The following is a 144,179-nucleotide window of genomic DNA, read 5'->3' on the forward strand; positions in this document are numbered from 1 at the left end:
TAATAATCCGGCCCGCCGAGGACTTCATTTTCCTACATCTGGCCCGCCGAATAGAGAGGTTGCCCACCCCTGCCATATACAATACATTACCTAGTCTACGGTACGGTCAAAAACCTCAAATCCGAGACAGACAAGTAGAACGAATTTGTGGCGGGTGGGGCCGAAATTATAGAAGAAGGATATTGGCCAAAATATAATAATAATGTGTTTTCAACGCGTATTTACCTGAAAGAAGAATAGCTTTGGTTTTCCATCTAGAGAAGGAACTTTGGCAGGCGTGAAGGAATCGATAACATATTGCAGCATATCGAGGTCGCCGTTCACTTTTTCTGAATATTTGCACCAACAATGTTTAGACATTTTATAGAATGCCGTTCGTATGAATTAGGCAGCAGTATGAATTAGGCAGCAAATTCTGGGTAAATTACTGTTTCCAAAGCATTCAGAAATATTTTGAAAAATGAAAGTGCCTTCTAGTGGGTTCAATCATCTTTAAGTACTCAAAATGTAAATCGGTTGGTCTATTAATTTTGGAGAGCAGCCACTCCTTTACAACAACAGTAAATTTAGCAGACCAGACTCATAGACAACAGTTGTTTTGTGATGAAAAATAAGCAATTGACTGACTATGAAACGAACCTGTATCGAAAATGAAACACACGAAGCAGACGTGCGACGTAAAGGTTTGCTTTGATATCTTCTCAATATCCTCACCTTGAAGGTTTATATTATATCTCACATCTACGTCGTAGTTTGCGCCGTTAAAGTAATTTCGGAGAACATCTGCATAACGTGCATAAATTTAGGCATCTAATATATTCAAGAAACTTAGCACAATACAAATGGACAATAGAACAATGCTCAAATATATGGACACCAAGATCACGCTTTTGCTGGTAGCTGAACACCGAGTATGCTAATAAGATCAGGGGGTGAGCGTAAAATGTTCCAATGTGTACTAAGAAGTGTCCCCGTGAACTAAAACAAAACGTTAATATCTGGGTTAATTAAGTATCGCGTCTCACTGGAAGTTTGAACAGAAAATGAAAGGAATAAACTTGAAAGAGTTCAGGTATTGAACTTCGATTAGTCCAGGGGTGGCCAACCTATGGCGCATGCGCCAAACGTGGCGCATTGTATGATTAGAAGTGGCGCATTGCATCTTTAACCCTTTTCATGCCAAAATTGTTAATTGCACTTGGCTTCTCCACGCCAAGCCGTTTTTTTGCGATTTACATGGTGACTTTTGATTGTACCTAAAATCTATTCTCCTTACTCCACGTCGCCCACTTACGGCTTGTTGGAATTAGAAACAACAGGCGATTATCGACGTTAGCTTTTGGACGGACTTTTTCTAGACTTTTAGCAAAAATTAGTAAAATTTACTATTTTTTCCCTACTGAAGTAAAGAGTTCAGAACTTTTGGAAAAATAGAAAATCGTCATTTATCAGCTTGAAACATGGATTTCCATTGCCCAGACTTCCCTAATATCTCTCAATAACCATTGAACAACCAGTTAAGTTGACCAAGCCTAAAAAATTTGTTATAAATCAACCCACAACATGCTGAAAATGACCCCTAAATACCACCTTTTTCATCCAAACTTCAAATGACCGTTGTCAACAAAAGCGAAGCGTAAAATCGTTGCTGTGACGCAAGTACTAATCTCGAAGAAGCCTGGAGTAAAATCACGCGACGCTAGGCCAAACAGCTGATTAGCAAAGGCCAATTAGAATCGAGGGTAGAGTAGAGTAGAGTAGATATTGATACAGAAGAACTGAGAAAATTTGCCCAGGGTTTTATATGTCGTTTTGGAACGACATAAAGATGTGAACAAACATTTTCTGCCATAAAACTAATTAAAAGCAAAGCGAGGTCAAGACTTACAGATTTAAATTTGAAGAATGCACTGCTCCTCTCAGTAACAAACTTAACTCCAAGAATAAAAAAACTGGCGAAAGTAAAACAGCAGCAAAAGTCTCATAAAGGCGGTACTTAAATAAAATTGATCAGTTTCATTTATTATACTTCCTTGCTTAATTTCTATTCATGTGAAGTTGTAAATTGTAAAACTACATATACGTGTGTATATATGTGTGTGTATTATAAATTTATATAATTTCAACAAGAAGCGGACATTAGGCGTGGGAATACCCGTACAAGAGATTTACGGCGCATCTGAAACATCATGTTTAAAACGTGGCGCATGGTATGTGAAAGGTTGGCCACCCCTGGATTAGTCCAATGATTGCAAATAAAAGTTAGAAAAAAAAACAGTTACAAAACGACCCATAGGTCTGCTTCGTAACCAATAAAAATGGCAAAGACGTAAAAGACCATTTAATAGATGAAACTCACCGACGAATCGAGAATAAACGCCATTGTTGAGAACGATTAGACAAAAGCCACGATGGTCAGTATCTGGTAGACTGAAAATATAAAATTGGAAACTTAACAATTGTATTGGTTTTGTCTACATATTAAATTTTGAAATAAACGGACAAATCATATGTTTTCAGCAATTTGGAGTAAAAATATTCATTGACTCTTAGCTTTTAAAAATAGTTCGGTACCGGATCTCGAACATGGGTTGAAGAAAGATTTCAATTTCAGATCACGTGACAAACTTGCAAGTTTCGTTTGAATATGTCGTGTTAAATAGGGTTTCGATTTTGTTCATGTGAACATTTTTGTTCCGTTTTTTTTACAGCATTCATCACCGACTCCTGGAATATTCGAAATATTACACCAACTTCATAATGAAATGTTTAATTCTGACTTCATGTTCAAAGCCACACATGTCCCCAAGCATCTTTTAGTTCCGGATATACTTTTGAATCAATTCACCTTTTACTACGGGTGATATTTGCCACGTCAGTGGGTACATAAAATTATGAACAAAATTAATATTAGCACAGCAAGCCATAAACACGCACAATTCCACGCTCTTATTCATTATAGTGTCCGTGTGCCTTCCTTGTCCATCTCTTATTTTGCTCAGAGATCAATCTGCTTTATTTCTGCGTGAGTACCCTTGGTTTGTGATTTTCATCAAAAATATATGATTACAATGTTTAAGCTCTTACTTGTACATTTCCTTGTTTATTTCCGTGGTTACGATCGGTGGAGGTTTCACACTGAAATAAAGTAAAACAAAATAATGGTACACACTCAAATAAATGAGTGTTGTACATGTGGATTCATACCAAGATCAATTCCATGAATTAAATTTATTTTCCCCGGAAAGCCCAATATTATGATATGGAGCAAGATAAAGATTATATGGAATTATCATAATGAATATAAAAAACAGAATGAGATTTTCATGATTTGGGATATACGTCAAGACAAATTAACCAAATGGCGGCCTCTCCAGTTTCAGGTTTTTTCTTTTACCGATTTTGGCCCCACATTTTAAATTTCTTAAAACTGATATTTTACCAAAATATATGTTATAAGTTTATATTTTCATGAAAATACTCACAGCCGCTCCTTAAATACCGCATTTCTCTTTTTTTCGCGTTGTTGCAAAATCATAAGTCTTTCCTGTGTATACTCATTCACTTCTCGAGTAATCGGGTCTGTGATTTCGGGAAATTCCAACGCAAACCCTTTCACGTCAGTTTGATCCGTGTCAATGTTGCCGTCGACAACTATCTCTGGGTTTTCTGAAATAAATAAGCAATGCTCAAATATATGGACACAAAAGCGGAAACAAAATATTTTTCTCAGGGTTTCCCCACAAATCATTCTGAACGAATCCGAAATTGTGTACCATCATAACTTACTAGTACCGATACCCGGACTGCCCTCGCCTAAACAGGTCCTATGACAATGATGATTCATTTGTCTTGTCCAACGTGAATAAAAATGATTTAACTCATAACTGTGGTATCAAATCATTTACAGTACAGTAGTACCTAGTCTACAGTGCGTCACCATTATCGGAAAACTTCCGATTTTTGTGAAGCAAGATTCCGCAAAATCTAAATGGAAGACTTTTGTCACGCTTGGCGGATTTAAAACCGTCTTCTCGCGAATAAAAAATAATACAGTGGGATGAAACATTTGATCTTATAGGATTCATAGAAAATTTAGAAATAGATAAAATATTAGTTTCCTACAGAAAAGTTAATTCTTCAAACATTGAAAAATTCAAAGAAGTTTGTCCAGTAGTTAAAAAATAGAAACGAATATTCAAATTATTAAGACTAACAACAAGAATTCTAACAACAGCATAATTTTATATCGTTTTGTAGGTTCATTTCGTATTCAATAAGAGTCAGAGTTATTATTTGTCATGCAAGAAAAGACACTTAACATGCAGGTCTCTATAATGAACATAGGAAGGTCGCTTTCCCTCCAACAGACATAAAACCCGCAATAGGCAACGCTGGCCAGTTTTCAGCAAGTTTTTTCATTTACCAGAAAAACAAATCGGATATTTCAGAAAGTGTGTAACGCTATCCGCAAGATGAAGCACAAGTTGCTAAAGCTAACTAAGCATGATATTTCAATCCTCAACCGGTGCACGCTGCTGTTTTATTCAAAGTAGAGTGTATTGCATAAAAAATATTTACCGTTCGACTCAAATTCAGGAGATCGTTTAGGGCTTGATTCTAGTTGCTCCCGTACAGGTTCCTGCTGTACATTATTAATTTGTTGAGAATCATCTAAATAAATACTTTGCATTATTTTAAATAGCAAGTGTTATTTATTTAAAAATAGGAAGTGTTACCTCTAACACATAAAATTTTGTCTGTCGACCACTGAATCACTAATTAGCTACATGTGGTCCAATTAGATTTGAGACAATGTAGCTGTCCAACGTTCTGTTGGATTACTGAAATAAGTAAGCAAATGTCTTTTGCTGCTTTCCTCTTAACGGAAGGAAATATTTATTCAAATAACCGGAGCTCATCGAAATTTCTAATATTCAGAGTTCTTAGCAATTTTGTTCGTTTGCCGAACGCCAAGGACAAATCGAAAAGAAATGCATTTCAGAATAGTGTATGAACGTTATCCGATAGATGGAGAACAAGTTCCATATATTCTATAACATTATACACAGTTCTAAAAACGCGTTATATCGCTCAAAATATTCACCTTTTGACCCTGTTTCAGAAGATCTGGGGTGCGCTACAGGTTGTCTCAGTACAGGTTCCTTTTCCCCCGTCGTAGATATGTCATCTGAATAGATAGAATAACGAATGAACTACCAAACAATTGATTGAAAGGAAAGAGCCCGTAGTTGATCTTTTTAAATACAAGAAAGCGATGCTCAAATATATGGACACGTAGTAGTACCGCTATACAGTCTTTCGCAGTACCGTAGTCGCAGTTTTCACGATTTCGCTCTGCAACAAAATCGCTGTGCGAACTCACTGCGAAGACGGAATCGCCACAAGGAGCGCTTATTTTGTAATTTTAAAGACATCATCGCACACAACAAACATATGTTTCATAGTTCACAGGAATTTCTGAAATAAATAAAAGTAGTAGCTTCTAGCAAAAAATAAAATCTTCCACCACTGAAAATTTCGAATCATTTGGTCCAGTGATCAAAGAGAAAGCGATTCTTAAAGAATGATAAGAGGAAGAATTCTAACAAGAACAACAACACAACAAACCATTCGATTCATATATGATTTTTGTTTTGTTTGGGGGGGGGGGGGGGGGGGGGTACATGATAACTAGTAGATTGGTCTGACGATAGAGTAATGATTAGGATTAGATTTGGATTGTTTGGTCGAATGGTTTAAATAAATGAATGTCATAAACCAAAGATGTCCGATCAACAGTCAAGTCAGTTCATCAACAATCAATTCTTAGGAAAAATAGAACAAAAACTTAACCAATATGAAAGAATTCCCGTTAAATTGAAGTTGCCCACAACTTGCAGGTTGTTGTAATAACCTATTAGTTCGCAAAGATATTTACCGAATGACACTGATGGTTGTTGCGTTACAGGGGATTCCGTCCTAGCTATATTATCAACCCCCATGTGTCTGTCATCTGTATAAAATAAATATTAATTATTTAACAAATATCTTGTTATCTTGTTGTTATTTATCAAATATCTACATGATAACTAGTAGATTGGTCTGACGATAGAGTAATGATTAGGATTAGATTTGGATTGTTTGGTCGAATGGTTTAAATAAATGAATGTCATAAACCAAAGATGTCCGATCAACAGTCAAGTCAGTTCATCAACAATCAATTCTTAGGAAAAATAGAACAAAAACTTAACCAATATGAAAGAATTCCCGTTAAATTGAAGTTGCCCACAACTTGCAGGTTGTTGTAATAACCTATTAGTTCGCAAAGATATTTACCGAATGACGCTGATGGTTGTTGCGTTACAGGGGATTCCGTCCTAGCTATATTATCAACCCCCATGTGTCTGTCATCTGTATAAAATAAATATTAATTATTTAACAAATATCTTGTCCTAATTTTTTGTTATCGCAGTTTGTTAGAGTTTTTACTTGCCATTATCAGGTTATTCATAATTCTGACATTAGTCTTTTGAATACTGACGCTTGTAGTTTGGCCTATAATAGAGAAGTTACTAGTCACAACTGATGCGCTAAGTGTTACATTTATTGGGCTCATGGTGTTGCCGGTTAGCAGAGACCGTGAACTATTACACTGACAATCCAAAAAGCAGAAAAAAAGAGAGACTACTGAATTCCTCTCGGCAGGGTAGTTTTTTCAAAAAGGTGGCATCTTCCACCATTGAGGTACACATATCTGAATATTGGCAATTACAATAATTTTTATAGGTTACCTGTCATTAAATCATACTGTTGCGATGGACAACATCGTGGTTTTATTGAAACGAAACATGCAAAGCCAACAACATCCTTAATAAAATACCAATAAAATATTAAAATTATATTGTGCTAGGTAATTTCCATCACACGCTCTAGTAGTCAATCAGAGTTAGTAGTTCAAGTTACTCATGCATTTGTGTCGCTCATATAAATATGCCGGTTGCCTCATGAGTTCATCGTCATTGGGAGACATCGTTGATTTGAAACGGTGCGATACCTGAGCGGTTAAATCTTTGTTGACATGGCGATTGCAGTTTAAAAACAAATCACACACCCACGCGGGGGCGTGTCAAACTTTTCTGCTGCCCAGGATGAGTTTCTGCTAATGATGCCCCTTATACCAAATTTCAAAAATATTTTAAACAAATTTTAGATAGTTGTTATAAGTGAGAATAAATTAATTGAAGCTAGGGATGCCACTTTTGGATTTACGAATCGCATCTATCCGAATCGATTCGAATCAGATTTACGCGATTCGGAAAAAGAGAGCAATTTACCAAAAAAAAAACATTAAACGTTAGTTAAATCGTTGTTTTGGCGGCTTTAAATCTGCCGAATGCGTTTATGCGCACTCCCAAATAACACCAAATTACCGGACTGAAAAAAAAAACATTGAACGTTTGTTAATCGTTGTTTTCGGCGGCGTTAAAACTGCCGAATGCGTTTATGCGGCACTCCAAATGACAGCAAATTACGGGACGGAAATGAATGAAAATAAATTTTTCGTGATTGACTTTTTTACTTATCTGCCGTCATTTGTTTCAAGTTCGACACAACACTCTTTTACGCATCACTCGAGATAATGTGTGGCGTAATTTCCACCAAACTGCGAGTTCAGTTTTCCATTGAATAGCTTAAGTTTCTAATAAGCGAATTTAAATGGATTGTATACCTGAAAATTCGTGATTGCGCTGCGACCAAGTGCTACCGACGTCTAGACTCTCTAGATCAGTGGTTCCCAACCTTTCTACCCTGGCGGACCAGTAAAATTAAAATAAAAGTACTCGCGGACCGGCAAAGAAATTGAAATGACCGGAACAGAAAAGAATAACATTTATTTGCGTAAAATAATGCAATGCCGGGCACTCAATATGCTTCTAGACAAAAAAGGTACACTTAAAAACATTTCACACGAAGAAAAACTTTTAAATAATGTGCCGGCCAAAAATTGAAATGGGTGAAACATAAAATAATATCATATATTTGCGTAATGAAATGCAGTGCTGGGCACCCATCATGCGTAAAAAAAGGCCACGCGTAAAACATCTCACATAAAAAACATGTAAATGCCAAATAATGTACAAACTCTGGTGAGAATTTTGCTGCTGTTTCGTTTCCGATGCACGATTGCAAACGAGGCCCCAAAGAAGTTTCTGCAAAACGTAGCTCTGCAGCGGTGTGCAGCCGATTTCTTTGCTTCGTTTTAATTAAAGCTAGTGATGAAAATGTTTTTTCGCATAATGTAGTAACTGGTTGATAATACGAACAAGAGTTTGATTGCTCGATTACTTAGCGATGAGTATTCGTTATCAAGAGATATCCAAAATTATGACAGTGATTCTTTTTTAAATCTGGACTGTAAGGTAGAGTCACAATTTTAATCAAGAGGTTTCTTTTTCATTGGGTTTATCATATTAATCCCTCTGCAGTTGATCGATGCCTCAAACGGAATGAGTTTACAATACAATGACAAAGTCGTCGCTACCAAGCTCAAAATACTGAAAAAGATCTCTGCGCCCATGCTGTTTTGCGCGTCTCGTGATCACCTGCAGGATCGCAACAAGTTCATATCATATTGGAATATTATACTGTCCTTGACTGTTTTCTGGTTTGAACAAAGAAATATGCATAACGTTTTATATGGATGATCATATTAATCACGATAAGCACGCAGAACAGAAAAAGCACGCGTGCCGATTTTCAGGTTTCTGAACCTTGCGAGATTTGATGGAGCGCATTCGCGATGAATCGGAGAAGAAAAAGCGAAAAGTGTGATTACTCGGCGCCACGATGTCGCGAATGACGTCGCAATATGACGGCGGAAGAGAAATTGCGTAATAAACCAACGCAACCTACGGTAAAGGGATTGAGACGGCATAAAAATGAAATTTCTCGCGGGCCGGCAAAAAAGCTTCGCGGACCGGTAGCGGTCCGCGGACCGGCGGTTGGGAACCACTGCTCTAGATAATATTTAATATTGATCGAAATTTAATTTAAACCTCGTTCTGAGTGAAATATTTCGCGTACACTTGAAGAGAACTATTACTGAATGAATTCATCGGCCGGCAATGTTAATCGACAATCATGTCTCTCATCCTAAAATATATATTTATTTTGTTTGCGTTTGTCAGGCTTCCACTCGAGTGACGGTAAACGAAATCAGGGGGACATAATGTAATAGTACATACACGTCTTTTTTCAGCTGTCGGGTGAACGGTTGTTTTTCTCGAAATCAATTTAATTTAATCTTGGTTAATTTAAATCGTCTCCAAGCATATTCTTGCAAAACGCAAGCATTTCCAATTTAAAGTAATTCAGATGCAATTAGAATGTTTTTGTCGTACTACTCTATGATGCTAGCATAAATATGAAATATTGTACTAAAATTTGAAGATAAAGAATCGGTAATATGGCCGGCCTCAATTCAATATAACAAGAAGTGAAATACCACAGTCACATATACTGGTGTAGGACTAGGGAAAGCAGTGCTGTTACTGTGTTTATGACATAACAGTGCAACTGTTCCCTGCTTTTTTTTTCATATAAATTCCATCAAATTGCCTCAGTCCTGATACAAGTAGGTCTAACACAATAATAACTCAGTATTGTAAGACTCACAGATAAGTTGCAACAGCAAGTTTTTCATCAATGCATTTATTGGTGATATCTATGAATTACATCTTTTTTATCATGATGGAAATGAGTGTGGCTTATTCACTGAAAACCCCTTATCATCCTTGCTATATAGCGTATTCCATTTTTAAGTTTTTCTCCTCTAGATTTGTTTTTTTTTTACTTTGAGCAAACATACGCATACAATAAAAAAAAAGCTCAATGAAATCAGATTCGGAAAGATTCGATTCGAAAATTTTTGATTCGAGATTCGATTCGAAAAAAAATGTATCCAGAAGTGGCAACCCTAATTGAAGCACAAGTAAGAGTAGAATTTTTGTATATTATTATTATTTAAATTGAACATCAAAATAAGCAACAAACTCACGCCTGTAACGTGTTGGCAGGGGCGGCTGACCCTTTGGCCAACCTCTAGATACGCCTCCGTCACTACGTCGCCCAGTGAGAACTAAAATGGCCTTGTTCAGAGCGAAAGGTGTGAATAAATGTAACAAAAAAGAACTTAACGCCCGTTTCAGCTAATAAACTGAGACATGCAGAAAGCAAAGTGTAATTATTTAATCAATCTCACAAAACCTGTGTATAACATTTGGAAAAGGTGGAAAAAAATTAAAATTATTTTACGATACCTTATGACAACGATAGGTACAGTAGCGAGGACAGTGCTTGTCCATCGTAGGACGTTCTTTAAACTAAATCCGAAGCTTTATTTTGTTTTAGAATTGGGAGGAATCCTACAATGACTTGAGTGTTACCTAAAATAAGAAAATCAAATTATTGTCTGATCTGAAGTTATTGTCTGATCTGAAGTTTGGCAACTATGGACGGATGTTTCTCTGAGCATGGGCTTGCTTGTTTATTTTGGTAACATTGGAAATAAGCAACGAATCAACCGTGGTCTAACAATTGAACTTTTTGACGCTGCTCAGACGCCTTTTTCACTCGTACAGATTTCCAAGCATGATTTTAAATCTTGGCTCGCTTTTGTGGTCTTGTTAGCAATCTGTCAGTTTTTAGTTGTATAATTAGGTATAGATTAAAGACCTCGACGGACATTTTGTCTTCCGAGTAATTTTAGTTCAGTAGCTCTAATCAAAAATTGAGTTCCGATAGACGAGCCTAAAATTAGCTATCGATACTTTTACATGACACGTGGTTAAATATTTTGAATCCAATGATGGATGAACAAACATGATAACCCGTTTAAGCGCCAACTCCCGAGAACACTCTCAAAATTGGTAAAGGTTTGGGAAAACATCCAATGTCTTTCGGAACTCGGATTTTTATATTTTTGTTGTTAGAATCAGACAATTTTCGATTGGAACAAAAAGATGTTTACCAACACCAAAATCTTTATTAGAATTAAATTGTGAATATTTAAAATACATTTTTTTGCGCTGTGCAATAACAAAAATTCATTTTTAATCTTATTGAAATAAAAAAATTAGATGCGTTATATATCGTGTCCAAAACCTCGTATACCCCAAACCCATGGCAAATTTCCAACGAAATTAAGAAAATCTGCTTTTCTTTAAGTCTTTGGTTGAGGTGGTCTCTTCACGCCAGGCTCTAAATGAATTATTTCTGCAATAAACAAGGAGTCGCATCCAAATTTGCACTAAATATCCTTGCTGATATTGCGAAAAAAACAGAAAAATGTGTACTCACCTCAATATAGTCTAGTCTAGTCATATGCCTCCAAGATGATTCAACGATATTATTAATGAAGTGTATGTGGTACAAGCATATCCCATCTCTTTAGTTAGGTTTGAATTTTATTGGACTTTGCTGTTGGACTGTTTTCTTTGTATTAACCTATTGAGTAAACAGCTAGACGCTTTCGCAAACAGGTAGTATGTACAAGTGCCGAAATAATATACCTCACGTGTAATAATTTACACAGTACATAGCACGCGGCGTGGTTGCAGTTATACTTCTTATAACTTCAATATAATAGCATACAAGAGTAAAACAAATAAACCTGGAGTAGTATACTACAAGACAAGTCAATTATCCCATTAATACGTTTGCAGTGCCGATAAGTGATATCTTATAGCTGGACTCGTACCTTAAAAATGGGTAATGAAGCTTCAAAAGGTGAGTGAGTTTCTTAAGATAAGATTAACCGAGAAAATTTTCTCGTCACTAGTTCGTTTCAGCAATTTAACTTAGTAATAAAATGTTTTTGTCAAAATATTGCAACTAAATGCCATTTACAAAATTCTATTTTATTTATCTATGCGGTTTTATTCACGGGAATATGCAAGGTGTACATTGCTTTGATTAGAATCGTTAGTGAAAAACATGAGAATCCGCGTCACAATCGTCAGCTTTAGGTGCCTGTGGTTGTATTAGTATATTAGATAGGAAACTTCGTAACGGGTTCAGATTCATAATATTAGTTGATATCTAATCAATGCTGATGAAAAAGCGATGGGTATTTAAAAAGCATAAGTGGTAAAATTAACGAGATACGGACAAGTTCAATTGTGTTACGTAAATAATTTTAGTTTTTTCAATGTCGGTACATTTGTCTATCGCATTTCAACTCTTCTGTGCAACTAGATTGCCACTATAGAACGGCGTGCATCAAATTTGGCGTCATTATGGATCAGTAGTTGCTATATCGGCCTAATCGATAGATATCCAGAATGCAAACCTAGCTAGCATTCCAAACTTCAGTAACCCCAGTAAATGGCCTGCGACAGCTCTTTCAGCAATCCTCTTGCCAGTCTCACGTACGATCGTGACTACGATTGTTCAGCAAATTTTACTAACATTTGATTGGCACCAAGGCTAACGGATTGTAACTTTACAGCAAGGAAGGGTGAAAAGGAAAAGCTTGAGCGTGAAAATGAAAAGCTTGAGCGTGAAAATGAAGAATATAAACGGCAAATTGCCATTGATGATGCAAATCGTAGGCGCGAGGAAGAAGAGCGTAAACAGCAAATTGTCATTGATGATGCAAATCGTAGGCGCGAGGAAGAAGAGCGTAAACAGCAAATTGTCATTAAAGAGGAAGAGCGCATGCTGCGTGAAAAGGAGAAGCGTGAGCGTGAAAATGAAGAGCATAAACGGCAAATTGCCATTGATGATGCAAAGCGTAAGCGCGAGGAAGAAAAGATGAAGCACAAGGAAGATATGGAGAGAAGGGACAAGGCAATTGCTATAGCCGAGTTGAAGCTACAGAGAGAAATTGAAAAAGGCCGCAACAATGAAACTGTAATGCGAGAATTCGGCAATCTTTACGAGAAACATAGCAATTATTGGTAAGCACACAAACTTTTACACACATAGTTTCATGATGATCAATTTTGGAGACAGTGGAAAACTATTTTCTATTATAAGAAACTATCAGGTGTTGAAGTTTTGGTGCACTCTACAAATAATTTCATATACATAAGAACACGTTTCTGGACAAATTGAAAATATTTCCCATTCAATTGATTGCACGTTTTAATTACAGTGATGAAGCGGGGTTGCCAGCAAGTGAAGCAGTGGAGAGTTTTGGAAGTATTTTCGGTGTCCTCATGGAAAAATTAAAATTCAAGTGAGCACAATTATGTATCTAGGGTGTTCATTGGGTTAAGAAGGAAAGATTGTGATTGTCAAAATATAACTTCCATTTTAATTTATCCACAAAAGCAGTGCTGAGATACCAAACTTTCCATCTACATACACTCTCTGTGGTTGCGGGTACATGGGTCGCCCACGATTTAAAATTAAAAAAAAAAAAAAATTCAATGACTGAGCAAACAGAGAATTTTTCTCCAAACGCTCTTTAGCTAAACCCAAAAATGTAATTAACTTTTAATTTTCTTATCAACTATTTTTTCAGTTCTGACGACCTTGCGGAATAATTGCCTGCACGGATCACAACATATGACACTCATGCTGCGACAGAAATATTAAAAATATTTTTATAATTCAGTTGACGATTTATTTAGTAAATATAACAGAGTTCCATGGTTATTTAATATAATAATTTACCTTATATGACTGATTTTTTGCGATTTCGTTCACGGGAATAGGTAAGGTGTACATTGCTTAATTAAAATGGTCAGTGGAAGAGTCTGCGCATATCGAACCAACTTCGTACGCTTGTACTGGTTATAATAGTAAGTTAGACGGAAAAATCGAAACAGGGGCAGATTCAAATTTTTAAATTGATAAATTTATCAATTTCTTTTTTAATTTTGATTTAGTGACTGATGTTTCTGATTTTAGTGCGTGTAGATCTGAGACGTTATTGTCAATAGCACTATTATACGGTTGAGTTGAAAACAAGAAAATTAATTCAGTGATATATAAATAAAGTTGAAGGAAATATATACAATGTACAAAAAATTGATTTGATATATTTCCTAAGCCTATTAAATGGTTGGCTCATTCTTGACATTTATTCTCTCAATTGGTATCTATTGATACTTCTGTCGCAAAGACAAACTTATAAAAAGCTCTTAGCCAGTCCGAGGTTGCCTTTAACTATTCTCCGTCTTTTTTTTACTCTCAGTTGCTTAGAGAAAACTTAACGAGCATTTCAAAATAAACTAATATATTACGCGCTGACATGAAAAATAAATTGTTACATTTGCTTGAATCAGTGTTCGACAAGCTGTGGCACGAGGGCCAACAACGAAAAATTTCAATAACTATATTTTTATAAATTACATATAACATATAATAAGTTATCACCCTATATTCAAGTTATTATTAGTTTTTTTTTTAAAGCTTATCAAAATATGACCTTTTCCGTGCATTATTATTCATTGCGATACGTAGGCGAGGGTAATAGCTAGTGCAGGCAAAGAAACATTGCTCACGGTGCAGCACCAAACCAATTATTTCAAAGCGTCTAGCTGTTTATTCAATAGGTTAATAAATGGATAACAGGGCAAAGTCCAATACAAACTAAACCAGACTAAAGAGACGAGATATGTTGGTACCTTGTATTATAAAAACTTTTTTATCATTAGCGCGATCGATGACAAATAATGGCTAATGAGTTTGTACAATAATAACGTTTGTTCCATATTGAGCTGTTTACCTATTCTTTGCTTTATTGTGGCCCGCATAAAATGCAAAATTAAATTTTGTTGCTCGAGACGCTGACAACCTTGGACCACCCCGAACTAGTACATCAGTGATCATTACTGTTAAAACCCATAGGCGTAACAAACCCCCGAAAAAAAGTTCAGTTTATGTTTTTGGAAAGAAGATTTTGCTGTAGAGCAGTAAGACACAAATTTGTACTTATTTTCAACACCATTTTGCTCTATTCGTAAGCGATTCAACCACCTTATTTGGCTTACTATTACTCCTTCCTTCGAACGAACGACCAGATATTGATTAAATTTGACATCGAAGTAACACATGTGGACAGAAAGGAGTGCGTAAGCGTCGTATTGAAAAATTTTTGTGCTGGTACGTTCTAGATAAGGTCTTTTATGAATTAAAATTGTTTGAATATCCTGTTACTGTTTTCGATGTGAGTTTTTAATCCAACTTATCAAATGTTTCGCAATAATGGGATGGATAATAATCTGTTATTGGACACGGATTGAACCTATGAATCGTTTCGTTATTACGTTGTTGTTAGAATTTTTCTTCTCATCCCACACATAAAAATTACTTTTCTCATTTACAAATGCAGTCATGTCCAACACAAGTGCTTTCTAGGGTCATAAATCATGTCGCCGCTATACTGAGGGTCGCACATTGTATATTCGGCTTCACACCATGAAATTCGAATCAACTTTAAAACAAAATTTCAAGCAATAATATACATGGCATAAAATATCGAAAAAAAACTGATCGAGCAATTTTTCTTTCCAATCAGTGCGAAACATGCTTTTGAAAGTCATTGTTCAACTTTTTAATATCAACGGGCCGTTTTGATACCACACAACGTAACTGGGTTGTCAAATTGTCTGTTCAAATTATAGGACTTTGAGCTCGAAACAGATTTGTGGCCTATTGAGCAAACAGCGTTGTCTTCACCTTTTTCAAAGAAGTACAACTTTTCTAAAATTTCCGATTTTCATCCTCACATTGGCTCTTTTCTTTCCAGTCATACCGGTAGAGTTGTTTTGTGGTTTATTTTTAGACGACTAAAATTAAATTGAATAACCTTCGACGAAAAGCACAACCGGATGTGACTAACTATCGATTACTTCACAATGGATGGAAAACTCATTGTCATAATCGCCACTGACGTAACACGATTGAGTGGCCTCCTGCAAAACTATGTTTTTCTTATGGCGTAGCCGCTTGAAATAAGAACCCCGAATCTCGTAAGATTTGAAATTATACTTGGAAGTTTTATGGTAAATATGTTTATACGTCCGTATTTGCATAATAGCTTCATGTGGGCCGCATGAATCCTTCCTGCCGGACCATGCGGCCGCGGGTTAGACATGTCTGCACATGGACTAATTGCCTTGAAATTTTCAGTCGCTAAAGCTATTAACTTTATTTGTTCCTAAATTCTCTGTTAGACCTGATGCTTCATTTAAAATGCGCTGTATAATTTTTAATTATGAAAACAGGTTTTTATGAAATCGTGACGGCTGATACCGTTAGTCCACTGTGACAACTTGCTTACCCGTACTACGGCGTTTTGGATTTCGTATTCTTATATTTCAGCATTGTTCTCTTGTTCATTTATTATTGGTTTGGTGCTGCATCATAATCACTGATTTTGCTTGCACTCGCTATGCTGTATAATTTGTGATTATGAAACACGTTTTATGACATCGTGGTGGTGGGTGCCGTTAGTCCACTAAGACAGATTGCTTACCCGTACTACGCGTTTGCAATTTCGTATCCATACATTTGTGCATCGCTCTCGTGTTCGTTCAGCACAAGTGCCGAGATAAAATACTTGTAACTATGCGCGTAATAATTTACTCAGTACGCGGCGCCTCATTATACTGCAATATTACAGCAAACGAGAGTAAAACAAATGAAGCCTGAAGTAATATAAATCAAGACAAGCCAATTATCACACTAATACGTTTGCAATGCCGATAAGTGATATCTAATAGCTGAACCCGTAACTCGAAAATGGGTAATAAAGCGTCAAAAGGTGAGTGAGTCTCGTAGAATATGATTTATTGCATAAGATAGGATTTACATATTTATTCCGAGGAAAGCCCATAAGCCCATGGCGAACCAAGGCCTCTTGTCTGGTTGCCAGTCCATGGGCGCCATTCGCCAAACTTCTTTATCGTTTAACGTGTTAGTTGAGCACCCACTTTCTCGTAAAAGGCAAAAATGGTATTCTCGAAGTATCGTTAATATTGAGAGTTAATATTGAGATTGAGAGATCATACAGAGATTTTTGTTCAACGACAACCGTGCGTTAGATTTCGAGAGAACTTGCGTGACCGTGAGTAAGTTTTTACGAGATGTTTCGTGAATCGATTTCGTAACTTCGTTTTTGAGAGACAAAGTTACGTGCTCCTAAAGAGGCTTTTTACGAAGTTTGGCGAATGGGGCCCAATGTCGGGTATGGGATACTGTTGGCCAGTAATTTTTTTTCTCCAGATACTCGGAATTGATTGAGTTGATGTTCTCGCCACTAGTCCGTTTAACAATTTCACATAGTATTAAAATGTTTTTGTCGATATATTGCAATTCAAAAATTTATTTTTTTAGTTAACGTCTAATCGATGCCATAACAAGCAAAAATTTATTAAAAAGCATAAATAGTACAATCAACGAGATACGGACGAGCTTCATTTTGTTACATAAATAATTTTAGTTTTTGTAATGTTAGCACATTTGTCAATTGCAACTCTTCGATGCAGTGAGCGAGTTGCGTATATTTACGTAAAATAGCGCCTATGGCAAAGTTTAGTAATGCGCCCCCTTGATCGTTTGTTGTCAACTTTTAACGACTGTTGTTGAATTATGATACTTGTACGTTGTGATTTGAGTGAAAATACGAATTATTTTATTGATACGTTTCACGATGTAAACGTTTAGCCGTTTTTACGCTCTTCTCAAACGGCGCCCATGGAACGGGCCATGGATGCCATACTCTAGTCTAGGCACGCCATTGCTTCTATGCAACCAGATTACCACTCTAGGACGGGCTTTCCAAAAACTTATAACCGCCTGCATCGATTAGTTCAGCAATCCCCTCACGCACAATCCTGATTAAGGTTGTTTGGTGAATCAGGGCTAACGGAATGTAACTATTCGCAGAAAGAAAGCGAAGAGAAAGGGATGAAGAACGAAAACAGAAATAGAAACTTGAAGATAAATTACTTAATCGTGCTAAAGAAGATCGTAAATGGATAAACGCCATTGAAGATGAATAGAGAACGCACAGGAACGAGATGGAGAAATTGGAATCAAACAGAAGAATAACAGATTCGGAGCACGAGAAAGCGAAGGAAAATAATCGCTAAAAAGAAGCTATAGTCAGAGAGGTTGGCAATATTTACGAGAAGCATTTTAACACGTGGTGAGCAGACAAAAGATGTCTAATTTTTGAATCAGTGACAAACAAATCTCTGTTATAGGGAACTATCAGATGTACTTTGAACAAGGATTTAATACAGGGTTTCCCAAACTGGGGTCCGTCCGTGACGACTACACAGGGGTCCGCAGCGATATTGAGAGTCTGATATATTATACACTTAACGAATATCCACTGTCACTTAGACATTCATAAACGAGATAAAGTCGTAAGTTAACGCAATCGCAAATAGTAATTGTTACGAGACCTTAATAATGGGAGTGAAAAAGTAGTTGTAAATGTAGACCATCGTTGCTTTCAGCGTCTGTGAGGTAGATCTCCGTCACAGAGCCACGTCGAGAACTTGCGCAACTCTGCCATAGTCATTTGAGCCCCGTTGATGCAAGAAAGAGGCGTGAAACCCAGTTAAGTTAATTGTGAGAGACTATCCAAGAATACACAAATAAATTAGGTCGTTGTCATAGAGTTGGGCCTACGACTTTGCTTGTCAGAAATTGATCCGCCACATTAATTTTGTTTGTGTTGTCGTCTTCTAAATTCAAATGGAACATTATCCTCCCTCCTTGGTTACGCACATAAATTGGTATAGGATGGGGGTCCGTAAAAAATAATTTTCACAAATAGGGGTCCACGGCCCAAAAAGTTTGTTAAACTCTGAATTTTAATATACATGAAAACACGTTTCTAGGCAAATTGAAAATTATTTCGTTCCAATTTATCGAACTTTTTAATTACAGTAAAAAAGCCGGGTTGTCAGCAAGTGAAGCAGATGATAACTTTAATAAAAGGCTCGGTGGACTCATGAAACAAATTGAACTCAAGTGAGTACATTTATGTATATTCATGTCATTGGTCTAGGGAGGAATGAACCTGACTGTCCCGAAATGTAACTTCTATTTTAATTTATCAACAAAAGCAATGTTGAGATACGAAACTTTCTAATTTATTACCTATCGAAGAGTAAACCACATGAACTCATACAGTATTTCTGGTTGCGGCTACATGCCTCTCCTGTGATTTAAAATTAAACAATAACCCAATGACTGAGCAAGATATGGAATTTCCCGCCAAACACTCCATTGCTAAACCAAGAAATGAGGTCGAAAATTTCAATGGGTCCAATTTTTTTTTAGTTCTGACAACCTTCCGAAAAAATGACCACACAGATCGCTACATATGGGAACTCAAGCTGCGACAGATGAAAATCATGAATATTTTATAATTCAGTTGACGATTTATTGAGTAAATTTAGCTGTTCCGTGATTATATAATATAATAATTTACCTTATATGACTAAGTTTATTTGATTTCATTTGCAGGAATATGTGAGGTGTTCATGCTTAGAATTGTTAGTGGAAAGCATGGAAACCCACGCATATTGGCAGCGGCACTAGCCTCGGATGCTTGTGGTTGTAGTAGTGAATTTGGCAGAAAAGTAATATTAAGTGCAGATTCAGGTGTTCAGATTGATAAATTTATCAATATTTTACTCATCTGCGCACGGATTTATATGGTAACAATGTCTGTTTGCAAGGCGTTTGTGTCGTAGTAAGTAGCGTAAGCAAAAGTTGTCAGTTCATTTGCGAACGTGCATACCGTTGGTTATAATTTACAGACAAATAGGAGTTGCGTGTGCGTCATAAAGTAATATAGTCCACACGTCACTGAAAATGTGTATATTTGTCCTAGTAATACACAAAGTGTGCCGACCACTGATTTACATGGTAAATAAATTTTCATCAAGAAAGTCACAAGATCAATGTTTGAATTTACAGGTCCATGATCGTTCGAAATTTTTATTCAGTCGACTTTTTGTCTGTCTACAATACTCCGTCTTTCCCCCCAAAAAAAACAAGAAATGTCGACATTTTTCACTAAAGGATGTTTCAAAAATGATCCCGGTATTTTCAAAATAATTGCTCATTACAAAGGTTAGATTTTATTGTATGCTTGTACATAGCCTTGTTCGGAGCAAAATGCGTGCATAAGCAGTCCCCCTTACGCCGATAAAATGATTATTGTGAATCATAATATGTTGCATATGTATGACTAAATAATATGATCTGTTTAGACCTGATAATGTCAAGGACACACAAATTACCATTTTGGTAGTTGGTAGTTAAAAAGAAAAGCAGAATGTTGTATATTCATACACTAGACACGGGTGGTCATTTGGCCAAAATTAACTGCATGAGCCATAATTTCCCGACCGGAGAGGAATCCTCCTATAAGATTTCTATTCATAGTTTTTTATTCCTAGTGGGAAGATAGCGATATAGGCACGAGGAAGAAAGCATCAATAAAGTTTTGGAAACACTTTTTAACTAAGATATGATCGAAGCCATGAAGGTGTGTAAATCCTACCTCATTTTCGATGGCATGTCAGCTTAGCCATTAGTGTCTAGTAGCAATATCTTTTTACTATTTTAATGTTGCAATTTCAATATGCCTGTAGGATATAAATATCCACAAAGCTCATAGAGAGTTTTGAGAAAACTGGGTGAAGTTATTTCGTGTTAAGTAAATTCAGCCCATACCGTTTATCCCCGGCAGATGGATCGTTCCAAGTTCTCCATTGGGATCTTACGTACAAAGTCACCGCCACTAAGACAAGAATGTGAGATTTGAGAAAAACGTTTTAAAATAAGAGAATAGTAATTATTAAGTTGGGGTTAGGGTTAGGAATGATTTGAAAAATTCAAATTTCGAAGGCAATTTGCATCCCTAACCTTAAGGGAATAATTATTAATTTTCTTATTTTGATCCCTGAATTGTACTTGTGCAAACTCGAACAGTGTCAAGACTATACAAGTAAAATCAAATTCGGTAAGTTTAACTAGGGGCAAAGGATTTGCGCGAGACTAATTTTTATAGTCTGTCGTAGGACCCATCTCACGAAGGTAATAAATAGACTGGGAGACTTTCTTTCCAAAAAGATATGAAGAAAAGAATCTTCGCGAATGCCAACGCAATTCGAATGTATTGGATGTCGTTATATTTCGATAGAGAGGGAGCTGAGGCGGCGATTGAATTATAAAATAGAAACAAAAGAGGCGCAAGAGGAGAATTAAACGTGATATTGCAGTATATATCTGTATTGTGGGGAAGCATTTTTGAGAAGCATCTTTAAACATTTTCTGGACTGAATTCATCGGTTTTATCGATAATGTAACAGGTGAAAATTTATAAAAATCCGAAAAGTATTGTTGGTATGGACGACTTTCTACAATAGCATTGACTCAGATTGATTTAAATCTCGTGTTTATGGTCATGGTCGACATAGTTGCGGAGTATTTTCAGTTGCGATAGGTTTAGGGGTGGCAAGGACCAATTGCTGATAAATGAAACATTACCGACAAAAAAATTACTATTCATTTTTAGCCGTGAGATGGGATACAAAAATCCAATTACATTATGACATCAACCGTTAATTAAATTGGAGCCATGTAAGTGCGTGTACCAATTTGTGACTCGAACATTAGCATGTGAAGTTGTACTAAAGATGTTGGTAAAACAAGAGCCTATAACTAGTTAACCTCCACTTCGAAGTTTTGGTCAATCACCATTTTCAATGACAGAGCAGGGTCTCCAGCGCCGAAAATAACGGATGGTCGAAGAGCAACTCTAAATGAACTCATAACAGAATTGGATCCATCACCAATGTGAACTTACGAAACAGTTGAAAAAAAAATAGATATACAATTCAGCAATTTATAGTGTAACAGGCTGCTTATTTGATATTAATCATGTTTTATAATTACATATCAGGGATGGCGAACCAACTAAAAATAAAATTTTCCCAATCTAGTCTGACAATAACTGGACCACCATAACTACAGATACTAACTACTATGGATATTTCACCAAGCATCGATTTCCTTGTTTATTTCCATACTAATGGCCAATCAAGCAATAAGTTAACACTGCCGTAATAATTGAAATCAGTTCACTCGACCAGACAAATATTTTAACATGGCCGTAAACATTGCCTGTTTTCAGGGTTTTATGTGGTGTTTGTCATATTTCAGTTGCGTTTCCCAAAATTAGTTGTAATCAAATACGACAATTTGTATTATGTCTACCGATAATAAAAATGATGATTTGGAAGACGTAAACCAGTTTATGAACGCTAATTCTTCAAAACACACTCAAAATAGGCGTAAAATACTTACCAATGGTGAAGTATGGGAAGTAATATTCTGGGGTCAAGGGTCGGAAAAACATCCATACTGAAAGATTAATAAGAATTAATTAAAATAATACAGAAACTTGAAATTATAACAGAGAAAGATGTTAGGGACGTTAATACTGTTGGAGTCCGCAATTCTGTGCGAGTGGTAACTGGTAATCAATCTTTTTTGAATTCCAAACATTCTTGATAATTAATATGTGCGTAAAAGCATGTAATTTTTGATTCGTTCATAAAAAAGGCTCGCCATCCCCTTCATATACATTTCTTTGTTGGTATATATATCGTTAATATAATATCCGCAATTCTGTGCGAGTGGTAACTGGTAATCAATCTTTTTTGAATTCCAAACATTCTTGATAATTAATATGTGCGTAAAAGCATGTAATTTTTGATTCGTTCATAAAAAAGGCTCGCCATCCCCTTCATATACATTTCTTTGTTGGTATATATATCGTTAATATAAGTTGTAGAAGAGTTTTTCGTAATTATATCTATTCTTCGTAACTGATTTTTGTGATTTCATTCGGGGAACATGTATAGGGTTATGCTGCCAAGAATTGAGTACTCCCTAAAGTGTGTGAACCAAGATGGCGGACACCGGAACATAGTATGTGTACCAGGTTAGGCCATGATTTCAAGTACAAATATTATGGGAGTCACCTGGCTAATCCCTGAACTCCTAATAGAACTAAAAAAAGAAAAATCGGAATAGAATTATGGCCGAACCTAAACCTGGTACACATACTACGTTACGGTGTCCGCCATCTTGGTTCACAAACAAGTACTTACACAAGTGTACGGGTGATACCAGCTCCAGACACCCGTGGATGTAACCAGTAATTGACGGGGTCATATCCGGTCCAGGTTAGTCCGGCCATTGTAGCCAAAATCCTTAACTATAAATTTTTTATACATACGATGGCTGACTCAATTATGGTTCGGTGCTGTATTTTAACAACTCCAAATTTAATATTCAACTTATGTTATATTGATTAATCTTTGCGCAAAGCCTATAAATATTCCCGGGATCTTGGCCACTAATAATATTCGTAGGCTGGCAATATTTGTGGACTTTGTAAGGCAGGATTCTGGAATATTCTCCAATTCTATTTATCTGAGGTAACATTTTTATACCAGGGAGAGAAAAGCCAATAAGAACTGACCAACCACCATAATCTCCTGTCCGGTTGCCAGCCCATGTCAAATTTGAGGTCCATAGGCGTGAAAAAAAGAGAGTGCTTCATGCAGTAATGATCAATACAAAGCTTGTTGACATTTATTGGACAAATTAACAATTGGGTATAAATCTTGAAAACACAAAAAAAATGATTCATCAAGCAAGTGATCATTATCGAAAGAAAATAACATAGTTAGCATACCATAGTTTATACATTAAAATAGAGTTGGCGTATCAGATCATGGTCAACAAGTGAATTGAATCGGAAGAAATTCACTTTATGTTGAGAATTGATACTGTGGTGTGCGAATGCATCAAGGGTTCACAAAATCGGTACTTAAGAAAATTCTAGACGAGACGTTTTTGGAGCATTTTGACCAAGATTTGAACAACATAAAATTGCTACAAGGGCGCGCAAAATGGGTAGTTTAAAAAAATTCCAGGTGAGACGTTTTTAGGGAGCATTTTGACTGGGATTTGAACAACATAAAATTGCTATTAAAGTAGCTGCATACAAAACACATATACAAATGGAACACTGTAAAATTGGATAATTGCATAAGTAATGACTGGAATGTGCCAACCATTTGGGACATATTTACAATCATGAAGCGTGAATTCAAAACTCACATGGTTGATAGACTGAAGCTTCATTCAACGAGCCCTAAATTTGAAAAATAATAGGACAGAGAATTTAAAAATCATTTCACTGGAACGTTATTACACGAGTAGATGTAGATTATCAGGTTCAATTTTTTATAAAGTCCCATATTTCAGTTACACAGTTTAAATTGTAATTTAATCAAGCAGTCTGTTGTATCATGAGGTCCCATATTTCATGGTTTCCGATTTGAAGGTTTAGAAACACACAGACATAATTTTTTTTGATTGGGATTACAATACCGAGATCATGTACCCTGATAATAATAGTAATATATTCAATATATAGCGGCATAGTTGAGATAAATATTTGATTAAAATCAGTCATGGTTCAATTATTCTAAAAACCAATCATCCATATCTTTTCACACAGAGATTGAACCTTCTCGGAAATTAGTTTTGCCAATCAATGCATTCACGAGCACAGGTTTCTCTTCTTCTTTGCATATTTCCTGAGCTTTTGTCAATGTTGCTCTGATGTCATCGCCACGACCTAGTGGTAAACCTTGACCTCCGTAACCAATAGCAACCTTTTCATACTCTGAAATAAAGAAATATGTAGTAATGAAATACAGTTTAGCATTACCCTGCAAAAGTTAATCAATATGTTTGAAACTCGTTGGAATAATATTTAGCCACTGGTATGATATGGCTTCCTTCGAACTCTTGCATCTGGAACAATTTAGAGCAGAGACAGTTATAAGTTACAGAACACAATATTCTATTATGGTTCCATTTTGAGTATGGTAAGGTTTACAATAACTAACATTTCGGCTTTTACACATGCATATTTATAAGAATGGTTGCAGATAATGAGTAGCTTCCAAGGTTTAGTGTACTACTTGTCAGTTTTAGTGGTGTTTCCAAAATCAGGTATAAATCAAACAACTCGGAAGGTCATCACCCAATGCAACAAAATATACAAAGATATTAGTGTTTTGAGTTTCTGCATTTTCTGTTTCTTTATTTGAGTCCGGGTCGAATTTTAATACTCTTGTTTTGTAGTAAACGTGCTGTGTATCTCACATCTCATTCAACTTCATTGAATCAGAACCAATTTCCCCACCTGTGAATAACAGTCCACATGCAACATTGCTTCCAAATATCGGAACCTGATCCCGAGATATTTGAGTCCAACAAGCGTCATTCCCAACCAAGGCAATCACAGGGAGCTGAAAGGAAAAACAATCAAAATTATTTGACAAGAAGTCAACCTATAGATCATTGCGCAAAATTTTGTCGGTATTAAAAAGAACCAGCTTTTCTTCGCAACATATGGATCAATCAAGGAAATAACTTTTAATTATTCCCTGCATCCTGTGCCCGATATACGTCACATAAGTTATTTGATTTTAATCAAAAGCATATTATAACATATAGAATTCCGCAAGACTTGTCTGCCTATTTTTTCAGTAAATCATGTTTGTATGCCAATCTGCTTAACCTGAACCATCTTGCTCAACAACTCCTCCTAGTGGTGGAGTCTATAATATACCAAAAATTCTTAACAAACCTTATGTCTAGTGAAAGTATCAAACTCAGCGACACTGTATCCTAGCGAACCATCTCCATAAATGATCCAAACCTCTGATTCTGGACGAACAAGCTTTGCACCGAGAGCAAAACCTCCTCCCACCCCAAGTGTACCAAATGCACCTGGATCTAACCATCTAAAATGAGTGAAATAAATGCTCATGGTTACCAAATGTTAGTATATATTTTATGGTACACTGAAAATATGGGAACCTAGTTAGCGGACACCAGGTCTTAGTTAGGGTTAGGCCATAATTTTATTCCATTTTCCCTTATTTTAGTGCTATCAAGAGTTTGGGACTAGCCAAGTGACTCCCGTAGTATTTGTACCTGAAATTATAGCCTAACCTTAACCTGGTACACAATACTATGCTCCGGTGTCCGCAATCTTGATTCACCACCTAAAACCATTTTACCATCTAAAATGAGTAATCAAAGGGTCGTGATTACCAAAATCGAAAAAATAAATCCATGCTAAACCAACATTGGTTGCGGCAAGCAAATTGATCAGGGCTGATGAAGCTTGCTTAAGGTTTCTAGCATATTATGGATTTTATACATTTATCCCGAAAAGAGGCTCAATCATATGGTGAACCACAGCAGCCTCTTGTCTGGTTATCAGACCATGTCGGGTATGTGATTAGTTATTTGTTTTTAAACTTCTCATTTGAGCAATTTTCAGTTTGAGGAATTCACTTTACTTAATGATTAATAGACAAATACACACTAAAGGAACTGACCCCTATACCTAAGTACTTTACTCAGAGATCTAATAGTAAAACCATGTTCAAAGCTGATCGGCTGTGTTCAGTCACCCATAGCAATTACATCACACCCTACTTGTCATGTTCAGCATTCGAGAAGACAATACAGTTGCCAGGAGTACAATTACAGGCGCTCCAGAAGGGTGTGTGTGTACCAATATGGAGGTAACTAATTTCGTATGTCTACTTTACATCAAGTTGTGTAAAGGGACGGAAGCCTATGGACAGGGGGAATTCTCACTTGGCTAACACAGACAGTCCCCGAACTTGTAATAGAACTGAAATAAGGAATATCGGAATAAAATATTGGCCTAAACCTAACCTGGTACACACACTACAGGAGTACCCAAGTAACAACAAAAGCTGTTTGTCATATCGGGTGGAATATAACTAAAATGAGTAAAACTTGCCTCAATGGACCTCTAGGTCTGACAATATAAGCAGCAGATCCAACAAAGTCGCCCCCATCAGCAACAAGAATGCTGTCTTCAGGTAGAATATCTTCTAATTCATGGAGAACCTGCAACACAAATGAGAGTATGAAAACAACTTCCATCAGAATTTTCGAATATGGAATATAAATGGCAGAAAGTCCCTTTACAACTTCAATTCTGTTTTGAAGTCAGTTCTCAATATATCCTAACCAGATTTGTTATTTTAATCAGTAATTGTTTAATTAAATTTTATTTCATTTAACACATCTGTGAGGGTCAAAACAATATATGGTCATCGATAAATTCCCTTTGCAATTTCTAAAAATTTTACGACTTCATGGACACCCCATATACTTCGGTGTTTTATATGGTGCTTCATTATTGAGGCTTTCGCTCCATCTTTTATGGCTCGTGGCCCACTTTCTGAAGGCTTCAAGCACTCACGGCCCCCGTTTATCATCCGAGTGGTTTTTGTAGCGGTATTTTGATTGGTAGATTGGTCCAAATCCAATTGTTTTAAACTATTCATGATCAATATAGTAAAAACACCCTGTGAAAATAACCTTATCAAGCAATTAGACTAAGAAGAACGAGGAGTTAAAAAGTAAAAGGAAAAGTAAATCAGTTTTGCGGCTGGCATGGTGGCCCCCCTTCAACTGCTCTGTTGGGAACCACTACTACTATCACGTCATAAAATAGAAAAGAGACATAGAATAGACTCGATTATAATCAATGGACTTGAAACTCATAAATGCAGCAAAGTTTAGATATTCATAGATCTGATGGGTCTACTGTTATAGTTTTCAGAAATAAAATGAAAGCTTTTTCGCTCATTCCATAAAGAATTGTTCTGGATATCTGATTCGTTTTGGACATCACTGGTCCAAGCATCCAAATATTTAATATGAATTAGTTTTGATTTTTTGGAAAATTTTGCATATGATTCTTGATTTTAAGGCAGCAGGTTTCTAAAATATAGACGTAAATCCCCTCATCTCTTCAGAAAGACTCTAAAAACGTTAGCTTATGACATATCTGTGACTTATGACTGCTTATACAGAGTACAAGCACAGTGTATGCCAAAACAGCAAAGATAATACTCCAATTTAAGACAGAGCTATTATAATATGGTATGTTCAGTATTTCTTTGAGCAATCAATTAAAAATCAGCTGTGCTATCATGAAATCAGTAATGATTAAGTTCGCAGGAAATACATCACATCAGAATGACTAATTTATCTCAAAATAACGTCAAAGAAAAATATTGCATGATTTGCGATTCGTGAATATCGTTGTCAAAAAAGTTTATTAGAATGGGCTCTTTCTGATGAACTTTCTGTCTGAAGAATAGGGCAGAATATTCATATATATCCTGGGGAAAGAAAAGCCTATTTGTCCCAAGCATATGGCGAATCTATCAAATTGATTCATTCAAAGGAAAGTGTGAACCAACAGGTCAGAATGAATCCATTCCACAAAAGATATTCACTATGTTAAACCTATAGCTCTCATGAGTAGGTGGTCGCTCCAATACTCCTTGGAAACCCATTATTGCAGACCTTGCTGGGAGCGAATTCATAAAAAGATACCCTCACGGATACTATAGGCTAGCGGTTCTCAAAAGTTGCTAAGTGCACCGCATAGATTAACAGTATTGTGTAACTCATATACAATTGGATTGCATGAAGAAAAAGTTTAGGACCGCTGGTATTAAAACAAACCCTACTTTCATTCTATTGCTAGATTAATGCACTCACCTTCAGTGGATTCAAATGAACATCGGTTGAATCTTCAGCTTTCTTCAAGTTTGTGGCTTCCTTCTCATCATCACCTGATAAATGGGTTTAAAGTTAATCCAGAGTTTCTCAAACTGGACCCTGTCTTTTTGGGGACCCACCACATGGGGAACCTTTATTGGGTTAACATTCGTGATGACTATATTATTTTTGACAGTAAATTGACTGTGAGTGTGCTCTATAAAATAACTGATAGAAAAGCATTAAAAGCAATATAATTCATTTTTCAAGAGAAGAGAGTCATTGGAAGGGGACACGAATGATAATAAAAGCAAAATTATACCACTTATTATCTAGTGCAAAACATCACAATTATATCATATTCTAAATTATTAATAATAAGTATTAATAAATAATTATTATTAAATATACAACTTATCTAGATTGAATTTGATTAGAACTCTGCTACCCTCCTGTATATCTCACCCTTCTTCAGTTTTTCAGGCCAGTCCTTTGGACATTTGAATCCTTCCTTCAACCCTTCTGCGATTGCCAGAATGACAGTAGCTGGATCTGCCTGTATTGCAAGGGTGGGACGCCAGAACATGTCAGAGTTCTTGTATAATTGATCCTGGGAGACAAAAATGAAGTTGAATTATAGCCTTGAATTTTTTTACAGCTTGAAGAATTTCAAATTTACATTTGACTATAAGTCTTGATTGAAAAATCTTTCGACTCAAACACTGTTAAGAGTTAAGAAAAATTCTGACTTCCATTCCTCAATGGTAATGGGAATTTGACTCCAACTATGAAATCAAATTTGGGTTTAAAAAACATTGGCGCATGAAACCTTTTTTGATAAGCTGCAAAGAAACGCCAAGTCAACGTAACGTTTTTCTTTAGTTAAGTTGGGATTTTGATCATCACTGTGAAGAGTATTTATTCAGTAAGTAATAAAAAGTTTGAAATTTCAGCTCTGACTTCGAAGAATTCGAGATTTTGACTCATAATTGAGAAAATCAATGAATCAGGTATTCAATTAATGTGAGATATGAAGACATAAGACCATGGTATTTAAATAAAATATTTCTAATTCTCAATCCCTCAGTTTAAACATCACCTTATTTCTATTGACAGCAATAATTTTTCCTCTCTTTGGCAAAACTTTTCCGTACCCGAGTCTGAAGTCAGCAACTGCTCCTGCTAAGATGACAAGGTCCGCCTCCTGTGATTATAAAGTGAATGGTTAATTTCAATGATTGTACAAGAAAAACAAAAAAGTGTGGCATTTTATGTAATTTGAAATGTGCAAGAATCTGCTTCCACAAATGGTGCATGATTGCCACCATGTATATATTTTGATGAGGAAAAATATAGAGCATAACGGCGCTCCAGAAGTATGTGTACCAATATGTAGGTAACTAATCTTGTTCGCCTACTTTACATCAAGTTGTATAAATGGACTGAAACTTATGGGCAGGGAGTATATTCACTTGGTTAACACAGACAGTCCCCGAACTCATAATAGAACTAAAATAAGGAAAATAAGAATAAAATGATGGCCTAAACCAGGGTGGTTCAAACCCAGGCCCGCAGGCCACAGTCATTATATGCCTTTGCTGAAGGGTAATCAAAAATCGCATTTGGGGTTGTTTCGTCATAAAAATATCACAGAATCTAGTGTCACGGCTTGCTGAAGCAACTATCGAAGTTGCATAGTGTGCTTGGGTGTTCCAAATTGTTTACTGGCTTTCTATCTTTTTGGTTGGGAATATATTCCAACAGTTATAACAACAAAATATTAATGTTATGACCTGAGAATATAGTTCCTTCGAGTGATTTTCTGCAACCAGCCTAAACAGTATTAGAAAGTATGCTTCTATTCTGTCAGTAAAATTAGTGATTGAGCTTTTGTACCTTACATTTAGTAAAATTTGATAATCAATCAATTTGCAGTAATGGCAAATATAATCTTAAACGGCATTTTGCTATCATGTGAGCCAATAAGCATTTTAAAATTTTGAGGAATTTTGCATTGAGAACCCGATCGATGTTCGAGAGCACTTACATTTGCAGGAGCACTTTCTCCGTTGTGAAGAATTTGAGATCTTACACTAAATGTAGATATTGAAAAACTTTTGTATGTTTCAGTGATTTTTCAGGCGTATTTTGGATGTTTAATTTTGATAAATGACAAATATTGATTAGTCGTATTGCCCAGTTTGCCTATTTCTGATACTACATTTCGTGGCCCGCGAACAATAAAAAAATAAATTTGTGGCCCGCGAAGGCGACATCCTTGGACCACCCTGGCCTAAACCTAACCTGGTACCCGGAGGCGCAGCCAGCGGGGGGGTTACAGGGGCCGTAACCCCCCAGTTTGAAAAAAAATTTTTGATTTGAATTTCATCTACAAAAAAGCAAGGGCTTAGTTTTACAATTGTGCATCATGGTTTAGCGGTCCAAGCAATATTATTCTATTATTCACTGTAACGCAATTAACACCTACAGACTTTTTCTGTCTTCAAGATATGTTATCTTTTTTAGTTAGCGCTGATAAGGATAAATAAGTATTTGTAATTGTTGATTGCAATTCCGGAAGACATATTTTCTCTTCTCTCCAAGAAACAGAAATGAAATGATTTAATCGCTGTTATGGGCGCTCAAAAGAAGAGAATGGTCATAAGCTAATTTGAGGACCTCCTCTTCCTGACTTCACTTTTATCTTAATACAAAGCACGGCGCATTGAAAAGCAAAATAGAATTTATTAACATTAATTTACAACGAGTTAAGGGTAAGAAATTACCGACGGCTATTGCTAACCGGTAGAAACGATAAATGTGAAAAAAAAAATTTTCTTGCCTCTTTGGGTCATATTTTTCAATTCCTAATTTTGCGCATGAAGCGTGTCAACACCGTTTTTGTGAATTTAGAAATGTCGAACCAGATAAGCAAGACAGGTAAATAATGTATTTTATGGGAATTTCTTGAGAAATTGGGAAAAAATATATATTATTTTGACCCCCTAGAAATGCCATTATTGCCGATTTAACCATGTGTTTAGTATCAGTGATTTAACCCAAAGCTGAGTTACGTGAATACTCAACACTGGGTATTCAAGAGATTACCAATTTGCAGAGCTATTAAATATTATTCAATACGAAAGTACCACAAACACAATCTAAAATTAAAAGCATAAAAATGTCAACAGTTCACAAATATCGCATCCCGGGGTCAGTAATGATAATATTGTTGCTTAAAATTAGGACCGTAATTTACAAACTGTGATACAAATCCTACACAGAAGATAAAAATGATTTGTGTTGTGAATGCACTCCTTAATAGTTGTCTCTAACATCTTCGCCGATGTGAACCCGCAATTCTGTCCAGAATAAAAAAAAAAAAAACCAAACTACGATATCCACCGTTGGGTGAGAATTAATATTTGATTAAAAAAGTGCTTTAATATAACTTAACAACATTAATTGGAATGTAGGCCGCCGAAACAATCGCGGTGACAGAAAATTTACTGCAGCCTTCGATTATGACAAAATTGTGAAATAAAAAACGCCGCATTGTTACAGAGTTTTCAGTCTGTAGTAAAATCCGAGAAAAAAAAATTTATTGTCACAGCGATTGTTTCGGTGGTCAACATCCAAATTAATGTTTAAAATGACAATACTTATTATTCGGTGTTTTAGTTTATTAAACGCATTATTACGTCGTTGTGAATAGCACTTTTGGTGTGAGGTTCCAACGTAACCCCCGTTGGAAAAATCCTGGCTGCGCCCCTGCTGGTACACATACTACGGGAGTACCCATTGTTCTGCTTTGTGGTTCAAACTAAAATGGAACTCCGATAGCCGTGCTCATGATAAGGATTGGCAGTTTTGAAATTTTAAATGTTGATAATTATATGGCTGGACAGTGGACAATCAAGATTTTTTTCTATAACTCTAAGATAAATTATGATTTATTTAAAAAGTTTTCTAGATATATCACATGATGTAATCAAAGACTTGTACAATATTGCTGCAATGATTATAGAGGAGAGTCAGACTGAAACAATCTGACTAACTCAGAATCATTACTGTGCATCAGATAACCACAAATTATTCAATTTTTTTTATATGAGCATTATTAGAAACATTACTGATAGAATAGTCACCACAGCCATGCTAAGAGTTACAGACATATTTGTTAACATGGATGTGTTCGAAACATTTGTATCAAGTTCAATTGTTCAAATCCCATGACCGCCACCACACCAGGGTGCTATATGCAGAATGTAGGCAATAATGAACATAGAATATTCCAGTCTTTTTAAAATATGGTAACTTCATACACGAAAGTGAACAAAAAAAAAACAGTGTAAAGACAGTGGTGTACTGGCGTGTCAAACTTTCCTGCTGCCCGAGGCGAGTTTCTGATAATGATGCCCTTTACACAAATTTTAAAAATAATTTGGGGATAAACAAATAGTAGATGTTATTATACATGAAAATAAATAAAGGCAAGTAAGAGTAAAACATTCGTTATATTATAAACTAAATCATCAAGCTAAGCAACAAACTAACCCCATATAAAGTGCTGTCCCTTTGGCCCCTCTAGACACTCCACAGTATACAGTGCTTTGTTTAGTGTAAAAGACTGAGGTCTACATATTTGTTGAATAAATGTATTCGAACATATGACATATTAGTATCAGGCTCAATTATTCAAATCTATGTCTTCTACCACATCGGGGTATAATAAAATTCTTAGACAATGCTAAACCCAGGGATGTCCAAAACGAATCGAATATTCGAAAACATTCGAATATCAAAGTATTCGAATACCTTTTCGGCTGATTTTCGAATAATTCCGAATAATAGCCAGGTGTTTCGCTTTAAAGATAAATCTTCAAACGATTTTTCGCGCTTTGTCGCGTAATGCAATGACGGTGAAATAGTATCGGCACTTTGTTTGTTATCTTGTGCGAGCGGGCGTATCATATTGTTGTGACACATTTGCGCGGATGCGAGATTGGCACTATCGTTTTCCCCATGCAAGACTTCTAATTTACGCATTCATTTGTATTGAGCCACGAGTCTCACATTAATAGAATTAGTCAGATATTATATAAGTTAAATAAAGTGGAGCGCTTTGTTACAAATTACGGCACCCAATAAATTGTTTCAAGTCCGAAAAAACGAGTTGATTTATTAGAAGAAAAAAAACATTTAGACTCTTTCCTGCTTTTGGCAAATAATTTTGATAATGATAGTCAAAAGTATCTACTTTTGACTATGATGATTTTCCGTTGCGACAAAATATTCAAATTCATGAACAGTAACAGTATTTAAAATGCCTTGCCATATTAATTTAATTTTGTTTAATTAACGTAACTCGTGGATGAGTCGACTAACGAAAAAATAAAAGTATTACCGCGGCAATCTGCGGACGTATATGGTGTGGTAAACTGCCCAATTATGATTAAACTTTTAATACCTATTTCCGTACTTACGAAAAACAAAATATATTACAACTCTAAAATACCACGGCAATTAGTGGACATAAAATGTGTGGTAAACTGCCCGACAATCGGGCAATCATAAAATATCACGACAATCGGCGTATATAAATTTTCTGGTAGCCAGCTTGTAGGTAACAGTTATTCCATTGTTCATTGTATGCTGATTCCGCCATACAATAAGATAAGCTTGAATTTATTTTCGAAGTATTCGAAATTTCATATTCGAAAAAAATAATTTCGAATGTATTCGAAATAGTTAATTATTCGGTATTGGCCATCCCTGGCAAACCTGAAAGATTCCTCTATATCAAAAATATCGCTGCCTAGTGCCCGCATCTGCGGCTGTTTTTATTTAGCATTGTCCGCAGTGAAAAACCCTAAAACATGGCATAAAGAATGAAGTAGAAAATAGACCGACCAACCTTCAAAGCTGCCCTTCTGTTCTGGCGAATATGTATCGGTGAGTTTCTTCCAAGCAATCCTCTGCACATTCCACCTAATGAAAGATAAAATAAGGGTTTTGTTGTAGTGCATGGGTACACAAATCAAAAATATTTGTATGTATTTGGAATTAGTTATATTCCATAATCCATATAATTACTACGCGACTTAAAAAAAAATTCGAAATACTCACATTTTCTTGCAATATGAAAATGAGAATATCGGTCGGAGACCGAACCCTTATCGATCGAAACTGCTGTTTCGATTCATGACTATATAGTGACACTGCGTGTCCCATCACTAAGTAATTAATAACTCGCTAATTATACAACATAATTCATCCAAAACAATAGGCTTCTGGTTCGAGATATGATGAATGCACATGCAAAATTTGGAGCAGATTCAACCACGCCTTCGTGAGATGCGTGCATCTAGCAGACAGACAAACAGACAGACAGACATATACCTATCAACATATATCATTATATAAATACTCACAAAAGTATTCAATCAAAGTTACAACTGACAAAGTCTTTGTTATCATAGAGCTGGGGTTGGATTCTAGGGTTGATGTTGGGTTATTTGTATGGCTGGAGGATCAGTTGGAACCTTTTGGACAACACACCTAAAACTGTATAGGTCGGTATGATTTGAAAATATCTTAAGCAATGATCATCAATTTTTTTTAAGAATCTGACTTTTCAACTTTACTTCAACACTTGTTAAAAAAGTTTGTTAAATAACTTATCCTGAACCAGAAAAAACATCCTCAAACTGAATTTACCTACAAGCACTTTGTTTCAAATAAGTTATTCACGCATAAAGTTTCACCCAGAAAGTACAGCTCTCGTTGTACTCACCCAGGAAGCAAGGAATTCCCATTTGCTCCAAAGCACTTCTCAGGTCATCAGCTGCCACAGGAGGTAATGTAGCTTGACTTCCAAGAACAAACACTGGTTTCTTTGCTCTGCTCACAAGCTCTATGCAACTTTGGATCTGAAAAAAACAAACAAATGTTTCTCAGCGTTGCTCTCCGACTATTCCCGAATCATTACTTTATGTGAGTTGATGTATAATATTTAAAATCAATCTTGAAATCAAATAATCTTATGAATTTTGACATGGAATTGATATGAACCTATTTGGAAAGGAATGGAATATAATCAGTAGATCAAGCTGCATAACTTTCACATTTGGGATTGTTCACGTCCTTGAAAGATGAATGAAAGATGCTCTACTGAACACTATATGGATATAGAATTTTGAGTAATGTATACAGACATTATCATCCCTAATGACAGGCACTTTTTCCTTTGTCTTCACTCCAAACAAGCTATTCAGCATTTCCTGCCTGATTTATTACACACCACCATGAAGACACGGCATTACCTGATCCTGTGATGCTCTTGGAAAATGAATCGGAATAGGACTGGTATCCCGAGGTTCGAATGCTCCAGCGAATAAATTGCAGAGGTGATTATTGAGATACCATTGCACTATTCTTTGCTGGAGGGATTTTGGTCCTGTTGCTGTAATAATAATGTGGATGAGTGAATAACCGAATAATCTAAACCAGTGGTTCTTCCCACCTCAAAAACAACGAGCTAACAATCAGCTACAAATAACAGATAGTAAGGCGAAAGTATGTTTTATTTTAAACACACATTGAGAGTACGTGGATGGAACCAAAATAAAGAAAATTTAAATATACAAAATGAGGCAGGAAAAATCGAATCTAACAAATACTTTTAATTTGAATTATCTATGTCCCTTGTGAAGCTCGTCTCACCGTTTGTGAGCCACTGTAAACAGGCGCGCAGCCAGGATTTTTAAAAGGGGGGGGGGGTTTCAAAATCGGAAATTACTAATGCCATCTGTAACAGTCACCGCAATCAAGCGCTCGTTAATAGAGCCGCCTTTTCAGCTTCTGTCGCGTAAAATATTCAATTCATGACAACTACGAGATTCTAAAATGTCCTTGGTATATATTAACTTTATTGTCCCCAACGCAACTCGCGGTCTCGACTTTCTACGTCAAAATAAAAACATTACTGCCGTGGACATAAAACAATGACATTATTAATGATATATGATATATTTAATTTTGATACGTATTTTTGCAATCTTGTGACCTCGTTATCGCCGTTAGTAAAATCTCAATTTCTGATATAAAATCATGTTTAGTACAATTTTACACCAGACAATGAAAATAGATATAAAGTATACCAGTAAATCAAAAATACAAATTCACCGCCTCGAAATCCACGCCGAACAGTCGCCGCGATTACGTCACTTGTTAAAAGAGCCGACTTTTCTAACGAAAAATGATTTTTCTCTTGCGCAAGGTAACCAATCCATGACCGATGAGGGCATATTTAAAATGTCCTGCTTTATTAATTTAATTGTCTTCAATTTAACCTGCGGTTGCGCCGACAAAACAAGAGCCACTCTAGAACACCCCGGAATTCCGCATAAAAATGTGTGGTAAACTGCCCTATTATATATTGATTTGATCCGTATTTTTTCTATTTTGCGAATTCGACAAATTTGAGATGTGCTTGTAACATTGACTCCGTTCAATTGCAATGCTGCCACTCCGATTATTTTTAAAGATAAAAGCTTTCGAAAAATCCGTAAATCTGCTGTAAATTCTCATGGAGTAAAATTTATTTCAGTAGAATAAAAATTGATGGATATACTTCAGAATAATTATCTTATATATCATCACTAACAGGGAAAAAATCGCGTTTCCAACCTTGTTTAATGATAACACTAAAATTTTCGACGACAATTTTAAAGTAATCCACCCACAATTAATCGTGTTTCGATTTTAATGGCGGTATGTTCCTAAACAGCGAGGAAACATAATGTGTGCCGTGGGCCTACTAAATTTTACAATTTTCAAAAGCGTTTTTAGACTAGAAAAGCGTTTTTAGACTGTCGCGAGACTCAACAAATCTTATAGCCTATTGTTTACAGTTTTGTTTTCAGTATTTTATATTGTCGATTTTCAGTCCAATTTAGATCGCGGGTTTACTCCTTCATTTGTCTTTAGAACCTCGCCGCCGATGAACGTATAATAACTCTCACCGAATTCACAATTCCTTGCAAAGTACAAAAATAAAATAATCATCATGTTTATCGTGGCACAAATTTGTGATTTAGAGAGAATAAATACCGACGTAAAGGAGTTTACGGCCTAAATAACACACTGATGAAAACAATCGGCGATTTTAGCAGAAGGCAATTGCACGCTTTTTCAGTTTTCACAATTCCGTGCGAGTACAAAAATAAAATAATTATAATTGTTCCCGTGGCACAAATTTGTGATTTAGAGAGAATAAATACCAACGAGAAGGCGTTTACGGCCTAAATGACATGCCGACTTGATGAAAACATACGACGATTTTGAGATTTAATAATAATACTAAATACATGACTCAATTTACCTGATCCCCCACTGGAGGCCAGTTCACGCTTCACCAAATCATACGGATACAAAACATCAATAGGAAACTCGATGAAAACTGGGCCTGCAAAAAAAAATGTTTTTGTAATGCTATGACCAGTATCCCAGGGGAGAAAGCTGCTCAGACTCGGCTTAATAATACGGCATGCCCAGATCTCTCGCCCGTTTACCAGTCTAATTCAGGAATAGGATTATTTATTTCAGATGCATGTACTTCATGGTGGAGGAAGCAAAAACCGACCAATGGTAACCACCCTGCGGCAGTGAAAAGTGGAGCAACCTACGCTGGGTAATCATAAGTGTGATGGCCAAGTGTATTTCTAACGCCAGTTATTTGCTGTGTGTGAAAGAAAAATGTGAGAGCCAGAATCGAAGAGCAGTTGTAAGAAGCAGAATCAAATATCAAAATTTAAATATTATTGCTAAAGCAGTGAATTCAAAGTCATAATCAACTCAGTTGCAAGATTTTCAATCCGTAAATGTCAGATAAGTACAACTTGCACTATAGTAGCATGAATCAATCATATGGTGAACCACCGACACATATTCAGTTACCTATGCAATTAATTACTATAGATGATGGCATTGCTTATTAATTTCTCATGAAAATACTTTACTTTATTAATTAATTATTAACAATATACACATACCAGGAGTTCCAGACTGAGCACAAGCTATCGCCTGCCTCACAGTTGGTACGATATCTCGGATCCGTGTGACTCGAGCACAAAACTTGCAAAGTGGTTTGAACAAACTCATTTGATCAATATCTTGAAGAGCTCCTCGGCCTGTTTAAAAACAAAATTATTCAAAATTATTGAAACTAAGAAGATTTTTTTTAATTGAATCGAACATTTTCTAAATCAAGTCATAATATACATCCCCTCATTATAAGTACAAAATCCATTAATGAATGTGCAAATTATTTGTGTTCATAAATCTTAAAATTTTATAAAAGGGAATTAAAGATATAATGAGTAGTCTACTGACTTCATTATGGATACCCTGTACATTGAGAAATATCATAAGTCTAGTTACCTTTGAGCAATGTAGGTGCTGCACCTCCAATAAGGAGAATCGGAGATTCAGCCATTTGTGCATTCTTGACAGCGGTCACAGTGTTAGTGAGGCCCGGTCCAGCAGTTACTGCAGCTACACCAATGCGGCCTTGATAAATTGAAGAAAAAGATAATACATAACAACATAATTAAATTACATTTGCAATTTTAGCTAAAAGTTAAAAAATAGCAAAGACGATGGCGACAGCCATGAATCCACTTAGTGTAGCAATGGAGTGGTATTTTTCGAAGTTATTCACAAAAGCAGAATTCTAGACCGGGGGGGGGGGGGGTTGGATACAGGAGGGATAGATACAAATAACTGAGCGAAACTGTGAGCTGCACCTTTATTCAACATAAACTTTCTAGTAGTTGCAGAAATGTAGGCACGAAAAAATAGTTTCTTTTTGATATTAATCTTGTGACGTTATAAGGGGTCCTTGGAAAAATGATAAATCGAGACGCATAAATTTCTGAAGAAAACTACCATTTTTACTTATTCATTAGCGTCTTTCTTCATTAACTTTCCCTAAATTGCTCGCCGCTCAGCAAGTGACAGCTTTGTCAATCACATTGTTCGCATCACAAAAGCTAGGTGTAAGAGCATAATAAATTTTACTCTGGTATATTCCTTGCAACGCAAAAGGTTTGGAATTGCAACCATTTGAACTACCGGTATATTAAAAATTCAATCACAATCATGCAATCACAAAATTTAATCTTATCTTATAATTTAATCAGAACCTGATAATCTGGCAACAGCATCTGCTGCAAACACGGTTGTTACTTCATGTCTCGTATCGACGACTCTAATTCCCAATTTCTCCGCAGCTACTAGAATGGGTGAGATGTGACCTCCCACGAGTGTAAAAAGGAATTGCGTTCCATGATCTTTCAAAACCTGGGCTACAAGTTCCCCACCGTGCCGCTTGGATTCCTTTTCCACCTGTAAACATATTGAAATACTTTGAAAGGCAAAATGAACAAAGAACATGAATAACAATTTAACCGTGGTTGTAATTAGAGATTTTTATATTTAGACACAATTTTCATACTGATTGTGGGAGAAAAAAGATGCGAAAACTGTAGAGCAGTGGTTCTTCATTATTCAGTATTAGAGACAAATTTCAAGCGTCAAAAACAAACGCAAATCAGAATAGATACAAAACAGAAATCAACTAAGTGGTATAAAATCGAGTAAAAACCCAGTTACCACTGAACTTGGCTTAGATTTTTAATTCTGAAAAAGGAGCCGTAATTGTGATGGATGTATTCTTCCGAAATATAGATAGCAATAGCTAGCTCCATATTTTCATAATGCTATCTATTTCAATTTGAAAATACTTCTCATATAATAATTCTGCAGCAGGAATAAAATACCATACTATTGTACTATGCATGATTGTTCTGTTCTTGTCATTGTTGTAAACTGCTTGTCAGAGGAATGATTTTAGTCAGATGGAGCGATACAGCAATACATTAGTGTTACCAAGTCAGTGTTCGGCAGAGACTCTTGAATTGCATAGTGTAATATTTTATTCCTGCTACAGCATTATTCCATTATATGAATACAGGAATATGGATCCACTAGCACAAAGGCAGTGAGGAAAGATTGGGAGTTAGTCTCGTTAGAGCTAAGATCTGAAGCCCGAGCTGACCCCTGGACCCAGAATTCTGTTGCCTCATCAACACGACACATACCGTACCGGTACTGACATAGACTACTGCAGTAGGTACCGTAGGTACTAAACTCTTGCAATGACAATTCAATGAACTCCTGAATAAAATTTCGGGTTTGCTCCGGGCTCGGGCCTGCAAATCCAGTTTATTAGTCTGGTTTAATACCATACCCACGGGCCTGGATCGGGCTGGAATTTTTGGGCCAAATCTCACCTCTAAGTCCTGACTGCCTGAAGTCTCTTGTATCCTATACCTACCGTAACCTCTCTGATAGTGATATTTGCCTTACATCAACTTTTTTTTGATTCTTTTTACATTCTGTATTTCATTTATGGTGAGAAAATAAACTACTGATTACTTACCTTGTGAAAAAATTGATAAACAAGACCGAATTTCTGTACAAACAATGACGCACCAAATAATATTGCACCGACCAAAAATAAGACAACATTTTGTACTAATAGCTCCTGAAATATCCATTCCAGAGTGTCAGCCATGTTCAAATGTTCAATTCCGATGTTCCCAGTCTGTGAGATAGATGTAACGTTATATGTTTTCCAAAGCCTTTTTGCGCCAAAGAAACACAGCTGAAAGCAGAGAAAACTTGATCAAAGAATTGCACTGCCACACGGAGTCAAAACATATTCCAGATCCGACTACTAGAGCCGACAAATTCGCAAGGTTTTACTTACTTTTGACTTTCGTTCTTTGCTTCAACATAATTGAGCATTTCCAGATCGTATCGCATGGAGAAAAAGGTCACTCGGCCAGGCGCATCGTGCTAAGCGTTGGGAATACGCTCGTCACCGCAAGGTAACCGCGGGTCGGTTACGGGCTTACGGCCGTATTAAATATACGCTTTGGTTACGGATTCCTCCACCATCAAGTCCATGCTTCCGAAAACAATTAACTGGCTAACACTAACTAATCCCATATCTTACATGGACTGGTAACCGGACGAAAGACCGTGGTTTGCCATATGATTAAGTTGTCTTATCGGCTTTCTTGTCATGGAGGATGAATATGTAAATCCTATCCTATTCTAGGTTAACCTACGTTTTAGGATCAGAGCATCTTGAAAGAAACAGGTTTTAGCCATGAATGAGCCAATTTGCGAGATTTGATACCTAGTGTAAATTTAAGAAAAATCCGGTGGGCTCGAGGGTTAGTGCGTCGTGAGAGTTTGAAATGTAAAAGAGGGGGGACACCTCTTGCGGGGTGGGGTAGGAGGGGGTACTGGCCCCGCCCCACCTAATATATAAAATAAAATAGTGCTTAATTTAGGGTATTGTAAAACACTCACAGGGAAATCGTTCCTAACTACAAGAAGATAACTAGATTTTTCTAGGTCTTCGTTGGCTGTGAGTCCACTCTCCAAGCTAAAATATATGCAAACATTTAGTTAGGGACAGGCACAAAATAAATACGTTTTTATTAATATTCAAGATTCATTTTTTGGATCGAAATACTTGTGACAGGAAGAATCACAACATTTATGGAGTACCTACCACTGGTTTACGTGTGCTTGCCATGTGTCACTCTGCATTTTCATTGCTATTTGTAGTTTTGCTTTTTTGTGGCGATTGTCTTCCTTTTGCTTATCAAGCTGACGCTGGTTCTCCAACTCAATTTTTTCAAGCTCAAACTTGCGTTTTTTCTCTCTTTCTGTCCTTCGATCACCCTCTTCTTCTCGTTTTAACTTTTCTTTCTCTCGCCGTCTATTATTGCTGTTTTGATTCATTATTGCTGTTTTGATACATTATTGCTGTTTTGATTAAGATGATAGTTGAATAAATAGAAATATAATATAGATAACGCAACTGGTTTATGGATGTAACCTCTACAATTTGTGAATAGTATTAATAATTGTGCAGTGGGTGAACGAAGAGATGAACACGCCAAACAAGTCTAGTGTTCCTCCTGTACCACCAAAGCGCAAAAGTCCAACCGACCGACAGATGCGTTCAACTGCTAAAATGACTTCAACAATTGAAGTTGATGACATCACTAATCTGGTATCTGTACTGGAAGGTACAGTTTTGAAAACCTTTCGTCTTGAGATTCCTGCCATCATTGAGCAACATCTCGATAAATCTAGCTTCAATGTGACCCAGGACACCACCAATACCTTGAATTTGGAGGAGTCAATAACATCACTGACGGAGTCTATGAATGAGATCAAATAAGAATTATCATCTTTCCGTGAGATCAAGAACGAGATACACGAAATCAAAAAGAGTCAGGATTTTGTGTCAAAAAAATTTGATGAGCTCAGATCGAACCAAGACGAGCTCAATAAGATAGCAACGAAAACTAAAAAAAGAGTAGCGGAGCTGGAACAACTTGTGGAAGAACTAGAGGAGAAAGTTGACATACTCACAGAAAGGCAGCAAGATCAAGAGCGTCGCTCCAGGTTGGACAATTTGGAATTTCATAACATACCCTACACTAACGGGGAAGACTGTGAAAACCTAATTTCTAAAATTTGTAAGAAAATTGAAGTTCCTTTGCAATCCATTGATGTATCGAATTGCCACAGAATGTCGAAAAACAATAAAAAAAGACCATCTCCAATTATTGCCAAGTTTGTCAACAGAAAAACGAGAAACCGAATACTAATGAATCGTCGTAAACTGACATCTCTCGACATCTCTACAATATTTTCGAACTTTCCCAGAACCATCGAAGTATTCGTTGTAGAAAACCTCACAGACACAAACAAAGATTTGTTCTACAAAGCCAGGGAACTGAAACAAGAGTGCGGTTATAAATTCCTGTGGACCAACAATGTAAAAGTTCTCATAAAAAAAAATTCTAATACGGCTACCATCCCTATCATCACTGAAGACGACCTGCTCTCTATAAAGTAGGTCATTGTATTATAGTTATTTCTTATTAATTGATATTCTTATTAATCATTCATTCTGGTTCCATTTCTTATATTTCCATATACGTAAATGCCGAATCATTGTGATTATTTGTTAGATTATAGTGATAATGGTTCTAATAGTTTAAAATACCTAAATTCAAATAGTGGTTGTGATTGCAGCAACATTGAAGTAACTGATCTGAAAGATATCCAAACTAATTCGGGCTTGACAATTATCCACACTAATATTCGGTCAATTAGAAAAAATATTGATCAACTAACTACGTTATTGTCTAATTTATCTCCCTCCCCCCATATAATGGCAGTGAGCGAAACCAAATTAAATAGTAATAATTTTGATAATATAAGCATCGACGGTTATAGATTCGTACACACACCGTCTGCCTCCAAGGCAGGCGGAGTGGGTGCTTTCATCAGAAATGATATCAAATTTACAAAGTCTACTGAATATCATTTAAATTATATTAACTGTGAGGATATTTGGCTCGATATAGACTTGGAAAACATATCCAAAAGGTTGACCATTGGCATTATATATAAACAACCAAGAAACGATATTCCTGCTTTCACAAACATATTAGAAAACTGCCTCACCAAATTGACAAAAAAACATTTTATAATTGTGGGAGATCTCAACATAAATCTACTTGCAACAAGACCTTGTCCCCAAATCACCAATTATATTAATATGCTTGTTGCTCACAACACTATTTCTCTTATTACAAAGCCTACAAGGGTTACCAGAACCTCAAGGACACTCATAGATCATATATAGACCAACATGACTCACCTAAAATTAGATCCTTATGTTATATTATCCAACATCACTGATCACTTTCCTTTAATATGCTGTGTTAATGGCATCAAACCATCAACCAACAATGAGCTTGTCATGATAAGGGATATGTCTGCATTTTCCATTGATGCATTTCGGTCAGATACACACGACCTAATTAATAATCACTTTGCTGCGTTGGACTTGAATTCTCAAAATTTTGACACATTATTTGAAGAATTCACAAATTCTTTTGCTGCTCTAATCCACCGCCATGCGCCATTTAGACCGTTGTCGCGTCGTGAAAAAAAAATAAAACCCAAGCCATGGATTTCCAAAGGAATACTTATTAGTATTCGCTACAGGCGTAAGATGTTCAAAACCCACTACCTGAAGGGCAATAGTTCTCAATGCTCATTTTTTAAAAAGTATCGTAACTTACTGACTCATACAATTGACAATGCAAAGCAATTGTATTATCAAAACCTGATCGCTCAAAACAAAGGCAACCCAAAGTTTACATGGCGAATCGTTAATCAGATTACCTCCAGAAAGAATAAATTGAGGCATAATGTTGATGAAATTCATCTTGATAACGGCTGCATCATTAGGGATAGTCATTTCATAGTACAAGAATTCAACAAGTACTTTTCAACTGTTGGGTCCAGCCTCTCTGGTAAATTCTCTAATGATATGGTCGGTTTTAAAATGTATCTTGGCAAACGAATAAATCAATCCATATTTCTGAGTCCAGCTACAGTAATCGAATTGGCGACTGAAATTTTGAGTCTTAAGGCGGGTAAGGCAGTGGGGGTAGACAACATTCCCTGTCATTTCCTCAAGTATGCTGTGGACATCATATCTCCATGTCTAACAGAGTTTTTCAATAATTCCCTTCAATTTGGTATATTCCCATCTTCACTGAAGATAGCCAGAGTGGTTCCGATCTTTAAATCTGGCAATAAAAAACAGTTGTCAAACTATAGACCTATATCCATTCTATCTTCTATTGATAAAATATTTGAGCGTTTAATCCATAAAAGGCTAATGAACTTCTTTATAAAGCATGAGGTAATAAATAAATCTCAATTTGGTTTTCAAATTAAACATTCGACTTCGCATGCAATTTTAGATACAATATCCCATATCTATGATAAACTGGAAAAGAAGGAATATGTTAGCGCAACATTCTTAGATCTCAAAAAAGCTTTTGATACCGTTAATCATAAAATTTTAATCCACAAGCTATGGCACTATGGTATTCGAGGAGTGGCAAATAAACTCCTCGATAGTTACCTGACGAATAGATCTCAATATGTTCAAATGGGTAAATATTGTTCTCCGGCGTTACCTGTGACCCACGGCGTCCCACAGGGATCTTGCTTAGGACCGACTTTGTTTCTTATCTTCATCAATGACCTTTCTCGAAGCACCACACTTTTTTCCAAACTCTTCGCTGACGACACAAATCTTCTTGATAGTGACAAGTCTTCTGATATTCTTCAATCGAGAGTAAACACTGAAATAAATAAAGTAGCTAATTGGATGAAACTTAACAAACTAACTCTTAATGTTGACAAATCAAAGACCATGCTAATATCATCAATGAAACGAAAAACCAAGGTTACTTTAAAACTTGAAATTGGGGGCACTGTTCTTGAGAATGTCAATTCTTACAAATATTTAGGCATCCACCTTGACAGTAAAATGCAATGGGATATTCAAATATCCAACATTGTTGTTAAATTATCCAAGTCTATAGGGATGCTTTATAGACTTAGACGGTATGCTTCAATGTCAACATTACGCTTAGTTTATTACGCCTTGTGTCAGTCCCATATTCAATATGGCATCGTAGCTTGGGGATCAGCTAACAAAACTTTATTACATCGCATTGAAATAATGCAAAACAGGGCAATTCGTGCACTTACTAATGCCGGACCTCGATCAAAATTAGACTCCCATTATCATAAAATGCAAATAATTAAAATGGCAGATATCTATAAAATTGAAGTACTAAAATTTATGCATCAGCATCAGAATAATGAACTGCCTATTGCGTTCACTAATTATTTTTTTAAACAAAGTGCTATACATTCATATGCAACTCGATCCGCTACCAACAGCTCTTATTATGTAACCCGTTATTCTTCTAATCTTACACAAAACACTATAAAATTTGTGGGTGTGAAACTATGGAATACGCTTCCTGATTCTATTCGTTCTAAAAATTATTATCCATTTAAACAAGCATTAAAAAATCTTTACCTTGATGCTTATATCTCTCAGTAATTTGGCCTTTGTTTGGACTATCTGCTTCAGATTTGTGAAAAGATGAATACTGCAAAACACCTATATTGTCTTCATTTGTTTCTTTTTGCACTGTCTCCAAAATATAAAAACAATGCTGCAATGCGAACGGCATTGTCAATATCACTATTCGTTGATGTATAATTTTGAATATCCTGAGCATTCGGTTATTTCTTTGCTGTAGCACTGCAACTCGGTACCGGTATATATATTTCTTATACCTAAAACAAAAGCATATTTGATGATTAATTTCCTCCATTATGTATTAATAATTATCAATTATTCTTTATTACTATAACTTCGAAATGGTTTTCTCTCTCGCCCGAATATTATTGATTTACCCAAAACTGCTAATATATTTTCCCCTTGGCAGTTGTTGGGATTCCCCTTCTGTTATCTGAAATTTGCAGCGTCATGTTGTTTTCTATGCGCTCATCTGAGCATTACGTTAATAAGCTAAACTGACTTTAACTATATAATCAGTAATTACTACAGTTAGTTACTATAATCAGTAATCTCTTGAATCTCTCGATTTTATTTTGCCAAATTGTATTCCCATTTTTGTTAAAGAATAATTAGTTGATTTTATTTGACGTCATCTGCTGTTGAACTCAGCAAACACGGTGTCGCTGACACGATGACTCTGGTAGTCTTTCGCGGCCCCGCGTCAATTGCGGAAATATTGTGTGCCTTTCTATTTCAATTGATCTTTTTGTTAGCATTTTTTTTTCTTATTACTTGTGTCGCTACAATATTTCATGCACGACGGAAATAAAATATCTGAATCTGTCTATTCTCTTGTTCTAGTGCTCTTTTTCTTCTCTTCTGTCTTCCATCATTTGCAGTTTAAAATCTTCTCTTCTATTAATAGAAATATTTGAAACAAGGTAAATGTCACTAAGTGCCATGATAATGGGAATATACACCTGCCATATTATTATCACTCAGTAAAAAACGGACGTTTTCAAGTTAATGGGAATATACGGAAGTTATCAAATTTGAAAGAACAAGTGACATTGACTATAGCGATTCCGTCAAACAAGATGCCAAAACCCGTGACCGATAGCTCTCTGAGATTTTGTCAAAATCTAAAAATGTGTTTAGAAAATTGAACCAGAGTAAGCTACTAGTTGTGCTGCCGTTGTGAATAAAACTTATCACACTACTCTTGGAGTGAGACAGTAACTTTCGCACAATGCAGAAATTATTGTCGCATCGTTTGTCAGTCAAGACACACAAGTTTATTTCTAAAACTTGGCAGTAGGGAAACTTGCATTTGTTACGTAATAATATGCTCTATCGGGCTTGTTCATACCCAATTACTGCATGTGTATATCGTATTTTGCGCATGTACAGTATTGTACTTTTTTCTGTTTTAAAACACACAACAGGTGCAGTATGAAACCGGTTCAAGGCAATATTCTAGGCTATGTTAATAAATTTACGCAACATCAGACGCGATCGACGTTTTGACCATCTCTGCGTTATACGCATGCGGATCTACCTGCGCAAAGACATATAGAGCAGTGGTACTTAGTGACATTGACTTATTTCAAATATTTCTATTAATAGAGAAGAAGATTAAACTGCAAAAGATGGAAGACAGAAGGGATGAAAAAGAGCACCAAGAAAGAACGCAAGTTTGAGCTTGAAATAATCAGGTCGGAGAACAAGCGTCAGCTTCATAAGCAAGTGGAAGACAATCGCCACAAAGAAGCTAAAATCGAAAAGGCAATGAAAATGCAGAGTAAAACATGGCAAGCCCATGTAAACAAGTGGTAAGTACCTCCTATATGTTGCGTTTCTTCCTGTCATAGCTATTTCGATTCTAAAAATGGATTCTGAATATTATTAAAAACGTATTCATTTTTTTCCAGTTCCTAACTAAATGTTTCATATATTTTTAGCTTGGATCGTGGACTTTCAAGTAACGAGGCGATAGAAAGATCGAAGTATATTCTCGAAGCTGTTCCAAGAGTCCTGTAAGTGTATTATAATATATATCGTATCTTACGCATCATAATAAAGTGAATTGCGCTTATTAGGCCTGATTATTAGACCAAATTCTTTGCTGTATATGTATATATTTATTGGTAGTATTGACAGTCCTTGTATTAACTTGTTCCTAATATTTTTCAAATCTCAGTAGAATATTTATGACTCATTTCCGCAATGTAAATTTACTATTAACATGTCTATCCAACCAGTCCAGCTAGACAATATGATTCGGAAAAGTCAAACGTGGACCACTTAGCTCCCTCGATTACATGCCGAAACCAACGAGATGAGAACAGTTTTAGATCTGCCTGACTAGAGCAAATAGATTAATCCACGTACACTTTCGATCAACGCGAGTAACAGCGATTTTTCTAATAGCATGACGAAACAATGGAGCAAAAGCGGTACAGCCAACTTTCAGACCTCCTCGATATGTGGTCCATTGCTGTGTATTGATAGGCTGAATTGGAAATTTCGCGCGAACCACCGAACCGTGAAATAATTACGTTAGCAGTCTGCTAGAGTAGACCGTAAATATATACTACTACTAGATGTCCCACTCCGCTCGCCGTATAATAAACAAACAAAGGCAATGTTGCACCTCCAAGTGGCGGGCGTCACGGTTGGTTTTGTTTAGGCTAGATGCTTAACGACGACGACGCTCCTGCATCACAGCTCGAAAACTAGCCCTGTTCATTGATGACTGATCGAAATATTTGCTGAAGGACGAAGAAATTCGATAAAAATGAAGACACAGTCTGTCTTGCAAATAACCAGGATGATGTGACTGACAACTTCCTTGTCGAAAGAAATAGGCCGCGAGCCGAGGCCATTTATCTTTCAGTTTCGTAGCGCACATAAGGTAACTACCTGAAAATGATTTTAAAATGTTCCTTAGAAATTTAGTAACAAATATTGCCTTGTTCCCACTTACAAAAGTTGCACGTTTTACAGAAAATACACTTTTACTACAATAAATATGTGTTACCATCTGTCCTACTTTCTCTGCTTTTTCGGTATCATGGGCCAATGAACGCAGACATCTGCATGACGTAACAATCGAATTAGTCAGCTGTAGGTGATTCCCCAGTGGTCGGATGAATATCAGATGTACTACTACTGCTTGCTTTTGCGTTGAGTAGCCTTTCCATAGTTTTTTTCAGTTATTATTAGTTCAGTCATTCTAAGGAGGTGTTGAAAAGTATAAGTAAGATATTAAACACTTGTATATCCTTACCATAAATAGCAATTTTAGTTGAGCACTAGCTCATAAGACGTTGTTGAATAGGTACGGTGCGGTAACTCCAAGGAAGGATAGACCTAGAATAATATGTCACAAACAACGATATTTTCTGGCTTGCATGAAATGTTTATGATTAATTTAATGACTCTTCTTGACTATTCAGCAGACTTATACTACTATATAGGCCACAGCATATTTGGAAATAGAAATTAATGGCTGTTTCTGTAATGCACGGTTGTGTGAAAGAGAAGAAAATAATCAATTTTACTAATGTCGGTTGGTTTAAATCTAAATTCATAGAGTCGACAAGAACCTGGGAAGCAATGATACGGTAAGTTATGCCGGAGTGGAAATAAAAGTAGCATTGGAAACGATTGAGAGGTGAGAAATCAAGTTGTAGACAGACAGTTGATGTTTTAAAATATAGTCTAGGCCTATAGTCCATACTCATACTGTCATAGGGCATTTCAGACTGTGATATATCAAAATTTAGTGTAGATATAGTCTAGTAATGGTATGCAAACACTGCTGGACTGTAGTACATACGCTCATTGAGTACATCAGATAAAATGCATTATGTATTCAAGGTATTAGTTAGTATTTAGTGGTATTTTTACACTCATACTGTTCCAAATATGATTTTCTTCCTCATTTTAGATACTGTACGACAAAAGAAGACGGCAATGTTCCACCAATCCGACCTAATGCAGGCTCTAATCCCTGCTGCTATAAAATGGATTAAACAAGAAGTCTTGAAGCATAAAGGTATATGAGAATCATAATAGTTGCAAACAGCTTAGATGGGCTATTCATATTGAAATACTTTAGCACTTTTCTGCAATTGGAACTGCCCATCAAATTCATGTTGGAGACTTCATTGTGGTTTTCAATTCATATTTTCTCAACTATGAAGATCTTTTGAGGTTAACGAGGCATTAATAAATAAAGCTGAGGAATTTGTTTGTTCACTGTATGAAGAGGATATGAAGAATGTAAATGATACCAGGGCACGTCTATTTAACACTGGCAAACATAAGGATTATACCCAACAATGATTCACTGAAGCATGTGACCCTCAAATCAGTTCTTGAGTTGGCAAACTGCAAGTGTAAGAAAAAAAGTCAAAATAATTTATGCAAGTGTGCCTAAATCAACTTAAATTGCACAGATTTTTGTATTGACTGCAAAATCACAGTACACTTATAGAGGAAAAGTCGATTTTCAAGATGGTGGATTTCGAAAACAATTCAGAAGAAAGTGAATTAGATATTGCAGTTGATTTTTAATAAGTATCATTTATTTGTTTTTTTTCCGAACATTTGTTAGTGTCGTAGTCCTGTTTCTAGAAATAATATTGCCTTTGTTCAAATACATAACCACATAAACTAAAAAAAGACTAATTGTAATATTTCTGTTCACTATGTTATGTACATATTGTACAATTTTCTTGACTTTTCTGGTAAATTTCTAAGTGAGAAATAACTGATTTATTTGTGTTTTCGTGCTCACGATGTTAATTTGTGACTTCATTGCTTAAAAATAAATACGTTTGATAGCTTATATAAAATGGATGTAGCTTTTTATGCTCTTCTTGTTGTAAACTGCTTGTGGTTATTACATAAAATTTATTCGCTAATGTGAATCAGCGTTGTTGGTGTCGCTGCTTTCGAGGTCACTCGCCACTCCTGTCACACAATTAAAGTATTTTTTGTTGTTGGTTACACGTATGCCATATTTTCCATAATCTACCTAATAAATTATGATTGACTGAGGAAGTCCGATTTTGGTCAGGCAAAACATTACAGGAATACATTTGTGTTAGTGTGCTGTAGGGCTCTCGAATTGCATAGTTCTTATGTATGTGTTGTGAACTTATGGTTATTGAATTTCCCGGAACCTCTTATATATTCAATTTCGCATCAGGATTGTGGAACAAGCTGTAATGCGTTCAGTATGTTTATTTTCACACTAAACTGAAGAATTTATTTAGTTACCAGATGTGCGCTACGAAACTCATTTTCTGGGCGTTTTCAAGGCTTCGTCTCACGGCCCATATCCGTTGTAAGGATCTACAAGTGTTTAATAACTTACTTATACATTTTTCAACAACGTCTTAGCATAACTTAACTAATAATAGCTAAACAGGGCGATGGAAAGGCTGCCCAGCTCAACGCAAGGTCGAGCGGTAATAACTAATATTCATCCGCTCGCTAACAGCTGATTCGATTTAATTGTTACGTCATGCAGAAGTCATTGTTCATTGTCGAAAATGTAGAGAATATAGGACAGATCGTAGCACAGATTTCTTGTAGTAAAAGCGTCTTTTCCGTAAAACGTGCAACTTTTGGAAGTGGGAACAAGGCAATATTTGTTACTACATTTTTGAGGAACATTTTAAAATCATTTTCAGGTAGTTACCTGATGTGCGCTACGAAACTCACTTTCTAGGCGTTTTTCATGGCCTCGGCTCGCGGCCTAAAAGCAAGGCATCAAAAATGCGATGCATTGCAAAAAATGTCAGACAGATGTAGGTAAAGTGGTGACGAAAATGAATACTTTGCACTTTAAATAAAAAAAAAACGCTCAGTAGCACAGCATTTTGGTCTCACTCCATCTCAAGTATTGTAGCTTTCACAGAAGTTTTTTCTCCACTTGACCTATAATCAGGGCTGCCACAACGTCCTTATTTTTAGAATTTGTCCTTATTTTTGAAGGTCTTTGTGTTAGAAAATGTTTTTGTCCTTATTTCTAAGAAACATCTTTATTTTGACGTGTGTCCTTATTTTTAACCTTATAAATGAATATACCAATTAATTTAAACTTTGAATTTAGTTTAGATCTGATACCTCATAAGAGATAAAATGAGTAAACGTAAAAAATTTGCTGTGATGATTATGAGAAAGAATTCAACGGCGTCGAACGAAACGAAGGGCCAGTGATTTGCGCACTGCAGCCTTTGTGAATGTGACAACAATCTGGAATGCATAGGTAGAGCAGCAATTTCTGTTAATAATGCAGCCTAGCAACACAAGGCTCTGCTCAAGAAATTAATCAAACCAATCTATAAATAACTTTTTTAAGAGTCAATGATTATACAAAGGCTATCTCAACACATGCAAGCAGCTGAAATTTATTTCCATCATCACATCATTAAACATCCGACACTTGATATAAAAGAAAAGTAATTTCAAATCATTCATGAGCGAATACCTATTAAACAATGTAACAACTGAATGTCAAGATGTAACAACACTACTTGAGAAAATATTCAAAAAATTTGAGCAAATGTATACGCAAAGTACTGCAGCCAAAATAATAACAACAAGTTGGACAATAGGACTCATGGAATACGAAACCAATTGAAGAAACACAGCAGCTAGAACGAAGATTAAGATGTATGTGATTACAGTCAAGTTTCCGTACTCCTGAAGTATGCGTACCAAGAAAGGAGGACACCGGAACGTAGTATGTGTACCACGTTAGGGTTAAGCCAAAATGTCCTTATTTTAGTTCTATTACGAGTTCAGGGACTAACCAAGTGAGTTTCGCAGTATTTGTACCTGAAAGTATGGCCTAACCTGGTACACATACTATCTTCCGTTGTCCGTCATCTTGGTACACGTATTTCTGGAGTACCCATTTTTTTTTCTCAATAATCCATAGGAATACAAATTATTATTTTAATTACTAATGTGAATAAACACTGAATATCAAGTTATATTAATAGTGTTATTGATGTTTTTTAAGGCTTCTGGAGTGGTTTTTAGCTGGAGTAAAAAGGCAATTTAGGTTCTATCACGTGGACATTACTACATATTTCTTTTTCTTTGCTGCTTTTCAATCAACTGGAGCACCGATGAATTCCCAGCCCCGCGACCTGCAAAATATGCATCTTTTAAACTGAAAATCTTTTGGCGATCCATTCAATATTTAGGGTGAGGCCCTACGGGCATAGCTGAAAAGTTTGAAGGGGGGGTCTGAAATCTTTAATTGGCAAGTTAGACCAAAACACCTAGCAGGTCTGATCGCAAATGTTAGTTTATATTAGACCCGATGGTCTAACTCTAAAAAGTGTTTCACGCCACGAAAAATTTATACGTATGATATAGCAGAACAATTTGAAGACTTTTATCTCACACTTAAAGGGGGGTCTGACAGATGTTTGGTCTAATATGGTATATCACATGTTGGAGGTACCAGTATTTGAAGCCCTCCATACGCTGGAGAAGCAATGAAATGTTGTTGTTGATGTTGTTGCCAAAATGTCCTTATTTTAGTTCTATTACGAGTTCAGGGACTAACCAAGTGAGTTTCGTAGTATTTGTACCTAAAAGTAATCACCTGTTGTAGACTTCCAGTGTGTAAAATAATTTATGAAATTTTAGCTGATCTACTGCAGTCTTTTGTCTCCAGATGTTTCAGAGAGTAGTAGTAGATTTTCGTTTTTGAGGGAAGCCACGTCAGTAGTGCTGTTGCATATGTCAAAAAAGCAGTTGCGGCGCGTAGTCATTTTGACAACCGGGGCAAGCTACTGCGGGACCAAGTCACCCCCATCTACGGGGACAGGATGAGCGCTGTAAGTTCTCCCATCATTTTATGAGTATAAAAACCATTCCATCGGTAACAACCAATCGGCAAAAGCGACAATTTTTAACGATAAGAAAGTGTCTTTAAAACCGGTCCAAGTCAAGGGATTAATAAATATAGACATAGTTTATTTTGAAACCTCTTTCAAAAGGAAAGGCAATATTTACCCAGATAAATACAATGACATATTAACAGAAACTTCGGGAAAGCAGACAAAACCTAAAATAAGGTTTAAACGTTACTATGAAGAAAGGAAAGGTAATGCAAAGATAAGGACATGCGTCGCTCACTCATAGATATATATGCTGCTAGACTTCTACTGCTTGAACATATATGCAACACGCCGCGGTTTCTTGGAAACAAAATGCTCAATAACGCGCTGATTAAAGTCATGCATCCCAGAAATAACGTCTCTGTGAATGGATAAAACAGCCAAGGAATTTAATCTATCTTGCTTCATTGTTTTTATGAGATACGTTTTAATACGCTTCAGCGTGCTGAATGTTCGCTCTGCGTCGGCGGAAGAAATAGGCGTCGTCAAAATGATGTCCAGAAATTTTGCAGACGCCGCAAAGGTAGTTACTAGAGTGTTATCTATGAGGAACCCATAGAGCGCGCAAGTTGATGTGATGTTCAAAAAAGTTTGATTGGTGTATATACATCGCAATTCATTTTCCAATTTACCCACGTTTATCATGGGGTACAATTTGGAGACAGTAGCCAACAAATGGATGGGAAATTGACGTGCAAATTTTGAAAAATTTTTGGGGTTCATCAAAGAGAACGCGGCAAGGTGTTCAGTGCGCAGACGATCGCCTATTTGATTCACCAGAATGTCACAGCATTCCTTTGCAGACAAAATCAAACGCTGCGTTGTTTGCCCGCGGCGTAAAGAAGCACTCCATGTGTCGTCCTATTTTATTGTTTCCCGGATACGAGATACAGCATCGCAGAAGTCTGAAATACACGACTGCACAGACGCTCCATCCATTAGCCTTGACTGCAATGCGCCGTATAATACATCCACGTGATAGAATATTGTGGAGAAAAAAGCGAAAAAAAATGAAAACTCACCATCTTCTAGCAGACGCTTTAGACCTGCCGCCTCACTCACAGAGCGTTCGTCTCAATGAGCTCAGACCTAATTTCGGACACGCCCTGCACCACGCGTGATTGGAAGTTCCAACGCGTTGGTGCACAAGCTGGGAGACGGCGGCTACATATCTGGCGAAGGAGGTCAGAGCGCTTCGGCGAAACGGAAAAAAATGAAGAAAACCCCGAAACATTTGCAAAAAATATACGGACGAGAAGGGTATCAAGACACATATTTTTAATAACGAGGTTAAATTGGTGTGCATAACAATGTAAAAAATGCGCATGAGGAAAATCTTCTTTTATATAAACTTGAACACCATGTTTCGACCCACTCATGACTGCCGCGCCGTCATAAGTTTGAGCTATCAATTTTGACTTCGCGTTGTAAGGCTGTAACACTTCTTTCAGTACAGTCGATATCCCGCAAGCCGTGCGATCAACGATTGGTACAAATCTGTGAAATCTCTCGGTAGGTTTACCGTCATTTTTTTCACAAACCGAAAAATCACAGCCAGTTGGGAAACGCACGTGATGTCAGTTGTCTCGTCAGACTGAATCGAAAGGAACTGGCAATTCTCAATTTCCAGAGCCAAATGTTGTAAATAAATTTTATACATTGAGTCGAGCAAATCATTTTGGATATCCTTAGATGTCCCTTTCGAAACAGTTGCGGCATCAAGATGATCTCTCAATACTGTATCTAGGGATGCGGTGTATTCCACCATATCCAAAAATACCCCACTATTAGAAGAGCCAGCCCGTTCATCGTGCCCACGGAGGGACAGCTCGTGACAACCAATGAACTTCAAAACATATATCAATCAACCGAGAACATGGCGGTTTTTCTCGACGTTTTGGTTGTGCCGACGAATAGAAACCGCGCGTCCTTCATCCAACTGTGCTGCAATATTAACATTTCCGAATGTTCGGTATTTTACTGCATTGTCCACATGCTCCATAGAAGATTGATGATCCCTGGCACGCTCGGAAAGATGTTTAAGATCTCTAAAACCAAATTTACACCAACGTGAGTCACGGGCGGTAGCAAAAAGTAGGCAATAAAAACAAAAAAGTGCATTTTTGTCCTCGCTGTAACACAACCATTCGTGTTTTTTATACCAAGTTTCTGCGCAGAATGTACGCCGACGCTTTCCTCCGTCATGGGATTGTTCCAGTGAACAATTTTTTGGTTGATAAGGCCCAAGACGTTGTACCTCTAATTTTTGTTCCAGCGGCAGCTGCGAAAACGGAGTGCGAAGTAGTGCATCAACCTTATTCATTATGAGGTCTAAGGCTAAGAAATGCGAAACCGGAAAGAAGTGAGGAGCTCAAAAGGAATGTGGAAAATCGAAAGAAAATGGACTAAAGGTCTCTAACTGATTCAAATAGCGAAACAAGCGACAAAAACGAAGGCGAGGAAACTATCAACTCTTCAAGCAACCAACGAACGAGAAGGAATGCGTGAATATGTCAACACGTTGTTGTAAGAAACGTCGGCATTGTGTCGTCATAATTTCGGGGCTAGCCCCGATGATTTAGTAAAAGAAACAGAAAACAAACGAGACAAACGCGGCGAGTGGAAGATAAAAGAGAGAATACGATATACAATGAGCAACCGGGGCAAAATCGGCGTCGCCCCGTCGACGTTCGGCGAAGGCTTTGCGAGCGAAAAATGAACCATGTCGGGAGAATATGGCTAGTGTAGATAGTCTGTGCAACCGATATTGAGGTATTTTTCGAATTTTTTTTTAATAACGAAAAAACAACCGGGGCATTGCCCCGGTTGGCCCTATTGACGCGCCGCCAATGCAAAAAAGGTATTTTGCAGTTTGCAAAACTTGGCGTTGCTTCAAATTCAGACATCTCCGAAATCCTAGCAACAGATGCAGGAAGAACCTACAAAAAAAAATTTCCCGGTTCATCTGTTATTAATGACCTGAATACTGCTGGTAATTTTAGAAATAATAATCATGATCCAAGTATTTAAATACTCAATAGAAGATAGATCTAATAGGAAATACAAATGGATTAATACCCAAAACAATTCTTTGTGCTAAACCTGTGCTTAATATTTAACAGACATTTTTATCAAGCTATTGAGTTGAACATGTTGGTCTGTTAGTTTACATGGCTGTTTCAAATGTTTTTTTAGACATATCTTCATAAATTCCCTCTAGATGTGTTTCTATGCCAAAACCCCATCTGGTGACAGCAAATCATTCTTTAAAAGTGAGTTTCGAGACGTCTGCAAAAATTTATGTTTTAGTTACGATATTTTGAAATAAATTGCCCACAACGATTGAACCTTGTCTACCATCTAAGCATGTATGTGTTTATATATAAGTATAACAGCAACTTCGACAAAGTATTATTTGAAACAAAAATGTAAATACCCCACAAAACAAATTGGAATTAATAAAATGTAACGGTTCCGGGAGAAATATTAATGCATTCAATAAATGTGGTGGATTTTGCAGTAGCAAAAAAGTTATTGCTATTGATCACAAATCAATAATTCAAAAACACTCGACAAAATAATTCAAAACTTTTTGGCACATCTAAAATTGTAAATATATATATATGTTGAAGCCATGTTTAGATAATGACAATATTAGGTATTCAATTTATGTGAAAAAGGTTATTAGTACCAGTCTGAAATCAAGTAAAATGGATTATCATGGCAAACGCAAAACATCTCTTATGTTGTAATATGCAGCTGGTGACTTCGTATACAATGACAGAATGAGTTTGGGAAAAAATTATCAAGATCATATGTGTGTTTAATTTATGTTTTTCATACAGACGTCACAATTTCAATCACCCATCAGTCAATTTATATTCTTGCTTACTGCTTTGATCACACAGCATAAATCCTCACATTGCAACTTTTTTATGATCAGAAAATACACATATCTCTTATCAAAATTTACATTCCTTGACAAATCATTACTGTATTGGGTACCTATAAGAACATTTACAAATTACTCTTTTTTATGCTGAACAATCGTAGCACAAAGCGGCTCTCCACTAGACTACATCTACTCATGGGAGGTTTAAAGTGAATTTAAAATCTTACTGTCAATGTGCTTTCGAGTGCTGAACCGGTCCTAGGGCCTTCCCACTCAATTAGTTGTTCCTCTATTTTGTTTTGTAATCTGCATTCTATCAGTTCTATAGTCAAGTATATCGTGTAATAATCATAATCCATGTGCACAACTATCTTGAATATATATTTTTTTAATGGGATAATATAATAAAATATAACCAAAAGTATATAACCATTCGAACAATCATAAGATAAATAATCCAATATTCATTTTTCATATGTCCATTCCATCATGGTTTGAGGACGAGGTGTTGATCGCATCGGCATACAATTCATCAATTTTTAGTATATTGAATTATATTATGTACAATAAAAGTAAAAAATTAAATATATTAGACATGTTCATTTTTATACATACTAAATTTATACACACTTGATTTATAGTTCAAATACAATTCCCTAGTATTTCAAATTATCTGACAAAATTTGGTGATTTTCTATTTTTTTCAATGTTGAGTCTGTAAGTGATTGCAGTTTTTATTTGTTTGATAACTAAGTGCTGATAAATATAGAAACTGCGGCAACACCTTTAATTTTACTAATACACATTTGCCTTCTAAAGTCAACTTGATATCCTGTAATTCTCTTACTTATTTATCTTTTATTTATCTACTTATTTATCTCTTACTTATTTATAAGTCACTCACTTAATCTTAACGCGAGACAGCGCCGTCAGAACACAGAAAAACGCAGGAAGTCGCACGATGATTTTCGAAGTAATATTAATCTGTCAGCACCAAGTCAAGCGTGTCGGCGAATTCAACATCGGGAGGATTTTCCGGGCTTACACGGGGTTGGCTAGACCGGTTCCAGTACTTGCTATAAGCCTATCTCGCTTTTCTTATAGTCATTCTTTTTTCGAAAGTGTTAACTTAACACTCATGCAAATAAGATTTTTTTTACTATACACTCGTTTATTTATTAATACATCAATAAAACCCCAATCGGACAAAGCGACATTAATTCAAGATAGACTCTCAATCGGTCCACATTCCCGGGAAATAAACATTCGCTCACATCTCCGACTCAATGCTTTGAAAAAAATGGTCTCTCCCAAAGTCACTTCTCTTTTTCCCAGCTCGTAACGCAATATATATAAATAAAGAGATACAATTGCAAAAAAGTCTGAATGTACTGAATCTGAATGAATAAATATATTGGTGCTTTTCTTTAGTGATTATAATAATTCATAAAAGTAAATTTACATTGCGTGAAGAAGTTATAAATATGCAACAGTAGTAGTTGACCATGTGCTCCAGAGTGAGGTGGGTCCGAGAGGTTCAGTCCTTGGATGATGAGCTTTTAGGGTAACACGGTGTGAAATGAACGTAAGATAAATATTTCGTTTGCTTATCCTTTTAATCTTTGAAACCGCTAAAGAGAAAATTTGCTATTGTTTGTAACGTAAGAGAGAAAAGCGTAAGAGTAGAATAAGTTATTATAACAACGATCAACTAGAAATTTTTGCAGTGACATTAATTTATGTTTTAAAATGTCCTGATGAAATTTTATAATGTTTCTCTTTTACTGAGTTGGGGTGATTTGTTTGTCCGAAAACGTTCATTCAACACGAGAATTTTGTTAAATTGTACCCCGAAAAAGATGGATGCTCATCATGGTTTTAGTATTATGCTGAAGACATCTAATTTAATTTATGTGAATGTTAAATACTTAAATTCATATTTTACTCCCGTAAAGCAAAACTTGGTTCCTCATACAGCGTTCCCTCTTTTTTGGTTTAATATTTGATCACTTAACATATAGGTTATTATTACCATTCGTAATATTCTTTAATTTAAAAATTAACATTGTATCTTACTTGAATCGGAGTTTAAAATGAGAAAATTAATATTTGAATGATGAGACAATTGTAAAGGTAAAAATGTTATGCAGTAAAACGCTTTTTAGGACACGAAATAGACCTATGTATCGTTCTGTTATTATGTTGTTGTTGTTGTTGTTTGTTCGTCTTGGTGTATTGCCTCTACGCGTGCTACGTTTTGCACTTTGTGTCGATATATTTGAGCATTGCTCTCTTGTGTTAATTTATTTTCATGGTAATGACTTGCAAACTTTAAATGAGTATTTCTATCAAATGCATTATATATCAAGTAATTTTATGATATCTGCTTATAATATTTAGTTGGAAATGTTGTTTGACATAGAATAGACATTCCTGATATTAGGGAACCTGGAATATTAGGGGAATGTGAATTTCTGTATTGTAATGTGAATTATGATTATTTAAGAAATAATAATTTTTGTTTATGATGCTTTAAAAAGTTGAATTTCAGTACAACTATTTAAACTACACAGCTGAGCGTTTACTGTCATAATAAAATATTTGTAACATTAACTGAATGACTGAGGTCATTGCAATGATAAGTGAGATGGGTAAAAAAATGGTTAAAAATAATTCACGTTAAATTGCAAAGTAGGTACGCCGTGAAGCCGTATGGTTTTACTGGAGTCGGAGTATTATTTACAAATTTCCTGGATATGAGCGCTAGTGGAAGTCGAAATTTGGAATTTACTGACGTCGGAGTTGAAACTGCTTCCATAATGAGACTTTTAAATGAGAAAAATACTTTTAATGATCAGAAACAACTGCCTACTCATACTCAAGAAGGATTAAATTAGCTACTTGTCTCGACAATGTATTAAAGACGCCATGCATATTTCAAATTTTTTTTTCATTTCATATAAAAATGTTTTAACGGTTTTTGTAATAGTTCAGAGGCGGAGTCGAAAGTGTATGAAGCCCAGAGTCAGCCTCAAAATCTTTCTTTACTTGTAGGAGCCAAGATTTCTTTCGGGGCAGGGACGGAATTGATTGCAAATTTTTCTCAGCTCCAAATATCTAGCTTCAGCCTTGCTTTATTTAATATGGCAGCAAATATTAGTAAGAGTAGTTGAATGATAAAATCAGATGAATTTGGTATATTTAGCTAGATGATTTTTTTTTTATATATTTCAAGTATTTCATCTGAGATCCGTATGAATCATTTTTGTTCTACTACACATAGGAAAAAAATGGAATGTCAATTTTTGCACATCGATGTGAGATATGATGCCTTTAAATCATGAATTTATTCTCTATAGTAAAACCATCACGCACGCATTTTGGTGGGATTTACTCTCAACTGAAAATTTATGATATACAATAGGACTTGAAACAAGATCAAATTTGAAACTGAAAAGTATCATGGAACTATTTTCAACGATGTCACTACATGTTAGCAAATATATCTAATCAAGTTCAAGTGAACATATCTTCCTAACATCACGCATGAATGTAGATTTAGAGGTTCGTACCTTCACCCTACGCACAATGCCTAGTCTATCAGGATAAACCTCATCCACAACAGCCATTGGCCAACTACCACGGGGAAGTATGTCATCACACATAAGTACTAAGTTACCGGGCTTCAGGTTAGGGGAGGGATGAAACCACTTTGAGCGTTTCTGAAGCAGAGGTAAATATTCCCTAGTAAATCTCTGCCAAAATATATCCAACAACCGCTGGACATGTCTATAGCCCTGTCTATACTCATCAGCTCGCAGAAAAACATCAGGGGGTAGATCAGGATCTAATTTACTTAGTAAAATAGAATGAGGTGACAAGGCATGGAGGTCTCTGGGATCATTACTTACTCGGGTAAGGGGTCTGTCATTTAAGATGGATTCCACTCCAGCCAGAAAAGACCAAAGTGAATAATCGGTTAATGGCTTATCATCAAGCATATTCCTCAGAATCTTCTTAACTTCTCTGATCAATCTTTCAACAACTCCATTCTGGTGACTTGCAAGAGGTGGTGGAAAATGCCATTGAATTCCCTTTTGTGCAAGAGCATTGCCAATTTGTTTCTTATTCCAATTTGTAATTCCATCCTTGAGAGCTTTACTTCCAGCAATAAAATTCGTACCATTGTCAGAGTACATGTGAGCTGGTCTTGCACGTCGCGAGGCAAAACGAAAAAAGGCTTGTAAAAATGCAGAGGTATCCAAACTCTCTGCAACCTCCAGATGAATTGCTCGAGTAGAAAGACAAGTGAATATAACTCCGTAACGCTTATGTTCGCTTCTGCCCAACTTGACCTTTATAGGACCAAAATAATCAACGAAGCTGTGAAAGAATGGTCTCTTTTCTGTACAAAGCCTAACAGCAGGCATATCTGACATCCATTGTTTACCAGGTCTGGCAGATCGAATCTTGCATGGCATGCATTCTCTAAGAACTTTTGCTACCGCTGACTGAAGATGCAATATCCAATATTTTTGTAACAAATAAGCCTGTACTTGATTGCTTCCACAATGTCCATGTTCACAGTGGTAATAATCAATTAGTAGTTTAGTAGCATGGTGATATGGGGGTAAAATTACAGGATTCCTTTGATCAGGTTGTAATTCAGATTGACGAAGCCTGCCTCCAACTCGAAGTATGCCATCAGCCACATATGGATTACACTGCAAAAGTTCTTTAGCAAATGGCGATTTAAGTCTCTTTCTGTCAGAAGGTGGAGGGCCCGAACTCATCATATCTTTAAAATAGCAAAGCTCAGCAGACAATGAATTTGTTTGTATAAGTTTCACAATATCTATAGTTGCATTTTCCCGTTCTGCAACAGTAAAACAACCAGTAACTGGAGAATCAGAACGATGTAGCAATTTCCCAATCATGTAAGTCTTGAATCTTTGAAGCCATATCACAGAGGAAATAAGTCTTTCAAATTTAGAGTAACGTTTCAACAACAGCATAAGTCCAGGTTGTTGTATAGTAGAATTCTTGTCCTTGTAGGAAATCTCATTATAATTAACTTTCACTTCAGAACATATTTCAGAGTCCTCAATTGTTTCAGAAATATGTGAATTTCTCAATGGTTCTTTGCTTCTCAGAAAAGAAGGTCCTTTAAACCAGCAATCAGCTTTGTGGCACTTGTCAGGCATTAGTCCACGACTGGCAATATCTGCTGGATTAGACTTAGTGTCAACATGATGCCATTGTCTAGGTTGAGAAAGCAAGTGAATTGTATTCAATCGATTAGCAACAAAAGCTTTGAAACGTTCAGATCGACTGTTTATCATTCGAAGAACTGTCATTGAATCCGTATAGAAAAATACATCTGTTATCACTTCATTCAATTTCAATTTTATGCATCTCGCCAATTCTGTAGCAGCAACCGCTGCAGCCGTTAATGGATCTGCATTCATATCAGCAAAATCATTTCCACAAGTTTGACAGACAGCAATTTCACGGTTAACATCACTCTCATCCAGGATATCATCATGCAATGTGGAACAACAAATAAAGAAAAAATCACAACCATTCAATTTGCTGCTTTCCGTCCTCTGACAATCTGTCACTTCCGATGATTTTGCAATATAGTTCATGGTTGTCAATTGTAGGTGTCTGTGAATTATTACATGCAATTTCTTCCTCCTGCAAATTGTGATCTTCTTCTGGAAGACTTTGAGGTGACATGCAAGTATCGCATGAAGTGTCATTAAATGATAGCAATGGAAGAGTAGTAGAAATAAAATTCACAGCTACATCACTTTGTAAATTCTGTACATCAGATATCATAGGCACAGAAGTGTTAATATAATTCAGGGAATTATTATCAGATTTCATTGATGGATCTTTGCCAAAGAGACACCATCCAAGACATGTAAGCAAGGCTCCTGGAGTACCAGGAGGTCCGACTCGGGAATCAGTAAATGGACAATTACCCAAGGTATCTGCCCCAATTAATAGTTCAACATCGCCATCAATATCTGGGAACTTCAAACCATCCAAATGAGGATATTTGTCGAATATATCCGGCTTTGGCAATGAATCTCTGACGTCAGGAATTTTGTCAAAAGTTAAAGCATTGTGTACTTCAACAATGTTAGTATTATTCACGCCATTTAGGCGAAATGATACTCTTTCTCCAGTATGAACAGCAACACCATTTGTAGTGCGTATCATGCAACGCTCTGGTTTACCAGAAAGGCCAATAGATTTCGCTAGACGAGTAGAGCAAAATGATCTTTGAGATCCTAGATCCAAGAAAGCAATTGTTTTTTTCTTATCACTTGCGTCAGGTAAATGTATTTCAACAGCAACAGCCATGAGTCGAACAGGGCACAAAGTGTTGAGTACAGACATAGAATTCACAGAAGTTGTTTCAGTTTGAGGTGCATGTAATGGTTCCTTGGAACGCGACTGATGCAATGCAGGCTGCTTGGCTACCTGCTCCAAATGTAACAGAGTGTGGTGAAGTCCGCCACACCCTTCTTTTAGACACCTCTTCTCTGAAGGACAACTGCTAGAAAAATGTTTCTTGGATGACATGCAATTGAAGCAAATAGACTGGTCCTTTACAAATTGTCGTCTGTCAGAAATACTCTTCTCTTTGAATTTGTTACAGCGCATCAGAATGTGATCGCCTTTGCAAAGATAGCAAAACAAAGCAGATTTACCATTCTTGCCAGAGTTATTCGTTTTGTTGTAATTTTGTTTGGAGTTAGGTTCTGATTTTGGCGTACTTAAAGTGGTAAATGTAGAAAACTTCGATGGACGCTTGTTAATGTATCCTTTATGACCAGTTGATTTTGTCGCCAATTCTGCCAGAGTGCGACCATAAAACGTGTTGTACAAACGAGCTCTAGACTCAATAAATTTCAGCAAATGATTGAATGACGGGATTGTGAATGAAGTCCATGTGCCATTCATGACATAGTCAGTACGCATATTAGGAGGTAACCGTTCAAAGATAGCAACAAGATATGCTGGGGCATCGAGTAAATTCCCTGCATTCCAATTGTCAAACACAATAGAACAGTTACGCATCTGTGATGATAATTTGCAAAGTCCTTTGACGTCATTTACACGAATTTTCGGTCCTTCAGTAAGTTGCTTTATAAATGTGCTGATGATCAGTGATCGATTGCCAAAATGAAATTCTAAAGTGTCCTTAGCTGCATGAAATGCTTGTGCTGGGTCAAAAGACATAGTATCAGCTGGCGTATAAAGCCGCTGTGGGACAGAAATTATAGGTTGTGAATGCACCGGCCCCGTAAACCTATCAGGGACAGTAATAACAGCTGTGCTAATCACAGGGGTAGGTATAATGGCAGAAAAATTATTGTCAACAAAATTAGGTGCACTGTATGGCAACTGTGAAATATTTGCATTAGAAAATTGGTTAGACTCTACAACACTGCATGGGGTTGAAGACTGAACTGCATTAACAGTAGATAAAGGATAATACGATGGTTGTAAAACATTAAAAGACGAATTCAAATAAGAACGTATACCTGCATTTTCCAAATTATTGTTAGACAAAAGTGGAACTGAACTAGGTCTCTGACTCACTTCAGTTGAGTGGCTAAATTTGACATCCTGTGCTGAAATGACGGTGTCAACATCCAAAATTGACTTGGAGGTAGAAGAGTCTCTGTCACTTGACAGTTCATCAAGCAGTTGAGCTTGTTGTTCTTTAAACTTTGCTTTCATCTCTGCTAATCTTTGCTTTTGCGCCGCTAGTTCTCTTTCTTGTAATGCTTCAAGTTTTAACATTCTTGATTTCTCCAGTCTTCTATAGGATGATGAAGAAGATTTAGATTTCGACGAATGAGATATTGACCGTTTAGAAATGTAACTGATGTCGGCTTCTTTAACACAGGAGTCCAAATATTGGCAATAAATCATGTCACATGATTTCAATTTATCCACAACCTGAGTCAGGTGTAATTTCGCCACATGTTGATCAAGTCCATTATTCAAAATATAATTCTCCAAATAAATTTTCCAACTGTTCAGATGATCGCATACTTTCTGATAATGTAAAGTAACACTTTGTTGATTTTGCTTATCCAGAATGAGTTGTGCAAAAATGTTATTCAAATCCGTAAAAGTTTGTCCATAATGGTCATTTGCTTGACGTAGATGATCATCCTTTATTGTTTGACCCAATGAAAATTGTCGAGCTTGAACTGCAGGAATGGTGATGTCACCAGACGATTCATCAACAATATCTTTAGAAACATTTGAAGCCATTGTTGAGAATAGTAGTCAGATGTTCTTCAAAGTCGGTCAATCGAATATTAGTTTTATTTCAATGTAAAGTTGGAACGTGAATTCCAATCCACTCAACGTTGTTGTAGTGGAGTCCTATTTGCACCCGCACCCGCCTTGAAGAATTATGCGCAATCTCCCAGCTTCTAGTAACTGCACAACCAAAGTAAAGAGGCAACGAGATCCTTAGAAAACGAACTGTATTCATCAATCTCCACATATTAGTAAAATGTTGCACAGAAACTTGAAGACCAACGATAAAACTAATTTATAACGACACGGATGCACTATAAACAACCAATGAAAGAATGACAAAATAACATTCACAATGACAAGCAATAATAACCAATACTAAATAGGACCTAACTGAGCTAAATTAATATAACAGATTTCACGAAACCCGCACCCCTAATGTAAACTATATCCAAGACAAATCTCAATACTAAACGACACTTTTGCAATCCCACAGCGCCGTATAGAACAAAGAATCAGAAAGCGTTATCTCAAAACCCGGGGAAAAGTTTCACTCCCTATTTCTTCACTATGGCGCAATAATGAGTCACCGTCAACAGGAAATCAAGATAATAAAGATAGAAAATAATTCGTCTGGGATTGGTAATATAATAGAGAAATATAAATGGACAAAAGTGTGAGGCGTGCGAGGTCAAATCTAACAAGTTGTTTTTGATCATTGAAAGTATTTTTCTCATCTAAAAATCTCATTAATGAAACAGTTTCAACTCCGACGTCAGTAAATTCCAAATTTCGACTTCCACTAGCGCTCAAATCCAGGAAATTTGTTTGTAAATAATACTCAGACTCCAGTAAAACCATACGAAACTCCGGCTTCACGGCGTACCCACTTTGCAATTTAACGTGAATTATTTTTCCCCATTTTTAACCATCTCACTTATCATTGCAATGACCTCAGTCATTCAGTTACTGTGTTACTATTATTTTATTATGACAGTAAATGCTCAGCTGTGTAATTTAAATAGTTGTACTGAAATTCAACTAAACACTATCAGACACATTTAATATTTTGCAAGTAGAGACTTTGGAATCTTACAATAGCTTATTGAAGCATCATAAACAAAAATTAATAATTCCCAAATATTCATAATTCACATTACACAACAGAAATTCACACCCCCCTAATATTCCAGGTTTCCTAATATAACATACATCAGAAATGTCTATGTCAAGCAACATTTCCAACTAAATATTATAAGCAGTTATCATAAAATTACTTGATATATAATGCATTTGATAGAAATACTCATTTAAAATTTGCAAGTCATTAACATGAAAATAAGTTAACACAAGAGAGAAATGCTCAAATATATCGACACAAAGTGCGAAACGCCGTAGCACGGGTAGAGGCAATCTACCGCAGAGGACTGTCGCCACGATGTCATAAAAAGTGTTCCCGTAATTAAAAATGGAACAGCGCATTTAAAATGAAATATCAGATCTCGCAAAAAATTCAGGGATAAATAAAAGTCATAGCTTTATGGAAACAAAAAAATTCTTTAATCACGGAAACTACAAAGTAATTGACACAGTAGTTAACGAGAAAAATCGATTTGTTTCTCTACAAGAAGAAAAAATACAAACACCAAGACGAACAAACAACAACAACATAATAACAAAACAATTCATAGGTCTATTTCGTGTCCAAAAAAGCGTTTTACTGCATAACATTTAACATATCAATTTAACCCTTTCTTATTTTGGTGTTCCGCGAGGAGATATGGAAAGTGTGAGTGTTCCGTGGCCGAAAACGGGAAACTCTCATGTAAAGCAAAACAAACTATTTTATCATCTATCCCCTGAAAGAAATATGCGGTGCGGTAAACTACCAGTACCATACCTGTATGCCTGATATTTGATCGCGGGACCGCCTGAAATAATTTATAAACAGTGTTTCATGATTTTTGACGTCACAATCACCAACGCTTAGATTTATCTTGATACATTGTAACCATGATTCCCATGTGGCGAAACATCACTGCCCATTGGCTAAATGCTTGATTGAAACATCAGCGCAACAGTTATCACAAGATTGAATTTTATAATTTCGCACTTTCCTAAACGTGTCGTTGGAAGTGAAGTTTCAGTAAACAGAATGGTTGGTGATGACCACAGACAATTTAAAAAAAATGGGAAATGCGATATTTCTTTGTTGAGCATAGGATCATCCCGACGTGTTTTATATGCACAGTTAAAGTTGCAGTGCACAAGCAATACAATATAAACGAGTTGCTAAGCTTTTATTGTGAAAAAACCTGATGCGGCCCGGACTCATCCAGACCCTGCCCTAGCGGCCCCCAAGTAAATTGAGTTTGAGACCCCTGCTTTAAGCAAAGAATGCAGCAAATAATTCGGTATTACAAACGAAAACTTGATTACCTAATAATGCGTAATAGATTGTTCTTTTATGCGCAGTTTATTAGTAGAATTGACTATAATAATAATATAGAGCCAAAGGCTAACTAATTGTATTTTCATAGCAAAGACAGATACTTGTAGTTGTTACCAGTACTTTCAATTTAATGAAACTTTCAGGATTTTTGAAATAAAAAAGTAGATTAGGAGAAATCAAATACATTTTCATTGTATTTGAATTGTCAATACGTCGTATGGTATTTCATTTTACAAAGTCGATTAAATAATTGATATATCATCACATTTTTCTCAAAAAAAAATGAGTCAATATTTAAATTTACTGGATGAGAACGTTCAAAATTTTCCGTCACAAGTACTCCGCTCGAAAAGAAAAGGGGGTATGAATACCTATCGGCACTTTTACTCCAGCTATTGTTGCAATTACTCATATTAGGATGCAAATAGGGTTCGTTGGAAATGCCAATAGAGGGATATCAAGGACTTGCAGTTGTAGGTATCTCGCAGTTGTCATCTTTTGTATTCTTGCCCCTGTAACATACGCGAATTGCTTGAAATAACTTTAAGCACGTCAATAACCGTTTGCTACTCTTTTTGTCCAAACTTTTAGTGTAACACTTGAATAAAGTGATCTCACACGCCATAAAAAAGTGTTCCCACCAATAACAATAAAGCACTGAAAGTTTGAGAGAAACATCTGTTATATATGTTGTATGTGTACCAATATGGAGGTAACTAATTTTGTTCGCCTACTTTCCATCAAGTTGTGTATAGGGACTGAAATTTATGAGCAGGGGGTATTCACTTGGCTAACACAGGTAGTCCCCAAACTAGTAATAGAACTAAAATAAGAAAAATGGGAATAAAATTATGGTCTGACGTAACCCTAACCTGGTACAAATTCTACGGCAGTACCAAGAGACTTACGTGGAGAGAGCCGAATACGTGGCGGATATTTGTATTGCATATCTTTTCTTAATATCCTCTATTCTTTTTTTATGATTCTTTTGGATAGCTGTTTGTTTGCCTTGAAATTCTTTTTGCAGTCTGGCTATTTCCTCATCAGCACCTTACTCAGTTGAACATGTGAAACCATCTTGGCCCGTCCTTGAAGTGTCGATATCATAAAAGATATCATTGCCTGCAAGATAAAACAACACTGACATTGATATTCATTGCGCCATTTGGCAAATTTGATTTATTGGATTAAAAATGGACTCATAAATTATTTTGTCAAATCGTTATAGTTAATGGTTGAGGTTTCGAAAAATCGCCTGCCTGTGCAAGATTTGAGCCATGTCATTTAACATTTTCAGTATATACTTGAAGATGGGTAAAAGTCAATGGAAAATCCTATGTGGCCCGATTGTCAGCGAAAATATTTCTCTTTGATCTTAATGTCCCTACATTTTTTGCATTATTTTTTGTTGAAGACAGGCATACTGGAACAAATTTTCGCATTTCACCAACTCCAGTCCAAAGGATTCTCTATATTAGATATTAATTCCATTGTGTTATATATTTTTATTGCTGTGTATTCTTCAATCCAACTTAACGATTTAGCATTTTATCGCCCTTTGAGAACAGTTTTCGTATTCCATATCGACACGTACACCCATGGGCAGTCGGAAAGCTCGTACGGCTGGCCATATAATCACCCATGCTTCTGATGTTTTCTAATACCATCTTCAATGTTAAGTTTAAATTTTGTATTCATAAATTTTTGACCTCATTATCGAGCAGTCGGTAGTTAGGTGTTACGAAGATTTTAGTCAAAGACAGGTTGGCTGCCTCTGATTTAGTACAATTTCCACGATTTAGATCCATGTATCCAAAATGTAAAACATATTGCCTATTCTCATGCCCAATCTGAACTGGTGGACTGAAGATAAACGGCAGTTCGTCATTCGGTAAGACATCTTATCAATTTTTCACTCTCAAATGAGAGGCCAACAAATCGCGGTTTAAATAAGTTTTCTCATGTTTCTGTTCGTACTTAGTTTCAGTTATTCCGCTAGACATGTTTGATGGCTCGCTTTCACCCTCTAACACAGGCCTGGGTAAGTTGCGGCCCGCGGGCCACATCCGGCCCGCGACCAGATTTCTAGATCTAGAAAAACGAGTTATTATATAATTATCGGCGACGAGATGCTGAAGGTAAATGAAGGAGTGAAGCTGCAACCAACCTCAATCTAGAATCTAGATCAATTAAAGTGCGACAATATAACATACTAAAAAATAAACAGAAGCGATGTATGTTTTGATTTAGGAGGCTTGCGACAGATTAAGAACGCTGTTGTAGAAATTAGAAACTGAAAAATTTCACGTGCCCTCGAAGCCATACTATGACTGAAATTGAAAGACAGTCGATTGTGCGCGCGATGTATCTTTTGATCAGTTCCAAAACTATCAATTCTATCTATCTAATTCTAAAATCACCGACGGGCCTCACATATAAGATAATTAATGTAAATTAAATTCAATCGATTTTTATGGTATCCTACTAAAATCACTTTTACGCGGCGTGGTTTTATCACAGACGAAAGTATTTTTCTAGCGGTAAAATCGTTAAAACAGAGCGAAGTCGGTTTTGTAAGAACACATCAGATTTGGCGAATTCGCGAAATGGCAAAACACGAATAAATATGATCTGGCAATTTAAGTCACATTTTTATGCCCGCGGATTGCGGTGGTATTTCATAGAAGTAATGCTTATATTTTATCAAAGCAGACGCGGTTAAGTTGAGAACAAATAAGGAAGACATTTTAAATAAGCCGTATAGCAAAAAAAGCATCAAAACCAAGTATATTCCGGTAGTTTATCTTACATTTTTATATCCGCAGTACAATAAATATAATACTTTGTTTTACTCAAATATGTAATAAAATACGACAAAAACGCGCAATATATGTTGACTTTACTCAGTCCGGCCCCCCACTGCATTTTGAATATTCAATGTGGTCCGATAGCAAAAATAATTGCCTATCCCTGCTCTAACTAACACATTGTCGTCTGTATTCTCAGCAGGCTTGTCCTCTCGTCGATTTGAGCGACGAAAGAGATCTAAATACAGTATATCATCTATAGAAAAGCGATCACACATTTAACTATGTGTGTATCTCGAATGGCTACTACAAAACAGTATTTTTTAGATTTAGATTTCAACAAAATTAATTCCTAGTTGCGCTTATTTGCAATCAGCGAGATTTTGAAACCGTGGTGTGGGTTCACTTCACAAAATAGATGCTGCCAAGTTTTTATGCCATGATATTTCCCACGTACAAAATTACAATTGATCAATACCAAAATTTCAAATATAAAATAAACAAAAAAAGCTACTAAAAATACATTTGTCGCATGTCACAGGTTAACCATTTGTGGTTTACACATCATATTTAACCGTTCACTCTGGTAGCTTTATTGGAAGCAACTGTGCGAAAGCGGTAAATTAAATATTAATATGTATTCATACTAAAACTTGTACTTTTGATGGATGATACCCATCCACTTCCGATTTTCTCGCGTATTCCTTCATCTGTTTGTTTGCTTGTGCTTGATGAGTCGCTTGGATTCTGTATGGAACAAACACGAAGGCGATAGACTAAGTAATCAATGCCGAACCAGGGAAATTCCAGACTTCTGACTTCAGCCTTCTCATATAAATGTAGACTTTTTTCTGGCCGATTTCAATAAAAAACGCGAACATCCAGTTCACAGATCGAACTGCTATAATCATGGACAACAGAATCTTTAGAGGTTGCTCGAGAGCACAATAACTTACTATTCAGAGTACGCTTCGGGAGTTTCAAAATAGGGAATATCAAATATGTTCTAAATTGAGTCATGTACCATTGAGAACATGTCCATATGTAGTAGTCAACTTACATTGTGTTTTAGTCTAGTTATTGTTATTAGAACTCCATATTAAACTATTTTTGAATCGATCAAAACCAACATTCATAATACAACGAATTGGGGATCAATTCAGACCAGTTGTACTCAAACATTCATTATCCATGGCCCTGTTGTCTGTTGCTTATTAATAAAAAAACGATTCGTTTCAAACGTATAACCATCACTACGTTTACATGTACACGATAATCGTTTCGGCAAAAAACGTTCCCAAATCGTATTTCGGACAATCGAACGCCATAATTTGTCTCGAGTTTACATGGACACCATTGAATTTCGATCCGGTTAAAAATATCCCGCGCGTTCAGACTATCGTATTTGACATGAGATTTCGTTACCAGTTTTACGTTTTACTCCTTCTTTTGAATTCCTCGGAACAAACCGGATACAACTTTATAATTTTTATATATGTAAACATTTAAACAAGATATTGAAGGTTTTAAGTAGTCATCTTCATAACTTTAAATGCTATTTTTTAAGAAAAACATAAAAACGTTATATTTTATTTTGGTAAGTTGTTAATGTTCTTAATCTGGCATACCACTTCAGGTATCTACTTCTGCACCACGTTCCTTGAAACACCGGTAACTGCTTACAGCATAGGGCGTTGAATTTGTATTTAAAATTCTATGCAGACATTCATTGAAAAGCAATTGTTACGGTAACGTTTCTGCACTTCATAGTTAATAATTATACAAGAAAGTACTGTAAATGGTTATTTGCTACTGAATGGAACAAAAAAGAAGAACATGGATTTGTCTCAGGTGAAGGATTTAAAATATTTATTTTTTGATGTTTATTGGATGAGTTTATGATATTTATTCAAAATACCAAAAGGATACTTGATGTTTTTATGATTTCGCTACTGCATATACCGTGTATTCTATAACAGTATAAGGCATTTTCGTGGTGGACGAATCATCATCCATAAGATCTTGCCATGGAGGTGATATGTTTGCTCACAGCAGCAGGAGATATTGACCATCATCATATTGTTATTTTCAGGTTTTGCCCACTTTGATTACGATTCGAATGATGCAATTAATAATGCTGTTTCTGATGAATGAAAGATTTAAGCTATGTCAGGTTATGCTGAGGCGTAGCCGGCTCAATTTTTTGAAAAAAGTTTATTGTATTTGTACACCTACGAAGAAAAGACGTCGAAAGCGAAGATTTTGGAAAAAGACACGAACTTCAGAATGGTGGGATAGAATCGTAAATCAGCATTTTGGCAATGAAGATTGGATAGAAAATTTCCGGGTAAATTTACAGATTTACCTCTTTTAAGACTTTTTAAGGAAATTTTATATGTACTTAATTTTATCAAATCCAAGTTATAAATGAACTGATGTGAATTTTTTAAAATAAGAAAATTTTGTTTTTAAGGTATTCTGGAGTACATTTCAATACATTGTGGAACAAGTCAGACCCTATATGTCACCAAAACAGAACTGGGTTAGACCGCCTTTGCCAGTGGAAAAAAGGGTTGCTGTGGCTTTATACAAACTCGCTAGTTGCTGTGAATACAGGGTGGTTGCAAATATATTCGGGATTGCAAAATGCACAGTGCATGCCTGTGTTTATCAATTTTGCAGGTAGTTCTTGGCTTTCAATATTTAGCAAGTCATTGGTTATGTAACTACTCATTTTTAAAATTTTCATGCCAGGGTTTTCACCGATTATATTGCAAAACAACATATCGCCTTTCCATCAGATATTGAAGCTATTGAAATCAGTGAACGAATTTTCAAAGTCCACAGTTTTCCGCATGTATATGGGGCGATTGATGGAACTCACATTCCTATTTTACCGCCAAAGACAGGTTATAGAGATTTTACCAATCGCAAAGGATGGCCATCTTTAATATTACAGGCTGTTGTAGATGATAGATGCATGTAAGTAAGAGAGATATAGAGTTAAGTGAGGTATTCTTTACAGAAAGCAGGCTTAATATGAAAAACACCCAAGCAGCTAAAAATCCTGATGATTAGTTGTAATGTCAGTTTCTAGAAGTTCATCGTTAGAGTATAAACTAAACTGATGCAAATGCATATTTAATTATTTAAAGTTATTTTCAATCAGATTCAGAGATATATCTTGTTCAATGCCAGGAAGTGTGCATGATGCAACAGTACTGAAAAATTCTTCGCTGTACAAGCTTGCTGTGGCAGGAAGTCTTCCTTCGGTAACAAGCACGTTGTATTCATTTCAAAAGGGTCACAACAGTAGTTATAATATTTTTTTACAGACCATAAAGCGAATTCAAAATTGTGACGTCCCGCTGATGATACTAGGCGATCCAGCATACCCTTTGCAAACATGGCTCATGAAAGGTTACTCTGGAAGTTTAAATCCATCTGAAGAGTCTTTTAATGTGTATCTTTCATCTGCACGCAATGTGGTGGAACATGCATTTGGACGACTCAAAAGCAGGTAAAGACCTATTACAACTAATTCAATGAAAGGACAAGCACTATTGAAAGGAAATCTATTAATTAATATTATATTCAGATGGAGATGTCTATCTAAAAGATGCGACATTAGCTACAAGTTTATGCCAAAGGTTGTCGCAACATGCTGTGTGCTGCACAATATATGTGAGAAAAGGAAAGATGTATTTCTAGGAAGATGGTCAAATGAAACTTATGTTGCCCAACCACAGCCGGAACGTAGATCAGCGGCCAGCAATTGCAGTGAAGCAGTACAAAATAGGGAGGCATTGAGAATCTTTTTGGAGGAAAATTTTCCTTTGAGAAAAAGTTCATTGTAGTTACTTCCCTATTTGATTCTCAATGAGACTAACAATATTACTTTTTTGAACATTTTTTCACCTGTCAGTTGCAATTAATTCAGCAGGATTTGTTCACTAATCTTAACGAACTTGCCTTTTACTTTAGATGACTCTGCACATAAGTGGAACATTGTTTTGGTTTTTATATTTATTGTAGCATGCACCAATTTCAATTTGTCATTTTGAGAATAAACGCATTTTCGACACTTGAGTATGGTTGTTGTGGCCCAGTAAACTTGAGATTCATTTGTTGGTGTCTTAAAAGAAATTTTAAACAGATAAAAAAGTCTTCGGATTATGTGCGCTCTTTGAAGCAGGAGTGTGTGCAATAGAAACATAAAAGAATAGGATTTCCATAACCATATATACAATGGCGATCGTATATGTTCAGTACAATAATAGTTAACACTCGAGTTCAGGCCCCATGATTCAAAACCAGCTAACTCTCATATAGTGGGGTGCGGTATCGACAAGACGAACTTGAAATTCATGCATGTACAAAACTTATGTGCATTTACCTTGAGTTTTCGAAAGCTGTGAAACGCATGCAGTAAATACCGATCCCATCTCTTGCACAGCCTCTCGTAATAATTTGGCATGAGCTTCCATTTGTTCACGCATCATATTTTCTTCCCATATTCGTTGCTTTTCGAAAAGGCTTTCCAAGTCAACAGAATGTCTTTTTCCTGCATAGTGGCATAAGAGAGTTAAGTTTTCCCAGCTAGATAAGGCCCAGTTCTTTATCAAAGTTTTACAGATGTAGAGTTAAGAGGTTCTACAGGTCCTATTTCTGATTATTGGGCTGTCTTGTCAATCTACTTCCGTAGCTAACTCTCGACACAGTAGTAACGCACACATAAACACATCCAACTTGTATGAAAGAACTTGTAATGAAAGTATATTTACAGTATATACAAGTCACAGTCCAGTAAAATTCCACAATCAGGTTAAAAGTTCCACAGTAGATAGATAAATTTCCACAGCAAGTATAACGGCAGCGTAACACAGTGAATGTAAAAACTTGATGTCTGTACTGCTGTATGTAGACTAAATGTATGGTGTGTATTGTATGATGTGGTTACAATATATTTGTGTCTCCAGCCCAACAACAGTACTTAAATTTAGCTACAAGACACAAAAACAATAAAAGAGTATAATTAGCCTTCGACATACAACTCAATTAGAACCTATATTACTAAATAACCCTAAACATCTTAACAATCCTAAATTAGCATAATCAAAACCCTACAATTTGCAACTCAATGCCGCAAAGTAATCGCAGCACCTAACAAAGAAATTCATGTGACCAGGCCTCATTGCACCGTCTCCCACACTAATAAATAGGACATTTAGTAAAATACAATAAGAAAAAACAAGGGCATGAATACAAATCAGCTGATATAAGAGAGTATTGCACCATCATTGCCAAGACTTCAAACTTTCTCTCGGTCAGTGACGCTTAATATAAATAAACAAATAAATAAACGAGAGCAAGTTTGAACATGTTTATCGGGACCAGAATAACTAAAACTAATAGGTTAATTCACGAAAGTTAAATTTCTGCCTGTAACATTCCGGCCTCTAAATAACTCTGGGAACACAGAGTTAATTATAAATAATTCAAATTACAGGCAACAGGAAATTTCAACTTCAATATTAAACATAAAAAACATGAAATGTTCACTAGTAATTGAAATTATTAAACAGCTTCAAGATGACACAATTTGCGAATATCACGAACATATGAAGACTTTGCAGTCCTGACTCGAACACGTCGAACCATACCAAATTGATCTGGATACGTTTCCTCGATGATTGCCATTGGCCACGAACCTCTCGGTGTATCTTCATAAACTACCAGAACCAAGTCTCCAACAGAAAAGTTCTTTGCTGGTTGATGCCACTTTTGCTTTGATTGAAGAATTTGCAGATATTCTTTTGTCCACCTTGACCAAAATTGATTTGCCAGTAACTGCACCAATTTCCAAGACTTTCGATATCCATCTGCTTTAACAAAAACATCCGATGGATAATCAGGATCGATTCGACCAGTTAATAGCATAGCATAGGAGGGTTAAATTTCCACTTGATTACCTTTTGACTAAGGGTTTCATGCACAGACTGATTCCAACGTTTCAGTCCTTCCTTTAACTCTTTATTCGCAGAAGTAAAATTTGACCCATTGTCAGAAATCAACTCCAATACAGGACCTCTTCTTGCTACAAATCTTTCCAGTGCGTTGATAAAGTCAGAAGTATTCAAACTGTTCACGACCTCAATATGAATTGCTCGACTTGCCATGCATGAAAATATCACAGCCCATCGCTTCACATCACTTCGACCAGATTTGACATGAAAATAACCCATAAGATCCACTCCAGTTACACTAAATGGTGGGTTTCCTGGTTTAACTCTCAATTCAGGCAGCGGTGCCATAATTTGCGAACCTGGTTTAGCTCGCCTCTTCTTGCATTTAAAACATTGACGAAGAACACGTTTGACCGATGAATGGCCTTTGATGATCCAGAACCGCTGTCTAATAACAGATAAGACATGCAGTGTTCCACTGTGTCCCTCCAGTAAATGATAATAATTGATGATGAGATCAGTCACATGATGATTGTATGGCAAGATGACTTGATGCTTGCTTTCATCAGGTAAAGTAGATCGCTGTAGTCTACCTCCAACACATATTAAGCCATCAATTAAACAAGGTGTTAGAGCTCGCAATGGTGAATTCTTGTCTAACTTAAACACATCTTCTGAAAACATTTCCATCTGCACAAGATGTAATATGTCATGAGTCGCAGCATTTATTTCATCCACAGTTAAACCTTCCTTACAAAATTCAGGTTTATTAGCATGACCAAATTTCCATGATATACATTTCTTGAAACGTGTCAACCATGCAACTGACTTCTGTAATTTTCTCCAAGATGAATATCTCTTCAATAACGTGAAAAAGACTGGTGTTTTCTCAATTGTTTCCTGTGTTATAGCAAACATCTGGTGTGTTTTCTTGATTTCACAATTGTCTTCACTCATTGGCAAAACTTTTGGTCTTTCTGGCCAATAATCTTCACTCTTTCCTAAAAATTCAGGACCCTGGAACCACAAATCACACTTGCTTAACTTCTCAGGCATGACTCCTCTTGATGCCAAGTCCGCTGGATTTTCTTTAGTGCCAACATATCTCCATTGCTTTGGTGTAGAATGCTCATGTATTACAGAAAGTCTATTTCCTACAAATACTTTAAATCTTGTTTTGACATTATTGATGTATTGCAGCACTGATGTACTATCAGACCAAAATGTGACTTCATCAAATTTATATTTTGACTCTTTTTGAATCATTGCACTTAGTTTCACAGCAATGACAGCAGCAGACAACTCAAGTCTAGGAATTGAAATGGACTTCAGTGGTGCAACTCGCGATTTTCCAGCAATGAACTCACAATGTATATTGCCATCTTTGCTTTCAACTCGAACATAACTCACAACTCCCAGACCAACTTCAGAGGCGTCACAAAACGTATGCAACTGCATTGTACAGCCACCATATTTGGAGCCTTTGAACCATCTTGGCACAGAAACTTTTTTAAATTCAGGAAGTTGAACCATCCACTTTTTCCATAAATCAATAGCTTTATCAGGTAACTGTTGATCCCAGGTAAAATTCTCTGCACATAATTGTTGAAGTAATCTCTTCATAGGTAACAAAAAGGGACCCAAAATACCAAGAGGATCAAAAATCTGTGCTTGCATCGCCAACAATCCACGTCTTGTATATGGTTTTTGTTCAATATTGACTTCGAAACGAAATGCATCAGTAGATACATCCCACAGTAAACCCAATGCCTTCTGTGACATATTTTCTTCAAAATTAAAACTTATTGTAGTAGGTGATCTATCTGCTTCAGAGATAGTTTCCAAAACTTTAGGTTGAGAACTCAAAAACTTAGTAAGATGAAATCCCGAACCATCAAGAAGACAGGACAAATCCTTTATACGATGAACTGCATCTTCCACGGTTGGCTCTGACCGAAGCAAATCATCGACGTAAAAATTTTCATTAATTGCACTTAAGGTTTCCTTGTCCATGTGATCTCGATTGTCGACAGCAACTCTCCTCAGGGCATAACAGCATACACTAGGAGCCCAAGAGCCACCAAAAATGTGAACATTCCAACGATACTCTGCAACTGGTTGATTGTAATCTCCATCTTGCCACCAAAGGAACCGCAGAGAATCTCTGTCTTCCGGTGCAACCAAAACTTGATGATACATTGCAGAAATATCACCAATGATCAGAACTTTCTCTTCACGACATCTTGTAAGGACACCAAACAAACTGCTTGTTTCCGGTGGTCCGCTTAAAACATTGTCATTCAATGATATATCGTTACACTTGGCAGACGCGTCAAAAACAATTCGGAATTTTCCTCCAACTCCATGGTGAGGAATATACCATGTATTTTTCTTGTGTGTCAACTCATGGTCTTCGATTTTACTAGCATATCCTTTCGAAATATATTCATCCATCTTGGCTTTATATTTCTCATAATATTCAGAATCTTTGACACAACGTCTCTGTAAATTCTCAAATCTTCGTTCAGCAACTTGCTTATTATCAGGCAACTCGATATCAGATGACCTCCATGGAATCTTGACTTGATATCTTCCATTCACTTTACAAATTGAATCATTCATGATCTTTAAAGCCTGTTTGTCTTCAATAGATGGTAAAGTGTCAAATCCACTGACATTAGAATCCTTTAATTCATTCCGAAAAGCTTGCTCCATCTGAACATGCAATTCTTCATTATCCAAATGAATCCAATCAAGATGTTTTACACTTGGTTGATGAAATTTACCATCCGGCCCGAATAATGCCCATCCAAGACCAGTATGTACAGCAAATGGCTCTGAATTACTCCCACGTCGCATTCCATAACACGCATGAGCTTCAGGCACATCTACACCAATCAGGACTTCAACTTTTGCATTCTTTGCATTTGGAAAATTGATATCTTTCAAGTATTCGTATTTCGCCATCGCACTATTAGACGGTATGTTGCATTCCAAATCCGAGGGAAGATCGTCCAACACTCGAACTCCATGCATCTGAATAATCCTAGTTTCATTGAGTCCTTGAATATTCAGTGACACTTCAGGACTTGATTTATGTTCAATTTTTCCACCCAACGTCTTAATTACGAGTGGGTCGCTGTTGCCTTGTAAACCAAGTTTCTTCATAAGCTCAGTTTTGATAATGCTAACATTACTGCCATCATCAATGAATCCATATGTGTCGTATGATTGATTATTGGTTCCCCATACTCGCACAGGAACCACCTTTCTTCTTATAAAGGTGGCAGGTTTAACTTCAGTAGCACACAACTGAGTCGAAGTTACACCGGCCTCATTGGCGGTCGTAGCACCGGCCTCATTAGACCTCACATCTTGAGGTGATTGCACATCTGTACTACCATTTGGTTTCACTGAATCAGGCTTCTTATTAACATGCAACAGCGTGTGATGTCTTTTATTGCAACCTGGTGCTCTACAATGATAATTTGACTTGCACTGGATTGCAAAATGATTTGGAAGCAAACAATTGAAACACAACTTGTTCTTGGAAACAATCTCGAACATCTCTTTGGCCTTCCTTTTCTTAAATTCTTCACACCTCCACAACTGATGATCAGATTTGCACACAACGCACTCTCGTAGTGGTTTTCTCAACGTGGCATTACTCAACTTAGAATCAGCTGTGGGTGCTTTAGAAGATGACTCTTCAGAAATGAGAAATGATGACACACTGCGGTTGCCCCGCTGACTCGGACTATCAACATATCTCTTTCCCTTTTGTGTCTCAAGTGCAAGCTTACCAAATCCAGATCTATTCACATTTGAAACTGTCTCCATAAATGTAAGAAGAGTATCAAAATTGACAATATCTCCATTGGTGTACTTCTCATTAGCAATGTGAGCAAATTTCCATAAATGTTGTATTGGAAATCTCTTCACAATCTTTCTTAATGTAGTTAAATCATCCAAACTAAATCTGGCATCATATTCCTTGAATACAATGAGGCAATTCCGTGCCTGGGTGACCAATTCATCCCATGCATTAACATCATTTGCCTTTATTGAGGGACCTTCAGTAAGTAATTGCAAATGTGCATCAATTATGAGATGCCTCTGACCATAATTTCGATGCAAAATACTTCGTGCCAGTTCATAACCTCTTTCTGCAGGTAAAGAACCACATGACAATATTGCTTCTTTAGCAGAACCTTCACAATTGGAAATCAAACAATTCAATTTTTGAGCAACATCCAATTGACTCGAACCAATAAAAGTATTGAACTCTCGAACAAACTCAGTATATTTGAGAATTTCTCCTTTAAATGTTGTCATCTTAATATGAGGGAACATTAAACCTTGCTTAATGATATTTGCTACATTCAGCATTCCTCCCTGTAAAGCTTGCGTCAGCTGCGCCATCGCATGAACAGTGTGATCCGGCATACCATATTCCATCTTAGCATGGCTTCTTATAGTACCCGGTGACTCAATCTTAATTTCATGGGCTGCTGACCTGTTTACAGGTTCAACATTCGGCACTTCAGTGGGAATCAAGCGAATGAGATGCTGATTTGTACTGGCATCAAATCTATGATCATGCATAATATCACTCACCAAATTCTTCGCAGGTGATGGAACTTGATTCTCATACGATATGAATGAAACGTTCGGATCCAACATACATCCTTTGTCATCCTTTGCCATAGGAGTAAAAATTTGCCGCAAGATTCTATTTGCTTTCTCTGGATCAAAGTCCGACACATTTGATGGTTTCATAGGAGGCGGAAGTGACGTATCAGCCACATCATCTTGACTTAATAACTTCAAATGATCAGTACTCGGAGTTGACTTGACAACTTTCTCAGAACTAGATTGAGCCTCAAATCCATAAAATGTTGACCCGTCAATAACTGAACCTTGTCTTGAATGGCTAGCACTTGACAGCATATCATACTCAATTTGAGCTTCTTCAGCATCTGCTTCGGCTGCTAAAGTTTGAGAATCTAATTCAAGTTGCTTACGTTTCAACTCAGCTTGCTTCAGAATTTGTTGCTTTCTCAGATTTGCAAGTCGCAATCTCTTCTCTGCCTTTGCTCTTTCAGACATACATGACTTAGTAGTTGATCCAGAAACAGTTGACATCTTCACTTGATTTTAAACTTTCGAGACAACAGTCGAGACATATATTGTACTTTAATGTAGAGTTAAGAGGTTCTACAGGTCCTATTTCTGATTATTGGGCTGTCTTGTCAATCTACTTCCGTAGCTAACTCTCGACACAGTAGTAACGCACACATAAACACATCCAACTTGTATGAAAGAACTTGTAATGAAAGTATATTTACAGTATATACAAGTCACAGTCCAGTAAAATTCCACAATCAGGTTAAAAGTTCCACAGTAGATAGATAAATTTCCACAGCAAGTATAACGGCAGCGTAACACAGTGAATGTAAAAACTTGATGTCTGTACTGCTGTATGTAGACTAAATGTATGGTGTGTATTGTATGATGTGGTTACAATATATTTGTGTCTCCAGCCCAACAACAGTACTTAAATTTAGCTACAAGACACAAAAACAATAAAAGAGTATAATTAGCCTTCGACATACAACTCAATTAGAACCTATATTACTAAATAACCCTAAACATCTTAACAATCCTAAATTAGCATAATCAAAACCCTACAATTTGCAACTCAATGCCGCAAAGTAATCGCAGCACCTAACAAAGAAGTTCATGTGACCAGGCCTCATTGCACCGTCTCCCACACTAATAAATAGGACATTTAGTAAAATACAATAAGAAAAAACAAGGGCATGAATACAAATCAGCTGATATAAGAGAGTATTGCACCATCATTGCCAAGACTTCAAACTTTCTCTCGGTCAGTGACGCTTAATATAAATAAACAAATAAATAAACGAGAGCAAGTTTGAACATGTTTATCGGGACCAGAATAACTAAAACTAATAGGTTAATTCACGAAAGTTAAATTTCTGCCTGTAACAACAGATACATGATTGAGTAAGACTTAGTCATTTGGGACCTTTTATACATATTTAAGTATATATATGTTCATACATACCAGAATCTGAATTCTCGCCATAATTAGATGAAATGTCGGTACTGGAAGTTGCCCCTTCTTCAGCACCTGAGCATGACGTTGCCCCTTCTTCACCACCTGAGCATGAAGTTGCCCCTTCTTCAGCACCTAAGCAAAACAATTCAATTAACATTATGTGCATGAAAGAGCATGGTAGATATTAATCTAATTTCTATGTTTATCCACAGACAGAGAAAAGCCAATAAGACGGCGTAATCATATGGCTGGATGTCAGTTCATGTCGGGTATGGGAATGTTGCAGGCACATGGACTTGATAGCGAATGAGAGACCAGTTGATTAATGCGACTATCCTTAGCAGTCAAATATTGAGACAGGTCCACTTTTGGCTAACATGTAGAAATATACGAGTTTATTTCATAGCATTTTAGACTGAACTACTCCAGAAGACATACCTTGATCTTCTGGTGTGCTAAAAAGCATTTCATTCTGTGATTCCTCGATTTCTGAAATAAAAATCATCAGCATGATAGTATGCACATAAATTAGGAAAAAATGTAGAATTCAACTGCATAAATCAAAAATAATAAAGAAAAGTAGTTACCTAGTGACACCGTGTTGGTGATTCCAAAATTGACTCCCATATGGGTATAATCAACTGCTGGACGATGGCCGAAAATTTCATAGAGCTCATCGTAATACTCGCATGTTTTGTGAGCCGCCCCACTGACAGAATTCAGACGTACTATCTTGTTGAAATTGGAACGCAACGCCTTGACTTTATTACGTATTTGTTGGAAACTACAAATGGAAGAACACCTTTCTTTAATTAGCCAAATTAAAAGCTGAAAACAAACTGCTAGTCACTAGAATTGAACATACTTTGTAAATGATGATATTTTGCTAAAAAGCCAACACATTTTTCTGAAATTTGGAATCAATAGGCTGCCACTTAATAACATAACAATGGTGTTCTCAAACCTTTTTTCATATCCTTTTGCTGTCAACTGTTTCTCAACCTCTTTGTACAGAACTTCTGACCTGGACTTCTTTTGGTCAAGCAGACCAACCAAATTCATTTCTTGGACAATGCCAAGCATTGTTTTAATCTCGCTGCCTTCCCACTTAGTTTTAAGAGTAGATGCAGGCTCCATTTTTCTCGTAAACAAAATAATACTAATTCTCTATGGTAACTTTTAACTAAATATAAATCAGTGAACTGAATACGCTACTGTGCTGAGAGTTTGATTTATATGGGCAATAAATTATATAACTCTTTGAAATAAATTTATTTTTTTACCGAGGCAGACAATTTATCCCCAATTGATTTACAACTTACTTTACTACAGTTGACAGTTACTAGTCCAGTGAGAATTACTATATTGCGATATTACATTTCAGCATTTAGTATACAATCAATACACCAACTTAACATCTTGACAATGGCTGAACTGTCGTTAGATTATTCAAAACTGCGGAATAAATCGCACATTTTCCAATGATTTGAATATTGCAAATCCTCGGTATTGTACCAAGGTTTGTTTAATTTTGCAATGTCCAGGTCTTTGTTTCATATAAATGGTAAGTCTATCCGTAGATCATATATATGCCTATTATCTACCAGCATTACAGCACTAGGTAACATTATACATTTATAAGCATATTAAATTCATAATCAGCATACAGCTGTACAGGCATACTGCTGTACTGGCATAGCAGGCAATATATTCGACTGTAAATATGCAATGAAATGATTTATAAAGACAAATAAAAATCTCTTCCTGACGTGGTACTGCACTATACTCATGGTACTTGCGGTTACTCTCAACAACCTACTGTCAGACTGTATACAGTAATTTGCCTAATTACATTATAAGGTGTATTGTGTACTAAACTGAAAGTCCTTTCTCTTTGTTCAGTTGTTTACTTTCTATTGCATACCGTACCAGTATCTGTAATGCTTGATTGCGATAGTATTATAAAGATAAATATGAATAACATAATCATGTTATTCATATTTACATTATACGGTCAACTTCCACACTTACCCTGGTACCAGTACTAGAATTCGGCAATTCGCGCACGACACAGTACCGGTAACAAACTGTTGTTCCCTTTGACTTCGACGGATCCAAGACTAACAATTCTGATGGTGGAGAATTTCATCCAGAATCGAAAATTACTTTTAAAAAAGCCAAAACTTTCTGCCAACGGAAGCGCTGTGGCAGTACCGGTACCGGTATCACACATTTCACGCAGAGCAAGCGAGCAACACTATAGACCTAAACTACACTTGCAAAACCTGTTCGCGCGTGCGAGGAAAGCATCGTGTCAGCTCTAATCTACCCTGTGCAATCGTGTTGGGATATCACGATGCAAACACGCTGAGTCATGATTGGCCATCGAACCAAAGTGTTTACATGAACACGATTCGCTCAAAATACGGTTTTGGCACGATAATCGTCGCCATGTAAACGTAGTGCATGATCTAATTCAGTGGTTCCCAAACCTTTTTTTTTCGCGACCCCAATTTTCATAAAATCGAAGCCTACAGATACTCGCGAACCCACAATTAGAAATGTTCAGCAACTTCAAAAGTTAGTATATAAGTTTGATTACAATGTACCTGTATATCGACTGCAAGTTTACGTTGACGGTGAACATTGGCCCAAAAATATATGTACGAGTACGGCAATGCGCCGAAAAATCGAGAAAAACTCAAGAATATTCGATAGCACGTGACATCGTATGAAAACCACGATGTGAAAATCGTTTAGATCATAATTATAACGGTTCTTTGGCGAAACATAGACGGACTTGCTAAAATATGGTAGATTGTAAAGAAGAGTATGATACTTCGGAAATAGTAAGATTTCTTTTGAATATACACAAATTCAAAATCCTATTTAGTATATTCCAACAGTGTCTTTATTATTTTTAGTTTAATATTAAAATATCTTACAGATTGCTTCAATATTAATTCGAAAGTAAAACAGATCATGAAAGCAAAATAGGAAAAAAACGTGTGCGGAATCACATATTTTAAGTGCCTTTTATTATGCTAGAACTTGTTGTTGGTTTGCGTTTGACTGCTCGGAACGCTTCGAAATTATGTATGAAATGTCTAAATACATGATAATGTAATACGAAAATGTTTACTTCTATGTTGAAGCGGTGTTTTTTAGACGCGAATGTACGCGAATTAACAAAGCAGATTCATGGGTGATCGAAACCTAAAGTGTAATTACTCGGCCAAGACACCGCCTGGCTATCAAGACCATACTGGCCAAACACCTGATCAAGGGCCAATCGCCAGATAAAGCAACTTTGCTTTGTATATTCGATAACCATGTGGCCACACTGGTACTATCGGATCGAGCAATTTTGACGCCGTTGGACAATAAATGGTCGAGTTATTGCTGAAAAATCGGAAGTTAGGCACTTTTACGGTACCTGCAGACCAGCACAATTTTCCCTTTCCAACTTTCAAATCCCAGTCACTTGTGTGCGCATGTTTGAAAGAGATTAAGCGATCCTGGAAAATCTTTACGCGACCGCAAATGGGGTCGCGACCCACAGTTTGGGAATCACTGATCTAATTTACTCGCCAATTTTAAAGGACCAACAAGCGAAGGCATAAGAATAAACGCATTACAGTCAAAGCATCAAACAAATTTGGTTTACATGTATTAGATAGAAATTTATATTCAATACTTAAGAACTATATATGATTCACCTTTTGAATTGCCTCGCAGGTTTGAGATGATGCAGGCGAAGCCATCGTACTCAGATGATGGAAAGCAACAGCTATTAAGCCTATGGACCTTTCCCCGAGCATCGACATCCTTGTTTACTTCGTGACATTGGCCAATCAGCAAGATGTAAAAAGTGACGTAACAATGCCCCCTTTTTGCATCCGCTCAGACACTTTTCTCACTCAGACAGATTTTCAAGCGTGGTTGTAAACATTACCTCGTTTTCGCGTTTTTGAACTATATTCGTTAGTTTTCAGTTGTGTTTCGGAAACTTAAATAAAAATCAGATAATTCAATGATCACTCTGTCTTCCTAAGAGTTTTAATTTAATTGCAGTAATAAAAATTAGTGTAGAAATAGCTGTGATAGACTAGCCTGAAATTCTTTACCGGTACTTTGAAAAAACCGATTGTTGTGTGCAATGAATCATAATGATGGTTTGAAACACATACCCCATTTTACAGGCGCCAACTCGCAAAAGCACTCCTAAAATAGCACTGAAAATTTTGCAATGGTAAAGTATAGGAAGAACTTTCCGGGGGTCAAAGGTCGGGGAAAGGTCCATTGGTGTAAACTAGTCTGAAAATATATGCAGCATGTTATTAGTAGCATTCCAGTAGTCGCCGATAAAGTTATTAAATCGATTTATCTAAAATATCCTTTGTCGAAAATTGCACCATTTTGATTCAAAGTTCAAATCTAAAGGCTATAATAAACGAAGGTCCTGTCTTTCCAAAATTGTAGTACCTATCTAGCAGTGAATGCTTGTGCAGAGCCTGGTTTGGGGCAAATGGTGTATGAATACGTCATATATACTATATTATATCGAATATATAGTTATCGTGCTTTAATATAAACAGGAGTTTTGCTTTTCAAGACAACTATCCAGGGATTTCTAATTTTGACAACAACCTAAACGTCATATTTACTAATGCATTACACCACCTACGCTGCATTAACATGACACGCTTTACATATATCTAATACTTAACTTAGAAATCTAGCTGCAGCGCACGTTACACATTTTCTGCGGTAGCCTAGCGTCTAAAATAATGACTTTTCCACTCTATTCATGAGCTGTCAATCAAAGATTTTTTACAGTGTTCAAATCTGATGAAAAATCTTTGCTCAAATGCACTTGTAATGATTATCCTTTCACAGCCTGCGATTCATGTACGGAGCAAAAAAATGAACCAACTTTTGCTCAATTGTTGGGGTCGAAACAATTGCTGTGGCATGGGTTTGCAACAATCGATCTCCGGACCTGTTTTGGTATAAAAAAAAAACTTCTTTTATCACCAGGTAAATTCTGCGATACGAACTTGCTAAAAAGGCAATTCAAAATTTCTATATGACAACTACTTCACCACTATTTACCAACTATTCCACCAACTTTTGATCCAAAAATACACATTCAAGCTAATACATAGCTATTCCACAATACACATCTTTGTACAATCGTTCCGAACTTTGAAAGAACCATATCAGATAGAACCTTGTCGACAAAAGTAAAGTGCTTGTACAAGCATCTATTCAAATCAGTCGGGACGCGCACATCGCCATCGTATGGTGCTGTAGCCGTTATAGTAAAATAAGGTAAAATTATTACTTTCCTAAAGATTCCAATACTCAGATAATGTCACTTTGCGCCGATACATTCTCATATGCAGCTCGCACGAGCAACGACCAACAAATTAAATGCTTATTGGCGACAAAAAATTGTAAAATAAGCTGATACTAAGCAAACGTTTGCTGATAATATAAAGAGCTTTCTACACTAAACGACCGTGAGCAATATAGGTAAATGAGAAAATTAATTGAGATATTCTATGCGTTACTTCATCAGTCAACCAGTAGTTTTACCAATCAAGCGTATCATAAAGCTTCCGACTCATGAGCTGCTAAACAAAACGTGAATTAGAAAGGAATTGCACAAAGTGCCAATCAAGCCATTATTGTTATCTCAGTGTCTATTGAACCCTTTGGTTCAACAATGAAATACCAGTTACCTGAGATCTAAATTCGATAAATTTAATTTGAATGTAATACCGTATTTATAGCAAATACACAAATTTATTGATATTGCTTTTAACAACGCTAAGAGTAGGAAGTAAAACACTCAACTATTACGTTACATATTTATTGCTATAAACCGCGATTGCCAACCTATAAGTTATATCGTCAAGTTGTTTTGCATTAGTCTAACTTCTGAGGCAAATAGTGCATTACATTCGCTTATAGGCCGCTTTTGAAGATAGACAAATATCAGACGTTTCGTAAAACTTGAAAACTTCTATTTGTTGCTAAGTGATAATAATATCGGAGGCGGCAATTCAACTGGTGAGTAATTGCTATCTATATTCACGTTTTTGCCTAAGAAAAGAAAGATTTTAATATTTTTCCCGATGCAGAAGATATCGAAAACCAGAAGAGATTGATAACAGGAAGGCACGCCTTTGGTTCTCGGGCTGCCCCTACCCAGTAAATAATGTGCTTTTTTCCCTTTTCCTCGAAATAAGTATGTGATTCATTTTGCACGTTGATATATATACATTTTTATGGTTCAATTTCATTATTACCTACATTTTTCGGCTTGGTAGTATTATTAACTTATTTTATATCTTTCTATTAGTAGAAGAAAACGATAGACAACGAACGTTTGAGCTTGAAAAATTCAAGTTGGAGAACAAAAATAAGCTTGAAAAATTCAAGTTGGAGAACAAGTATAAGCTTGATGAGAAAGTGGAAGACAATCGCCACAAAGAAGCTAAAATCGAAAAGGCATTGAAAGCACAGATAGATACATGGCAAGCCCATGTAAAACAGTGGTAAGTACTACATATATGCTGCGTACGTACTACATATATGCTGCGTTTCTTCCTGTCATATTTATTTTGATTCTAAAAATGGATTCTGAATATCAATTAAAACGTATTCATTTTTTGCCGATTCCTAACTAAATGTTTGCATTTATTTTTAGATTGGATCGTGGACTTTCAAGTAACGAGGCGATAGAAAGTTCGATGTATATTCTCGAAGCTGTTCCAAGAGTCCTGTAAGTGTATTACAATATCGTAACTTACGCACCAGAATATAATTTCACATATTATTCCCTTGGGTTACTTTCACCAATAGAAAATTACCTACCACCTCCTAAATTCATTCTAATACGTCAGCATTATGTTAGGACGGCCTATCGTGTTTCCCCGGAAATTAGACAGTCAGCGTCAGGCTAATAACCGTAAGTCATCTTTGGCGGTTTTAAGTTTTTTTTATGAAATAGTTATTTATGTAATGCTGCGCACCTGTCTGTTAACTCAGATTTTATCACAAGAATTCCGAAACCCATAAAAATGGAGATTTTGTGTGACAAGCACATTCTTGCAATTGTTTCGTCACAATGAATTGTCATTGTTTACCGGAGGACTACTGTGATGTCACAAATGCAGATTCATGAGTGATCGAAACCTAAAGTGTAATTACTCGGCCAAGACACCGCCTGGCTATCGAGACCATACTGGCCAAACACCTGATCAAGGGCCAATCGCCAGATAAAGCAACTTTGCTTTGTATATTCGATAACCATGTGGCTACACTGGTACTATCGGATCCAGCAATTTTGACGCCGTTGGACAATAAATGGTCGAGTTATTGCTGAAAAATCGGAAGTTAGGCACTTTTACGGTGCCTGCAGACCAGCACAATTTTCCCTTTCCAACTTTCAAATCCCAGTCACTTGTGTGCGCATGTTTGAAAGAGATTAAGCGATCCTGGAAAATCTTTACGCGACCGCATCCGGGGTCGCAACCCACAGTTTGGGAATCACTGATCTAATTTACTCGCCAATTTTAAAGGACCAACAAGCGAAGGCATAAGAATAAACACATTACAGTCAAAGCATCAAACAAATTTGGTTTACATGTATTAGATAGAAATTTATATTCAATACTCAAGAACTATATATGATTCACCTTTGGAATTGCCTCACATGTTTGAGATGATGCAGTTTCACCAACTTTTGATCCAAAAATACACATTCAAGCTAATACATAGCTATTCCACAATACACATCTTTGTACAATCGTTCCGAACTTTGAAAGAACCATATCAGATAGAACCTTGTCGACAAAAATAAAGTGCTTGTACAAACATCTATTCAAATCAGTCGGGACGCGCACATCGCCATCGTATGGTGCTGTAGCCGTTATAGTAAAATAAGGTAAAATTATTACTTTCCTAAAGATTCCAATACTCAGATAATGTCACTTTGTGCCGATACATTCTCATATGCAGCTCGCACGAGCACACTGCGCCAACAAATTAAATGCTTATTGGCGACAAAAAATTGTAAAATAAGCTGATACTAAGCAAACGTTTGCTGATAATATAAAGAGCTTTCTACACTAAACGACCGTGAGCAATATAGGTAAATGAGAAAATTAATTGAGATATTCTATGCGTTACTTCATCAGTCAACCAGTAGTTTTACCAATCAAGCGTATCATAAAGCTTCCGACTCATGAGCTACTAAACAAAACGTGAATTAGAAAGGAATTGCACAAAGTGCCATCAAGCCATTATTATTATCTCAGTGTCTATTGAACCTTTTGGTTCAACAATGAAATACCAGTTACCTGAGATCTAAATTCGATAAATTTAATTTGAATGTAATACCGTATTTATAGCAAATACACAAATTTATTGATATTGCTTTTAACAACGCTAAGAGTAGGAAGTAAAACACTCAACTATTACGTTACATATTTATTGCTATAAACCGCGATTGCCAACCTATAAGTTATATCGTCAAGTTGTTTTGCATTAGTCTAACTTCTGAGGCAAATAGTGCATTACATTCGCTTATAGGCCGCTTTTGAAGATAGACAAATATCAGACGTTTCGTAAAACTTGAAAACTTCTATTTGTTGCTAAGTGATAATAATATCGGAGGCGGCAATTCAACTGGTGAGTAATTGCTATCTATATTCACGTTTTTGCCTAAGAAAAGGAAGATTTTAATATTTATCCCGATGCAGAAGATATCGAAAACCAGAAGAGATTGATAACAGGGAGGCACGCCTTTGGTTCTCGGGCTGCCCCTACCCAGTAAATAACTGTGCTTTTTTCCCTTTTCCTCGAAATAAGTATGTGATTCATTTTGCACGTTGATATATATACATTTTTATGGTTCAATTTCATTATTACCTACATTTTTCGGCTTGGTAGTATTATTAACTTATTTTATATCTTTCTATTAGTAGAAGAAAACGATAGACAACGAACGTTTGAGCTTGAAAAATTCAAGTTGGAGAACAAAAATAAGCTTGAAAAATTCAAGTTGGAGAACAAGTATAAGCTTGAAAAATTCAAGTGGAAGACAATCGCCACAAAGAAGCTAAAATCGAAAAGGCAATGAAAGGACAGATAGATGCATGGCAAGCCCATGTAAAACAGTGGTAAGTACTACATATATGCTGCGTTTTTTCCTGTCATATTTATTTTGATTCTAAAAATGGATTCTGAATATCAAATAGAACGTATTCATTTTTTGCCGGTTCCTAACTAAATGATTGCATATTTATTTTTAGCTTGGATCGTGGACTTTCAAGTAACGAGGCGATAGAAAGTTCGAAGTATATTCTCGAAGCTGTTCCAAGAGTCCTGTAAGTGTATTACAATATCGTAACTTACGCACCAGAATATAATTTCACATATTATTCCCTTGGGTTACTTTCACCAATAGAAAATTACCTACCACCTCCTAAATTCATTCTAATACGTCAGCATTATGTTAGGACGGCCTATCGTGTTTCCCCGGAAATTAGACAGTCAGCGTCAGGCTAATAACCGTAAGTCATCTTTGGCGGTTTTAAGTTTTTTTTATGAAATAGTTATTTATGTAATGCTGCGCACCTGTCTGTTAACTCAGATTTTATCACAAGAATTCCGAAACCCATAAAAATGGAGATTTTGTGTGACAAGCACATTCTTGCAATTGTTTCGTCACAATGAATTGTCATTGTTTACCGGAGGACTACTGTGATGTCACAAATGCAAAATAATATCGGCGCGAAGTATTTTCGAGTTTTTGCATCTTAGATTCTAACTTAGCGCTTATAAACTGGAATTTAAACTACAGCTTAGAAAAGTTTGCCCTTGTGATATTCACTATCTGAGTCCAATTGACATTGGTTGGGTTTTATTTGAGGGTGCATTGCTGTTATATTTAATATATATATATATATGGAAAGTCCTAATTTTGATGAGTGTTCGGAGCGCATTATATTGATGAAATATATTGTTTTGAAACATAAAAAATAATGTTATTGAAACAGATATACTATTTTGGGGATTAGACATTGCAGATACTGGGAATTACATACGTTTTTCAAATGTTTGGGTGGATATATTCAAGTTGCAAAATTGCGTATGTTCCCAAGTCACAGGCACATTTCTGCGTAAGTCACAGTGCGCCATTATGACGTCACATAACTATGTCATATAAATTAATTTAAATTTCAACTCTCAATCGCATAACAATATCATTAGGAAGTTTCTTACGTTTTTCTTAAAACTGCTAAAAATGACTTACGCAATTCGGTTATTAGCGTGACGCAGTGTCTTATTGTAATTTTCTTTCGAAAAATAACACTAGGGCTTTTTTGGGGGGATTTATTTTATTTTCATTTATCAAAATTATAATTGCAAAGCAGAGAAATACGAGATTTTCAAATATACAAAATATGGAAACCGTTATCCATTTACTGATAAATGACACGTTTTTATTTAAAATAACTGCTAAATATAGATTCTAAATCATTTAAAAAAAGTAGAGAGGACTACTTGATATCAACTAAGTCAAAAAAAAAAAATGCGCTATCGACTAGGTCTTATTTTAAGGGGAGGGCTTATCTTAAAATCATTTTTAAAGTTTAGGCTAGGTTCTATTTTCGGGGAAACACGGTAATCATATGGCGGGACACGGCCTCTTGTCCGGTTACCAGCGCATATCGGGCATGGGAATAGTTATCAGTGATTTGTTTAAGATATACGAACTCGGTGACGGAGGAAGCAGTAACCCAACGCGGGATCCAGGCGTTCGAGCCGACGCAGCGTAACGAGAGGTGTGATTGCAAGTGTATTCCTGAAGCATAGCACAATGTACCAACCGTCGAGACCTTCGGATTTTTCTAAATTTGTACTAGGTAGCAAATCTCGCAAATTGGCTCATTCATGGCCAATACAATTATCTATCATTTACCAGATCAGGTCAAAAAAGAAAGCGATCTTTACAGAAAGGATGGCGGAAATGGCAAAATGTTTATAAATCCCCATACAACAGTATGGAGTATAGCAGTCACATAATCATACCCACGAGATAATAAACTGCGAAACAACTTCGAAACCTCGAAATATGTTGAAACTGTTTTCATTTTTTCAGTAAGGAGATAACCGACGAAGATGAAACCGATGCATAGGGAATGAGGGAAAATGGAAGGAAATGAAAATCGAAGATTTCAAAAGAACCATGCTACTAATTTGTGTCCTGCAACAATCTAATATTTTTCTAGTTTAACATTTCTTATGGTGACAATTCAAACTTGTAAAATCCGTTCAATAACTTTGATTGCGTTGTTAATGCAATAGCTGCACGCAAACATAGATTTACAGGGTGTTTATAAAGTCCTGTTTTAAGCAAATGGAAAGAATTTCGTTATGCTTCGTATGAACCTATAAGCATATAACGGGTTTTGAAGTAAAAAATTCTAAATAAACAAAAATAAACCTGGCTAACATATATAGATAACTGACTTCACAACAAAATTATGGCAAAACTTTATGAACATTTGTATTTCTGTAAAAACTTGTTGTCCTGTTTTTTCGGACTAGCATATTTGGCTTCTCTTCTCTCAATTGGAAGACTCGCCCAACATTCCCTATCATCATTTATATCCATTTTCTATCATTCTTATATTGTCGATATTTTTGAATACTCGATTATACATTATTAAAGGGTAAAACTTGTGCTCATATTGATGTGACATTCAGATCAGTGGAGAATAAGGTTCCCTGATATAAGAATAGTATTTTCATATTGATCCTATGTGAGAGGAAAGCCGACAATAGATACAAAAAATGATTTAGCCCGTACCATTGAAGTACGCATTCAATATGGCGCTGGGAACCACACAATATTATCAAAACTTCCTGTTCAATTCCAGCTATCGTTGAACTAAATTTCCGTTGTATTGTTCGTGACACCATGGTTTTGATGTATTGCATTTCCAAAACACATTCATGCTTAATAGAGATTATTTTCGTTTAAAAAATAATCGCGGAAGTTCACCCAATCATTTACTTTCTGTTCAAACAACGCAACCCAAATCTCACACCAAATATATCAGTAAGGTATTCTGATTATTATTTTAATCAAGGCCCTTATTATATTTTCAAAAAAACTGACATATCAGAGGTAGAAATACATTGAAATACCACGATTCATGGACATAAAACACGTTGAATTTATCTCCTTTGAAAATATGCAAGGTTTAATCTTCATCACGTGATTTGCATTTATTTACGCGGTTCGCTCTGAACTAGGCTTAATATTAGCTACCACTGATATCTAACGACATGTAAGAAACTACTATTATTCGGAAATACCGAAATTTTTCTGGTACTCCCGAAGTATGTGAACCAAGATGGCGAATATCGAAACATAGTTGTGTACCAGGTTAGAGTTGGGCCCAAATTTTGTTCTATTTTTTCCTTATATTAGTTCTATTACGAGTTCGGCGACTAGCCAAGTGACTCATGTAATATTTGTACCTGAAATTATGGCCTACCCTAGGGTGATCTGGGAACTGCATTCCATCAGACGTTGAACAGCTAGTTGCCAATAAATAGAGGCAGGCGTTAAATCAAATGAATATAATGAATAATTTTTATTTATTTTCCCGATAAATGAGCAATAATTGGTGCATTAGGGGTAAACCAGGTAATCTAAGTAAAGTGCTTGAGAGTTAAGAACCGCTGCCATAAAGTGATATAGTGGGAATCGGGTTAGATCCCCCCTTGTAATTCCCACACAAGGTAGAATTTCCACAAATATATTGTTCGCTTGTGTTTGATACATGGGTTGGCCAATTACGGCCCGCGGGCCACCGAAGTGTTTCATCCGGCCCACTTGTGTCTGCTTAAATTACGACTATAGTTTTTATGGATATAAATTTTCGTTGAAAATATGGATGAAAATTACGTCATACTAAACCCGATTGTTACATTGTGCATATTATATAAACGTTGGCCTAGCTGCTGTAAATAAACTGTCTGAATTCATAGGTTTTCCTATGGAGCGAGCCTCCAGTCCAATAACTAAGTTCAATTTTGGTAACTGGCCCACTCGGAAAAGTAACTGCCAACCCCTGGAGGTCAGCCAATGAAATTTGAAATCGGGGTACCAAATGACGTGGCGATATTTCTGACATACCACGAATATTCGGAAATGTAGAAAGAAGTTTGTCTGAGTATGGACGAAAAATTGCATATTCACGTGTATTTTTAGCTCCCGTGCGTGTGATCATGCCTGATTCATTATTGAGTAATTACCATAAACACTATTTAAACTTTATTCCAACTTTTAGAATCCATGCTCTCAACGCATGATAGCTGTCAACAAAAAAAGTAAAATTACCACACAACTCACTGTTAACCATGTCTTTGTCACAGGTATTTCCAGGTAATTGACACCAACACACTGTTCCGGGAAGCGCGAGATGGTCAAGCTGTTAAAGCGTTCGACTTAATATATATTATACTAAGCTTGTTCGGGTCTTTCGCTCCGAATAAGGTCCTGTACATGCGTCCACTGATATTTAGGGATATTTGAGGAATTACTATTATTTGCTAAATGTTTTCGGTTCAGCATTTCCGACCCAATTTATTACACCCTGGGTAAGGTGGGGCAGAGGCGTGTCAAACTTTTCTGCTATCCGGGGCACGTTTCTGATAATGGTGCCGATTATATACAAATTCAAGATTAATTTATGAGATAAACAAATTATAGATGTTGTTGTACATGAGAATAAAATAATGAAAGGTCAAGTAAAAGTGAAATATTCGTATTAATATTAATTGAATCAATAAATCATCAAACTCAATCATATACCGCGCTGCCCGGGTGGCCTGGTGAGGGCATGAAAATTGAAATTGGCAAAGGTAATCTGCAATACCAACACATTTCAGTATATTCAAGGCTATGGCGCCTCGTATCAGCGGTTGCTTGTAAATTACCTTGTTCGGAAGGAGAGGCGTGAATGATCGCCGTATAAAATTGGATAATCTGACTAGAAGTCAATCGACTCAATGAATTGATTGAAAACTACCGTCAGTTTTATCCCGATTCCCATTTGTTACGACTTAAAATGATTATAGGCATGGCTGCCATACCGTCCTCATTTCTAAGATTTTTTTTTCATTTTGAAAGTCTTTGTCTTACAAAATATTTTTATGCTTATTTCTAAGAAACGTCTACTCCTGAGCTACTAGGCCAGGGGTCGGCAACCTACGGCCCGCGGAGTAATATAATCCGGCCCGCGACGCTTCACTGAATTATAGTAACAAAACAGCTGTTTTGACGATTATATTCTTTACGTAACAGAATTTATTGTGAGACACGTGTAGACTAAATTATATTATAATCTAATAGGTTTAAAATGCACAAATACTCATTTAATGAGTCTATAATTTAATTATAATTAGACAAGCGAGCAATGCTCAAATATATGGACACGCAGAACAACTCCCCAAAAACATATGCGGTGACTCACCAGTACCTGTATAAACAAAGCACCACATCACAGCAATCAAACAGACAAAAACACGGTGGTCGCAAATTGGTTGACAAAGATATTATCGACGTATTGAAAATGCGCACCCCCCCCCCTGCATATGCGTACGCAGAACGTTCAGTGACGTCATGGCAAACAAAAAAAATCTCAAAGAGCTAAAAGAAATATTTGAAATAAATAAAAGTATTAGCCTTCTGGAAAAAAATTTCATCTTTAAACACTAAAAATTTCAAAGCAATTGGGAAGCGGTTTTTGAATATTTTCACTAGGTGTCCAAAAAGTGTCAAAGAACAACAAAAACAACACAGAAGAGCAATGCTTAAATATATGAACACGCAGAACAATTCTCCAAAAATCATATGCGGTGACTTACCACAATAGGCATATATACAATGAGTGGAAACTTTCAAATATTTGCTCATTAATCCATTGTGCCCTGCAGCTAAATGGTTCGTTGCATATGGAGAAAGCGGTGACCGTACCTTTGAACCCACGTACATTTGAACCCATGTCTATATCCGCGGGTTCAATCAATATGCGGGTGCTGAAACCCACGGGTTAGGGTTAGTATGGGTTCAACTATCCGTACAACAAAAAAATTTCCATAGGTGCAATAGTATGCAGGTGCAATTGTCATGGGTTCAAATGTACGTGGGTTCAAATGTAATGGAACCGGAGAAAGCATATCGCTCGCTGCAAAAATCCCTTGCTTCGGCAAAAATCCCTTGCGAAATTGGCCGTATTGAGGCTTTTAATTTTTCGATTCGTGTTCGGTTTTGGGTTTCGAAGTATAGTACGTTGAAAGCATACTAACTATAAGCATATGCTTATTGGGAATGCATATCTATTAGCTATAGCACAGAATCTGAAGTCAAGTGCGGTTATTTCTGATTATAGAATGGGATTCAGGTACATATTTATCCATGGGAAAGGAAAGGGATAAGAAGTCCTAAATATATGGCGAACCACAGCTTTTCGCAATCATAGTTTATAAGGCGCTCCATACGAAGCCCCAGGGCTCTCCGATTTCAGATCACTCTGACAGTCTGGGATATCTTTACATGGGTTTACATGGGTCCCCTTTTTCATGGGTCGTAACTCGTAACGAGTGGTGGGATTCAAATTTTTTGTCAGCTGGTTCCATCACAAAAGTCGGTTCCATCACAAAGTTTTCGGCCGGTTCTGTTACATGTTTTTTTAGTAATGCTGACCGATTCGCTGATCCCATTAAATTCCGGGAGACGGTTCTATAGTACGGGCTAAATCCCACCACTGGTCTTAACCCCTTTGGTTTGAGGAAAATTTTTCATGCGAGACTTCTTCCACAAAAAAGCAACACCGTCGTTTTACGGTCGCGCATTATGGTTTCGTCAAAACGATATTATTCTGCGTATTATCACCGCAGCGCAATTAACGCCGCCATACTTTTTTATCTTTACGATATGTTATTTTTTTAGTTGGCGCTGATAATGACAAATAAGAATGCGTGATTGTTGATTGTTATTCAGTAACGCGTATGTAACCGTCGTTATGGTCGTTCGAAATGAAAGAAGGGTTATGAGACAATTTCAGGACATTCTCTTCCCGATTTTATTTTATTTTAATACAAAGCAGGGCGCATTGAAAAGCAAAATAGAATTTATTAACATAAATTTACAACGAGTTACGTAAAATTTACCGACGGCTATTGCCAACAGACAAAAACGATGAATGTGAGAATTTTTTATTTTGTGTCATTTTTGCGCCATCATATTTTTCAATTTCTAGTTTTGCGTAAATCGCGTCAACATCGTTTTTGTAAATTCGGAAACGTTGAATCAGATAAGCAAGGCATGTGAATAACGTATTCTATGCAAATTTCCCGAGATATTGCGGAGAAATAATATTTTGACCACGTAGAAATGCCATTATTGCTGATTTAATCACGTGTTAGGTATCAGTGTTTTAAACCAAAGCTGAGTTACGTGAATACCCAACACTGAGTATTCTAGAGATTACCAATTTGCGGAGTTTTTTTTAATTATTATTCAATATGAAAGTAACGCGGAAACGATATAAAATTAAAACATAAAAATGTCAACTATCAGCTTGACAAATATCGCATCCCGGGGTCAGTAATGATAATATTATTTGCTCAAAATTGGGACCGTAACTGTGATACAAATCCAACACAGAAGATAAAAATCAGAATAAAATTAATTTATGTTGTGAATACATTCCTTAATAGTTGTCTTTAACATTTTCGCCGATGTTCGTTAAAATATTCGAATAATTTTATATAAAAAATACGGTCTGCCCACCACTAATCACAGTGCATGTAAATAATCAATAAATGACAATAAAAAATCAACTTTGTTAGCATTAAATTCCAAGTAAAATTTCCACATTTCATGATTCGATCGGCGCTACACGCGAGCGTGTTTTTGTATATATTCACCAAACACCGTCAAGAAAACAGAGGCGAGCTACACGTGACTGTGGAATTTTGCTGTGAACGACGCATTGTTTTTAATTTATTACACGCCTCACGCCGTCGTGAATTGAACTTTTGGCGCACTGTTTTAATTTCACCGTATGCCCCCCACCCCGTTGGAAAAATCCTGGCTGCGACCCTTGTTCGAATTCTATATCTCACTATTGATTACAAAAGTATAATTGCATCCAAACCAACAGTATCTATATATATGACTATATGAAGGATAGTTGAAATTAAATAACATACATGCAAAAATCATAATTTATAACAAAATGTACTTTAAATAATAAAATAAAAAACAAACTTTTTTGTGTAAATTCACAAGGCATGAAAACGGCAAATTTTAAATTTCAATGGCAAGATATCCCAGAGTAATTTATAGTTGAAATCAGTATTTTTAATAAGTTTACGAATAGCTCATAAAGTCCAGGCAGCCTGGGGGTTCATATGGAGCACAGAGCTATTTGAAGAGGTCGTGGTTCGCCATTTATTAGGCTCTCGGCTTTCCTCTCCCCCTGGATAAATATGTAAGTCCCATGTTATATCAATGAATAAATACAGTCAAGAGAAAAGGGGCAAGTACACAGTTTTACTGGGGGAGGACGTCAGAGCACGGAAAAAGCGACATCAAATTACCAATCTAACTAACAGTGGGGGTTACGTGAAACTAACTACCTTTCCTTGCCGAGTCCCGAGTAGTCGATCGCGTCTGATGTTGCGTAAATTAATTAACATTGCTCAGAATATTGCCTTGAACCGGTTCATACTGCACCTGCTGTGTGTTTTAAAACAGAAAGAGTACAATACTGTACATGCGCAAAATACGATATACACATGCAGTAATTGGGTGAGGACAATTAGAGCATATTATAACGTAACAAATGCAAGTTTCCCTACTGCCAAGTTTCAGAATTAAACTTGCAGAAGATCGTGTGTCTTGACTGAAAAACGATGCGACAATAATTTCTGCATTGTGCGAAAGTTACTGTCTCACTACAAGAGCAGTGTGATGAATTTTATTCACAACGATAGCAGTAGCATCAGCCTAGTACGGGGGTGGGCAATATTTTGTCGCTCGCGAGCCAAAATTAAGGGTTGCAAATCATTGGCGGCCGCACATATTTTTTAGGTTCCAAAAGCGAACAGATGATACTTTTTATAATGAAAATCAAGCAGTGATACATCTCTCGAATAGAATATAGATTTATTTCCTCATTGCATCTCAATAAATTCCATTCGAATATTTTCAGCGCCACTAAACCCTTTGCTCTTAGCAACAACTTTTCTGCGTTTTGTTGGCGCTTGTCTAATTATAATTAAATTATAGGCTCATTAAATGAGTAATTTTGCATTTTATACTTAGTAGATTATAATATAATTTAGTCTACACGTGTCTCACAATAAATTCTGTTACGTAAAGAATATAATCGTCAAAACAGCTGTTTTGTTACTATAGTTCAGTGAAGCGTCGCGGGCCGTGGGTTGCCGACCCCTGGCCTAATAGCTCAGGAGTAGACGTTTCTTAGAAATAAGCATAGAAATATTTTGTAAAACAAAGACTTTCAAAATGAAAAAAAATCTTAGAAATGAGGAAGTTATGGCTGCCCTGCCTATAATCATTTCAAGTCGTAACAAATGCGAATCGGGATAAAACTGACGGTAATTTTCAATCAATTCATTGAGTCGATTGACTTCCAGTCAGATTATCCAATTTTATACGGCGATCATTCACGCCTCTCCCTCCGAACAAGGCAATTTACAAGCAACCGCTGATACGAGGCGCCATAGTCTTGAATATACTGAAATGTGTTGGTATTGCAGATTAACTTTGCCAATTTCAATTTTCATGCCCTCACCCGGCCGCACCGGACAGCACGTTATATGATTGAGTTTGATGATTTATTGATTTAATTAATATTAATACGAATATTTCACTTTTACCTGACCTTTAATTTCTTTATTCTCATGTACAACAACATCTATAATTCGTTTATCTCACATATTAATCTTGAAGTTGGATATAAGGGGCACCATTATCAGAAACGTGCCCCGGATAGCAGAAAAGTTTGACACGCCTCTGCCCCACCTTACCCAGGATGTAATAAATTGGGTCGGAAATGCCGAACCGAAAAAATTTATCAAATAATAGTAATTCCTCAATGTCCCTGAGTATCAGTGGACGCATGTACAGGACCTTATTCGGAGCGAAAGACCCGAACAAGCTTAGTATAATATATATTAAATCGAACGCTCTAACAGCTTGACCACCTCGCGCTTCCCGGAACAGTGTGTTGGTGTCAATCACCTGGAAATACCTGTGACAAAGACAATGTTAACAGTGAGTTGTGTGGTATTTTTACTTTTTTTGTTGACAGCTATCACGCGTTGAGAGCATGGATTCTAAAAGTTGGAATAAAGTTTAAATAGTGTTTATGGTAATTACTCAATAATGAATCAGGCATGATCACACGCAGGGGAGCTAGAAATGCACGTGAATATGCAATTTTTCCGTTCATACTCAGACAAGCTTCTTTCTACATTTCCGAATATTCGTGGTATGTCAGAAATATCGCCACGTCATTTGGTACCCCGATTTCAAATTTCATTGGCTGACCTCCAGGTTGGCAGTTACTTTTCCGAGTGGGCCAGTTACCAAAATTGAACTTAGTTATTGGACTGGAGGCTCTCTCCATAGGAAAACCTATAAATAAAAACAGTTTATTTACAGCAGCTAGGCCAACGTTTAGATAATAAGCACAATGTAACATTCGGGTTTAGTATGACGTAATTTTCATCGATATTTTTAACGAAAATGTATATTCATAAAAACTATAGTCGTAATTTAAGCAGACACAAATGGGCCGGATGGAACACTTCGGTGGCCCGCCGGCTCTAATTGGCCAACCCATGTATCAAACACACGCGAACAACATTGTTGGGAAAATCTACCTTGTGTGGGAATTACAAGGGAGAATCTAACCCGATTCCCACTATATCACTTTATGGCAGCGGTTCTTAACTCTCAAGCACTTTACTTAGATTACCTGGTTTACCCCTAATGCACCAATTATTGCTCATTTATCGGGAGAATAAATAAAAATTATTCATTATATTCATTTAATTTAACGGCTGCCTTTATTTATTAGCAACTAGCTGTTCAATGTCTGATGAAGTGCAGTGATTTCCCCAAATCACCTCCATGGGAGGTGAACAGCCGTTGAAATTTCAAACACCCCGGCGAGTATTGGGTCATATTCGCCGCTAAATATAATTTAATTCCAATTATGTTAGATTTTTATAGTATATTGACTTTCAATTCCAACTTTTATTTACCCATGCTATAAAAGGTCGCTTGTCGTAGAAAGTGAGAATCGGGATAAAATTGACGCGATAATTCTCGCACATGGAAGATTTCTCACAAAAATGTTGTATTAAACGGTATAACCGCGCCTGCTTTATTCGTCGCGAAGCCAATTTAATTTAAAATCATAGTACAAAATTTATTCGGCAATGTATCGACTTATGGTAAATATTCAAAAGAAATGGCAGTGGGTCGCATAAAAAGGACACGTTGCATAACACAACAATAATCACTAATATTTCCCACTCCCGAGTATGTGATCATTGCCTGATTCAACAGTGAGTAACCGAAATAAATTTTAATTTAGCGTTATTTTAATTCATTGCAGCTAATCGCGTGATAATTATGATCAAAGAATTCAAACTATCACCATACGATTTACGTCAATAACCCATTAAATTTCAGGAAACGAGCGTTTGCCGTTTTGAACTAACATAACCCTGATATCAGATTTTTCGTATTCTAACCATTGCAAACAAAATAGCAATGCAAGAAATAATCAGAAATTTAACTTGCTTTTGTCTTTTGTTATCAAATTAAATCTACGCACTAATCCGTACATTTAACCCTATATTCTCCAATTAACCTTTTCGCAAATTTCAAAATAAAATTCGAAATAGGCTCTGGAAAAGGAATTTCAATTTAGCATTGTGCAGACTAAATTAATTGCGCTGAGTTTTTATAACTCAGTTGAACTACGCAGCAATGATAATTCCTCCTTTATAGCGCGTAGGCCGAATGGTGAGCGAGTTATTTTGAATCTTGGGTTCAAATTCCATACCCAGCTCCTAACCCAGGGTGTGATAAATTGGTTAGGCAATGCCGAGCCGGAAAAATGGTAATTCCGAAGTATGTGAACCAAGATGGTGGACATCGGAACGTAGTGTGTGTACCAGATTAGGCCATAATTTTCAGATACAAATATTACATGAGTCACTTAGCTAGTCGCCGAACTCGTAATAGAACTAAAATAAGGGAAATTAGAATAAAATTTGGGCCTAACTCGATATTCGCCATCTTGGTTCACATACTTCGGGAGTACCAGAAAAATTCTGTATTTCCGAATAATAGTAGTTCCTTACATGTCGTTAGATATCAGTGGTAGCTAATATTGAGCCTAGTTGAGAGCGAACGGCGTAAATAAGTGCAAATCACGTGATAAAGATTAAACCTTGCATATTTTCAAAGGAGATAAATTCAACGTGTTTTATGTCCATGAATCGTGGTATTTCAATGTATTTCTACCTCTGATATGTCAGAATCAGAATACCTTACTGATATATTTAGTGTGGAATTTGGGTTGCGCTGTTTGAACAGAAAGTAAATGATTGACGTGAACTTCCTCGATTTTTTTTTAAACGAAATTAATCTCTAAGCATGAATGTGTTTTGGAAATATGATACTTCGAAATCATGGTGCCACCTATGAACAATACAACGGAAATTTAGTTCAACGATAGCTGGAATTGCACAGGAAGTTTTGATAATATTGTGTGGTTCTCAGCGTATTGAATGTGTACTTCGATGCTACTCGGGCTAAATCATTTATTGTCTATTGTCGGCTTTCCTCTCACATAGGATCAATATGAAAATACTATCCTTATATCAAGGAACTTTATTCTCCACTGATCTTCACGTCACATCAATATGAGCACAAGTTTCACCCTTTAATAATGTTTAATTGAGTATTCACAAATATCGACAAAATAAGAATAATAAAAATAGATATAAATTATGCTAGAGAATGTTAGGCGAGTCTTCCAATTGAGCGAAGAGAAGCCAAATATGCTAGTCCGAAAAAAAACTGGACAAATTTTTACAGAAATACAAGTTGTTCATAAAGTTTTGTCATAATTTTGTTGTGAAGTCAGTTATCTATATATGTTTATGCCAGGTTTATTTTTGTTTATTCAGGATTTTATTACCTCATAAAGCCGTTATATGTCTATAGATTTACACGGAGCACAACGAAATTCTTTCTCTTTGTTTAAAACCTGGACTTTATAAACAACAACTCAAGACAACTCAATCAAAGTTATTTAACGGATTTTTCAAGTTTGAATTGTCACCATGAAAAATGTTAAACTCGAAAAATATTAGATTGTTGCAGAGCAAAAATTAGTAGCATGGTTCTTTTGAAATCATTGGTTTTCATTCCCTTCCATTTTCTTTATTCACTCTGCATCGGTTTCATCTTCGTCGGTTATCGCCTTACTAAAAAAATGAAAATAGTTTCAACATATTTTGAGGTTTCGAATTTGGTTTGGAGTTTATTATCTCGTGCGTATGGTTATGCGACTGCTAGACTCCATACTGTTGTATGGGGATTTATAAACATTTTGCCATTCCCGCAATCCTTTCTGTAAAGATCGCTTTCTTTTCTGCCCTGATCTGGTAAATGATAGATAATTGTATTGGCCATGAATGAGCCAATTTGCGAGATTTGCTACCTAGTACAAATTTAGAAAAATCCGAAGGTCTCGACGGTTGGTACATTGTGCTATGCTTCAGGAATACACTTGCAATCACACCTCTCGTTACGCTGCGTCGGCTCGAACGCCTGGATCCCGCGTTGGGTTACTGCTTCCTCCGTCACCGAGTTCGTATATCTTAAACAAATCACTGATAACTATTCCCATGCCCGATATGCGCTGGTAACCGGACAAGAGGCCGTGTCCCGCCATATGATTACCGTGTTTCCCCGAAAATAGAACCTAGCCTATATTTTAAAAATGATTTTAATATAAGCCCGCCCCTTAAAACAAGACCTAGTCGATAGCAAGTAGTCCTCTCTACTCGTTTTAAATGATCCATAATCTATGTTTAGCAGTTATTTTAAATGAAAACTTGTCATTTATCAGTAAATGGATATCGGTTCTCATATTTTGTATATTTGAAAATTTCGTATTTCTCCACTTTGCAATTATATTTTTGATAAATGAAAATAAAAGAAATCCCCCAAAAGAAGCCCTAGTGTTATTTTTCGAAAGAAAATTACAATAAGACACTGCGTCACGCTAATAACCGAATTGTGTATAAGTCATTTTTAGCAGTTTTGAGAAAAACGTAAGAAACTTCCTAATGATATTGTTATGCCATTGAGAATGAATAATTTCTCATGGTTTAATTTTGGTCTTAGTCTGATTTAAATTAATTTATTTGGCATAGTTATGTGACGTCATAATGGCGCGCTGTGACTTACGCAGAAATGTGCTTATAACTTGGGGACATACGCAATTTTGCAACTTGACTATATCCACCAGTCCTGAAAACCAAACATTTGAAAAACGTATGTAATTCCCAGTATCTACGATGTCTAATTCCCAAAATAGTTTATCTAGTTCAAAACAATATTATATTTCATCAATATAACGCGCTCTGAACACCCACCAAAATTAGGACTTCCAATATATATATATTAAATATAACAGCAATGCACCCTTTCCTATGCTGTAGTTTAAATTCAAGTTTATAAGCGCTAAGTTAGAATCTAAGATAAAAAAAAAATAGAAAGTATTTCGCGCCGATAATATTTTGCATTTGTGACATCACAGTTGTCCTCCGGTAAACAATGACAACTCATTGTGACGAAACAATTGCAAGAATGGGCTTGTCACACAAAATCTCCATTTTTATGGGTTTCGGAATTCTTGTGATAAAATCTGAGTTAACACAGACAAGTCGCATCATTACATAAATAACTATTTCATGTAAAAACTCAAAACCTCCAAAAATGACTCACGGTTATTAGCCTGACGCACTGTCTAATTTCCGTGGAAACACGATAGGCCGTCCTAACATAATGCTGACGTATTAGAATGAATTTAGGAGGTGGTAGGTAATTTTCTATTGGTGAAAGGAACCCAAGGGACCCAATAATATGTAAAATTCTATTCCGGTGCGTAAGTTACGATATTGTAATACACTTACAGGACTCTTGGAGCAGCTTCGAGAATATACTTCGATCTTTCTATCGCCTCGTTACTTGAAAGTCCACGATCCAAGCTAAAAATATATGCAATCATTTAGTTAGGAACTGAAAAAAATAAATACGTTTTTATTAATATCCAGAATCCATTTTTAGAATCGAAATAGCTATGACAGGAAGAAACGCTATGGTCGGGTGGTCCAAGGTTGTCAGCTCCGCGGGCCACAAATTTATTTTTGCATTGCTCGCGGGCCACAATAGTGCCAAGAATAGGTAAACAGTGCAATACAAAACAAACACATTTAGTGTGCAAACACATAGTTATCAGACATACCCATACAAGACTAATAGAATCCGCATTCGATTTTTAATTTTCTATTGTTATCATATATTCTCGACCAAAAAGATAGAAAGCCAGATAATAATTTAGACTGCCAACCACATCATTCAACTTCGCTAGTTTCCTCAACTAGCCATAACACTAGTCAATTCAGTGACATTAATGATGTAACAATATGTAAGAAGATTTTTCTGAATAATTTCATTACAAAACAACACGAAATGCTTATTTTTGATTACTATCCGAATGTGACGCGGGCCACAGATAATGAAGCGGCGGGCCACATGTGGCCCGCGGGCCTGGGTTTGGGCCACCCTGATATATGGAGTACTTACCACAGTGTTACATGGGCTTGCCATGTTTCACTCTGCATTTTCATTGCCTTTTCGATTTTAGCTTCTTTGTGGCGATTGTCTTCAACTTGCTTATCAAGCTGACGCTTGTTCTCCAACTTGATTTTTTCAAGCTCAAACTTGCGTTCTTTCTCTCTTTCTTGTTGTTGCTCTCTTTCATCCCGTCTGGTTTCCATCCTTTGCATTTTAACCCTCTCTTCTATTGATAGAAATTTTTCGAAATAAGTCAATGGTAGGCCTAATATGTAGCCAAATTTAATATCCCTCTGCTTCGGGATATCTTTCTTTTTTATGCCAAAACGTGGATATAGATCGCAATTACTCACCAGTTGAATTGCCACCTCCCATATTATTATCACTCAGAAACAAATAGAACTTTTCAAGTTTTACCAAATGTCTGATATTATTTTATTCTTCAAAATCTGCGTATACGCACATGTAATTCACTATTTGCCTCAGAAGTTAGACTAAAACAATACAACTTTACGTTATAACATATAGGTTGGCCATCGCGCTTTATGGCGATAAATATGTAACGTAATAGTTGAGTGTTTCACTTCCTACTCTTAGCTTCGTTAAAAGCAATATCAATAAATTTGTGTATTTGCTATAAATACGGTATTACATTCAAATTAAATTTATCGAATTTAGATCTCAGGTAACTGGTATTTCATTGTTGAACCAAAAGGTTCAATAGACACTGAGATAACAATAATGGCTTGATGGCACTTTGTGCAATTCCCTTCTAATTCACGTTTTGTTTGGCAGTTCATGAGTCGGAAGCTATATGATACGCTTGATTGGTAAAACTAATGGTTGACTGATGAAGTAACGCATAGAATATCTCAATTAATTTCCTCATTTATCCATATTGCTCACGGTCGTTTAGTGTGGGAAGCTTTTTATATTATCAGCAAACGTTTGCTTAGTATCAGCTTATTTTTTTTTCGCCAATAAGCATTCAATTTGTTGGCGCAGTGTGCTTGTGCGAGCTGCGCTTTTGAGAATATATCGGCACAAAGTGACATTATCTGAGTATTGTAATCTTTAAGAAGGTAATAATTTTACCCTATTTTACTATAACGGCTACAGCACCATACGATGGCGATGTGCGCGTCCTGACTGATTAGAATAGATGTTCGTACAAGCACTTTATTTTTGTCGACACGGTTCTATCTGATATGGTTCTTTCAAAGTTGAAACGATTGTCCAAATATGTGTATTGTTGAATAGCTATGTATTAGCTTGAATGTGTATTGTTGGATCAAAAGTTGGTGAAATAGTTGGTAAATAGTGGTGAAGTAGTTGTCATATAGAAATTTTGAATTGCCTTTTTAGCAAGTTCGTATCGCAGAATTTACCTGGTGATAAAATAAGTGGGGATTTTTTTTCACCAAAACTCAAAAAACATGATTACTGCTAAGCATTTTTAATAGTCCATCACGGAAGGCTCACATACGACAAATCTTTTGTTGATAAAATTCGATTTTGTCAGAGTTCGTAGATAGAGTCCAAATTTTTATAACCAGAAGTCGGAGTCAATGTTTTTTAGTTCCGAGTCCGGAGGTCGATTGTTGCAAACCCATGCCACAGCACTTGTTTCGACCACAATAAATGAGCAAAAGTTGGTTCATTTTTTTGCTCCGTACATGAATTGCAGTTTGTGAAAGCATAACCAATACAAGTGCATTTAAGCAAAATTTTTCATTAGGTTTGAACCACATAAGGAATCGTTGATTGGCAGCTAGTAAATTGAGTAGAAATGTCATTATTTTAGATAAACACAAGGCCACTGGTTCTCAACCAGGGGGCCATGGCCCACTGCTGGGCCACAGAATCATATTCAGGTGGGCCACAAACATATTAAAAATGACAAGAGTTATTGATAACTAAGTTAAACTTTGATATACAAATACAAAGAAAATTAAAAATGGAGAATTCTGGAGAGCGAGAATTATAATATTGTGGAGTTTTCGAAATAAACCATCTATTGTAGCAGCAATGAATGATAATACTGTACTGAGCTACTGACTGGTAATTTTAATATTCATTATGGAAATGGAAGAGTTTTTTGTAGTTTTCCCCTTGCATGAGAAAGTTAAAAGGCCACAGAATTTTTTGTGCAACGGAAGTGGGCCACGAGAGAAAAAAGGTTGAGAACCACCGCACTAGGCGAATGAGTAACGCACGTAACGTGCGCCGCAGCTGACGACTAGATTTCTAAGTTACGTATTAGATTGATGTAAAGCGTGTCATGTTAATGTAGCTCACAAATTAAAATGCATTAATAAATATGGCGTTTAGGTTGTTGTCAAAATTTGAAATCCTTTGGTTGCTGCCTTGAAAAGCGAAACACCTGTTTATATTAAAGCGCATTAACTATATTTCCAATATATATGGCGTATTTATACGTCATTCGCCCCAACCCAAGCTCTGCACAAGCGGTCTCTGCTATGTAAGCAGCTTCTATAGTTTTGGAAGGACAGAAACCATCGTTCCCTGCTCAATTTATTACACCCTTGAGATTTGAACTTTGAAACAAAATGGTGCAATTGTCGACAAAGGATATTTCAGATAAATTGAATTAATAACTTTCTCGTCAACAACTGGAATGCTACAAATAACATTCTACATATCCTTTCAGATTAGTTTACACCAATAGGCTTGATAGCTTTATGTTACTTTGCATCTTCTGAGTACAATGGCTTCACCTGCATCATCTCAACCCTGTGACGCAATTCCAAAGGTGAATCATATCTGGTTCTTAAATATTGAATATAAATTTATACGAGGTCTGATATATCTATCTAAAGCCCCATTGGCATAGTTCTGAGCGTAACTAGGTTAAATAAGAGAGAGCTTTCAAGTTAATTCTTCGGACCTTCGGAGGACACAGTGCGGACTCTGGGTCCTACAAGCGAAGGCTTTCGCTAGATACCATTCGCCGTGACTACATAAATGTAAACCAAATTTGTTTGATGCTAGACTGTAATGCGCTTATTCTGGAGTCCAGCTTATTCTGGATTCGACATTGAATACTTAGTTCATCGCCTGCATGTTTATTCCATACAGAATCCGAACGATTCAGCAAGCACAAGCAAACAAACAGATGAAGGAATATGCAACATAATCGTGAGAAAATGCAGCTCTGGCTGGCAGATCATTAGAAGCTGGAAAGGGCCTAGCATGAACACATGTATTTATTTCATTAAACGCTCTCGCACATTCACGTCTAATAAAGCTACCGTGGTATAGTGTTAGATATGATGTGTGAACCAGAAATAGTTACCATGTGACATGTATAGGAGCGTGTTTCTTAATCTAGGGGTCGCGACCCAAAACTAGGTTGTCTGAAAATTTCCTTGGGTCGCCTGTTTTTTCGACAAAACTAATTTTAGTAAATTTTTTTGTTCATTTTATATTTTGACTTGTAGTATCGCTCAATTGTAATTTCGTACGTGGGTAATATCACAGCATAAAAACTTGGCAACATCTATTTTGTTCAAGTAAACCAGGCCACGATTTCAGAAACCCGCTGATGGCAAATAAGCGCAAATTACTAACTGGCAATTAATTTCCGTTGAAATAAATGTTATCTAAAAATTACTGTTTTGTAGTAGTCATTCGATTTTTCGGACAAAAAAGCGCTACAAAAAAGCCTGCTGAGAATACAGACGACAATGTGTTAGAGGGTGAAAGCGAGCCATCAAACATATCTAGCAGAATAACTGAAGGTAAGAACGAACAGAAACATGGAAAAACGTATTTAGATCGCGACTTGTTGACCTCTCATTTGAGAGTGAAAAATCAATTATAAGATGTTTTAGCCGAACGAACTGCTGTTTTTCTTCAGGCAACCAGTTCAGATTAGGCATACGAATGGGCAATCAGTTTTATATTTTTGTTACATAGGCTTAAATGGTGAAAAATGTACTCCGCGATCTTCCCGCTTTAGCGAGAATTTAGTTTACACTCGATCAGAGTTTTTATCCAGGGGTGTACGTATCGATATAGAATACGAGAAGTGTTCCTGGAGGATTCTGAACCGTTAAGTTTGATTGAAGAATACATCTACAATATAATAAAGTGAAATAAAATAATTTTCCAATGTATACGCATAAACCGATAAAGCGTGCCCGTCTTCAACAAAAACCAATGCTTAAAATGTAGGAGGATGAAGATAAAAAAAAATACCGATTGTCATATAAAAGTTTGCACCGGATGCCATAAATTTGTTCCCATGAAATGAAAAAAGCAAAATTTTCGGTAAAAATCGGGCCACATAGAATCTTCCATTGACTTTTACCCATCTTCAAGTACTGGAAATGTTAAATCGCTTGGTCCAAAACTTGCACAGCGAGACGATTCTTCATACCCTCAACTATTAGAATAACGATCCGGCAAAATGATCCATACGTTCAATAAATCAAATTTGCTAAGTGGCGCAATGAATATTCAAATAAGTGTTGTTTCATCTTGCAGGCGGTGACATCCTGACACCTGATATCGACACCTCAAGAACAGACGAAAATGGTTTCACATATTCAACAGGGTGTGATGCTGATCAGGAAATAGCCAGGTTGCAACAAGAATTTCAAGACAAACAAATAGCTGTCCAAATAGATTATGAGAGAAGAATGAAGGCAATGAGGAAGAGATATGCGAGACAAATGGAGGCCACGTATTCGTAAGAAATTTTCTATTTCTAAAATGGTATTGTGAACTAGGATTATTACCCAACTATCAGTTTTTTTACTACTCCCGTAGTATTTGTACCAGGTTAGGGTTAGGCCATAATTTTATTCCGATTTTCCTTATTTTAGTTCCAATACGAGTTCGGGGACTGTCTGTGTTAGCCAAGTGAGTATCCCCCTGTCTATAGGTTCCAGTCCCTTTGCACAACTTGATGTAACGTAGGCGAACAAAATTAGTTACCTCCATATTGGTACCCACACTTCTGCAGCGCCGTTTTTTTTTTCAATTTTTTTCCTATTATTGTGGGACCTGATGTTTCTCTCAAAATTTCGGTGTTTTATTTTTAGTAGTGGGAACACTTTTTATGGCGTGCGGGATCACTTTATTCAAGTGTTATACTGAAATAGTGGACAAAAAGAGTAGCAAACGGCCATTGACGCGCTTAGCGGTATTTCAAGCAATTCACGTATGTTACAGGGACAAGAATGCAGAAGATGACAACTTCGAGATATCGCCTAAAAAGCCTTATGAGTGAGTTTGTATTATCAGAAATAGCGTTGAAATTTCAGTATTTAACCTTGAATGAAAAGTCCAACATCACACGGCGTGTCGAGCTACTATTAGCATTCTGATTACTATCGATAACATGTTGCGACTTGTGAATCTTAGTCTAGCACAAGGTAAATACCCACAACGACAAATAACAATAAAAATTTTTCCAAATATTTTTCAAATGCCGCCTCACGCTATTACGGATAAGACACCGCCAAATGACAGTTATTGGATACACAGGGAATAAAAATTAGTTTTGAATTATCCAGCTACGATAGTTAATGAAGATGGAAGGTTAAAAGGCCCTTATTTATATTTTCTTATTTTTTTCGCATGGCTCTGACTCAATTGCGCCACTAGTGGATTTTTTGCTGGTTCATTTCGACCAGCCCATGCTAAATACCGAAGGTTGGGCATTTAGGTAATCCACCGACAACACGAACTTTGTGTTCATATACTCAAGTATGCTCGCTTTTCTATTATGAATGTCACTATTCTAGGTTCACAGAGACAAAGTATACCGGTCTGTGTATCATTATAAACAATAATACGAAGTATTTACGTGAGGCAGGTCAGTAAATTTGTTGTTTTTCGGTAAAATTCCGCATTGAGCGCAAAAGATTGAAGACTTCACGTTAATATAAATATGAAGGAAAATATAAAATAGTCCACAAGTAATGGTTTTCACAAGTATCATATACCGCAGCGGAAATAACTAACGAAAACCCGTATTAAAAAAAACTATTTTTCCTCGATTTTATTATGTGTGGCCAGTGGGTATGATCATTATTACCAGGTTTTTGTCATTTTACGGCCGGGAGACGCACTTTTTCGACAAAAACCCTGTTCGTGTTCAAAGATGGTTAAAATTACAAACCAACAGAATACGCACGAAAAGTGGGTTGCAAAACTGGTGGTTTTTAAATTAGATACTCTTGCTAAAGGCACTAACAATTTATCCCATGCACGGCAATGTTCAGAAACTCGTCTAAATATTTGCTCTCTAGCGTTGTGTATCTCTCGTTTGGAAAACACTCTATTTTGTTCTCATTTATTACCATAACAATTTCAACTCGTTTAGCATATCTTCGCAAGTTCTTCGCCGTCGAAGGTTACGAAGTGGAATACCGCGAATGTCTGAAGAAGGAAGAAATAGAGTCGATTTTCAATTCACTGAGGTTGAAGAATTTCGATAATTACGGATGTTTTGTGTGTTTTGTTCTTTCTACAGGTCTGTTGTGTTTCACCTACATTTCTTGCCAATAGAAATATTTCGAAAGTAAGCTGTAAAATAACAATGCTACGCGGCACTGGTACTGCAATTCCGGATGCATTGCTCGCACCGCCAAGTGTGCCATTTGTACTGGTATGATATGATCCTGTATCCATTTTTTCAAGTTGGTGCCATCTGTTACGACTTTGTTGCAGTTACGTAGTTTCAACCTTTTCTCAGCCAAATTTAATAAGCGTTGGTTAATTTAAATAACCAACCTGATAACCAGCACAAATACGTATTACAAATATCACATAGTAGTAAACAGAACCAACGTATTTTCTTCAATAATTCTACGAACGGGAAGTAACGCTCGATAACTGGCATGCATAGTCAGTAGAGTGGTTTATGTAGCACAGCGTGGCCTCCTTTTCAAATATTGTGATGTAATATTGAAGCTCATAAAAATGACAACAGATCAATCAATTTATACTGAAATGATCGATAACATCATCTTAGTAACCGACTCGATTGATTAAAACGTTAGCTCCAACTCGAGTTCCGCACAAGATTATAAATCATTTTTAGACACGAATATGTTTGCATTATTTTTTTTAGGTTTTGTTCAAGAGTATGACTCCAACCCATAATACAAGAGATTCAAAGGTTATTTCTGTACCCCAGTTTTAAACTCAATACCAGTAAAAAGGTTGGAACTCTGACTTCTTTACCTTGGTAAAAACACGCATTGTAAATGCTTTGTCCATTTCAGGTAACGATACATACATTGAAACCGCGGACAATTTGTCAATTAAGATGAGCAAAATCGTGGAGTACTTCAATCCCAACAATAATTGTCCTTCTAAACTAAAGGGAAAGCCAAAAATATTTTTTTTCCAGGTGAGGCGATTAGGCTTAATAAATGGCATAAAAAATGATGATATACAATTATACTGTAGTAAATAGCAGTGGTGGTATTCGAACACAAGTGAGTCATCGAAATGACTGATGTTTTTTCCTGGTGGAGGCGTCAAATCCACATAAATTGTCATACTAGTTAGTGAAATCAGCTAAAAGTAGCTTACTTGCGTGTTTATATATTTGATTCAAAATAGAGATGTGCTAATTTGCTGAGATATTGATCAGGAAAATAACGAATTTATTTTTTTAGATTGGGTTAGATTTCTATGATGCTAAGAATTTGTGGGAAACTGACGACAACGAGACTACACCATTTCCATCATATGCCGATGCATTTGTCGTGCGATCAACTCTGAGAGATTTTATAGACAAATTCGTGATAATATTAAGTGATCACCCGGGGTAGGTTGTGTGGAAAAAGAAGAAAGTGGTTAATTTGAACTAAATCTAATGTTTTGTAAATTGAAGTAAGGCGTTGTGTGAAATGTGCGGATTTAATAAAATTGCAACCTACTCTTTTATTTTAATATTTTCTCACGGTATATGTTATCGCTTCACAAAACCATTAAAATCTGACTCATCTTTTTATATGCGATAGTAGCAGTGTACGCACAGCTATATAGACTACTAAACGAGGACTTTCGTCTTCGTTTTAAAAAACGTGACCATCCATCCCACATTTTGTGTTTATAATAGCTGCAACATTCATTTGTTTCAGAAAATCGCTTTCTACCATCATGGCCATATTGCAGTCCGAAACACTTCCTTTATTCACCCGTAATGAACAATACCAAGTTATATCTACTATGGCAAAAGAGGTGAGAACTTCTAATATCACAGGTGCTTATGCGTTGGTATTCTTAACGAGGAATCCGTTGCGCAAAAATTAATTTTAATATGTACACTGTTAAAAATTTTTACATGGAATTCCATGGCAGCAATTTTTATGATATTTTCCGCTTAAAATAACTCAATTTACCTTGTAATAATTACAGGACAATCCCGTTTTCACAGCCCAAATTGCAGGGAATTCCCAGTAATATTTATCTGACTTTCCGAGTTGATTTCACCTTAATTCCAAGTGAAACCGACCTGCTTTTCCCTGTAGAAAGTACACGACTTGCATGTATACTTGACATGGATGTTCGTGTAAACTGCGTGATAGAATTTCCCTGTATATTCAGTTACATGGAATTCCGTGGCAGCAATTAAAACTTGGAATTCCGTGTATTCTCTAAGTAACACCCAATCTTATGACAGATCAACTAAAAACAAACTTAGAGAAGTTTATTCTCAAAAACGAATCACCAAAAAATTAAACATAAAAATCACAGGCACAAACAGGAGATGTGGTAACGACCCCAAAACTTTCAATATGTTTTTAAGTGATTTTTAATCATATTTTCCATCACTATACCTGTCATCGAAATAACAAATTTCTCAGCATGCGCCAAGACTTAAGACAATTTCCAAATACGACCATGAACTCAAGCTAGAAATCATAATATTTGACCCCCATCCCAAAATATATTGTTTTCGGCTTCCAATTGGTTACGGTCTAAATCTGAAGAACAGTACATTATATTATTCAAGTTTGATTTTAAAAATTAGTGGATTTCCCAAAATCAGGTTTTCGTGGAAAATTTTAACAAAAAACATCCAAAATTTTTTATTTTAATATAGTCTGAAGCGATTTTCTAGTGTTTTGATACTCCAGAGCCGTATTCGTTGCATTCTAAGTAAATATCTTGAATAATTTAATACCAAAATATGTTGAATTACTTTTTGGCAAGCAAAAAGACTGAAAATTAATCAAAAAAAATATTCCAACAAGTCGATTAAGGTACTAATATGAAATAATAATAATAAAATTTTAACAAAAAACAGCCCAAAATTTTCATTTTAATATAGTCTGGAGCGATTTTCTAGTGTTTTTATACTCCAGAGCCGTATTCGTTGCATTCTAAGTAAATATCTTGAATAATTTAATACCAAAATATGTTGAATAACTTTTTGGCAAGCAAAAAGACTGAAAATTAATCAAAAAAAAATATTCCAACAAGTCGATTAAGGTACTAATATGAAATAATAATAATAAAATTTTAACAAAAAACAGCCCAAAATTTTCATTTTAATATAGTCTGGAGCGATTTTCTAGTGTGTTGATACTCCAGAGCCGTATTCGTTGCATTCTAAGTAAATATCTTGAATAATTTAATACCAAAATATGTTGAATAACTTTTTGGCAAGCAAAAAGACTGAAAATTAATCAAAAAAAAATATTCCAACAAGTCGATTTAGGTACTAACATACATAGTCACCCATCTCTCGCTCATTGTACCGCCATTGATAATGGACGTTCACAAATTTAATATGCATATACTATGAGCGAAGAATGGGTGACTGCATATGGGGACTTACTTGTGAAATCTACTTAGACTATAGTTCAAAATCTAGAAAAATACAACTTGTTTGATCGATTTTGATTTTTTTTGATTCAAGATGTCTTACATAGAATACAAAGAATATAACTATGAAATATTAAAACCCTAGAGAGGAATCGCACCAGACTATTACAATGAAAGTTTTCGTCCAATTTTCTACAAAAAAAAAACGATTTCGGGGTAATCCCCCATTTTCCCAAAATCAAACTTTAAAAAGACAAAAATGTAATTTCCTTAATGTAAGCTAACAGGGAAACTAGGTAAAAAACTGTGAGTTTTTTCGTTACACAGTGTATTCGAAATTATATATAGTGAGTTCGCATATTTTAAAAGTTGCATATTTTCTTTCGTAACCTCCGAACCTTCGGGTTGATCTCATGTCGAATTTTTTTTTCTTCAGTTTTACTGTCTGCTTACCGAAATATCTGAAGAGAAAAGAGGTCATAAATCTTAAGCAAACAGGTGTTGATAACCCCATTATGTCAAATACAAAGTTAGAGAAACACGCACATCTCGTCTGTTTTTTAACTCCATATAAAGTTCTAGTATAATGCTTGCTATTCAGCACAACTAATAATCCTGCACAGCAGTCAAGTTAGAATCTGAGTAGTTGTATGCAAAAAATATATTTACTTACTACCATTAAGTTGTCATAAAATGCTCAATAGAAGTTGTTTCAACCTACCTTTGAATGAATTCAAGAATAGAAGCAGTCTTCTTTGGGTACACCAAAGGCAAAAATATGCCATGAATGGTATTCCATTAAAATATTCTTCACTGTTGCCAATATTATCCTCTCAATAGACACATAGTAAGAATATTAGAATGTCAGAGAACCGCCTGTAAAAGGAAAGTGTACTTAGCTCAAACTCAAAGCCTACATATTTAAAGAGACTTACAACGCAGTGCTATTGACAAACATCAAGATAAGATGGTGGATCGTTTTGCTTAAGAACAGGAAAACCACAGTGTGAACAGCAAGAAATGAGTCTCGAGTGTATAACATGAGAAATCATAATTCTACTTGCGGACGAGCACGTGAGAGATAAACAGGTCTTATTCATCATTGCTCAAATTTGGCCGAAGCTAGCACAATTGGCAAGTTCATTAATGCTAATATTAGAGATTTAGGAAACATAATATCGAAGTTATATGCTTTGTGAGTGTCTCACTTGATTTTTTGTTAACTACTGTACATATGGTAAAAGCACTTCCCTCTGTAATCCACTACGTAGACATGCATTATTGGTAACACTTACCTGCAGACATTGATTGTATTTTTGTCTATGTTATTGAGCAACTCATTCTGCCCTGCCTTGTAGGTGAAATGTTCATCTAGAAATCCACTCTAAAATAGGAAGGGCCACCCTGTCTGCAATCGGCAAATTGTTACATCACGTCTGTGTTCCATGGGATGCTTTCATCATAGAGTATCTCCCGCAATAACAGCATCTTTTACTGATTTCTTATAGGTCTTATATATCTAATTGTAACATGCTCTAATAATCTAATTGACATGCTTGACAATCATGCTAGAAGTTTGAAAAAATTCTGACAAGTTGTTGATGAACAATTTAAGGCCTATAAGTCATCTTAACTTTCTGACATTATATAGCTATCACATAGTTCGGTAATATACTGGTATCGCCTACCAATCAGTATAACTTTAATCTCCTACATTGATCAACTTCCTCATTGAAACGGAAGAACTCGCCTTCTTGGTCAATGGCGTTGCCGCATACGTTTTGGCGGGGGAAAATAAGCGTTTGTGATTGGTTTGTTTAAAAACGAGAGAATACAGTAGCCAATAGAAAAGCAAAAGAGATGACGTACAGTGAAATTCCATCGTTCTTTCAGGAACTCCCAGTATATTTTACGGCGTCACAAGAACAGGGAAGTGAAATGTATTTTCAACAGCCATTTCCTTGTTAAAGCTACGAAAATTTTTAACAGTGTATACTTCCCATACTTTCTACGATATAAATATATATTTTTACTAAACCCACTTATTACATTTTCGAAGTATACGCTATTTTTTGTATTGTTTATTTCGGTCTGGAATAGATATAAAACCCCCAGCATGTGATTGGAGTATAGGCGTAGTCGTATGTCGCTATATGTACTGATTCGGATATATATGATCCCATCATTTTATTTTGAAATATAATTTATTCTAGAATGAACCTCAACGTTGAAAAATGGTAAACGTATCTTTGATGATGATTCAAAACACCTATCCCGGTTCAGCATTCTACTCATTATCAGTTGTGAAACGTTTACTTACGGACTTGTTTACTAACTCTTTGAATTTAACGTTTCAACTTCCGGCTTTAGCTGATTCCATTGTTCGATAATGACGGAAAGAACTTGAATGGCAGCGCGTTGTAGATTTGGGACAAAATTGCAATTATCTACTAAATTCCTTTAATCGTATGACACAACAAAATCTAATGAGTCACAAAATTACTTCTTAAGGTTTACTTCGCTGCAGAAAAATCTGAGGTCAAGACATCAAATACCCATATAACAGGCCGTATTCCAGCGCCTATGGAGGAAGAATTGAACGAGTCGACAGAAGGTAATTTATATCTTCCGGTACAAGATTAATTCTATAATTTAAGGATGAAGAAAACATACAAAAATGACGCTCATTTGAAACAATATAACACAATTTCGATTACGCAATTTCCCTGCATAATATGACAAAATCCATGCTATTTAAAACTTACTGAATTTTTAATTTTTTCTTCGACTTTAGAAAAGTCTACACTTAGTTCTTCTAATCATTCGGCAAACCGGGTACTCTAAATTGGTTTGGCAGTCTGAATTGGGTATGGTTGTACTGTTATATTAATTATAATTATTTCTAGAATGAAAAACAGCGATAAAGGATTGTTAATATTATTGTTATACCTTCGGCTAGTTTTCTGTAAGCTGAGCTTCACAAATGAGTTTTAAAACGAACGAAACTTTACGGTACAACTAAAACTTTTACTTCACTCTAGAAAATACCACAGCGGGGCCCTCGAGTGATAATTCGAATGCAACGGCAGATGTTGGCGCGCGTACGCAAGAAGAAGTATTGAGTGATACGACGGAACCGGTTGAAGGTATTTGAATGTTCCCAATATAAGATTAAACCTAACTTTGCCAAAATAATAAATAAAAATTGTGCGGCCCGCGGAGAAGTGCCGATTTTGAATGGTGTGCCCGCGAAACGAGTTTTTAGTTTACTTAATCTGATACTTGTGAACAATTTTATTCTTTTTGCGTCGCGAAGTCTATACCAATACCTGGGCACCACCGTCACATTAGCAATACTAGCTAGCAAAATCCTGTTGGAAAATAAAGTCATAAAGGCGTGTTTCTCACTGGATTCGTTCAAAGTCAGTGCTACACTCTAAATATTCAACATATAATTCATATTAGAATGAAACACGACAAATATAAGTTGGAAATTTTATTGTTTCACGGTGTCTACCTTTAGCAAGTCTCATGTAAGATAATTACTGAGCTTCCAAATGAAACTCTACGGTGTTTCCAACTTTTACTTCACCCTAGATATTTCTACGGCAGGACCCTTGAGTGATATTTCGAATGTAACGGCGAAGGTTGACGACATGCCTATGCAAGAAGGAGGAAGGAGTGAAACGACGAAACCGAATGAAGGTATTTTAATATTTCCAATATAAAGTTAAACCAAACTTTGACAGAATAATGAAGACTTACAGAATGGCCTCATCATATGAGGAATCTAGCCCTCTCATTGCGTTGCCAGTCTGAGTCGGGTATAATAGTATACATGGATCAAAAAATAAGACTTATACTGGAATGAAACTTGAAGGCGGATAAGACAATATGTTAGTGAAATTATTTTTTCGCAATGGTTTAACTTCAGCTGGCTTTCTGTAAGATAATCACAAATGGTTGAATAACGAAAAGTCTATGGATCCAAAACTCACTCTAATATCCAACTTTTACTTCACTCTAGATATTTCTACGGCAGGACCCTCGAGTGATGCGACGGAACTGAATGAAGGTATATTAATATTCCCAATCTTTGTCAGAATAATAAAGACATTCAAAACGGCTTTATCATATGTAGAACCAAGCCTCATCGTTGGATTGTCAGTCGGCATCGGCTATAATAGTTAATATATATATATATATATTTTAGAATGCGATTTATACGAGAATAAACGGTACTTCCGTAGTAAGTGAACCAAGATGGCGGACACCAGAACATAGTATGTGTGCCAGATTATAGTTAAGCCACAATTTTATTCCAATTTTCCTTATTTTAGTTTTTTTACAAGTTCTGGGACTAGCCAAGTGACTCCTGTGGTATTTAAACCTGAAATTATGGCCTAACCATAACCTGGTACACATACTACGTTCCGGTGTCCGCCATATTGGTTCACATACTACGGAAGTACCGAATAAACTCAAAGATGAATAAGATAATATGCTAGTAAAATTATTACTCCACAAATCACAATGTTATATCTTTATCTGACTTTTGTAATTTAATCACGAAGTATTTAAGAACTGATCTCTATTAATTTAAAACTGCCTCTATAACCCAACTTTTAATTCACTCTAGAAAATTCTACGGTCGGACCACCGAATGACAATTCAAATGAAACGCTTGAGCCAAAAGTGACGACGAAACCGATAGCAGGTATTTCATAGATTTCTGTAATAGGATTATTGGTATTAATAGTAGACTAAGCGGTCTAATAAAATGGGAAACTTCGTCATTGGATTAGCTGTCCAAATTGGGTATGCCGTTCCGGATACATAACTTGAATCATATTGCAACGGAAAACCTTTCGGGTAATACAAGTCTTAATCGTCCACCTGATATTAAATACGAATATTAATTTAACCCCAAAATACCGCACCCCATTGTATGATACACATCCTCAACCATTCTACTGAATATTTTATCCCAAAACACGGAAATGACCTAATCACATGACGAACCATATCGTCTTATTCGCTTCTCACTCCGTGTCGGGTGTGATAGAATATGTTTCTTTACATACAATTCATATTAGAATCAAACACGAAAATTATGAGTTGGCTGTGAGATAATCACAAAAAAGTTTTAAACGAAACTCTACGTTATTTCCAAACCTTTACTTCACTTCAGAAAATTCTACGGCAGGACACTCGAGTGATGATTCGAATACAACGCCAGGTGTTGACACGCAGGAAGGAGATTCGAGGGATACGAAGAAACCGAAGGAAGGTATTTGAATATTTGATTTATACTAGAATAAAACTCAAATATGAATAAGATGATATGTTAATAAAATTATTGCTTTGCATATCACAACATTATACGTCTGATGGCTTTTTGTAAGTGAACCACAAGAGTTTGCAAATTGAAACTATGCGGGTCTAGAACTGACTAACCTAACCTGATAACCCAACTTTTAATTCACTCTAGAAAATTCTTCGGTCGGACCACCGAATGATGATTCGAATGACATGGCTGAGCAAGAAGAGACGACGAAAACCATATCAGGTATTTCATAGCTTTCTGTAGTAGGATTATTGTTATTAATATCAGGGTTAGGCTATAAAGCGGCCTAATGAAATGGGAAACCTCGTCCTAACATTCGCCCGTGCAAATCGGGTATGCCGTTGCAAAAGAAGTGTTTCTCATCAGTGGATGTGCAAAATATGTCGATGTTTGAACACTTATACAAGTCATACCATGATCTAACCGCCCATCAGTTATTAAATACGATTTTTAATTTAACCCCCAATACCCAACCTCGTTGTTAAATTGTCATATATTCTACCAAAGATACCATCCCAGAACACGGAAATTGCCTGATCCATGACAAACCATGTTCTCTTATGCGCTTGATAGTCCGAGTCGTGTATATTATAGAATATATTTCTTAACATATAATTTATTATATCATAAAACACAGCGATGATAGGCTGGTAATATTATTGTTCCACAATGATAGCAAGTTTTATGAAATGTAATCACCATGAAAAATCTTTGTAGTGAAACTATACGGTATTTTCAAACTTTGTTTCACCCTAGGAAATTCAACGCCAGTACCCTCGGGTGATATTTCGACTGCAACGCCAGATGTTGGCACGTCCATGCGAGAAGAAGGATCGACTAATACCACGACGATACCGAAGCAAGGTATTTTAATGTTCCCTATCGTTGTCAGAATACTATAAAGACTTACAGAATGGCCTCTTCATCAACTCTGCATAGGATTGACAGTCTGAGTCGGGTTTAATAATATATATATCATAATATATGATTTATACTAGAATGAAACTTAAAGATAAATAAGATAATATGTTAGTGACATTATCGCTTCGCAATGTTATAACTTAAACTGGCTCTCTATAAGATAATCATGAGTATTTAAAAATTGAAATTTTATTGAGCTAAAACTGACCCTATTACCCAACTTTCAATTCATTCTAGAAGATTCCACGGTCGGACCTCCGGGTGACAATTCGAATGGCACGACTAAGCAAGAAGTGATTGATGACGGAACCGATAGCAGGTCAATATCTGGGTCGGATTATGAAGTGGTCTAATAAAATGGGAAACTTCATCTTGTCATTCGCCTGTCCAAATTGGGTATGCCGTTCCGGATACGTAATGATACTGCAAATAAAGAGTCGTCCGATCAGAGGTTTGCGTGAAATATGTCGAGGTTTAAACACGAGCTATACGCGTCCTATCTTGACCTAACGCCACCTGTCATTAAATAGAAATTTTAATCTAACCCAGATCTTCAGAATACAGATCTTCAACCATTCTACTGAATGTACAACTCACTGGATCATTATTGATAGATTGGTAATATTATTGTTCCACAATGTTCTACCTTAAGCAAGTTTTCTGTGAGCAGAGATTCACAAATGCGTTTTGAAATGAAAATTTACGGTAAGAGGGAAAACTGCGGCCCGCAAAGAAAAATTGTGCGGCCCGTGGAGAAGTACCAATTTTGAATGTTGTGCATGCAAAACGAGTTTTTAGATTAGTTAATCTGATACTTGCATGCAATTTTAATCTATTTGCGCCGCGAAGCCTATACTAGTACATGAGTGCCACTGTCATATTAGTATAACTAGTTAGCAAAATCCAGTCGGAAAATACACAATGTAATAAAAGCGTGTATAGCACTGGAATCGTTCAAAGTTGGTGCGGCCCGCGACTTTACCCATTTACTCGTATCTGGCCCCTATGTAATGAAGGTTGCACACCCCTGCTCAGCGGTATTTTCAAACGTTTACTTCATTCTAGAAAATTCAACAACAGGAGTGATGATTCGAATGCAACACCAGATGTTGACACGCCTACTCAAGGAGAAGAATCTAATGAAGGTATTTTATTGTTTTCAGTCTTTGTTAGAATAATAAAGACATTCAAAATGTCCGCATCATATGAGGAACCAAGCCTCGACATTGCGTTGCTAGTCGGAGCCAGGTATTAAGGTACATATATATCATGAAATATAATTTATACTATAATGCAACTAGAATGTGAATATTATTATAGAAAAAATAGCGCTGCACAAATCACGATGTTGTATGTTTAGCTGGTTTTCTGTGAGTAAATAAAAAAAAGAATCAACAATTGAAACTACACAGATCTAAAACTGACTCTATTTGCAAACTTTTACTTCACTCTAGATAACTTCATGATGGTCAGATCCAGTGGTGACGCGTCAATAGGGCCAACCTGGGCAATGCCCCGGTTGTTTTTTCGGTATAATAAAAAATATTCGAAAAATACCTCAATATCGGTTGCACAGACTGTCTACACTAGCCATATTCTAACGACATGGTGCATTTTTCGCTCGCAAAGCCTGAGCAAAAAGTGAAACACAACGAAAATATCTAGAACTGATTTCATTCCCCAACTTTTACTTCTATTCGCTATTTTCCGGTTCTATTCATTACGCGAAAGAGAACTAAGTTTTACCCCATAAGTATCTTCGTGAAACATCCCGTGAACGTGCAAATTACACGCGCCCCAACATGACCCCATCTCATTATGAAGTACAAATTTTATTCGTTCTTGTAACCTAACCGCATCGCATTATTCAGCCCTAATTGACTCTACCTAATCTAACTCGAAATAGCCCTTCAAATATTATTTCATAATCTTACACAGCCGAAGAATACAAGCCTCGGCATTTTCTAACATAAATCAAATTTTCTTACCTTTCATAGAGAACATCCATTTATATTTCCCACGTAAGCTGGTACGCCTTCTCACTTGTTGTTGCATAATTTACTCGCCACGTGACATTGTTTGCGCATCGGTAAAATTGGATTGGTAAATTGGACTAACACCTGGCCTCATTACCAAACAAAATTTTCTCATCCTAACTTTACAATAAATACACTACCCTAAATTGTAATAGACTTAATCTAACCCTAAATCACACCAGCTCGTTATCAAGCACAAACTTTATTATTACTCCCAACCTAGCTCCATTCACACCAGCTCGTTATCAAGCACAAACTTTATTATTACTCCCAACCTAGCTCCATTCACACCACCCCATTCTCTAACTAAATTGTACTCAAACTATTCTACCCAGAAACGCCCTTACCATTAAATACAAAGTTTGCACGCTCTACGTACATTACTCAAAACACAAGACTCCACTGTTGAATAAAAATTACCAATCTTAGCATAGCCTCAAGCCAAACTGCCTCACCCGCTCGACCTAACCTACAGCACAAATAGTTCGCCATTATTAAATTTTACTCGACTAACTAATTTATTTCAAAAATCCCTAGAATATATCTTTCCATAATCCCACCTAATCGAACATCCGGGCCTTCTCCATATTCCAACCTAATAACATCACTATTTTTGTACATCCACTTGGGCAGAAACCGGGTTTGGGTTAGGCCATAATATCTATTCCGATTTCCGTCATTTTAGTTCCATTACGAGTTCGGAGCCTGTCTGTGTTAGCCAAGTGAATATCTCCACTGCCCATTTAGTCCCTTTACACAACTTGATGTAAAGCAGGCGAACAAAATTAGTTACCTCCATATTGGTACACGCCGTAAGCACAGTCTGATAGTAGATATGACGCACAGGCAGCGTTGCCAGACCCCAGTGATAAAAAGCCAAAGCAAGACACAAAACAGCCAACAATTTAATCAAGTACAAAAGCGCCATAATTTGTCAGATTTGAAACTCTTGGCACACGAGTGGATTTGCACTGATTTAGAGCCATCAGTTGTCGTAATGATTTCCACTTCAGCATGTTGGAGAATTTAAAGGAGAAATTGAAATCACAATGTTAAGCCTGTAAGTAGCTAAGCAATGTGCTATTGTTGCGCACTGAATATTGTATTTCATCGAATTTTAATACTATACACTAGAACAGGGCTACTCAACTGGCGGCCGCGGTCCGAATCCGGACCTTCCGGGTATTCGATTCGGACCGCGCCTAATTCGATTTTTTGAATTATTAGCCCCACTTGTGAAGTTTCCTTATAAAATCACTTCTATAGATTTATTAAATATATATGAAAAGAACTATAACATCTTAATAAACAATCTTGATTAGCTAATAATCATTAGTCAGTGGAGAAGGTGCGTGTTTAGATGTCGAAATATAATTTCTGGAAAGACTGGACCTAAATATTTTTGAAGTTCTGTATGCGGATCTTCGGTAAAAATAGTTGAGTAGCCATGCACTAGAATGGACATAAAAACGCCAAACGGAAATTCCGACGCGAAACGGTTATCCTAAAAAAAATTGTAAAATTTGGCGTTGTTAAAAACCAAATTGGCAACTTTGCGTACGAGTTACTCATTGTCACGTGACCTTAATATCGGGCCTGCTGTTATCATGCATAACGTCACAATGTATTTCATTCTTCTCTTATGATAGCATATATCGTAAATCTCACGGTATATGATAGCATAGCTCTTATGATAGCATATACCGTAAGACCTACGATATATGCTATCATAAGAGTATATGCTATCATTACGGCGTAAGTTATTTCTCGGTCGTCCACTTTGTTTCTCTTTTAAATTTCAACCGCGGTCTCTTTATCTTCTCTTTCCGTTTAAAACTCCATTTATTTCATCCCATTTACTCAGCCGTTGGCGAATGTTTCATCGGATCAGTCGGACCACCCCCCCCCCCCCCCTAATATTTGAATATGTAGAAAGTGGCTCATGTGCCGTTGAAGATGATCAGTCAAATATATAACACATTTATATAGATTACAAAGAGTTTTATCACTAATACCAAAATACCCCCCGAAAATAAAAAGCTGGGGAACATGTGCATTGGATTACCTCGATCAGATGCGTCATGCTAGAATATAAGGATTCCTTTTCATAAAGTCTTATCATGCGTGTGCGCTATTGAGTGCACTTAAAATATCGAATAAAAAAACTAAAACTAAAATACCCATTAAGGTACACCTAACTAAAGTATAAGTTACCCACTGATCCAAAGAGAGATTCAGATCTAGGTACTTAAGTAATTTGCGGTAACAACATTGCCAGCTCTTGCTATCCCCCTATTGACATTTTTGACGAACCTCATTCACATCCTAATATGAATGATGGTAACACAAGCTGGAATAAAAGCTCATTAAAAATGTCAATAGTTATCCATAAAAGTGTAGCTAGCAACTTTTTTGGGGAGGTTCCTTTCCCTGGGGAGGGGGTGGGGACTTTTTTCTGGTGCCCTTTTCTTCAAACAAGGCTAGATAAAAGCATCCACTGATATCTAACGAGATCTTACGGAATCTCTTCACTTCGCTGTCGAAGTTATGGCCCCTTGTTTATTTTTATTTTTCAGGTGGTTTATCTGTAACTGAACAGTGACGAAAAAATTTTGCAAGCTTTTATCCAGTGGATCCAAATATTGATAAAGTGTTTTAAATAACTTTTGATGATTCAATTATTTAATCGCCTTTGTAAAATACAATACCGCGCGACTATTGAACTATTTGAATACCCGGTGTAATTCATTTTTCGCCTACTCTATTGAAAAGAAATCTAGAAAGTTTGATTAAATTGAAAGTATTCTTTTAAATATGTTTGTCTTTGCTATAAAAAGGCAAGCAGTTAACGTTTGACTCTGAAATTAATAAAGTTAATTCTACTAGTAAACTGCACATAAAAAGACAAACTATTAACCATAATTATGTAATCAAGTTATAGGTATTCGTAATAACACATTTCGCTACCTTTCTTGAATATTAACGAATTCTTTGCTGTATAGTGTTATGATTTTTGTGTTACACTCTCATTATATTCGTAGTATTGGCAACTCTGAACGCAGTCCTTGTATTAATTCTTTCTCAGTATTTGTACAATCTGCAGTTAAAGTTTGCCAAATACATGATTGTGACATATTTATGACTTATCTGCGTAATATAAATTTACTATTAGCAATTATATTAACTGAAGAAAAGGACCAGTATATTCAGATACTTTATTTTGCAATCGAGTCTTTGAATTTATATATATTGTGCGTTACGCACGGTAAAATAATTGACGAGAATAATTGAGAGAGAGAGAGGACCTTTTTTCGAAGCATTGTTCCAGAGATGTGAGCGAATGTTTATTCTCCGGGAATGCGGACTGATTGAGAGTCTCTCTTATATCAATGTCGCTTTGTCCGATTAATGTTTTATTGATGTATTAATAAATAAACGAGTGTATAGTAAAATTGTCTTATTTGCACCAGTGTTAAGTTAACACTTTCGAAAAAAGAATGAGTATAAGAAAAAGCGAGATAGGCTTATAGCAAGCACTGGAACCGGTCTAGCAGACTGCTAACGTAATTATTTCACGGTTCAGTGGTTCGCGCGAAATTTCAATTTCAGCCTTTCTGACCACAACATCGGACGACATATCGAGGAGGTCTAGAAGTTGGCTGTACCGCTCTTGCTCAATTGTTTCGTTGTGCTTTTAGAGAAATCGCTATTACTTACGTTGATAGAAAAATGTACGTGAATTATTCCATTTGCTCTAGTCAGGTAGCTTTGAAACTGTTCTCATCTCGTTGGGTTGAACATGTAATCGAGGGCGCTAAGTGTTCTCTGGGACCAGTTTGACTTTTACGAATCGAACCGTCTCGCTGGACTGGTTTTGATAGACATGTAATCAGGCCTAATAAGCGCAATTCTCTCTGATTATTGGACACCTACTGCACATAACGATCGTTTCAATATTATGTTGGTCTTGTTGTTGTTCTTTGACACTTTTTGGACATCTAGTGGAAAATAAAAAAAAACGCTTTTCTCTTTCATTACTGGACCGATTGCTTCGAAATTTTTACTGGTTAAAGATGAAATTTTTCTCCAGAAGGCTATTACTTTTAGAATTGTTTTTGTTTGCTATGACGTCACCGAACGTTCTGCGGACGCATAGCGACACTCCTCTTCTTTTTGATCACGTGACATCGAACGTCGATGGTTTGTAACGAAGTCCTTACGGTACTTTGCTACAATTTTATCCTTACGCTGATCGACGGTACGGTAAACCGTACTGTACTGCAAACAGACGTGTCCATATATTTGGGCGTAGCTCTCTTGTATTTTCATACATCGATACTCTTTATACGCCCTCTGGCGGATTCTTATCAAAAATTATCGTTTCTTCAGGTGATTTTTGGAAAACTATAAAGAGTTAAGGCAAAATTGAGGATACACTTATTTATGAAAAACACAAATATTAGTAGACTAGGTAATAGAAAAGTATCATAATATGCTACTGTTCCAGATGATTTTCGTTGAACCCCTGGAATAGCTGGGGTTTGATCGAACCCAGGTTAAAAACCACTGTCATTTAGAAAAGTCTGCGGATCTGAAACGGCAGCGTTATTAATTAAGTGAGCAAGTTACCGAAACTACTAGTTCACCCTGAGCACTGCGCGTTTCGTAGACATTCACGCGCGAGTGATAAACTGCAGCTAATATTTGAAATAATGTGCACTAAAATCCCTAAGGCTCCTCGCGTTTCAATTCGCGTTTTCCACCTAATCAACACGAACTCAGGCACACACAGTCTAATTTTAAACATCATTGTGAAGGGAAATCTTGTTTCAGGATTACAGTACACAATCGATTTGCCCTTTTCTTCCGTCACAGTACAGGCTGGAAAACAAATCATTGTTGCGTGAAAATCATCTATGCTTATTAACTCTAGCTCTGACAGTGGCGAATGATATTATCAAATATGCGGGATAATTTGGCAAATGATTGAGATATCATCAATTTTTGTGCTACATCAAACATTCACGGTTAAAATAAAACAAAAAGTATTTGAAAAAACAGACGCAATATTTTAATTGATGCAATTAACAGGGATACTGTACAGAATTTCATGCTCTGACGGGTACTCCCGTAGTGTGTGTACCAGGTTAGGGTTAGGGCATGATTTTATTCCAATTTTCCTTATTTCTATTTACGAGTTTGGGGGCTGTCTGTGTTAGCCAAGTGAATATATCCCTGCACATAGGGTTCAGTCTCTTTACACAACTTGATGTAAAGTAGGCGAACAAAATTAGTTATTTCCATATTGGTACACACACTTCTGGAGCGCCCTTTGAAGTGTATATAATCAGTAATAAAGAATGACACATATGAGCATCAAGATAAACACTTGTTTGGATATTTTATAATTTTTAGAGCGAATTGTATTAGGCAGCATATTCTATACATTCACACTCAATTTGATACTTCATAAGCATAGTTACCTCCATATTGGTACACACACTTCTGGAGCGTCCCTTGAATTATATACATATGAGCATCAAGATATACACTTGTTTGAATATTTTATAATTTTTAGAGCAAATTGTATTATTCTATACCACTCAATTTGCTACTTCATAAGCATACTGCGCAATTCTTTAAAAGACCAGGCCGAATAGATCGCGCACGTGATTTTCTATTATAGATACCAATTCTACATAGCGATTTTATAATATTTGAAAAAGTCGGGAAAATTGATGAATAGGTCTTGTTGCTCTTTGTTCTGAACCATATGCTCTGAGATAAGTAACAGGTACAACTCAGTAGCCGGGCGATTTGAGTAAAATTCATAGCAAAACTGATGGTTCAAACAGCTTTTTCAAAAAAGACATCAAGCCCACAAATGCAGTGAATAAAATAATGTATTTAAATTACAGTTTGCTTAGCTGATCTTGGCTTTCATCCAATCTATACAGACATATGTGGTTAGAAATAGAATACGATAAAATGAATTTCCTAAAAGGTATTTGTATGCTCTGTTTTAGTATTGTATTTGGTTGCGGAGAAACTACCAGGTAAGCATGTGCCAAATATTAATCAAAGTCAAAAACTATAGCTATCATAGAAAGCGAAATTCATTAACTAATTAACGCACCAGGGGCGCAGAATTTCGTGCCAAATTCATCTCAACTTTCTTTCGGCATAAGTCGATTGAATAAAGATTATAAGGGGTTGTGAACATTTAAATTCAAACATTGATAGTATTTTTCCGATATAATTTTACCAAGCAGTGGTCGGTAAGCTTTATGTATTACTGGGGCAAATATACACATATCCGGCAGCGTGCGGGCTATATTACTTTATACCGCACACGAAACTTCTTTTGCTGTGTAAATTACAACCAACCAAATAAACGACATGTAACTGACAATTTCCGCTTAATATACGCTATACATCCGGCCATTATTACTACATAAATCTGTGCGCAGTTATTAATAAAGTTCAAGGACCGCAAAAAATTTGACCGCAATTACCGGCATACCGCAGTTTGCCGAACACTGATTCAAGTTAATGCAACAATTTCTTTTTTATGTGCCGCGTAATGTATCTGTTTAATTTGAAATATTCGTAAGTTTTCTCAAATCAACTAAAAATAGACGAGGTGTAGTTGTAGGCAACCACTAACTGAATAGGATCTTTTCATAAGTTTTTCTTTTTGACATAAGTGTCAGTAGGTACCGGTTGACAGAATAACTGAAATAAACACAGCCAATACTATCGGTACAGAAACATACTATCAATTTAATATGCTATCACATCAATTTTTCGTTCGTTGTATATATTTCCATTAACTCTTTTTTTATTTGTATATCACTAAATTGTTTTTCTTGGTTCAAACTCAACTGTATAATAGTACTATTGGAAACAAAGGATCTACATTCTACACGCACCAAGATTGGTAAGATCAGTTGTTGAACCAAATTTGAAAGGAATAATATTGATAAATTTATTAATCTGAACACCTGAATCTGCACCCAATATGACTTTTTTGCCAAATTCACTACTACAACCACAAGCATCCTAAGCTAGTACCCTGTCAATATGCGTTGGTTATCATGTTTTTCACTAACAACTCTAAGCATGAACACCTTGCATATTCCCGAAAATAAAATTAGTCATATAAGATAAATTAGTATATTATATAATCATGGAACTCTGTTAAATTCACTCAATAAATCGTCAACTAAATTATAAAATATGGTATTCATCTGACGCAGCTTGAGTTCCCATATGTAGTGATCCGTGAAGGCAATTATTTCGGAAGGTCGTCGAGACTAAAAAAAAATTAGTCTCAATTAATTTTTTCGGCCTCATTTGGAGGAAATTCCTCATTTTGATAAAACATTGGATTTTTTTAAAATTTCAAATTGTTGGCCAAGAGACTTTCTGTGGTTTTAGTCCTGGACAATTAATAGATTAGAAAGTTACTCGTCTCAGCATTGATTTCGTTGCCGAATTAAAATAAAAGTTACATTTTAGGGTAATCAGTTACTTTCCTATCTAGCCTAAATGGCATGAATACACATAATTGTACTCACTTCAACTCTAATTTTTTCATGAGTCCACCTAGCCTTTTATCAAACTTATCATCTGCTTCATCTGTTGACAACCCGGCTTTTTCACTGTAAATAAAAAATTCGATTTAATTGGAGGGGAAATAATTTTTAGTTTGCTAGGAACGTGCTCTCACGTATTTTAAATCATTGTACATCTAGTAATCCCTTATAACAGAAATTTGTTTCCCACTGATTCAAAAATTAAACATCATTTTTGGGAGCTCCTGAAGTTTGTTCACCAAGATGGCGCACAACTTGAACACAGTATATGTACCAGGTTAGGGGTTCAGGTTGTGCGCCATCTTGGTTCACGTACTTCCGAAGCGCCCATTTTTGTGCTCACCAAGTGTTGAAATGCTTCTCGTAAATATTGCCGACCTCTCTGACTATAGCTTCTTTGTGGCGATTATTTTCCTTCTTTTTCTCGTGCTCCAAATCGCTTATTTTTCTTTTTGATTCCAATTTGTCCATCTCGTTCTTGTGCTTTCTCTGTTCATCTTCAATGACATTTATCCGTTTACGATCTTCTTCAGCACGCTTAAGTAATTCATCTTCAAACACTTTTTTCCGTTCACGGTCTTCATCGTGACGTTTGCGATCTTCTTCATTACGCTTACGTAATTCATCTTCAATGGCCTTTTTCTGATTACGTTCTTCATCCCTTTCTTTCCGCTTCCTTTCTGTGATTAATTACAATCAGTTTGACCTGACTTTTGAGAAAATGTACGGTACTCCAGAAGTATACACACCAAGATGGCGTACAACCTGGACACAGTATGTGTACCAGGTTAGGCTTAAGGGTGTGCGCCATCTTGATACACATACTTCGGGAGCGGTAAATTTACTGAACAATCTTAATCATAATTTTGCGTGAGAGGATTGCTGAATTAACCAGGCGGGTAACTTTAGAGTTTTCATAACTGGGGCCGGGGATCCGTGATGACTGTACAGGGGGCCCGCAACGATATGAAAAATACGAGTCTGAATTCTGAAACATAAACAATTTAACGCATATGTATCTACTGTCACATAGACATTCGTAAATGATATAAAACCAGGCAATAAATTCAGGCAATTCGTAATTGTTACAAAATCTTAACAATGGGAGGGAAAAAGTTGTTGTAGATTAGAACGATCCTAGCATTTAGCGTATGTAAGGTAGACCTCCGCCACATCGATTGTTACGGCGTCGATTGGACGTTAACTATTAAAATATTTCATTTCTGAATTTCATTCAGTCGCATTATATCGACAGACGTATATTAATGAATGTTTCCCGACCTTTGACCCCAGAAGAATTCTCTCTATACTTTACTATTGCAAAATTTTGGATGCTTATTTTACGAGTGTTTTGGACAGTTGGCACTTACAAACTGAGTTACATGATCAAAACCATCATTCTTATCGAAATATACAACCAGGCGACGCTAACAATAACTGATAGCTAATTTTAGCATAGTCTATCACAGCTTTTCCGGGACTAATTTTTGAAAACTGCAACTAAACTAAGACTCATCGGAAGACATAATGGCAATTAAATTACTTCATTTACAAAAAAGAGGCTCCCGAAGTATGTGAACCAAGATGGCGGACATCGGAATGTAATATGAGTACTAGGTTAGGGTTAGGCCATAATTTTAGGTATAAATACTACGGGAGGCTCTTGGCTAGTCTTCGAACTGATAATAGGACTAAAATAAGGAAAATTGGAAAAAAATTATCGCCTAACCCTAACCTGTTACCCATGTTACGTTCCGATGTCCGCCATCTTGGTTCGCATAATTCGGGAGCACTCAAAAAAAATTTTGAAAATAACTGAAATCTGACAAATAACACGCAAAACCACGAAAACGAAAAAAATGTTTTTAACCATGCTTAAATATCTGTCTGAGCGGCTGCAAGAATTGCCACTGTTACGTCATCGTTCACTTTTTTGCTGATTGGTCAATATTACAGAAATAAATAGAGAAAATGATGTCCGGGGAAAACATCCATACTAAGTGAAATTGTCAAAAAATGATCTAGTGATTGCAACATTATCTCAATTAGAAACTCACTCACCTTTTGACGCTTCACTACCCATTTTCAAGTTACGGGTTCAGCTATAAGATGTGACTTATCGGCACTACAAAAGCATTAGTGTGATAATTGACTTTCCTTGTTGTGGAGATATTTATATTTATTTAATTTACTATCTTGTTTTCTGTAATATTGAAGAATAATGAGTATAGTAAGGCGCCTCGTGTTGTGTACTATTGTGAATTATTACACGAGTATTCTATCTCGGCACTTGTACAATCTACCTGTCTTCTGAAGCGTCTATCTCAGATTTCTCAATTTTAATGGCTCCTGCCCCCCATCCAGAGGCTTTTGGCGCTCATGGACCCATGTTTATCATTCCAGTGGTATTTATAGTTTTATTTTGATTGGTAGATCTGAATCTCATTATTTCCAAACGATTTATGGTAAACAAAGTTGAAACGCCATGTGAAATAATCTTATCAAGCAATGAAACTAGGACAAACGAAGTGTTTTATTGTAAAGTGGAGAGTGAAATCAGTTTTTTTGCCTGGCATTGTGCCCCCTTCCAACTGCTTTATGGCCCCCGGTTGAGAACCCCCGATCTAGCTGTTCATTCATCATAGGCTGATAAATAGATAACAAGGCAAAGTTCAATACAAATTAAACCAGACTGAGAGACAGAGCCCAAATGTTTCCATACACGAAATCGTTAATTTTTGGGTCCACTAGTGCATATTCAAAAGCTATGACTCTACTTTCTGTACAGCACATTGTTATCAAATCTATTTTCATTTCACTTTCTATTTGATTTTCTCAAGTTAGAACCTCACTCATTTTTACAAGTATTTATGGATCTTTTGTACAAAGTCCCCCGCCATCTCTCAAAATAAGAAAATTCGTAATTATACTGTTAGGGTTAGTAGATGTAGACAACGCTGGAAATTTTGAAATCATTCAACGCCCTAACCATAACGGGATAATTACTATTTTTTATTTTAAAACATGGTGGGGTGTCTTCCTGAAATTTCGCATTAGTCCCTTTGTACAAATGATCCTAATTTATTATTTCATTTCCATCCAAGCGATAAAAGGAAACTAGTGCGGAAGCACTTAAACACCACCGAATCTTGTTTTATAGTGAACATAGCTTTATTCAATTTAATCCAGGGGTGTGCAATGCGGCCCGCCAAGCCATTTAGTGTGGCCCTTTGTCAACACTCAGATTTTTCCCCACTAATCATAAACTCCTAATCGATGGTTAATGTTTGAAAAGGCGCTCACATGGATAAAAATACAGAATGATTTTTGCTCTGGTCGCTGCATTACATCTTCCGCCGTTTTTCCCGGTGCATTTATCACTGTAGGGCTTATATATATAGATATAAGCAATAGCCGCATTCTCTTTCTTTTCCCGCTAACTTTTTTTTGTGTGGCCCCTTTAGGTGTTTAAAGTTTGTTGTTAAATGGTCCACCGATAAAAAAAAGTTACACACCCCTGAATTCGAATCCCTCTAACATGCCTGGATTCAGACTGCTTCTAATATAACTACAATATGAATACCATAGCATGTTCACATATATACATCCCGCTTCACATAACCGAAGCATTTTGACTTGAGACGAAGATTTTAAAACATAAAATTTCCTCACACATCGATGTTTATGATAATTTCACTGATAATTTCTACGTTTTATTAACTCGAGTACGTTACTGAAGATCTTCGTTCACACGAATATATATCAGTAGTTTGGTTTATCCAAATCCCCTGAGATTGCCTGTGCGTTGTGAACTCATTTAACTCGTAGGCTCGTATTAAATTCGTTTCATCGAAGTTACTTAGAAACCAACAGCTGTTATACAAACAACAACAAGATCAGTCACGCGTTTTACAGCATTCAAGTGTGATCACGCCATGTAATTACTAGCCGGGGTGGGCAATATTTTTTAGTATAAGAGCCGCATGCAGCAAGTCAGAAATATGTGAGAGCCGCATAATTTTTGAAATTAATAATATTAGAATGACGTGGACTGAAAAGAACTTTACACAAACGTATAATAACAATATTTTTTAAAGTATATATTATTCAACCGCTTAATGATTTAAAAAAAAATGTTACGCTACAGTTTCTTTTAGTTAAATTTGGATAATATATAATTAGTGCCAGCGAGTAGAGCCGCATAAAAGCTCCAGTGAGCTGTAGTTTGCCCACCCAATGAGCATATATACAATGAGTGGAAACTTGCAAAGATTTGCTCATTATGGCATTGTTACCTGCATTTTTTACGTCGTCCGGCTAAATGGTTCGTTGCATATTAAGAAAACGCGTTGCTCGCTGCCAAAATCCCTTGCTTCAGCCGAGTCGGGTGCGAAATTGGCCGTATTGAGGTCTTTAATTCTTCAATACATATTTGGTTTTGGGTTTCGAAGTATGGTACGCTGAAAGCATACAACTATGAGCATATGCTTATTGGGAATGCCTATCAATTAGACAGAAAACGTATCTACAGAACAGAATATGAACCAGTCGCCGAGAGGAGTGCGGTCATTTATGTACCTATTTATTAATTGATATAACATGGGATTTACATATTTATCCAAGGGAATAAGAAAGCCAAAAAAGAAGGCCTAAAGATATGGCGAACCACGGCCTCTCTCAATCATAGCTCTGTGCTCCATATGAATCACATGGCTCTGCGAGCTATTCGTTTACTCACTAAAAATACTGATTTTAACTAGGCTATAAATTACTCTGGGATATCTTGCCATTGAAAACAAAAGCCAGAAATTGGAAGAATAGCAGGGAATGAAATGTGTGTATTATGTAATGGAGAAACTGAGTTTGTTTCACATATTTTCATGTATTGTAAATTTACAAAAAATATTTATGAAGATTTTGTTTTAGATATATTAAAATGGATTAGAATACATTTTGTTATCAATATGATTCTTGCATATTATTTAATTTTAACGATCCTTTATATAGTCATATAGATACTGTTGATTTGGATGCAATTATACTTTTGTAATCAATAGTGAGATATAAAATTTTGACCACTAGAAATTCTATTATATTCGAAAATAAAACACCACATTTTGCCTTTCTCAAAAAGCAGATAAAAATGGCCATAATATGTAGAAAAATATAGAGAATTATAGAATAAACAACCCATTTGAGAGGGAATTGAAAAATTTATGTAACGCATTATTTTAAAAAGAAAATTATATGTTTACGATATGTATTTTATATTTACTTATTTTATTTTTATTGTTTTATATCAATGCATTTATTAAAATAACCTAATTATGGTATGGATTACTACTGGAATTGAACAAAATAAATGCTGGATCATGGATGCAAAATGGAATATGAACTTTTTTATAATATATATATTATTTTATATTTACCGTAATTAAAATCACTCATTGAGTGAACGAATGAGCATACTGTAATGCTTATTGGGAATAAATACTATCTATTAGGCAGAAAACTTATCTACAGAACAGAATATGAACCAGCCAAGTGGGGACCTGGGATATTGTATTCATTGATTTAGATAGATTATTTTGAAAAGTCCACAATCTGACAATACAAACAAACAAAAAAAGGAGAGTTCTAGAGAGCGAGCAAAACCTTTAAAAAAGTTTAAAACACGATGATTATCATGTGCCCGCTGTGTTATAGCAAGTAGTGTTGTGTAATGAATTTAATTCACTGTGGTAAATGAATTGCTATCTTTTTTTTTGTTATGAGCACACTTGCTGGAACTCCGTAATCTATTATTTTATTTTTTAGTAACACTTTTTAGAAAAATATCAAATTGTTTATCATACTTGCATCCATATTTCGCCCTAAATTCCATTCTATGACACTTTCTCTGTGTCATCCAAATATCTATGTACATGACCACATTATTTATTTTTTAGTAATACTTCATTTAATAAAATTATCATGTTTATTATACTTGCTATTCTAGTATTTTATCAGTTTTGTGCCTTAAATCTCATTCTATGATACTTGCTCTGTATCCAAATATCTATATGTATATGAGCACTTTATTTATTTTTTAGTACCGGTAATACTTATTTAAAAATAACCTATTGGGTATCATTGCTATTTCAGTATATTATCAATATTTCGCCTTAAAATTCATTCTATGTTACGTGCTCTGTAGCCGAATATAGATATGTACATGAGCACTTTATTTCATATATATATGTATATCTGCTGGAGAAGGGTCAAATCCTGATCACGTATTATTGTATGTTACTATCCTCCAAATCACTTGCAAGTCATAATCAAGTATAATAATTTGATGTGTTCAAATTATAGTGTATAAAGAAATCTACTCATGATTTCATTACTATTATCAAATGTTCATAATTAAAGTGCTATAATAATAAAATTTTCCCCATCTTTGCTTATAAAAAATCCATGTCCTATTACATTCATTTTTAGTAGACAAATTTTCCAAATAATAGGTATCCTCGCTAACCCATTTTTATGCAGTTGATATGCAATACATGTCAACTTATCAGCTGACTAAATGATGATCTTAGGACAAAACATGATTATTTAGTACTTCCCAAATCAAAAATTCTTGTGAATAATGTATATAGTGAATACGGTATATGAGAGGTATTGAAGAATTTAACACCGAACCTGTTAAATGACCCGAAATGTTGTAACGTTGTCTCCCAGTCAAACACCTGAGCATCTGTTTTTTTTATTTATTATAATTTATATATGTTCATGGTTTGACGAACGAAATAAACTCTCTCTCTCTCTATTAGTTTAAAATACTGACTTCTGGACTTGGCTAATTTTATACATATCAAAACTTGTCATTTATTTCGTTCCATCCATGTATTTTCCACATGTTTTTCCAATAAAACATACTTACGTCTTACTACTGTTATTTGTAGCTTATTATTGTTAGCTAATTATTTTTGAGGTGGGGCGCAAGACTTCACAAATTCTAAAAAGGGGGTGCGGCTTGAAAAGTTTGTATGTAGTAGACCCTAGCCTGGTACACATGATTTCCGTGTCTACCAACTGGGTTTAAATCAGGGTCGGCCAACCTTTTTGGCCGACGGGCCACATTTAGTTTACTATTAATTGCGCGGGCCGCATGGTAATTATGTTCTGGTTTTGCTACACTGACTATAAGTTAATGAAAAAACAAACAAAACCCTTGTACCAAACTACTTCAATAATAAGAACAATAAAAAAATGAAGATACAGTAAAGTCAACAAAGTTTTTTATACACGTAGGCCTAGATATTTTAGTGTGAAGTTTGGCACTGTTTTTCGCTAACAAGTTAGTCAATATTTGCTGAGATGGACGATGTAGCAATGCAAAGCGAATTTTCCATATGACTGTCAGAAATTAGAGATCTCACAGGGGATTTGACATGGTTCTGTGAAAAAACTTACTTGTACAAGTAAGTGCTGCCAAATAATGTCATTAAAACTGCCATTCTGCCCAAAGGTGTAAGCGACTATTTATGTATCGATATCTTCCAGTTGGTTCCTATTCAAAATGGCACTCACGGGTCGTTTGAAAGGGCCAGCAGAGCGCATTTCAGGAAAATGAACAAATTGTCTGTATCAAATCTTCATATTCATTACTCGCAAAATACAAGTTTATTCCTTTTTTCATCTAATTCCGAAAATACAGCGCGGGCCACTCGGAACTCCTCGGCGGGCCACATGTGGCCCGTGGGCCACGGGTTGGACGACCCTGGTTTACATACTTCAAGAGTACCTTTTTTTATTACAGTTGTGAAACAAAAAGCGGTCGGTCTTATTCCATCTGTAAATTTACCAAAAACTCCACAAGAATGAACAATGTGTATTATCGATGAAATGAAAAGTGACATATAAAAAATACAGAAGCTGTAGAAAATATTTTGCATTACAGAAAAATTAAAATTAGTTCACATATTCAATATTTTACATTACAAAAAGAATGGTGCTCCAGAAGTATGTGCACCAATATGAAGGTAACTAATTTTGTTCGCCTACTTTATATCAAGTTGTATAAATGGACTAAATTCTATCGGTAGGGGGATATTCACTTGTGTAACATATACAATTCACAAACTTTTAATAGAAAAAAAATAAGGAGAATCGTAACCTAACCTGGTACACATGCTACGAGAGTACCGAAAAAACAGCCCACATAGTAAAAGCAGTTATGGAAATACTTTACATTACAGAAAAATTAATTCACATAGTAAATAGCAGACGAAGAAAATATTTTGCATTGCAGAAAAAATAGCTCACATAGTTAATAGCAGTCATGAAATATTTTTCACTATTGATCACAAAAGTATAATTGCATCCAAATCAACAGTATCTATACGACTATATAAAGGATCGTTAAAATTAAATAATATGCAAGAATCATATTGATAACAAAATGTATTCTAATCAATTTTAATATATCTAAAACAAAATCTTCATAAATATTTTTTGTAAATTTACAATACATGAAAATATGTGAAACAAACTCAGGTTCTCTATTACATAATACACACATTTCATTCCCTGCTTTTCTCCCAATTTCTGGCTTTTGTTTTCAATGGCAAGATATCCCAGAGTAATTTATAGTTAAAATCAGTATTTTTAGTAAGCAAACGAATAGCTCGCAGAGCCATGTGATTCATATGGAGCACAGAGCTATGATTGAGAGAGGCAGTGGTTCGCCATATATTTAGGCCTTCTTTTCGGCTTTCTTCTCCCCTTGGATAAATATGTAAATCCCATGTTATATCAATTAATAAATACATAAATAACCGCACTCCTCTCGGCGACTGGTTCATATTCTGTTCTGTAGATACGTTTTCTGTCTAATAGATATGCATTCCCAATAAGCATATACTCATAGTTGTATGCTTTCAGCGTACCATACTTCGAAACCCAAAATCAAATATGTATTGAAGAATTAAAGACCTCAATACGGCCAATTTCGCACCCGACTCGGCTGAAGCAAGGGATTTTGGCAGCGAGCAACGCGTTTTCTTAATATGAAACGAACCATTTAGCTGGACGACGTAAAAATGCAGGGAACAATGCCATGATGAGCAAATCTTTGCAAGTTTTCACTCATTGTATATATGCTCATTGGCCCACCGTTGTCCAGTGGTTCTCAACCGCCGGCCCGCGGCAATCTTGCTGCCGGTCCGCCAAATATATTCCAATATTAGTAGCAAAATACAAAGTATTG

At 36.1% G+C, this 144,179-nt stretch overlaps 7 protein-coding genes and 5 long non-coding RNA genes across 17 annotated transcripts; 2 read left to right on the forward strand and 10 right to left on the reverse strand.

Moving 5' to 3' along the window:
- Positions 1-3,537: 3,537 nt before the first annotated feature.
- LOC120339820 (uncharacterized) lies at positions 3,538-5,397 on the reverse strand. The gene is made up of 3 exons (XR_005569246.2): positions 5,108-5,397; positions 4,582-4,674; positions 3,538-3,669 (listed from the first exon to the last, which is right to left on the reverse strand). It is a non-coding gene; the product is annotated as an uncharacterized LOC120339820 (long non-coding RNA).
- Positions 5,398-11,768: 6,371 nt separating this feature from the next.
- On the forward strand, positions 11,769-13,650 carry LOC120339809 (uncharacterized). The gene is made up of 4 exons (XM_078116121.1): positions 11,769-11,790; positions 12,512-12,962; positions 13,160-13,243; positions 13,532-13,650. Exons 1-4 carry the CDS (start codon positions 11,769-11,771, stop codon positions 13,551-13,553), a joined length of 579 nt encoding a protein of 192 aa, XP_077972247.1. The 3' UTR covers positions 13,554-13,650.
- Positions 13,651-23,616: 9,966 nt separating this feature from the next.
- On the reverse strand, positions 23,617-41,679 carry LOC120339788 (2-hydroxyacyl-CoA lyase 2-like). Its single transcript, XM_039407991.2, has 16 exons — positions 41,534-41,679; positions 41,204-41,428; positions 39,906-40,107; positions 39,142-39,270; positions 38,754-38,891; positions 38,084-38,167; positions 36,024-36,163; positions 35,495-35,630; positions 34,616-34,689; positions 29,798-29,902; positions 29,164-29,308; positions 28,699-28,772; positions 26,918-27,027; positions 25,724-25,880; positions 25,277-25,382; positions 23,617-24,751 (listed from the first exon to the last, which is right to left on the reverse strand). Exons 2-16 carry the CDS (start codon positions 41,336-41,338, stop codon positions 24,576-24,578), a joined length of 1,911 nt encoding a protein of 636 aa, XP_039263925.2. The 5' UTR covers positions 41,339-41,428; positions 41,534-41,679; the 3' UTR covers positions 23,617-24,575.
- Positions 41,680-44,291: 2,612 nt separating this feature from the next.
- LOC144427282 (uncharacterized) lies at positions 44,292-47,601 on the reverse strand. The gene is made up of 3 exons (XR_013477853.1): positions 46,775-47,601; positions 45,858-46,025; positions 44,292-45,461 (listed from the first exon to the last, which is right to left on the reverse strand). It is a non-coding gene; the product is annotated as an uncharacterized LOC144427282 (long non-coding RNA).
- A 9,933-nt stretch (positions 47,602-57,534) lies between these two features.
- LOC144427135 (uncharacterized) lies at positions 57,535-58,938 on the reverse strand. Its single transcript, XR_013477761.1, has 3 exons — positions 58,816-58,938; positions 57,799-57,984; positions 57,535-57,635 (listed from the first exon to the last, which is right to left on the reverse strand). It is a non-coding gene; the product is annotated as an uncharacterized LOC144427135 (long non-coding RNA).
- Positions 58,939-62,094: 3,156 nt separating this feature from the next.
- LOC144427245 (uncharacterized) lies at positions 62,095-64,056 on the reverse strand. The gene has a single exon (XM_078116122.1). It carries the CDS (start codon positions 64,054-64,056, stop codon positions 62,095-62,097), a length of 1,962 nt encoding a protein of 653 aa, XP_077972248.1.
- Positions 64,057-69,434: 5,378 nt separating this feature from the next.
- LOC144427127 (uncharacterized) lies at positions 69,435-72,888 on the reverse strand. Of its 2 annotated transcripts, none has more exons than XR_013477756.1 (3): positions 72,799-72,888; positions 70,241-70,454; positions 69,435-69,844 (listed from the first exon to the last, which is right to left on the reverse strand). It is a non-coding gene; the product is annotated as an uncharacterized LOC144427127 (long non-coding RNA). The 2 variants fall into 2 exon arrangements; XR_013477755.1 differs by having other exon boundaries at positions 72,787-72,888.
- Positions 72,889-76,024: 3,136 nt separating this feature from the next.
- LOC144427388 (uncharacterized) lies at positions 76,025-86,632 on the reverse strand. 2 transcript variants are annotated; one of them, XM_078116560.1, is made up of 6 exons: positions 85,056-86,632; positions 84,778-84,974; positions 84,629-84,679; positions 84,197-84,322; positions 76,536-76,703; positions 76,025-76,274 (listed from the first exon to the last, which is right to left on the reverse strand). In XM_078116560.1, exons 1-6 carry the CDS (start codon positions 85,325-85,327, stop codon positions 76,261-76,263), a joined length of 828 nt encoding a protein of 275 aa, XP_077972686.1. In that variant the 5' UTR covers positions 85,328-86,632; the 3' UTR covers positions 76,025-76,260. The 2 variants fall into 2 exon arrangements, with proteins under 2 accessions (XP_077972686.1, XP_077972687.1); XM_078116561.1 differs by having other exon boundaries at positions 85,155-86,624.
- Positions 86,633-106,272: 19,640 nt separating this feature from the next.
- Positions 106,273-127,344, reverse strand: LOC144427369 (uncharacterized). Of its 2 annotated transcripts, none has more exons than XM_078116517.1 (4): positions 127,281-127,344; positions 109,218-109,434; positions 108,545-108,619; positions 106,273-106,828 (listed from the first exon to the last, which is right to left on the reverse strand). In XM_078116517.1, the coding sequence occupies exons 1-4, from the start codon at positions 127,294-127,296 to the stop codon at positions 106,789-106,791; spliced, it is 348 nt and encodes a 115-aa protein (XP_077972643.1). In that variant the 5' UTR covers positions 127,297-127,344; the 3' UTR covers positions 106,273-106,788. The 2 variants fall into 2 exon arrangements, with proteins under 2 accessions (XP_077972643.1, XP_077972642.1); XM_078116516.1 differs by lacking the exon at positions 127,281-127,344 and adding an exon at positions 109,562-109,734.
- Positions 111,875-130,773, forward strand: LOC120333219 (uncharacterized). 3 transcript variants are annotated; one of them, XM_078116512.1, is made up of 21 exons: positions 111,875-111,981; positions 112,308-112,431; positions 112,853-112,969; positions 113,718-113,922; positions 114,408-114,461; positions 114,983-115,053; positions 115,564-115,713; positions 116,468-116,595; positions 116,867-117,018; positions 117,335-117,434; positions 121,536-121,638; positions 122,066-122,170; positions 122,622-122,729; positions 123,052-123,099; positions 123,664-123,741; positions 124,216-124,314; positions 124,516-124,593; positions 125,128-125,235; positions 125,530-125,611; positions 126,358-126,437; positions 129,905-130,773. In XM_078116512.1, the coding sequence occupies exons 1-21, from the start codon at positions 111,937-111,939 to the stop codon at positions 129,928-129,930; spliced, it is 2,061 nt and encodes a 686-aa protein (XP_077972638.1). In that variant the 5' UTR covers positions 111,875-111,936; the 3' UTR covers positions 129,931-130,773. The 3 variants fall into 3 exon arrangements, with proteins under 3 accessions (XP_077972638.1, XP_077972640.1, XP_077972641.1); XM_078116514.1 differs by having other exon boundaries at positions 122,637-122,729; XM_078116515.1 differs by lacking the exon at positions 129,905-130,773 and having other exon boundaries at positions 125,530-125,688.
- Positions 119,060-120,767, reverse strand: LOC144427370 (uncharacterized). The gene is made up of 3 exons (XR_013477933.1): positions 120,320-120,767; positions 119,746-119,900; positions 119,060-119,485 (listed from the first exon to the last, which is right to left on the reverse strand). It is a non-coding gene; the product is annotated as an uncharacterized LOC144427370 (long non-coding RNA).
- Positions 130,774-134,510: 3,737 nt separating the features above from the next.
- On the reverse strand, positions 134,511-137,125 carry LOC120339980 (uncharacterized). The gene is made up of 4 exons (XM_039408232.2): positions 136,988-137,125; positions 135,270-135,606; positions 134,909-134,992; positions 134,511-134,644 (listed from the first exon to the last, which is right to left on the reverse strand). The coding sequence occupies exons 1-4, from the start codon at positions 137,007-137,009 to the stop codon at positions 134,623-134,625; spliced, it is 465 nt and encodes a 154-aa protein (XP_039264166.2). The 5' UTR covers positions 137,010-137,125; the 3' UTR covers positions 134,511-134,622.
- Between the last annotated feature and the right edge of the window lie 7,054 nt (positions 137,126-144,179).

The sequence above is a fragment of the Styela clava genome, chromosome 9 (genome assembly GCF_964204865.1).
Source record: "Styela clava chromosome 9, kaStyClav1.hap1.2, whole genome shotgun sequence".
Taxonomy (NCBI): Eukaryota; Metazoa; Chordata; class Ascidiacea; order Stolidobranchia; family Styelidae; genus Styela; species Styela clava.

What these genes read in the sequence shown, in the direction of transcription:
- LOC144427388 (XM_078116560.1), bottom strand. Translation starts at nt 85,327, where the DNA reads ATGGAGCCTGCATCTACTCTTAAAACTAAGTGGGAAGGCAGCGAGATT. An exon ending in TAGCACACCAGAAGATCAAG is followed by an intron (nt 84,323 to 84,628) that starts GTATGTCTTCTG and finishes TGTTTTGCTTAG; the next exon opens with GTGCTGAAGAAGGGGCAACT. An exon ending in TGGCGAGAATTCAGATTCTG is followed by an intron (nt 76,704 to 84,196) that starts GTATGTATGAAC and finishes GCCACTATGCAG; the next exon opens with GAAAAAGACATTCTGTTGAC.
- LOC120339980 (XM_039408232.2), bottom strand. Translation starts at nt 137,009, where the DNA reads ATGGGTAGTGAAGCGTCAAAAG. An exon ending in GGGTAGTGAAGCGTCAAAAG is followed by an intron (nt 135,607 to 136,987) that starts GTGAGTGAGTTT and finishes AATTAATCACAG; the next exon opens with AAAGGAAGCGGAAAGAAAGG. An exon ending in GAGAAGCATTTCAACACTTG is followed by an intron (nt 134,993 to 135,269) that starts GTGAGCACAAAA and finishes TTTTATTTACAG; the next exon opens with TGAAAAAGCCGGGTTGTCAA.
- LOC120339788 (XM_039407991.2), bottom strand. Translation starts at nt 41,338, where the DNA reads ATGGCTGACACTCTGGAATGGATATTTCAGGAGCTATTAGTACAAAAT. An exon ending in TTTATCAATTTTTTCACAAG is followed by an intron (nt 40,108 to 41,203) that starts GTAAGTAATCAG and finishes ATATGTTTACAG; the next exon opens with GTGGAAAAGGAATCCAAGCG. An exon ending in ATGTGGACTGTTATTCACAG is followed by an intron (nt 24,752 to 25,276) that starts GTGGGGAAATTG and finishes TCTTTATTTCAG; the next exon opens with AGTATGAAAAGGTTGCTATT.
- LOC120339809 (XM_078116121.1), top strand. Translation starts at nt 11,769, where the DNA reads ATGGGTAATGAAGCTTCAAAAG. An exon ending in GGGTAATGAAGCTTCAAAAG is followed by an intron (nt 11,791 to 12,511) that starts GTGAGTGAGTTT and finishes GTAACTTTACAG; the next exon opens with CAAGGAAGGGTGAAAAGGAA. An exon ending in GAGAAACATAGCAATTATTG is followed by an intron (nt 12,963 to 13,159) that starts GTAAGCACACAA and finishes TTTTAATTACAG; the next exon opens with TGATGAAGCGGGGTTGCCAG.
- LOC144427369 (XM_078116516.1), bottom strand. Translation starts at nt 109,583, where the DNA reads ATGGGAGGTGGCAATTCAACTG. An exon ending in GGGAGGTGGCAATTCAACTG is followed by an intron (nt 109,435 to 109,561) that starts GTGAGTAATTGC and finishes TTCTATCAATAG; the next exon opens with AAGAGAGGGTTAAAATGCAA. An exon ending in CAAGCCCATGTAACACTGTG is followed by an intron (nt 108,620 to 109,217) that starts GTAAGTACTCCA and finishes ATATATTTTTAG; the next exon opens with CTTGGATCGTGGACTTTCAA.
- LOC120333219 (XM_078116512.1), top strand. Translation starts at nt 111,937, where the DNA reads ATGGCTTCACCTGCATCATCTCAACCCTGTGACGCAATTCCAAAG. An exon ending in CAAATGGAGGCCACGTATTC is followed by an intron (nt 113,923 to 114,407) that starts GTAAGAAATTTT and finishes CGTATGTTACAG; the next exon opens with GGACAAGAATGCAGAAGATG. An exon ending in ATATTAAGTGATCACCCGGG is followed by an intron (nt 117,019 to 117,334) that starts GTAGGTTGTGTG and finishes CATTTGTTTCAG; the next exon opens with AAAATCGCTTTCTACCATCA.
- LOC144427245 (XM_078116122.1), bottom strand. Translation starts at nt 64,056, where the DNA reads ATGAATGCAGATCCATTAACGGCTGCAGCGGTTGCTGCTACAGAATTG.